This window comes from Ceratosolen solmsi, unplaced genomic scaffold (genome assembly GCF_000503995.2).
Source record: "Ceratosolen solmsi marchali unplaced genomic scaffold, CerSol_1.0 scaffold6, whole genome shotgun sequence".
NCBI classification, from domain to species: Eukaryota; Metazoa; Arthropoda; class Insecta; order Hymenoptera; family Agaonidae; genus Ceratosolen; species Ceratosolen solmsi.
In genome coordinates, this window is record NW_011948414.1 from 15,208,055 (window position 1) to 15,340,940 (window position 132,886).

The 132,886-nt window shown below is 24.4% G+C and overlaps 15 protein-coding genes across 17 annotated transcripts in view; 7 read left to right on the top strand and 8 right to left on the bottom strand.

Moving 5' to 3' along the window:
• kl-2 (dynein heavy chain 2, axonemal kl-2) overlaps positions 1-3,406 on the top strand; it is a 78,670-nt gene extending 75,264 nt beyond the window's left edge. The window contains 3 exon segments of the mRNA XM_011507497.1: positions 1,473-1,991; positions 2,859-3,009; positions 3,236-3,406. Of these exon segments, the coding sequence (XP_011505799.1) occupies positions 1,473-1,991; positions 2,859-3,009; positions 3,236-3,390 (825 nt within the window). The 3' untranslated portion in view covers positions 3,391-3,406.
• A 2,481-nt stretch (positions 3,407-5,887) lies between these two features.
• LOC105368486 (peroxidase) lies at positions 5,888-18,183 on the bottom strand. The gene is made up of 6 exons (XM_011507498.1): positions 18,009-18,183; positions 11,131-11,800; positions 9,904-10,185; positions 7,345-7,975; positions 6,429-6,887; positions 5,888-6,327 (listed from the first exon to the last, which is right to left on the bottom strand). Exons 1-6 carry the CDS (start codon positions 18,140-18,142, stop codon positions 5,888-5,890), a joined length of 2,616 nt encoding a protein of 871 aa, XP_011505800.1. The 5' UTR covers positions 18,143-18,183.
• A 5,564-nt stretch (positions 18,184-23,747) lies between these two features.
• Positions 23,748-40,007, bottom strand: LOC105368487 (coiled-coil domain-containing protein 142). Its single transcript, XM_011507499.1, has 14 exons — positions 39,974-40,007; positions 32,117-32,361; positions 30,252-30,340; positions 30,026-30,158; positions 29,754-29,905; positions 29,314-29,498; positions 28,482-28,673; positions 28,150-28,295; positions 27,603-27,902; positions 24,776-24,892; positions 24,552-24,705; positions 24,303-24,420; positions 24,037-24,224; positions 23,748-23,881 (listed from the first exon to the last, which is right to left on the bottom strand). Exons 2-14 carry the CDS (start codon positions 32,285-32,287, stop codon positions 23,748-23,750), a joined length of 2,079 nt encoding a protein of 692 aa, XP_011505801.1. The 5' UTR covers positions 32,288-32,361; positions 39,974-40,007.
• On the top strand, positions 35,877-37,614 carry ND-24 (NADH dehydrogenase ubiquinone). Its single transcript, XM_011507202.1, has 4 exons — positions 35,877-35,964; positions 36,451-36,513; positions 36,771-37,229; positions 37,321-37,614. Exons 1-4 carry the CDS (start codon positions 35,929-35,931, stop codon positions 37,492-37,494), a joined length of 732 nt encoding a protein of 243 aa, XP_011505504.1. The 5' UTR covers positions 35,877-35,928; the 3' UTR covers positions 37,495-37,614.
• Positions 40,008-43,652: 3,645 nt separating the features above from the next.
• Positions 43,653-46,300, top strand: Pms2 (mismatch repair endonuclease PMS2). Its single transcript, XM_011507203.1, has 6 exons — positions 43,653-43,757; positions 43,850-44,009; positions 44,084-45,150; positions 45,289-45,474; positions 45,538-45,787; positions 45,854-46,300. Exons 1-6 carry the CDS (start codon positions 43,671-43,673, stop codon positions 46,177-46,179), a joined length of 2,076 nt encoding a protein of 691 aa, XP_011505505.1. The 5' UTR covers positions 43,653-43,670; the 3' UTR covers positions 46,180-46,300.
• Positions 46,301-46,489: 189 nt separating this feature from the next.
• l(2)09851 (WD repeat-containing protein 1 l(2)09851) lies at positions 46,490-50,384 on the bottom strand. 2 transcript variants are annotated; one of them, XM_011507206.1, is made up of 4 exons: positions 50,311-50,384; positions 48,612-49,080; positions 48,127-48,534; positions 46,490-47,008 (listed from the first exon to the last, which is right to left on the bottom strand). In XM_011507206.1, exons 2-4 carry the CDS (start codon positions 49,076-49,078, stop codon positions 46,519-46,521), a joined length of 1,365 nt encoding a protein of 454 aa, XP_011505508.1. In that variant the 5' UTR covers positions 49,079-49,080; positions 50,311-50,384; the 3' UTR covers positions 46,490-46,518. The 2 variants fall into 2 exon arrangements, with proteins under 2 accessions (XP_011505508.1, XP_011505507.1); XM_011507205.1 differs by lacking the exon at positions 50,311-50,384 and adding an exon at positions 49,588-49,773.
• Aps (diphosphoinositol polyphosphate phosphohydrolase 1 Aps) lies at positions 50,181-51,915 on the bottom strand. The gene is made up of 3 exons (XM_011507204.1): positions 50,993-51,915; positions 50,770-50,925; positions 50,181-50,690 (listed from the first exon to the last, which is right to left on the bottom strand). Exons 1-3 carry the CDS (start codon positions 51,089-51,091, stop codon positions 50,391-50,393), a joined length of 555 nt encoding a protein of 184 aa, XP_011505506.1. The 5' UTR covers positions 51,092-51,915; the 3' UTR covers positions 50,181-50,390.
• A 5,467-nt stretch (positions 51,916-57,382) lies between these two features.
• On the bottom strand, positions 57,383-65,850 carry LOC105368231 (E3 ubiquitin-protein ligase znrf1). Its single transcript, XM_011507207.1, has 5 exons — positions 65,611-65,850; positions 64,883-65,291; positions 63,875-63,970; positions 59,593-59,698; positions 57,383-57,893 (listed from the first exon to the last, which is right to left on the bottom strand). Exons 2-5 carry the CDS (start codon positions 65,256-65,258, stop codon positions 57,836-57,838), a joined length of 636 nt encoding a protein of 211 aa, XP_011505509.1. The 5' UTR covers positions 65,259-65,291; positions 65,611-65,850; the 3' UTR covers positions 57,383-57,835.
• Positions 65,851-73,467: 7,617 nt separating this feature from the next.
• On the top strand, positions 73,468-79,844 carry LOC105368232 (U2 snRNP-associated SURP motif-containing protein). 2 transcript variants are annotated; one of them, XM_011507209.1, is made up of 18 exons: positions 73,468-73,575; positions 73,988-74,091; positions 74,178-74,391; positions 74,482-74,796; positions 74,978-75,042; positions 75,123-75,288; positions 75,363-75,526; positions 75,880-75,939; positions 76,516-76,559; positions 76,742-76,846; positions 76,925-77,152; positions 77,236-77,478; positions 77,577-77,763; positions 77,995-78,181; positions 78,258-78,477; positions 78,547-78,700; positions 78,783-78,937; positions 79,145-79,844. In XM_011507209.1, the coding sequence occupies exons 2-18, from the start codon at positions 74,068-74,070 to the stop codon at positions 79,419-79,421; spliced, it is 2,808 nt and encodes a 935-aa protein (XP_011505511.1). In that variant the 5' UTR covers positions 73,468-73,575; positions 73,988-74,067; the 3' UTR covers positions 79,422-79,844. The 2 variants fall into 2 exon arrangements, with proteins under 2 accessions (XP_011505511.1, XP_011505510.1); XM_011507208.1 differs by lacking the exon at positions 73,468-73,575 and having other exon boundaries at positions 73,883-74,091.
• A 1,115-nt stretch (positions 79,845-80,959) lies between these two features.
• On the bottom strand, positions 80,960-91,884 carry LOC105368488 (glutamic acid-rich protein). Its single transcript, XM_011507500.1, has 10 exons — positions 91,774-91,884; positions 89,340-89,537; positions 88,066-88,533; positions 86,564-86,671; positions 86,370-86,491; positions 86,133-86,229; positions 85,863-85,937; positions 81,661-81,888; positions 81,209-81,375; positions 80,960-81,163 (listed from the first exon to the last, which is right to left on the bottom strand). The coding sequence occupies exons 1-10, from the start codon at positions 91,823-91,825 to the stop codon at positions 80,960-80,962; spliced, it is 1,719 nt and encodes a 572-aa protein (XP_011505802.1). The 5' UTR covers positions 91,826-91,884.
• Positions 91,885-97,909: 6,025 nt separating this feature from the next.
• On the top strand, positions 97,910-102,767 carry LOC105368490 (Bloom syndrome protein homolog). The gene is made up of 12 exons (XM_011507501.1): positions 97,910-98,213; positions 98,297-98,954; positions 99,114-99,185; positions 99,267-99,544; positions 99,622-99,843; positions 99,924-100,285; positions 100,549-100,807; positions 100,869-101,255; positions 101,328-101,472; positions 101,551-101,738; positions 102,141-102,465; positions 102,555-102,767. Exons 1-12 carry the CDS (start codon positions 97,974-97,976, stop codon positions 102,725-102,727), a joined length of 3,309 nt encoding a protein of 1,102 aa, XP_011505803.1. The 5' UTR covers positions 97,910-97,973; the 3' UTR covers positions 102,728-102,767.
• A 2,619-nt stretch (positions 102,768-105,386) lies between these two features.
• On the top strand, positions 105,387-107,906 carry morula (anaphase promoting complex subunit morula). The gene has a single exon (XM_011507211.1). The coding sequence runs from the start codon at positions 105,399-105,401 to the stop codon at positions 107,793-107,795; it is 2,397 nt and encodes a 798-aa protein (XP_011505513.1). The 5' UTR covers positions 105,387-105,398; the 3' UTR covers positions 107,796-107,906.
• A 2,863-nt stretch (positions 107,907-110,769) lies between these two features.
• Positions 110,770-112,769, bottom strand: eIF2Bdelta (eukaryotic translation initiation factor 2B subunit delta). The gene is made up of 5 exons (XM_011507212.1): positions 111,879-112,769; positions 111,663-111,790; positions 111,427-111,604; positions 111,168-111,348; positions 110,770-111,003 (listed from the first exon to the last, which is right to left on the bottom strand). The coding sequence occupies exons 1-5, from the start codon at positions 112,734-112,736 to the stop codon at positions 110,795-110,797; spliced, it is 1,554 nt and encodes a 517-aa protein (XP_011505514.1). The 5' UTR covers positions 112,737-112,769; the 3' UTR covers positions 110,770-110,794.
• Positions 112,770-115,808: 3,039 nt separating this feature from the next.
• Positions 115,809-117,459, bottom strand: nmdyn-D7 (nucleoside diphosphate kinase homolog 7; the record flags this gene model as incomplete). Its single annotated transcript, XM_011507214.1, has 8 exons — positions 117,262-117,459; positions 117,025-117,191; positions 116,789-116,944; positions 116,565-116,709; positions 116,261-116,503; positions 116,080-116,193; positions 115,900-116,007; positions 115,809-115,841 (listed from the first exon to the last, which is right to left on the bottom strand). Coding segments are annotated over exons 1-8 (1,080 nt in total), but the record flags the coding sequence as incomplete, so codon positions are not given.
• LOC105368236 (dynein assembly factor with WDR repeat domains 1) lies at positions 116,124-128,324 on the top strand. Its single transcript, XM_011507213.1, has 9 exons — positions 116,124-116,195; positions 118,442-118,609; positions 118,800-118,872; positions 123,941-124,144; positions 124,823-124,945; positions 125,620-125,804; positions 126,002-126,131; positions 126,635-126,939; positions 128,085-128,324. Exons 2-9 carry the CDS (start codon positions 118,570-118,572, stop codon positions 128,279-128,281), a joined length of 1,257 nt encoding a protein of 418 aa, XP_011505515.1. The 5' UTR covers positions 116,124-116,195; positions 118,442-118,569; the 3' UTR covers positions 128,282-128,324.
• Positions 128,325-132,886: the final 4,562 nt, after the last annotated feature.

The window sequence follows — 132,886 nt, forward strand, 5'->3', positions numbered from 1 at the left end:
CACGACGCTAAAATTATTACAGGAGAGAGCACCACTCGAAGCCCTTAAACCCAAAGAAGCGTTCTCCTTTTGCTTTTCCTCGGAAACATTTTCTCCCAATGCGTATTTCATACCTATAATTATTCACATAAATAATTTATATTATAGTTGTTAAATTTCCTATTTCTATGTATTCTAAGGCTTATTGATCTCTTTAGAGTAATTATTAATATTGGGTGATAATTTATCGCTTAAATACGATTAATAAATTTCATTCCAATTAGCCTGGTGAAAAAATATTTTATAAAGTTGAAAAATCTAAAAATAAATTCTATCATTTATTTTTATAAAGTAGAAGGTAAGGAGTTCAATTATAATAAAAATAAAAAGTAATATACAATGCATAGAAATGTTACGTAGAGTTGAAAATTATATAATATGTATGTCCGTTTACGTGTGTTTGTGTATCTGACAGATAGATATATGGTGCATTAACATTACGAAAATACAAAATTCAATAAGCTTTATTTTCCAGTATGTATATTTATGTATTCCCAGTTTCAAAAGCTTTATTACCAACTAATAATTATTTTATCAATAAATGATATATAATAATTATTACAAATAACTATGAAGAAATTATTTGTCCAAAATTAATAAATAGAAATTTCTACCAGAATTGATACTCGTTATAAAAATTATAAAATTTAAATAAGCAAAATAATTTTAAAAATAATAAAAATACACAAATACAGACAAAATTATTTTTTATAAGTAATTTATGCATTTTATTAATTATTAAAATATAAGCTATATATATTTATATACTCATATTGAGATAATTCATATATAGCAAAAAATCGTGTTTAAAATAAAATAACATAAGAATACGATATTCGGACTTAAAATATTTAATAAAGCTAATATATCGCAGGATTGCTAAATTTTCATTTTAACAATGCTTTAAAGATTAAATATTTGTTAAGCAAAATTATTTACAATTATATAATACAGAATGAAAAAGTTTTATTAATCGCATGTATTATGTTTATCATTAAGCACTATTAGTTAATTTCATCTGAATTTCTATGACTGAAATATATGAGATTATTATATAATAATTATATATATATATATATATATATATATATAATTTATTTGTTATTATTAATGATTTTATTATCTTTTGATTGGAATTATAAACTACTTTTATGTCTTATTTATTTTTAAGGCAATTATTATTAGTTATAAAATTTATTAATTAAAATTAATATATATAAAATTATAATAATAATTATCGTAGTATTAAAATTTGTTAATTTATAATGATGATTAAATAGATTGAATTAAAAATTTCATAGAATATTCGTGATAAATAATTAATCTATAAAAGTTTAAATAATAGCCAAGTATCGTAACCATATCGGAAGAAAAATATCATAATTAAATGAGCAACATAAATTTCAAATAAAACTTCGTAACTTCCGTAACAGGTAATCCAACTGGCCCAGGATGTACTTGTAAAGCTACCAAGATCGATTGACTATGAAAACACAGAGAAGCTAATGGGTGCACACAAAAAACCTCTTGATGTGGTTTTACTCCAGGAGATAATACGTTATAATAATCTGCTGAAAACAACGCGTAATAGCCTCAATGACCTCTGCCGTGCAATTAAGGGTCTTGTGGTGATGTCGACAGAACTCGATAACACATTCACATGCATTTTGGAAGGTCGAGTACCTGCTACCTGGTCACGAACCTATCCGTCTCTAAAGGCCTTAGGAGCGTGGACGCGTGATCTAGTGCAACGTGTCGAACACTTAGCAATGTGGGCCGAAACTGTACAGCCACCATTGCTTTTCTGGTTATCAGCCTTCACATTCCCAACAGGATTTCTCACTGCCGTATTACAGACAGAAGCAAGGCGCTCCTCGATATCTATTGATTCACTTTGCTGGGAATTCAAAGTGTTTAAAGAAGGTGCCGAAAGCCGATTTGAGCAACCCGAGGTGATATATAGAACAATTAACGTCTCGTAATCATTTCCCTCACATGTAGAATTATATCGCGTGTATAATTTAGAAAAAGTAAATATTTTATCATAAACAGTTTATAATAGTATAGTGTATAGTGATAAATATCTCGAGCTATTATAAATCTCATTATATTTTATATTATAAAAATTTCTTACCATAAAAACACATTAATTTGTTACATATTAATATTAATATATCGTAAATCTTGGGCATTAATTCAATACTTTCCTTAAGACGACGTATAATTGCATAAAAAAAAAAAATTCATTTAAAAAGTACGCTAAGCAACTATAACTCTATTGATTTCAAATTTAAAGTAAATTAATCATTTTAATTTTTCTTTGATTAATAATTGTATTTGTATTATTGTAATTAATTATACTGATTTTTTATCAATTAATTTTAATATGTATATATTAGAGTAATGATTTTACCTTCATATATTAATTTCTTGATTCTAAGTATATAAATATAATAAAAAATAAAAATATTTTTATAATTGGTTTTTATTTTACTTCTATTATTTCATAATTATTACAGCTTGTTATAAAAATCAATATTACCTTTATAAAAATTTGTTATGCATAAATGTTACCTTATCCATTGCCATATGTTCGTACATTGCAGAAAAATTCAAATGGCATTCCTTTTAAAAAATTCTTATAAAATGAATTATCATAAATTTGTATGCGTTCATTCATTAGCATTTATTTATTTGACAATTTATTTGAATTTATATATGATAATGGTAAATATCATACGTTTTCTACATTATTTTAATATAAATGTCATTAATGGCCTTGAATACAGTATGTATAAAAACAGTTGATATTGTTCTAGATTGGTGTGTACATACGATCCATGTTCTTAGAAGGTGCAGGATGGGATTCAAATCGAGGAACTCTCATAGATCCAGCCCCTATGCAACTAATTTACAATATGCCGGTTATTCATTTTAAACCGACTGAACAAGGTCAACAAAAATTCAAGGGTAAATTCATCTGTTTTAACGAGAGTTAATGTAAAATATAAAATAATTAATATACATAAAATGCATAAAATATATTGCTCATATAGATTGAAAAAAGTTATTTTCTTTAATTAGTTTCTACATGAAAATTATATTATTAATAGTATAGATAGTTATAAAATTGCAAATAAATAGTTATAAGCATTAGTGATGAATACTTTAAGCAATAGTTGCTTTTATTTTCAAGGTTTATATAACTGTCCATGCTATTATTACCCTCAACGATGTGGAAATCAAGACCGATCGGCTTTCGTAGTGACAGTTGATTTAAATCCGGGAATGGAAAATGCTGATTTTTGGACAAAACGTGGTACAGCTTTACTTTTAAGTCTTGCCACATAATTTACATTCTTCTAAGACTCTTATTATTAGTCATTAATATGTTATAATATCGTACTTATTACTTCTTATGTGCCTTGTGTCTTATATTAACAACGTCTATTTGTGTATTTCAACTTTCTTTGTAAGACTCATAATAAAACATCATAATAAAAGAATTTTATATTTACATTGGTTTATTAAGAAAAAAAAAAAAAAAAAAAAAAAAAAAAAAAAAAAAAAATGAACAAAATCGTTTAAATACTTTGAACAAAATATATTTCGAATATTTTCTGCCAATGATCTATATTTTTTGAAACTTTTCTTCTATTAAAATTATGAATTTACATTTGCTTATAAAATAGTATAAATACAAATATATCACACTATTAAAAAAAATTTTTATTTTATACATTGTTAATATGTTTATAATTTTCTGTAAAATACATAAATCACGATGGCAAATGTATTTTTAATTACTTAAATATTAATTAATCATTTGTATAGATTAAAAGAGCAATGTATATAATAAAATTTCTCAATATTCAGAGTGCAGTTATATTATAAGACCTTTCTATAGAATTTAGAATAAAATAAATAGTTTAAATCAACATATAAATATACTTTTTAAATTTATGTATGAATAAATTTAAATTTAATTCATTAATATTTTAATAATGTAGATATAATAATTTTTAATTATATAAATTTATGTATTTATGCATATAACTATAGTAAGAATAATAATAAATATTATGTAATTAAATATGCATAATGATAATGAATTTTATTGATATTAAATATGCATATAATATTAATTAAGGAATTATGATTAAAATATTTTATCAAATTAAACCATATATGTATAAAGAATTCTTTATATTAATTTATATTTCTGCCTAACAAGTCGTGTATTGATATCACAATGGACATCTTTTTAATTATTTAAAATTGTCATGAAAAATTAATTTTATTTTTTACGATTAATTCCAATGTTTTAAAAAAAAATAAAAATAAAAAATAAAAACATTAAGATGATTTTTATATTAAATTAATTTCGAATGCGATAGTTTCAATTATAGTTAAAATTTCAGCTATATTTATATATTAATATTAATAGTTTAATTTTTATGTTTTTAATTTAATGTAGAACTAGCAACAAGAAATTATTCGTCAATGTCATTATTTTTATAGGATTTTCTATTTTTTGAACTATTCAGTTTCAATTTATTTTAAATTGATATGCATTGAAAACAATTTATTTTTAGAATAAATGCTATAATTGATAATAAATCAATTTTCAAAATTATATCCATTACTCTTACGAATTCTCTTAAAATTTTCTACAGTGCTCTATATACTATAATCTGAAAGTAGAATTTTCTTTCGTTAATATTAATTTCGTTAATATATTTACTTTACTGTTTATAATTCAGCAATTAAATACAAGTTTTTTTTTTGTTTTAGTTTTTTAAGTAATTTAAGCAACTCATCTTTATAATATATCATATAATATTGACATCAAGAGTTTTTAAATTACTGTTTTTATGTAATACAATCAATGAAGTTGATATTATGTTTTTAATTGTACCAAAAATTTTTAATCAATGACTTATGTATTTAAATTTTTTTTTTTTAATATTCTGTATAAATAATTAATTTTATCATTATTTTACATAGCTTAATGAAAGTATATTTTATTGTATATATAGAATGTTTAAGAATTGAAGAAGTTTTAGAATATAAGAATATGTTCACCATATTATGAATAACATCAGTTATTGTATATCGAATAACTAATCAGTATACTTGTGTACTTTCTGATTTTAATTTATTTGATTTTATTTCCATAACAAATATATATTATTGTTTTAATGGCTTTCCATTTTTTTTTAATATTTGATAAGATACTTTCGATTCATTTAACAGATTACAGAATTATTCAATTTATATCAATTTTATAATTAAGATAAACTAATATTATAAAATTATTATTATTATATATATATATATATATATAATTAAACAAATTGAATTACCGTACTATTAATTCTTTTGAGTTATCCAATCTGCAGAAATATTTCTCATTAACAGTAATTCTTGTAATTATAGAGGAAAAAAATGTTATTCACCTCTTATTTTATTAACTTTTTAATTAAATTTTTAAATACTTTTTTATACCTATAAGTAAATTTTGTAGTTATTCTTAAAATATATTTCTATTTATTTATGAAACTCGCAGATTAATCTGACAATCGTTACGTTACGATTTCTATATGAGTATACAATCAATAACAATCCATAGCAGTATTATTGATATTATTCTTTAATTGTATCCAATCAATAATTGAAACATTACTCAATTATAATATATTTCTTACAAGTAACTTTATACTACAAAAATCAAAATAAATGAAATTAAATTGTTTGAGTGTGAAATTTTGTAATCCAGAATTATTAACGATTATTACGATTAATAACGTAAATGTAAATTAGTCTTATTTAATTTTTTTATAATTTATTAATTAAATCCAGCTGATGCCGTTATGTTCTTTACTGAACTTATGCTTTTAAATAATTGTGGATAAAATGCAGTGAACTTATTTTTTAAATCGATAAATGTAATATTTATGTCGTTTTCAAATGTAGTCCAATCAAATGAATCACTTCCAGAAGATGACTTTTTTATCATGATTTTTGATATTACGTCACTTATTGTTTTGTTAATTTCATTTTTAAAACTAAGCCAAAATTCCCTTGGAATTTCTCCTCTCGATTCTGTAAAATTTGTCGTTTCAATTTTCCAAGGATCTAGAGAAACTGATGGTATATCTTCGCATGATATAATTGGATTATTCGGTCCAATAGATCGCATAACTTGAGCCTGTATTTCAGTAATATTGTCTGATGTTTCGCAAATTATACGAGCCAATGATATTTTTCTCAGCTCCTTTAATTGATCTATATAAAAAATTATTGTTAATAATCTATAAAGTATTTGCAATGAAAAAATTATGAAATTTTTATGGAACATTATATTTTTATAATAAAGTATAATTAACCTTCGTTAAAAGATCCAGATTGATTTGCTGATTCATACCAATATTTATCGCCCACTTGAAGTCTCTCAAACTGATCGGCTATTAAACATGTAAAAGTTGGACCGATTAATCCATCACTTTTAGGCAACTCCGCTAAAGCACCTGTATATAAATCTATATCGTCTACATTATTATAAAGTTTAGAGATTTCATCTAATGCTTCCACATCCATTTCCTCTTTCAAATCTTCAAAATTTAATATTTTACGAAGTCCGCAATATTCTCTCCATTTGGTAAAACCAGGTAAACCATGATCTCTACCTCGTTGAATATTCAATGACACAAGATCGAGTCCACATGGAAGTGTTTGATTGACCATTTTATCTTGAAAAAGATGTTTGGTTAATTGTGAAGTTACATGAGTGGATGTCTTTTGTATAAGATTTGACGTTGCAGTTGATACAGAATTTTCTACACCACCTACATCGTAAAAGAGAAAAAAAATATTTGTTTAAAAATTATATTTTACCAGATCAATATATAAATTACAGCACGGAATATATAATTTAACAGCATTATCAAAACATTAAAATAATATTTACAAATTTTTATATTGATTTATCAACAATATTATCACTATACATTATTATACGAACGGCAATAATTGATATTTTCAATAATTTATAAATGCATAACAATTTTATATTAAAAATTAACATAAAATATCATAAAATAGCTTTCTTAAAATACTAATAAAAAGACTAATAAAGGCAAGAAAATAATTGTTTTAATATTTTTTTTTACATCAAGGACATTAATTATTAAAATTGTATTCGCGTCTCGTTAAGTTTTTATTATCTTAAATTTTTAAAGAACGTCAAGAAAGTATAAGAAATAGACAAAAAAAAAAAAAAAAAAAAAAAAAAAAAAAACCTTCCTTCATTATATAAACTGTATGGATTGAAAAGTATCTTGTGTAACTGAATATAAGAAAATGTTCCTTTTTGTTTGTCGGTGACTTTCATTAATCCTGGTAACAGAGTGTGTGCAAATCTAAAAGCGGCTGAAGCGAAGTGATTAGCGATCGCTGGATTGACATCGCTGTTATTATTTAACAACTTGAATCCTTTGCTGAGTGGTTTTAAATTTCGCCTACTAATCTCAGTCTCGCCCAACACAATGGGTAAAAATTCATTATAAGTGATGTGTTGTAACTGGGCACCCACGATTCTTCTTGATTCTTGGTAAATCTTTTCATCATTCCACATAGGATTGAGTTTCGTGAGTTCGTTGGCCAATACGTTGTGCTGTCTTGCCCAAAGAAGATGCATAGTTGTCAAATGTAAATTTTCATTGGCCCTAGCATCACCTGTAGCAAAACAATACCGACCGCGAACAAATTCAGTTTGTCTATTGCATCCATCATTTGCATTTCTACTTGCTGGGAGCAGCGATCTTTTATCTGGAGTTATCTGCATCCGCAAACGTCCTCCGGAAAATTCACGCAGTGATTTTGCCGTATCCACGTCGGAGCCATAAATCACCGAGCCATCAATGAATGCTGTCACCTGTAATTGACAAATTATACTGTCCACGATACATATCGTAAAATGTTAAAAGTAACTCTAATTTACCTTCAACATTTTATGCCATTTTATAACATTTAATTTTACTACACATTTTTAATTATTTTCAAATCTACAAAATTATATTAATTAATATATTAATTAGAAATATAGATGTAAACATTTTATCAATTTATTAGTGATTACAAATTAATAATTAAAAAAAATATATGATAACCATAGATTTGTAAATAATTAACTTAAATTGAGAACAGATAATCAATTTAAATCAGTACATTGATTTTTCTAGCAAAGAAGCCTTCAAGGCATTTAATATGCAGATATTTTTCCTATTCATAAACTATTCGTAATTGCTATTTATAAGATTTCTTAAAATTATTTTTATATTTATATTTATAATCAAGCTATTGATATTTCATAATTATTTTTGTAATCATATTATAACGGACAAAAATGTTATTATTATAGAGACTTAATTCTGTTAAACCTTATATAATGTCTATGTCATAACAGTTCAATGACAGTTTTAATTAAAAATCTTAATACTTTTATAATTAATTTAATATGTAAAATAACATTTAATATGTAAAGAATTAATATAACTTATATATCTATTAAATAGAGCATTTTCAAAGTATAGTTAATATAAATGAATGATTATGTGTTAATATCAGACTCATAATTTAATACTTTACAAGTTAAAAGTAATTTCACTTCAAATATTTGATAATGAATTTAAACAAATTTACAATTTTATCAAAAATTTTAAAACGGATAATTGTATATATAAACAAAGTCTTATTAAATTCTTATATTAATTAACTAGTAGTAATAAACTTATAGATTAAAAATTTTCTAAAAATTACGCTTGAGCAATAAAATACGCATATAACTAATATAATTATGATGCATTTAAGAAAAAAGTAGTTATAAATCTATAAACAATAATAATCTATAAAAGTATAATATAATAGCTATTATGACAAATATTTATTTCGCATCATATTATTAAATAAACAATTATCTACAAATTTAAATACATGTTTTTTTTTTAATTTTTGTTAAAATAAATAAATATTGTGCAAATTATTGACCTTGAATTAAACTGAAATTATAACCATTTATTTTAAACAAAAGCCTATAAAAAATTATGAATACATTTTTTTTTTATTAATTTTCTACTTTTTATTATTTAATCGATTTATAAAAAAAAATAGAAATTATAAATAGAATCTAAAATTATAATAAATTTATATTCTTTCAGTATAAAATTGTATGACATCGAAAAAATTTATTATTATATTATAAATTTTAAGATGAATAATTTTATTTTTTTGTAAATATAAACGAAATTAAACAATATATTATATAATAAATTAAATGATATTGGATTATGACTTACATATAATATTTAACATTTTAATTTATGAATTATTTGTCACTTTAATCTGTTTTTAATTAATAATTAATAATTATTTTGTAAACTATAAAATCAATTAATCTGGCTTAACTGGATGGCTTATCTGTTTGACTTATCTTTTATAATTAGAAATTTATTGAAAGATTATAATAAAAATTTCAATGCTTTATAATTATAATTCTAAATTCTATTATGAAAGTGTATAGTGATAATTATTGAACAATTTTAACAGAAACATTAGATGAAACGTCAAAAATATATATTTGTTAATTGTCAAACATTATTCATAATAAACTATTTAACATAATAAACTATTTCGGTGTCTAATCATGCACTTATCTTGTGTCTTTTAGTGCAATGATACCGGCAATCGTTTACTTGAAAGAAGAAAAATCTCTTTCAAAGACTTATTAGTTTTGTAAAATCTATAAATACTAATAAAGACAGCAAATGGAAACAGAGATACGAAGCACGTAGAGATGCCTCTTACCTGATTTAGCTGCTGCCTAGGACCGATTGTGCACAGCGCTGCTGGCGCTGACCTGACGAATTCCATGCACGAGCTTCCCGCAATGTCGTACACCGGATCACCCGGACCCACTTTAACCGGAAAGCACTCTGGATGATCACCGCTTGGTGGGCAACAAGATAACGAACTTCCGTTCGTGCCTTGACTGATCGCCGTAGCTGTTATGTCGTGGTCCAAAAATTGTCCGAATACTGCAAGCATCACAGTAAACGAAGGGTTTATGCTTGGCGACGGTGGATGTACCTAGAATATTTTATTTTCTGGCTTTATATCAATTTAAATGTGAATTCGGATAATCAATAATTTCACACATGTCTGAACTTTATAAAATATCCATTTTTTTATTTTTATTTTTGTATTATTCGTATTCGTATACATTTTTGTATTATTATTATTATATTACCGACATCATCTTAAAATTCACTTCTATTGCCTAACCGATGTGTATTAATTTTTTATTTACTATCTTACTAATGCAAGTACTTCTTACAGGTCATTTACGGATAATTAAACCTATTCCTGCCAATAAAATATCTGAGAAGCTTTCTCACCTAACATTTAAATAATAAAAAAAAATATTTACATTCATATTACATTTAAATGTATTAGTAATCTTCTATAATACATTTATGCTTTACTTTTAATTTTATTATTTTCTTAAAATTCATTAATATTTATATTAGCAATAGCCATTAGAATTATATAAGTATATAATTTAATATAATTCCGTATTAAAAATTAGAAATTTTTTAAATATTGATAATAGTATTATACCTAAAAATTTATACAAATTTATACTTATATGCTTTTATTTTGTAATAATAAAATCAACAGCAATTAACTCAATTTAACGATAGAAAAATCATTTATTTACGTTTTTATATTAATAGCCCAAAATATTATACTATTCTTCATTCATACTAAATCTAATTATTTTTATTTAAAATGACAATTAAAAATCCTATTCTTATTCTCGCTAATTTAATAAATATTTATAAATTTCTAAAGTACTTCTAAAGTACATACAGAGGCGGATAATATTTTATGAGGATGAGCTCATCGTATGCTTAGTACAAAAATAAGAGTTGTCGTTTATCGACAAATATTACAACAGACATTAATTAAAATTATTTTCAAATGAAAGATAACAATAGAGAAACATTATAGAAAAGAATTGATTGGATTTACTTGAAGGCTTATCTTTCTGGCAGAAGGCAATGGATTACCAAATAGGCTGACCCTCGGAATCTCAATCCCGTCCGCGTAATCTGGTGGTAATACTCTACTGTAAGGCGTAAATGCCCTTCCTAGCTGCAGCGGATGATTGCACGAACCATCAAAAGTTCTATACATAGACGCATAGGATGGACACTTAATATTCGAGTAGGCCATACAGACGTCCTTCGGCGCCCATCCAGCATCTAAAATACTTCCAAAACTTGTTGGCTTGCCCATGAACGACCTGGCGCTCTCGACTTTCTTGGTGGCTGCAAGTTCCGCCACCCCAACAAGTGCTAGATGATCTGCTCGTTGACTTGTACTCATGGCGTACTGATGACGTGAATTGGGCGAAGGCGATGGCAAGGGCTTGGTTAAAGAATCGGCCAAACGTCGAACGGCGATTGCATCGTTCCCAGCCTTTATGGCCGCCGCCTGCTCCGATTCACTCAAAGTCATCACAATAGTTTGATTTAAAGATGGAATCAACGGCGCGAAAATATGACCCGACAATTTTAAGCGACCCGTAGACATTTCCTGCGCCCTATCCAATTGCGATACATTGATTTCCGGAGGAAAGATATCTGGATGACTTGCCGAGTAACTAATCGTTACTACTAATGCCATTATGAAGGTGGCTCTGGAATTAAATTTTTTTTATTACCTTTATGCTAGTTTTATTGGATCCTTATCCTATTCAATAAAGCCTAGCAATCTACAAATATTTCGAAAATAAATAATGTACAAATTTGGTAAATTAAATTAAATATTAAAAAGTTTATTAATTAATAATAGGTGTTGCATCGATACGTTGACTATCCTGCCTGTTTAGTTTAATTATTGTAAAATATACATTAAACTACGAGATAATATAATATTACAAATATTTAGTTAAAAATGCATTAAATCAAATATAGCATAATGTTACAATTAAAATAATGCTACAATTAAAACTTTTAATTTTAATAGATTAATGTAATAAAAATAATTTCTTTATAATTACTTTCATAAATTTTACTTCAAATTTACATTTATTGAACATTATTTTAACAAAAAAAAAAAAAATTAGATGTAAAAGAATATATGCGAGATGTATAATAAATGTATAAAAGCTAACACAAAGACAACACACAATTTCAAATTAAGCACTCAGGAATTTCTAGTTCGTCATCATCCATATTTTTTTTATAATTTCGTTGTATTTAAGATTTTTAATTTCTGTTAATTTAAATGACATTCTTCAAAAAATTACCTATTAAAGGTATATTTTTTTTATGTGAATGGCTAATTTCATCCTAATTTCATCCATAAGAAATTACGAATTTTCTATTTACATTATTTTATTAAGAGAGTGTAAGGATCACTAAAATGCGTAAACAATGACCAGATATTTAAATTTCATTTATATTTCAGTCTCTGTGAGTTAAGCATTATTTGATTTACTTATAATTATAAGTAATCCTAATGAATCGATACACACGATAATGATGAAAAACATGATAAAATACGATTGATGATTGCATTGCAATCCCAATATTGGGAATTTTATTCCCAAATTGTCAAAAAAGTGAATAAATGATTCCTAATTCTATAGTAGATGAAAAATACTCAATGCGCGTGAATAAATTAAGAAAAGACTAATATAAAATAAGATTAAAGTATTGCTCGCAATAGTAAAGAAAGAAAAAATATAAAAAGATAAAAAAAAGTAAGAAACAATGACATTCTTTTACATTAAATTTTCAACACATACTTAAAAAAATAGTTTTTTCTTCCAAATAATAAGTTTATAATGTATATGTGTAGACGAAAGTTGCTTGCGAAAGAATGCTTATTTATTTTATGAAATAGGATAATTAAATTACATTGCTTTGATTAATATTAAATAAAAAAGTAAAACAAAACAAAAAAAAAAAAACAACAATTATCTGTACGTTACGGATAATCAATGAGTTCTCAGTTATAGAAACATTTTGAAAATTTCCTATTACAAAAAAACTGGTGAACAATTGAAAAAAATAATTATCTCAATCGTACTTCGGCTAATCGGTTTTAAGTGCTATTATAATACATGCTATTTACGTTTAATAATAAAATTAAAAAATATCTTCACATGAGATATTCCTAATACGATATTTTAAGTTATTATTAATGGAATTTAGATGCAAACATAAAGGCCCCATACCACCCATTAATGGCTACAAAGAGGATAAATATTATTCGATCTACTTTAAAGAGTCTAAGCATTGGCCTCTAAGCGAAGCCATTCATAAATATAAAAACAACTAAAGTACTTTAATGGATAATTGGTAAATGAATTTTTAATTTGACGTATCATTTAGAATTACAACTGATTAAAGAATACAGTTTGATTGACATTTCTTTAAGCAATGAAATATTTTATACGCTACAACGTGCTTTTAAACAATATCACGTGGCTGCAATATTTTCATTAATGAACTATATCGATAGTTTTAAAATAAGCACAAAAAAAAAATTTAAGTTTTTTCAGTAATATCATGTGAAATGAGAGCCATATAATATAAGAATTTTAAATCAATTTCTGCTGAATTAATTTATGGAATAAATTTGTATTTGGTAGGCAAAATTTTGTTATCATACAATGACATTATATAAATGGATAAAAGTGCTGCTTTCATTGAAAAAAAAAAGGAAATATTTCAAATTGTATAATGACAATAATCAATGTATATTTTTTAAATTGTACATTAAAATATATGTACAAAAGAAATTTATAATAATGAAAAGATATAAAAGAAATTACATATTAACAATAGAGTTTAATTCACAAACAGAAATCTACTTTCCTTCTATCATGATTACTATTTAAGCAAATATTTAAGTAAATTGTCTTATATATTTAAAGTAAAATAAACAATTAAAAATTATTTTTAATAAAGGAATGGAAATAAAAGTGCACAAGATAAATTTCGAGATAATATTAATATAGATAATAGATCTAGATAATAGATAATTTAATATTCCAAATATTTTTTTAATGAAAATTATAAGGGAAAATATATTATAAGATACGAATTTGATTTTCATTATTTAATTTATTATTTAATTAAAAATAATATTTTATTATTTAGTCATTGTACTATAAAAAGATAATTTGAAGAAAAAAACCTGTGTTGACAAATGCATAGTAGCAGCAATTTCTGAAATAATGTTTTAAAAATTTGAAAGGCAAACCTCATACAGCTAACCAAAATTATATGAATTGGAAATTAAATTATATGTATTATAAAAGTTTTTACAATAAACCTGAAACATCCATTACTGCAATCATTCGCAAACGATACATTAATTTATGTGTTGTTATATGCTTTTATATGTTGTTCATAATAAAATATTTGCAAAATACTATTAAATAAATTATCAAAAACGGGACTAACTACTTCTATCATAAAAAATCTTTAAATTATCCGTTCAGCCATATTTAAAAATATACGTAATTTAATAATTATTTTAAACAATAGTATTTTAAACTATACGTAAAAATTCTACATTATAAAATAAATTATGTCAAAAATGATATTATTTAATAGAAATAAATATTTTACCAAGTAAGAAAACGAATATTTTTAAACTCTTAGCGAATAATTGAATTTATAGTTAAAACTTGGAAATGATTTTCACAAATATACGATATGATAATTAATAATAATCTAGAACATGTATTTAACTAGATATCTTGACATAATTAAATATATAATTAAATTAAAGACAAAATAAAATCTTATTATGAATTACGAAGCATTTTATAAAATATTATTTTTCACTTATTTATATGACACAGATAAATATAGCGTGTGTGATAAGCTTATATGAATAGAATTATACCTATTTTTACACGAAAGGACAATTTGACAAGAGCATATTATTAATTGTATAAAAGTAGAAAATGTATTTATAACGAAATAAATTCTTATAATTATTGATTCAAAATCGTATATACCTTCTTGAAAATTAATATGCACAATATACATGATACTCAAGAGAGATGATGTAATAGAACTTTTGAACTTTAGTTCTTATATAATCGAATTTACTTTTATAGATATATTTTTGGTATTAAAAGTAAAAATTTTGCTTTTACTTAAGGTTCACTAAAAGAATTTTTTATTTTTATTGAAAGTATATAATATTAGTTATAAAATAGCACGTGTTACATTTACCTGTAAAATTAAATAATTGTATATTTTAAACTATTAGTATTTATATTGTTTAAAATATATTAATTTATCGAAGAAACTGGTAGTAAAATACATTCTTATAAAGTCTCATAACTCAGCCAAAGCTACATAATATGCAAAATCAGAGGAAAAGAGAGAACGTTATAAAACTCACAGAATCGTAAAGAACATGATGCATTGTAGTTGGTATTCTCTTCTACGACGCGAATAAAATCGGTGAGTATCTTGGATATAAAATGGTATTGCGGGTACTGTACCCAATTTGAAATTCTGGTTCGTCAATGGCGTTTTCTCCGACAGCATTTTTTCGCACTCTTCTCTTTTATGGAATAAAGGGATAGCAATTGCTCAATTAAATACTTAATAATTGGCTCGACTAGCTACCTAGGGAATAAGATATTCAAAATATTGTGAATAGAATTTTGTTGATAAAATAAATGTTAGGAGCTCATTCAAATGCACACATTTACATATATTACTCGGCCAATAAATAATATTAAGTATATTAAAGGATAATGTAATAATTAGAAAAATATGAGATTCTATGTTATTTCGTTATATAAATAAATTCATTTATATTCGTCACAAAGTACTTTCAATTAGTAACTATTACAGATAATTAATTTATGCATTTTATTCTTCAAATTATCCACTAGCAATTACTCGAGTTAAATATAATATTTATACAATATTGACCATAACTAACCATACTTTAATTATTCAAAGTTGATAAAATTTTAAGCTATGAATTAATTTGTAATGTAACGGGCAAAACATTAAATCAATTAATTTTATTCGTAATATAAGCAAATTGATAAAAATTTTATTCAATAAAGTAAATGAGTACAAAGTAATTAAAAAACAATATTAAAAAAAAAATTAAAAAAAAGAGATATGTCTAATATGCAAACAAATACATAAAACTCTATCAGATCATATTCCTATCAGATTGGAAAATCTATTAATTGTTAGATGAATACACCATTTTAAATTAATAATAATAACATTAAAAAAAATTGTATATAAGTTATCGACTTTGTCAATCATTTTTATTGCAAAGCCAATGTATACGGCAGTTCCTAATAATGTAAAACGAAAGATAGAGGAGAAATTAATATTACCTATAAATAAAATTGATTACCCTCATAAATTCATGCTTTGTACACGAAAACGATGTATCGACTGACCTCGAACAAAAAAAAACAATGAAGAATTTCGTAATGACATCAGACTTCACTGTTATATAATACCATAAACAAGTTGCAACGTTGTGACTCGTTTATTTCTATATAAAATGACTCCTTTCCTCGCTGAGCCTCAGCAATGGCGCCATTTTACCGTAATACACATGCGTTTCTTTTTCTTACTGCAGTTTAATAACGAATGAAGAAGCAAGAATGAGATTATTTTTAAAATATCGTAGTGACATTTATCCTCACAATACGAGATAATATCATCTTATGCGATGATATTTCAATTTCAATAAGAAAAGTTTGGTAAAATATTTTGAAAGCGCACTTAGCACAATATAATAAAGAGATAATTCCCACGATATTAGCATATTTTCTGATATTTATAAAATCATAATCATCTAATCATATTGAAAATACACACCATATGCTTTCAAAATAAGACTATCGAATTAATGTTTTGTTGATTGTATTAACGATAGAATTTATTTTTTAAACCACAACTTACATACAACGGCACGTTATATTTGAATGAAAGCAACATAATTACAGTATACGTCTTTTAAAAAATTGACGAATTCCTATGTGATATGAGAATGCATCTATAGGTTAATATTAATAAAATAATTTTGAATATACTTTTAATTCTCCTGTAAAATATGAAAAAATTGAACATTTAGTTATGTTTAATACCAAGTTTTTATAAATATAGAGAAAAATATTATTTAAGGATTAATCAATAATAAAGGAAATAAATCCATTTTTAATGTAGACATTTTTTTTTCTTTTCGACACATATAATCCAATATAATTTTTGAATATGGCAAATAATCTTTTTACATTATAATCAATTTATTTAATAATATTCAATTCACATAAAAAAAAAAATTACTTTACCTTATATTATTATGGTTATCGTTAATAATATTTAGAAAATAATATTCATATTCAAATCATTATTCCTAATAAGAATGCCTTCTTAATTAATTTTCAATGTTAATACATGCATAATTAATATAATTAATCTTTTTAAGAGTATATTTGAAAAATTTCGTTTATTATCATATTTTCTTTTACATCAATGATTTCATGTAAAAATATAAAATTTCGTAATTAATAATTAAAACGATATTTTGAATGTCTGTTAAATTAAATAACATACATGGTCTTCATAAATCAATTATAAATATATGTTCATAAATAAATATTCTAAATTTAATGTTTTAAATATTATGTCATATGACACGTTAAAAAAAAAAATTAAATAAATTCGCAACACAAAACCAATATATAAGAAATACCTAAGACACTTCATATTGAAACTAAAATGTCTCGAGACATAATTAACGATAGAATTAAAAAGTGTCGTAAATAGTAATATTGGAGTGTTGATCTATAACAACATAAACACCCGAATAAAATATTTACCATTACTCACATAAAGGTAGCACAAACGCAACATTGAAACTGCCTGATTCTATTTTTCCGTCTGCGTAAAGCACTGGCGAATTCAATATGGCCTTGTTGCCCCTTTCCCAACGTCAATAATGTTCTTTCCGTAGGTTGCCGCATTATCCAAAAACTAAGTCCTTTTCACAACTGATAATAATATCAAAGTCCTATAATTAAATGACCCTATAAATTCTATAAATATAAATTTATTTACCGATACTATTGCTACATAATTAAAGTAACATTAATTTTTACCTAAAATTTACTTTTTGCTCAGTAGTAGACGACCTGTGCATTAAAATATAATGTATTTCTAAGAAATTTTCGTATGCCATGAATAATTTCCCCATGCAAAATGAATTAGCATATTATTTCAAACTCTGGTTATCAAAAAATAAATAGTTGAAAAATTATTGGAAATTTCAAGTTTTACGCTTTATTTTAGTTTTAATTTAAAGAAGTCTAATTTATTTATATATAATTAATTCAATTTATATATAATAAATAATATAATAATTTAAATAATTTAAAGAATGTACTATATATATATGTATATATATATATATATATATATATATATATATTTAGCATGACATGGCAACTTACTTAGTTAGTACTCTTAAACCTCTGATTTCATTATATACTTGAAAATATTTAAATATAATAAAGCTTTTAGTATTAACTACTACAAGTGTATAAAATTTTATATTTATTATAAAAATTTTAATCTATAAAGCATTGCTGTTTCCTTTCGTAATATAAATTTTATATTATATATAATATATTATATATGGATGAATGATTTTATATTCAGCTTGTTACGACGATAATGAAATATTCACTTTCTTTCTATTTAATTCAAAAATAATTAATTTAAATAATTAAAAATAAAATTTTTTAATAAGATAAAGAAATGTATTGCCAGTTTCTTTCTTTTTTTTTTCTTTTTTTTTTTTTTTTTTTTTTTATTTGAGAATCGAATGACTTCGTAATTACATAGAATTTTAATAATATAATTAATTAAAATAGTATGAAATTAACAAATAAGTAGATTTGAAATATATTTCTAACTATTAAAACATCATTTTAAAAAATTCACTGTAAGTTAAATTCAAAATATTTACGTCAAAATCTCGTATAATCCCATTTCACATTTATATTAATGGATATATTCATTGGCAACGAAATATAAATATTTGAGCATCGATATATTATGTAAAAGTAAAAAAACTCGTATTTACATAACACTTTTACATGTTAATTAAATATAATACATTCACTTCACTTACTATGATAAATACAAATAATATCTTATTAATTATGTTAGCAAATATTTTTAACAAATATTAGAAATTCATAATAAAAATCTATCAAACGTACATTAATTTACTATTTTATTTGTCAATGTATTAATATTAAAATAACTATAGTATATATAAGATATATACAAAGTTTTTATTGTCACTTTTTTTAATGCTAATGATAAAATACACTAGAAATGAATTGCATCTTAAAAACACTTTCATATATAACTTTTCAAATATCTTTCTAAGGGCATTAAATTTCATTAATCAAAGACAATGTCAACGTTTATTCTTAAAACACTTAAATTTGAATAAAACTAAATTCAACGCTATGTGTATCCTTGTACATAAATGACTATACTATATCTGTAACAAACTTTTAAACGGTTATTTGAAAACGTATGAATAATATTGTATTATAGATTTATTAACAAGTACTGTACACGGCAACTTGTACGCAATGTACGCACCTTCGGTCACAAGACTGTTTTCATTACGTAAATACGTTGCAGTTGAAGGGATAATGTAATACGAGTATACCATACTTTTATACTAAGTGTCACATAGGCATATATTACGCTACTTCTTTTGCGAAAGAGGTACTACAAGTATTGCTGCTCTCAACGTCATCTATGTATTTATTGATAATACATTTATAAAACACAATAAGAAAAACATACGGTTTTAGAATAAAAATATGATGTTTTACATAATAAACTTGATTATAAATATTTCTAGTTAATTCAAAATTTATAATATAAAGAATGAGATTAAAATTTTATAATCTTACTAGACAGAATGTAATCGATAATCTTTGCTTACATGTAAGATGATCGGTAGCTGCAAAGGGGCTTCGTTGGTACGCTTCATATAAAAAAAAAAAAAAAAAAAAAAAAAAAAAAAAAAAAAAAAAAATATTGAATATAAGCCATGGGACATTAAGTGATTTAATTGTTTTAATTGATAATTATCTCTTGCTTTATTACTATTTAATCTGAATTCTTACGAACAATATATCGACAATTTTTTAATACCATGTATTATAATTTTGCATACTAACAATATGTACTATTCAAAAACCTTGAAATATATAGTTATTAAAAATTATATAATTAATGAAACATCATACGATTTATAAGTAAGTACTTTGTAAAAATTTTCTATTTATTTATTTTTTTTTTTTTTTTTTTTTTTTTTAATTGAAAATTAATAAAAACATTAATATACTAATACGATAAACAGAAAGGAAAATTTAATATCAAATATTACCATTCAAATCAAGCTATTACAGTTCATTATAGTTTTTATTTACTTATCACATAATTATGATTAAATTGTTTTAATAAATTAAAATAATTTCTATTCCTATTACCTTAATTATTTTATTACTACTTAAAAAGTAGTTAATAAATTATTCATCAAAAATAATTTAATAAATTAAATTACCGATAAGTTGACTATTTTGTTAAAATAAATATGAATACCTTCATTTTATTTTATATCGTATTCTTTCTTTTTAATTTAAGATTTGTACAGTATTTGCATTATATAAAGACACTATATAATATCAAATATCAATGCATATAAATAATAATACAGCGTTAGAAAAAATATACGTATACTTTACTAAATATTATTTGTTTTTAATAAAATTATGCATCTCATCAATCGTATATAAAATAAATAATAATAATAATCCTAATAAAATGAACATCGTTCGATCCCGTAAACATTGCCACTATTATTCAATACTTTTTTTAATATGTTTCCTCATTCAAATATGACTATTAATGTAATTTTCCATGTATGAGCATATTTTTAATGTAAATTTCTTTACTCTACACTTTTAATATATTAAATATTTTTAACCTATCAAATTTACTTCTGAGAACGATCTAAAATATATTTTTCCAAACTTTGAGCCTGCAAGTTTTGTGAGATTTCCACGGCCTGTAAAGTATTTTTCCGACGCCGTGCAAACGTGATGCGAATCACATTGGTGAATGTGATTAGAGCATATTGGAACATATTGTACCCACGTCACATGTATATATATATATATATATATATATATATATATATCTATTTTGATGAGAATGAGTTAAACTTGTAATTACAACTAACAGTTTACATTCGCAAAACTAGAATAATCAATGCGTAAACTAGAATTTAAATAATATTGTTTGTTCTCAAAATTAAAATATTAATTCAAAGAAAAAATTTGATATCACTTGACATTTGATATCAATTACTGTCTGGATTAAATTACTTCATTGAATAATTTTAATGTTCACTAAATATTTACTGTATTTACGGAACTGAAGGGCTCTCGCTCGACTCGAAAATTAAGAATAAAGAATAATCTAGAATAAAGAGGAAAAAAACAGAATTATATTTGAATATAATTTAAAAAAAAAAAAAAAAAAAAAAAACTATATTAAGCCGTTAAAATTTGCAATCGTAAAATAAATATAATAATTCGACATATTTTACAAATTTTGCCTTTGAATAATTGTAAATTTGTTTGCTTTCATGCCATTGTTTACTAGGTTGTGTTAAACAAGGATAATAAAGTTTGTTTAAACATTGTTAACCCCGTTGAGATTTTAACATTTAATGTACAACAATAGTATGAAAGCTAAAAATATATTTTTTCTATTGATTTATCGTTATAAATTATTCTCCAATACAGAAATTATAAAAGAAAAAAAATATGATTACATATTATTTTATTTGAAAAAAAAAAAAAAACGGTAACTGATATCGATTTATTAAAATACAATATTAATAAATTGTAAAGAAATATTTATCATGTTGAAAACTCAAGCAACATCGGAGATCTCGTAATCATAATAGATTGGATTTTTTTTTTCCAAATTTACCATTATTGATTTATTGTTTTTGTATGTTTAATATAAAGTCATTTTTAAATGGTATAAATTACTTGATTAAATTTAGCATAGCCATGGAGCTATTTTTCTTACGTTTGTTATTTTGTTACATCTTTTGTTTTTTTTTCGTAATAAAATGTAGGTATCGGCTGCGGCTAGAAATATATTATAAAGAAATTCTATTACAGTATAATCATGAGGATTAAAAAAAAATTTATTCTTATTTCATAGTTGTATTGCTAAGCGAATAAGTATTATGTATTTATTCTTTCCTTTTTTATCTGCCACGAAGTAGTCACTATCTAACAGAGGAATCACTATTTTAGCAAATTTTATCCTCGTGTTCATAAATAAATCAATATTTTACTTTAAAAATAACCTTATCTCCATCTTGTTTAACGCATTACATTAAATCCTAATCCCAGTAAACATGATTTAGATGTTCGTATTGGCAAGGAGAACCGACTTATTATAATGTCGGCGATTATATAGACTATCATATCTTATACGTTAAATGTCATACATTTTCTCAATCCGCTCAGTTTTCACCCAATAGGAATTGTATTTTCTTACGTTTTAACATGCAAATTATTTCACATCTAATCATTCCTCAATCTTAATAAAAGTAAAGCAACTATAAAGTCATTCGATTTTAAAATCAAAATTTAACTCATTCTCATGTGTGTCCAAAGAAGTCATAGTTACTTTACAAGCAAGTTACTATGATGTATTAGAAATGTTATATTGAGCTAATTCTTCATTACTTCATAAACAATAACTTCAGCATATATGGGGCTATGTTTTGATTGGAATTTCCTTCGTACGTATAGATTATCTTTAAATAAAAAAGCATATAATATAATATATGATATATATATATATATATATATATATATATTGTATTGTTATCTGATTTTATCTGATGTCGTCTTATGTGATGTGAAGTAATGTGATTCGATGTGACGCGATATCATGTGATATGATGTTACATAATACGATATGAAGTATTACGATGCGGTATAATATCTTATATAATTACTATAATGTGATGGGGTATAATATGATACATGATATAATATTTATATATAAAATAAATTTATAATATAATAATCTAAAAAATAAAAATAACTAATTACATCATATTATATCTATATTATAAACTCGTAAAACCTGAATTTAATTTTAACCCTTTCATTTTTATATTTTTTGTGAAAATTCATATGTTTACACGCATGAATTTAGAATCTCATGTCCAATCAACTGATATTATATGAAGATAAAAATGTTTGTATTTTAAATATTAATAATATATATATATATATATATATATATATATTATAATATATAATTATATATTATAATTTATTATTTAAAAAATTGTAAAATATATTTCTCGCAAATCCAAAGATAAGTGAATTAACATATAATTTTTATTTATAGTTACATTACCTTATTTTATTAAAATAAATAAGTCTATTGTTTCAAAATAGAATTAATTCTTAACGTAAAATTAAATGATTATAAATACTATTATAGACAGCAAAAATTAAATCGCTTTGCTGCTCGAAGCTCCAACCATTGTTCCTGATTTGGAACGTACATTTCAGCTGGCATTCTTTCAAGTCCAAATGATTCAAATGATCCATTTTGCGTAGTTTTTTTAACTAAAATTTTAAGAATAATATTTCAATTCATGTACTGAAACAATTCTCAAATAAATATGTTTTAATTTACAATTTTATAACTTTATATATAGTACGTAATTAGTCTTTTTTTTTTTTTTTTTTTTTTTTTTTTTTTTTTAAAATAAAGAACTTACGAAGCTTTTTGTTCATTGAAATTGCCTCCCCTGGGTGACGAAGAAGTAAACGTCCGACTCCTTCACACCTGCGTAATACTTCATTTTTTAATAAATGCGGTCGAACGTTTTCAGAAATTATAGAGCAATTAGTAACCCATGTTAATACATGAGCAAAATCAGTAAGTAATTGCAGTGCTCCCCATTCGCTGAACATATGATTAATATTAACACTTGTCTACAATTATTTAAATACTTCGATAAAAAATTCTTTATTTTATTAGTACCTAAATTTTATTTTATGTAAATATATATGATCTAACCATGCTTCACACATTATTTGAAGAATCATATTTGATATTTCAAAATCTTCAATGACTTTCAGAACTGGAAGCAATACTCTTTCTAAAAAAAATATACAAATAGAAAAACTACTCCATTAACAAAAGTTAATATAGTTCTTTCGATAAAAAACGAATGAAAAAATTATGAATATAAATGGGATATGAGATATGTAATTAATTGTATTAAATTACCAAAATATGTTTCAACGTAAAAACTGGTCGTAGATGGAGCCGTAGATAAATTTTGTCTCCAATAATTAGATTTTGGAAAACACATATGAAGATTAGTGAGACTGATGACTCGACCAATTTTTGCCAAAATATTAATACATAAAGTTGGCGAATCCTATAAAATAGCATATTTTTATATAAATTATAAACATTTTTTCATATAATTATTCTCAATTTTTATATACTTTTAATAGTTGAATATTGGCCATAACTTCTGAAATAATTTTTGCACGCATTTTTGCACAAACATAAACTTGAACATTCATTATTTTCTCTTGCAATTTATTACTGTGATCTGCAACCTAATATGTTTACTTTAAAATCAAATTTTGTATAAATATTTGAACTTTTGTAAAAATGAATTATCGATGTAATAACAATGTTCCATAAACAGTCTTAATATTAATAAATAAATTGAAAATTCAATTTATTTAACTTCCTATGGAATCAAAATACATGTTAGAATAAAAAACAACATTTATTTATTTTTATTTTTCATTTACTTATTTTTTATGTAACCTTTTTAAAAATTCTATAGTCGGTCAAAGGTATTCTAAATTTAACTATGTATAAATTAATAAAAAATATGTAAATAAATAATAATTCATTATAATTTACTTATCTAAAATGCAAAAATAATAAAAAAATATAAAACTATCATTAAAATTAACTATTATTATAAATCTGGTTTGTAGAATTATTATTTATAATTATAAATAAATAAATATATATAATATATTGAATTAAAAATTAATGTTCGTTTAAGTAACACACCCAGATCAAAGAATTTAACTTTTCAAAGTATTAATTTCTTTCGCGTCATATTCGATTTTATATATTAAGAAGCCGTTTCTTATATTATCCTCAAGAATATAACTGATAGAACCAGCCAATATATTGATCGAAAGGAATAAATCTTTTATCTCACACGTAGTTATTTACGAAGTTTCAACTCTTTATAAATTATCTGTAAATTTATTTATAGTTCCCAACAATAAAGAACTCGATCAGTGACTATCAAACCTTTATATTTACCAAGGAGGATTAGCCGGATCGTTTTCCAGTTGAAAAGAAAATCGAAACATCTTCGATTAGAGGTTATATTCATTAATTCAGTACCAAAACTGCTAAATCAATCAAATATTTGTACCATAAGTGAATATAAATATTTTTCTGTAATTATCTCCCTCAAATTGTTTCAAGAACTCAGAATTACGATAGAATCTGTTCTTATTATTATACATGAAATTTACATTAATTAAAATACGTAAAACAATTATTTTTCAACAATAATTTGATTATTTTCTGCTCTATTGATCAAATAAATAATCAAGGGCAATAAAAGACTAAAAATTCAAGATATGATCAAATATTTTTATATTGATCTATTAATGTAATTCCTGCTATAGATTTTCAAATAAATTCAATTGATTTTCCAAAATAAGTATGTACATTTCTTTATTTGTAATTTCATTATTAGATACATTAAATTATAATAAAAAGCATTGATTTTGATTTTACTTATAAAGGAAGAAATCGTTAAGAAAAATAATATTTGAAACATGATTCTTTCAAGAGTATCTAAATATTATATATTATTAAACTAAAATATAACATGCATTAATTGTAACGAATTTAAGCAACCTTATAACTATGAATAATTTATTAATATACAGACTTCGTAGAGCTTTAATTAAAAATCTGAAAATGTAGATTACTAGTTTTGAATGAATAGTAAACATTACACATATCTTCATATTAATAATCAGCCAGTAAAAGTAATATAATACTTAACATAAAATAAAAATATGCAGGCAGAGAAAAAGCTGAAAAAGAGAAAATAGAATATGGAAACAATACACAGTCACAGGAAAAGAAAATAAAAAAGACAGCCTTTCATAAAGGGAAATAGAGAATAAAATATTTAATTCACAAATCAGAGCTTAAATAATCCAGACTAAAATAATAATTCTGTATTTCATTAAACGATCGATAATGTACATAAGCTATCACGATGTAATAAAAATATCAATTTCTGATACCTGAATTTTTATTCAACTATTGTTCTACTTTTAATTGAAACGATATATTGTGTAATTTGATTAATTCAAAACATGATTAAATTCTCTGAAATTTAAAGCTTTAACTATTTCTTTTATTAATAAATATATGCATTTATTTATTTCGAATATACAATTAATTAAAATTATACATTCAAGTTTCAATGAATGTATTCTTTTTCCATCTGAATATACAGTTATATTTTAATATAAATACATTGATAAAAAAAAGATCGAATAAAATTATTCGTTACATTTAACATCACATATAAATGCATATGAAAGCACTCAGAAATTCTCTTTTGCAAATGTACAAATCAATAATTTAGTACTTTATTTAAATATATTTAATTAATTCTTATATATTTATAAGTTAAATCGGCTTTATTAATACTTGAAGTCATCGCTTATTCCAGTGAGTTTTCACATAACAAACGAGAAACACCTGTCACATAATATTTTAATACACCTTGTAAATTTATCATACTATAACTATTCACAATTGTTATAAATATGACAATGTTTACATTGAATTCCAAATAAATAAAATATATTTAATAAAATTAAATTAAAAAATTCGAATTCACTATAGAATAAAAAAATTATTTTTTTAAAATTGCTTTTAAGGTCCAAAAATACTTTTAATTAAATTTGTAAATAATATAATTAACTCCAAAGACTATTTTAATAATTATTCATATAATTATGAAACTATATTAAAATTAAAAACAAAACTTATTATTATTTTACCAATAAAAAAGATTTAGGAGAAAAACATTTATATAAAAGTATCGTATTTTCTACAATCGCATTTCAAATAGAAAAAATTCATAATTTTATAATAAAATAAAATTAATTTACTTTTAAATTAATAAACAAATAAATAAATATATATATATATATATATATATATATATATTGAAATAATGATAATGAAAATTTACAAAGTTACCTTTAAATTAGACAATACATCTATACAATTGACAATATCCCCTTTAACTAGTAAAAAAAAAACTTGTAGATCCCAGGTATGAGCTATCATACGGGTCTCCTGCATGACCCAAAGTCGCATTGTGTGAACCGAATGATCCATTCGATGTAATACAACAATTTGTTCAGATAGTGGAAGCTCAATTAAGGGTGCACCAACAATCCACTCGCCATCCGTCTCGCATTCATTACTTAGAGTCATCAGAAGATAGAAGACGTCGACGAACTTTTGTCCCGTATCGGTTCCCTTTATCGTGCATTTCTTCAATTTTTTGAAATTGTATCAAATATAAAATACTTTTAATCGTTGGCTTTTTATATCGAGGCATTATTGTTTTAAATAACTCATTATACTCATTAATTTCTACAAAACATTAGTTTTCCTACTTGTTAACATTACTTAACAACTTCATATATTTTTTGTGAAAGTAAACATTTTATTAAATAAATTTACAATATTCAATTACAATATAACAAGAAGACTAATTGATAATAAATCCAAAGCATACCTCGGAAACTTCGGATGCCGCCTTTGACTGACACTCAAACGCATCAATATATGCTAATCGAAAAAATTTATCCCAACCCGTAACGGTCATGTGAGATCCGAGCGCATCACATAGAGTTTGAAGAGCTGGCCTTACAGTAGATGGAACTGTAAACAATTTTGTTTTAATCATACAACTATTTCAACTTATAGTATATTTTAAAAAGTAATAATAGTTCCATTTATTAAAATAATTGAAAATAGTTAGTCATATACGTAAAATAATGCACAAGAAGCTAATATGAAATATTGAATTGTAAAATTTATTTTGTTTTTTTTTTTTATTAATTATACCGTCTTTTTCTTTAATAAATTGTTGTAACCAATCCTTCAAATGCTTCGATCCATCATCGTGTCGAACAGCTAAAGCTTCGGGTGACCACCAGAGAACTACATGATCTAATATAGTTGATACTGAACTCCATGCCACCTCTTGATAAAATTCAATTATTTTTGTAACAGCAGCTCGTCGTATTTTGACTTTATCTATTAATAATACAAAATCATTTGTTTTATAAAAATTAATGTTTTTTAAATGTGTATAATATAGTAAAGTAATGAAATAACTACTGGCAATCAAAACTAAATTATAATATAATTTATTAAGAACCAAATTACTTAAAAACTTTACTTTCTCTTATTTATTGATTTAACTGAGATCATAACTACATATAAAAAATATTCAATAAATTTTGCAATATTATACTTTTATTAATTACATTCATTAAATTGAATAAATCATTAGTTTCTAATTAAAACAAATATTTAATGTAGAGATAATATAAAATATAATTATTTTTGAAACTTTAAACAGTATTTTATAACTACCTAAATTAATCCACATATACTTTTATAAATATAATAGGTGATCTATCTGTATAAACTAATAATTAAAATTACGAATATTATTAATTGAACATTAATATTACATATTTATGTATCATTGATGAAAGTAAAAAAATTCTATTTAAAAATAATTTCAACTTATATAATAATTCAAAAATACTTTTAATCCGTTTTATTATATATAAATATATCATAGATATAATAATATAATACTAACATGCAGTTTAATTTTAGATAATAAAATATTATAAAAATATTTACATATTCATTGTTAAATTACCATTATTCATTTTTGTTGTATCAGGACCAAATAAATATGGAGATATTATTTTTATAATATTGAGTAATTCAAGAATTTCATCATTTTGTGTATTTACTAAAGCCTGTATATTTTCTACATTAGAGTTTGCTTCTTGAGCATCAGCAATTTTAGCAATCGGAAGCGTCAAATGTTTTGTTAAAGTCCTAAACAAAAATATATCAATAATAAGTAGACGCTTGAAAACAATTTAGTTTATTTTTACAAATAAATTCTAAGCACATTATTTGTCAAAATAATAAAAAAAAAAAAAAAAAAAAAAAAAATTTATTTTAAACAAAATAAATAAAACGCGATTGCATAAATATACATTAAAAAATTGTTTTATATTAAATTATTATTATTAGATATTTTAATTGAAAAATAATTGATTGATTAACAAAAATAGATTTAGCAATCACCGATAAATTTCAATACTTGAATTATCAGAAATATCCACATCATTAGGGGTAATAAATCTTGTATCATCCTTATCACAAGTGGATCGATAGTTTGATAAAGCGCAATCGATAAGCTCATGACAATATTCTTCGGCTCGATTCTTAGCTAACATCTGTGCAGTGTAAAATATTCCAAAAACTTTGTAAATTCACACATGCAGGCGTACCGCACGGATACATATAAATATATATATATATATATATATATATATATATACAATTATATACTTTACCTTTAATATGCGAGTAATTGAAAGTTGTTTTTCTAATACTAACATGTTTGGACAATCATTATGAAATATATTTATAGACAAATCTGAGACATCGTGATCTACATTTAATAACTTGTTATAAACATTAACTAACCTATATATTTTATATTTTTTTATTTCAAAATTAGCTATTATTATTTAAAATAAAAATTGGTGCTTTTTTTTTTTTAAATAATTAACATCTTACCTAAAAACTATCCTTAAGTTTTCTTCATTTGCACAACTAACTAATTCATTAATTAGTTTTCTCATAAATCTAGCAATGGTATTAACGTTCTTTTTCAAAGTAAATGTTAAATATTGGATTTTATATTGAAAAACAAAATTCTGCGGCTTAAATACCTCCAGCATAATTTTACATTCCGGAACGGCTAATTCTAATTTTTCAGTTAATATTTTTAATTTCTATAAGTAGAATTAAAAAAATAATAGTATTAAAAATATTATTGATTAAAGATTAATAAAAGAACTCTATTATTTAATTAATTAATTCGAGTATATTAATAATTATTTAATATGAATATTTTATGGAATGCCTCTAATAACAAATAAATTTGATATTTTACGTATTATATGTTAAAACTAACAGTTTTAAATATTTTTAATTATACGTTAAATAAATTATAAATACTAGTAATATTATATTTATAATTTATTTTTAAATATCTACTATTTTTACATGTTTTATGTATATAATAAATAAATATATATTATATCAAGAATTTGCTATTGAGATATTACAGAGTTCCTTCATTAATAAATCACGCATAAAGTTGTGCGTTGCTGTAGATAAAATAAAAAGCAATTCAAATATCAAATAGAAAGTATCAAATAATAGAAAATATCTAAAATATAAAAAAAGAGATTAAACATCAATGAAATTATAGGTCCTCTAATTATTTCCCTAGTTACCACATTTGTGTGATGTAACTGAAAAACAAAAGAACTGTTTCGTTAGAGTAATGAAATAATATTAAAAAAATTATTTATTTGAATTGAAATATATATACGTTGTAAAATTCTAAATATATCTAATACGCATAAATGAAAATCTGTATTATAATTTCTCGAAAGCTTTCTAGATCTAGACAATTTCTACAATGATTTTTATTATGTAATTACATTAATTAATTATTTATTATATTACATTAATATTACATTAATTATTATAATATCTATATTATTAATATTATGTAAATTATCGTTCAATATTATATAATACATTTAAATATAAGATTTTATTGTTAAATTCTCTTACTTTTGTAATCTGTAAAATTTGAGTTTCTATGGTATTTGAGTTTCTATTCTTTCGTTTGATTATGGTGAGTCAAATTGATAATATTTATATGAATTCTACTATAGCGCGAACTTCATTTTAAGCATTATAAAACATTATATATCATAATATTACGAATTTAATAAAATATTTATATATCAAAAGTGAAATAACAGTAATTTTTATATTAATTGCAGTAACATTACAATTATCATTTTTCTTACAAATAAAAAAAAAGTGATATATTATCTGATAAAACTATATGATATTTGAAAATATTATTAATTTAGATCTCGAGAATGTATAAGAATAATTCTCTCCTCGTTTGTTGGTAGTTACATTCATTACATTTCCACATTATTGTTTGACTGCTATTATGTATTTTCATTATTAAATAAGTCGAATGAAAGAGTAATATTTATAGATAACAAACACTTTTATACAAAAGCGATATTAATAAGATATTTAACTGAACATTTATTAGAATATAAAATTATATGAAAATTTTCTTTTAGTATTACGATTTAAATTAAAAAAAAAAAAGAGCAATTATATATCTATACCGATAATTAAAATGTTTAAATATATAAAATGCAAACCATATTTTTCTGTGCTTATGAAATGTTATAATGAAGTACGAGCATAAAGAAATTGAAAATTGTAAAATATATAATAACTTGGAAGAAATGACATAAACATGAAAAGTTAAAATACCTTATGATGAAATACAAGAAATGAAGGGGAAAAAATGAAGAACAGAAAGATTCAATACATACAGTTTTATTGTAAGAATCTATTCGTATATCATGCTTCATGAGTGCAGCTATCTGGCCCGCAAGTCCATTTATTGTTTCATTGAACTTTAAAGAATCTGCAAAGCATTTCTCAAGGGTAGCCGATGCCCGAGGTAACCATTTACCAACATTCGCTCTATAATTACTATCCATGTGTTTATTATAAAATCGTCGCTACACACTTGCCCTTATTTTTTAAAAAACGATTTCCTTCGTTTGCACCCTCTCTATAATTGTAATAAGAGTTTCTACATCAAATTGAAACAATTTTTAATATATATATATATATATATAATTTTAAAATAGATTAAATAATATATTTTTATAACAATATATTATATTTGTTTACTGTAAGTAAAAAAATTAAACATTGTAATGCAAAAAATATGCAAATGAATTATTTTTGCACATTGATACTCAGGATTTTAAAAGTATCAAAGTAATATTGAAATATAATTATAAATCATTATATATTATACAAAATACATTATATCACAAGATTATTGAATAAAATAAAATTATTAATATCTTATATAACTTTATAATTTCTATTTGTATAAAAACTTCCTTTGATAATTCAATTGTAAATGATATTCCGTATAAATGATACTGATATAATAAGTAATAAAATCAATGATTCTATTGTGAAATAAAATGACATAATTTGATATTTTAATTTTAACGAATAATATCATATTTACTAAAACATGAAATTTTCAATAAATATTAAATTATACGTAAATAAATGAGAACATTTTAATCTCAATATTTATATACAAAACTTAATTAATTTATTCAAGGTCATTTGTAACATCAAACATTAATCCAAATTAGTAAGACAATTGATATATTTAATTTTAAGATTCAAAATTTTTCATTGTTAATGAATTTATAAATAAATAAGATGAAATGATCATTCATTCATTTATAAATAGTAATATAGGTCAAACAATATTTAATATGGTCACTTATTTGAGAATTATGTTAACAATATGCTTTAATATAATAAATACGCAATGATAAATATGTCTCTATAAATCACAATAATAATTATAAAAATTATGATCTATAAATAAGTCACACTACTAAAAATTTACATACATATATATGTAAAATGTAGTTGATTAAAGTGATTTTTATTTAAAAATTTCATTGTTACAATTTAAACAAAATTAAAAAGACAACTACTTTAGCAAATACAAACTGTAATTATATATTTTTTACAAAAATGCTATATAGTAATTATTGTAATATATTATTATTAAAACGTACTATCATATTGAGAATAGCTTTTACAATAGTAAAAAAATTAATTCTAATATATACACAGAAGTCGATTATTAAACAAATTAAATTTCTAAAACATATTAAAAGAATATATAAAAAATCATCAGTAAATAATTAGATCTTTGCACAGTGTACAATGATTAGTGATTTTTTTAAACAATGTATAAAGCTGGTCATTAGTATATAAATATATTTTTTTATAATAATCTGATTATTTTATATAATCGATTATTATATCTTATTGATTTATATATAATAATCTGACAATGAAATATGTTCACCACTATTTAATACCAATTATTCTTCATAATAATAACATTCTCGCACACTTTTTTCTTCCCTTCACTTACATTAATATGTAATATTAAGTACTCGTTAACTAAAAATGACCTTCGATAAATAATATATATAATTATTGTATAACTAACAAATTTGATCGTTATAATTATTATATAAACCATTTATTCAAAATACTATATAATAAAATATATAATTTAGTAAATAAATGCTCTTTGCCTTTTCATAATTTGAAATATAAAATAAATATAAAAGAATTATTTCATCGTTTAGTTTTATATTACAGCAAGTTGTGCAACAATTGAAAACTAATAGAAAAATATTTTCAAATTTAAAGCAAATTTCTTTTACCTATATTGAGCCCTATCTTTAATATATTAAATATAAATAACATGAAATTACTATGCATAAAACATTGAAACATTAAATAGATAGTAACTTTATTAAGTATTGAAAGACTAACCTTTTATAAAATATTTTATAAATATAGTACAAATTAATAATTGGTTACATTATAACATAAATTTATACCCTCTATACAGAACTGTAAAATAAATAGAAATAGATATCTAAGTGAGAGAGAGAGAGAGAGAGAGAGAGAGAGAGAGAAAGAGAGAGAGAGAGAGAAATAAACCAATAAATAAATAAAAACTTTTTTAATAATCAGTGCAAATATACATACAAATATACATACAAAACAGCGTAAAAAAACTTTACTTCAACTGACCTCCTTATAATTGACGACAAAAAATGTTAAAGCACCTCGAACAATAACAATTTATAGATTCAATACAATTTTGAACAAATACAGAAAATTTAATTCTTATGTAGAAATCATTATTAAAGTTTTATTAATTTTCTATGTATCCTTTTTTTAACAAAATTAATATAAAGTGTTATTACTCTGTAAATAAAATGTGACTCAGTACATTACTCGATAAATACATCACTCGATGCGAATTCATGAACAACAAAATTCTGTTTTGCTAAGTACAGAAATATCTTTTACAGGTAAATACTTTATTTAGACTTGTGACCTTACTGAAATAAACGAATGAGCGGTTGTCAAGGAAATGCGTAAACATGTTCAATCCGTCACGAGCTCATAAAACACAGTAATTATCAAAATATCCGTGAAAATATGTAAAGCTCCAAACGATTTGCGAAGTAAATGGTTATTAAAATTATCAAGCATTTACACAAAATAAATATTTTCGATAATTCCAAATTAATGTTTTATTTAAATATAATATAAATTTGAGAGTTCTACACACTCCTATTAAAGGATAAATATTATATTCTTATAGGACTTATTATTTAACTAAATAATTTAATCCAATTATAAAATAAATTCATTTCGATTGATTTATTAGAATATTTGCGAAGAAAAATTAATTTTATACAAGGGACCGAATGTGCTATATAATAATTATATGACAGATCGAACCACAATCATTAATTAATTAAAATGTTAATTGAACAGTTGTCTAGTTAAATATTAGTATAATTAATAATTTAATGTTAACTATAATATGTTTAAAGTATTTATTGAAAATTTTAATATCCAATTCAATTAGCGTATTTTTACAGACAAAACTATTTCGATAAAATATCATTTTTACTGCTGTTATTATTGTTGTGGATGTTTTTTTTTCTTTTTTTTTTTTTTTTTTACTTCTTCTGTGACAAAAACTTATTCCATCGGCTAAAATTAAGAATCATCATTAAAATTCGTAATTATTTAAAAATTAAAATAATTTATAAATTTCTAATTATTGCTTGAATATTAATAGTTTTATAAGTTGTTTAAAATAAAAATGAAAAAAATTATATCTACTAAGTTTATGTTAAATGTTGGAAATGATGAAATCATATTTAAAAAATTTTTACTAAATGGTAATTATAATTAAACCATATTAATTTCATATACCTGTATTTAAAAACTATAAATTCACTAATTCTGAAATCCAATAAAAATCTGTTTGATATTCACATTCATACTTTTACATTTATTACATTGTACATTAAAATATTTTCTCAACTCATTCATAAACTTAGCGCTTTCTGTTTGTGTTTGAATCAGATCAGCTGATGGGGCCAGCGACGGTTTAGCAATTTTTGCAGAAAAAAGTGTAAAACGGTGTACATAATAAATAAGCCAATAATTAAATTAAGAATTATTTCCAAGTGCTAGATAAATTAATAACAAAATGCTAACATTTCTTCGAAAGACTTGTAATTTATCGGTATGTAAAAGTTATAGAGTATATCGATAATGAATTCCATAATTATAACCTCAATATTATGTAATTTATAAAAACATCAGCACTTAATAAAAAAAAAAATAATATGTTTTTAGTTCTTAATATTAAAGTAAATATTATTTCATTAAAATAATAATAATTTACTTATCTTCTATGGAGAAGAATATAATTTTATTAAAAATATCTTACAAATTATTGCATTTTGATAAATTTTTCATTTTTTTTTACTGTATATGGATTATTTACCTTATATTGCTAATATTTTATTAAATTTTTAGTGTCAAATTGATTTAATTTTTATAAATATTACCTTATTTTATTTAATGAAAAAGAATATATAAAATAATAAATCTTATGCAAATAATAATTAAAGCATTCGTATTTATTGATATATTTTCAGTAATATTACATGAATTTGTTTAACATTAATTAAGCAATAATATCATGTATTAATATTTTATATTGTAGGTACTACAAAATATAAGAAATTTACAAATATCAGCTATTTTATCTTCGGACACACTATTTACTGTAAGTTACAAATTGGAGTATGAAAATAATTTTCATTCTTTATTATTTTATCATTAGTAAAATTTTTTTAAATTAAAAAAATTAATTTATAAGATAATTGAAGATACTATTTCATAAATATTTCACTTACACTAATACTAAAAGATGAAAACAATATATTGAAAAGTGAAATTTTAATAATAACATATTAATATTAGCAATCTTATATATTATATTAAAATAATCAAAAAAATTAATGTATCTGATTTAATATTTAGCACAGAGATACAGAGTATAATAATCCTAGTACCCCTTTCGAATTCAATGAAGCAAATAAAAAGAGAATTGAAGCAATATTAAAAATTTATCCAGAAGGGCATAAACGAGGTGCTATGATTCCTCTATTGGATCTTGCTCAACGGCAGTATGGTTGGCTACCCATTTCAGCAATGCACAAAGTTGCAGAAATCCTTAATGTATCCAATATGAGAGTATATGAAGTTGCTACTTTCTATACAATGTTCAATCGCAAACCCATGGGAAAATACCATGTTCAAATCTGCACATGTACACCATGTTGGTTAAGAGATTCTGATTCTATATTAAAAGTAGTTCGCGAAGAAACCAATTGTGAAATAGGTGGAAATTCTGCTGATAATATGTTTTCTGTCTCGGAGGTAGAGTGCCTTGGTGCATGTGCTAATGCTCCAATGTTACAAGTTAATGATGATTACTATGTACGTATTTGAATATATGCTTTTTCATGAAATATAATATATATCTTATAGTTATGAAATGATTTATAAATACATACATTAAATGTTTTAGGAGGATTTAACACCTGAAACAACCAAAGCTATTATTGATGCACTTAAAAATGGAGAACGACCACCGCCCGGACCTCAATGTTGCAACAGATATGCAGCTGAACCAGCTAGTGGACTTACTTCGCTAACTTCTCCTCCACCGGATCCTACCTTTGGAGTGCGATCAGATTTATAGATAAATAAACTTTAAAGTATTTTAATGTATTATCACATTTCATGTATTGATCACAGAATTGGAACAATTTTTCGTTCTTATGTTTTCAAAATAAAAGAAATAAATTGAAACTTATTTCTATTTAAACACTAAAAATTATAATAGTATAAAGTTAAAAAACTATTATAAATGTCACTCAATTAAAAAATATATTATACAATATACTATATATTATTTATTATATTCACAAATATTATATATATATATATATATATATATATATAAAATTTATATACTGTTTTAATTCTTTCTAAAATTGCTATAATATTTCAGAATCATTATTGTCCTGTCAACATACCTATTTTCATATTCTTATATTTATTAACATTTTTATAATACAAAGAAAATCTTTTGTCAAATCAATTTCATTACTATAAAAATAAATATAAATTGTAATATACAAAAATAAGGGCGTTCCATGTTTTTAAAAAAAAAACTTAATATTAACATTCATATGAAATTTTAAAAGCTAAAACAAATTAAATAGAAAATTTTTAAAAATAACGATTTTATTTATAATGAAATTAACGCGTTTATATCCAAACATTGTTCATAGAAAATCTTATTCAAAGCAAAGTAGCATTCATTGTTAATGTTTCGAGTCAATTTGGTGCTTTGTTTCTTCGCCCAACGGTATCGTATATTTCGACTTACATAGTACATCAACTTTAATCATATAAATTCAGGGTATTGCATAATATACTTTACCTATCATTAAATTGAAGTACGCAGCCGCAATATCAAGGTTCGTATTTGACCAAACTCTGTGAGATAACTACTACATCTTATCATTCATAATGTTATTCCATAAATATATACTACCAACATATTTGAATTTATGTATTTCTCCTATAATGATTGTCGTAGATACTTTAACAAGAAGCTTTTGAATTCACCGCCCCTACTATTAGTTATTGTCAATCTGTATCTTAATATAATATGGTAATAAATAAATACAGTCATTACAGATTAGGTTTACAAGATATTTCTACGGACAATTACTAATGTTACACCATTTCTGCTCCCTTAGTCAATTTTACCTTAAAGTTTTATTTGTTTAGATTTACTACTTCATTAGAATTTAATTGAAAAAATATTATTATAGATCATCTACACATTACTCGAGTAATTCAATAACTATATTATTATATATTACAATCTAACGGATCATTAATCGTGAATTAAAGTGAATCGAAACAAGCTCTCTTCTAATACTAGTGAGATCCCTAATACAATTTCCTTAAATTTATTTAATACTTCAATAATGTAAATTTATTGTATTTCAAAGCTCACTTTGATTAATTTATGCAAAAAAAATTTTACATGAACTTTTGAAGATGTAATATTACAAAGTAAAAATTTCACATCGCTCGATCACGCTATCCCTACTACTAGCGAACGTTAGAAATAGCCTTTTACGAGCACCCATATAAAAATAATATCTGATAATGAATGCAAGAAAGCAATTTTAACGGAAGCTGCGGTTTTAATCTAATTCGCTATATATTACTAATACTTTGAAAATAAATCTTGCATTAAAAAGAAAAATATCCATATGTAACGCATCAGTCAAAATAATTTACTAGCCGATCACCTTATTCAAGCAGAGACAATATTACCACATATAATTGTAAATTTTTTTTTTCTTTTTTTTTTCATTATATCCAATGACCGCTGTCTTATGGGTGTCCTATATTATATGTATGCATAATATATGTATGATTTGGAATTCGTGATTATATTATTGCATAATAGAATCCGAAATTCTAATTGTAAAATTGTAACAAACTTAATAATTAATTATTTAAACTCTCTAAAGGGTTATTTATTTATTAAATGCAAATTTTAATGTTAACTCGATTAATTACTTTACAAGAAATATAACATTGACTTAACATTGGCTGTATTTAAATAAATTTAAGTAAATTATGTTTAAAATTATTATAAAAATGTTTCAAATACGTAATTTTAAAATTAATATAACAAAGAATACTATTTATTTATATATTTTTTATGAATATAACATAACTATTATCAATCATTACTATTATCAACTTTAACATATGCTATTATCCCTTTATTAATTGCATGCTGAAAAATTATCAAAATAAAATAAAACGCAAAATATGAATAAAGATCTGTATTACGTTACATCTACAATAGTACTTAAGTATTCTATCTTACCATATTCATAGTTACATTAAAATTGTCATAGATTTAAATATATTGCAACAGAATCCCTATATCTTTTTATTGATTTAAAAAATTTTATACTACGATTTTTTTATGATTTTATTGTCTTCGTACAATCTCTTTTCTCGAGTATTTTGAACAGTTTTTTTTACCTCAATATATCATATAAAAGTTTTTAATTTTACTAACCTTAAATAAATTCTATTTATACATATATGAATATCTTTATATAAATTTTTTATATTACCGTTATTATTATTGAACAATATTGTGGAAAATAATCGTATAATATTAAATTGATTAGTGTACTGAGAAATGATCGTATATTGCAAATTCCAAATGAATATAAAAAAAAAAAAAAAAAACATCTAACAATAATTTATTTTATTTATTTGCTGAACATTATAGATGAAACTGATAAAGTCATGCTTCACTAACAATACCTTACATTTATTATTCCTTAAAAAAATATTTTAAACATAAGTAAACATTGAATAACGTTTAAATTTCTAAAAGTATATATTATAATCAATAAAGGAGGATAAAATAAATTTTTCTTTAAATTTTTAATAAATTTAATGAACATAAATAACAAATACTTTATTATCCATAAAACATGCTTTGAATTAGATAATAAAAAAAATAAATAAATTCATATAACATGGACATATGAAAATTGATAAAAATAAGTGGTTCAGTCTTCATATATTTTATGCGCTGTAATTTAAATTATCAAAATTTTAATATTTATTAATAAAATTCCATAAAAGTTAACGAAAGCTCTACTTCTACTGTCTGTAATTTCAAATGATCAGTTATCTTAACAATAATACAGAAATTAACTATTTATGATTTCAATAAGCTTTCAATAAGTTTATTTGCAAATTGTATAATAGACCGGCATTTATCAATTTAAATACAATCAACTCTATCAAATATAAATACAATATAATACCAAACTCTTGGTGCATTAAATTTGATAACTATTACTAATAAATGAGATGAATTCAATAAAATATTTTGAAAAACCACCTTATTAAAATTTAACAACTGATGGAACGAATTTTTTATTTTAAAATAAACTTATCATAGTATTCTTTCACTCTTTTGCTCATGTTCTTATGTTCATTATATACCTTCTGAAAACTTATTTATGTATCCAGCCGGTTCACTCTATTATTTTCACGAATCGTACAATAGAGATAATTAATTAATCCTTTAAATTTATATTGTCCCACAAGATTTTATAAAGCAAAGCAATAAGCGAAAGACTATAAATATTTTATGCAAATTATGAATATCGATATCCAATTGAAGTTGCTAAAAACAATAAAATTAAGTCACTCGAAATTATAAACAGAAAACTTAACTATCTATATACCTCTGTGAGATAAAAATTTATTATTTATAAATAAAATGGATCTATGTAGAACAAAAATAAATTCAAAAATATAAAAATTATAAATTATATTATTCAACGTACACACATACTCAATACATAAAGTACAATATTAAAACTAAAAGTCAAGAAACTACCTTTCATTAAGAAAAACACAGCAATGTCCTCAAATTATTTTAGTACATAAAATGATGTTTTAATTATTTATGACCTAAAAATAAATAAATTATTTTGTTAATTATGCCTACAAAGCATACAATTTAAGTGTTATTGATTACTTCTTAAACTCTAGACATAAAGTAAATGAATTCATAAATACAAACTAGCCTTTAATCGTTATATATATTTTAGTTTTATAGATTTTACAAATATTCATATAAAACAATCACTTCAAAATTAATGAATCAGAATTTTTCTATAATATTAAAAGCAATTACAATGTAATAAAATATTAATAAAAATTTGCAATGTTAAATAGTATGAATTAGTAAAAAATTAATTATTAATTAGTACCATAAACTATCAAACATAAAATTTTATGATAAACAAAAAATTTAATCTAAAATAAAATAACACTTATAACAAAATAAAAACTATAGCAAATATATTAAGTCTTAGAACAAATATAAATCAAGTTCTCAGTTATCTTTACCAATGTTTATTGAAAAAAGGTAAAAAAAATTAATTACAAGTGATTTAATATAAATATTAGTTAAATTGTCAGTATTTATATTCTTAGTATAAACAATATTAACAAATTCTCATGAAAATTGTTAAAAAAATTTGATAGAATATTTATTGTGATAAGCAGTAACTAACTAGAATTAATATATTTGTAACAATAAGTTTATACGTATACTATGTTTTTAAAGTCTTACAGTTCAGTATCATTTATAAGTAATAAATATAATTATTTTAAATTTCTGTTAACATTAAAAAAAATATTACCGCATTTGTCTACAAACATAATATAAATTAAAAGCTTACATTTAAAACTTAAATTAATATATTCTTTTAGATAAAATTTATTAAAATAATATTAGTTTTAAAGTTTTTATTTTTTTTCTAATAATCTTTTACAAGAATATTACTTTATATAATTAATGATAAATTAAAAATATTCTTGTAAAAAATTATTATGGCAAAAATAGATAATTTAAAAAAAAAACATTACTGTATTTTTTATATATTGTAATTAAAAAATTAATCTTTATGAATATATTACATCGATGTTTTGGAATTTATGAAGACATTTTAATTAATTAAAATAAATTTAATAAATATATTTAACAATTTTAATGAAAAACCAAAATCTTATGACCGTAAATAAATAATTTTATATAAAAACTATATTTGTAGATTAGTGGATAAGATATTATTAATTTAAGGCATAAAAATGTTTTTTTTAAATAATCGAAAATTACTCATAATTTTAATTTATCGAAGATGAATATAAAAATGTATAATTTATTACCCTTTATTTAATACTGATAATATACTATATAAAAATCTATATAAATCTCAAAAAGTGGAACAACTCTTCTTTTAAAAATATTATTAGACAAAAAGGAATTATAAACACAATAAGAGAAGCGAACCAATGCATCTGTAACTCTGAAGGAGAAACTCTATTGTATATTATTTTTTCATACATCCCTTTTTTTATTTTAAATACGAATTTATGTTTGATCGGTAGTACGGTGGGGCATGCGCATATATATATATATATATGCGGGTGTGAGTTTGCGCGCGCGCGCGCGTTCGTGTGTATTTCGAAAAAATAATTTAGTTATATTAAATAGTGATAATAATACAATTTCAAATAAATAAAACTATTAAATATGCTTAACAGTAGTATTAATTTCATTTGTTTAAAAAAACTATGAAAAATATGTATTTTAAGCTATTTATTCTAATATAAAATTCATAATAATAAATGAACTGTTTTAAATATATAATTACCCATAAATTAAGAAATATTTCATAATTATTTCTTGAAATAACATTCTATTTTTGATATCTGAATAACACGTAAAATATTGAAATTCCGACTATTTCATTGCGAATAAGCTTAAATTTTCGTTGCGCATGCCTCCAATGCATATTTTATCTCTTTCTTAAATCCAATTATGTTTATCGATAATCAAATATGTAAATAACTTTTACCTTATTTTTATGTAAATAAATTGTTATAAATATGTGTATAAATTATTTTTTTTTATTCATATTATCATTATTAAATCATTGTATCTAAAATGAATGAATACTAATACTTCTTTTATGCTCTAATATATAGATTATTTATGTTTTACATTTCTTAAATTTTAATTAAAAAGAAAAATTTACACATATCCAACAATATAATGTATGTATTATTTAATATTTATTTTTTATTATAAATGTGTAAATAAATTGTACAATTGTAATTTTTTCCTTTTCTGCTTGTGACATTATTATTACTTCCACAAAATGTCATTCTATTTTATGTACATGAAATTAATTGTTGATTATTATTACTTATAAAAAGATAAACAAATTTTACAAAATGGATGAATCAATAGCCATAACAGAAGATTCAAAACAAATTTCTGCCATTAATAAAGAAACAATTCATCGAATTTGTTCTGGACAAGTATGGAATTGTTAATTACAAAGTTATAATAAAAAAATATTAATTTTCTTATCTGAAACAATATTTTTATATGTAATAAATTATTTTAACAGGTAGTACTTAATCTTGCTATTGCAATTAAAGAATTGGTAGAAAATAGTTTAGATAGTGGTGCAACGTCAATTGAAATTAAATTAAAAGAGTATGGAAAAACTTGTATTTCAGTGATTGATAATGGAAGTGGAATATTAGAAAAAGATTTTGAAGGACTTGGTAATAAATGCCTCATTATTAGTCATTTTAAATGGAATTTAAAATAATAACTTAATTTTATAATCTTCTTTAAGGTTTAAAGCATCATACATCCAAATTGAGACAATTTTCTGATTTATTAGAAGTAACAACATTTGGTTTTAGAGGTGAAGCATTAAGTTCACTTTGCTCTTTATCAAATCTTAATATAATTACAAAACACTCTTCAACACAACATGGTTTTTATTTACAATTTGATAAAAATGGTATTTTAATTAAAAAAAAAGAATATGCTAGACAACAGGGAACAACAGTAACTATAGATAATATTTTTAAAAACTTACCTGTTAGATTCAAAGAATTTGAAAGAAATATTAAAAAAGAATTTACGAAAATGATTCAAATTTTATATAGCTATTGCTTAGTTTCCATTGGAGTAAAAATAACTTGTACAAATACTTTGGGAAATAAATCTGCCAATGTCATTGTATCGACAAATGGAGCAAAAAATTTGTTAGATAATATCACTGCTGTTTTTGGAAGAAAAATACGAGAAACTTTAATGGAAATTGAATGCCAACAACCAGATAAAAATACCTTGGAAGAATATAATTTAACCGATCAAACATTAGTAAATTTTACCTGGAAATGTTTTGTGAGTAGTTGTAGTCATACTTCAGGACGATCTTGTCCTGATAGACAGTTTTTCTATGTTAATGGCAGACCTTGTGATCCTATAAAAATTATTAAACTAATAAATCACATATACCATAAATATAATAATAAACAGTATCCATTTATATATTTAAATATTGAATTAAAACAAAATTGTACCGATGTTAATGTAACACCAGATAAACGAACGATTTTGTTTACACAAGAACAAGTAATTCTTGCAACTATAAAGTCAAATTTTGAAAGAGCTTGGAATAATATACAGAGCACATTTGCTATAAAAACGTTAGAAGAATTAAATTTCACAGTTCAGAAAAGAGGCATTTCTGATTGTTCAGAAGATTGTTTACCATCAAAAAAACCATTCATTGAAGGAGTAAATACAAACGCTAATCATAATGAACAAAAACATCTCATAGAAGATATAAAAACTAAAATTAATACATTACAATCTAATGAGCAAAATATTTCTCTTAATAAAAATAATGTAATTTGTAAAAAAAAAATTGAAGCCAATAAAATAAAAATTGATATTATTGAACCAAAGAAAAATAGTCAAATAAATAAAGAAAATTTGGAAAATATAAAACAACATATTGAAGGAAACACTTTCATTAGAAATCAGTTATGGAATGTAAAAATGACAACAAGTATTGAAACTATAAAATCTAAAATGTTCAAATTACGCGAGATGCAATTATCTAAAAGTAAAACAGAAAAAAGAATTAAATATAGAGCTCAATTAGATTCTAAATCGACAGATATTGAAAAAGAATTAGAAAGAGAATTAACAAAAGAATCTTTTAAAAAGGTCTCTATTACAATGTGAAAAATATGCATTCACATCATTTTTTATATTTATGTTTATTTACAGATGCAAATCATTGGTCAATTTAATTTAGGATTCATTTTAGTAAGACTAGATAATGATATTTTTATTATTGATCAACATGCTAGTGATGAGAAATTTCGTTTTGAGAAATTATCAGCTGAAACAAAAATAAAAACTCAAAAACTTATTTTACCAAAGCCTTTAAATTTGGCTGTTTTAAATGAAAGTATTCTTATAGAAAATCAGCATATATTCGCAGACAATGGCTTTACATTTTGCATAAAAGAAGAAGGTAATTCAACTTTATTTTACTTTTTTATATTAATTATAATAATGTAATTATTATTTGAACAAGTAGAGGATCCTGGGCATAGAGTAGAACTTACAGGTATACCAGTCAGTTTTGGATGGCAATTTGGTCAAGAAGATATAGAAGAACTAATTTTTCTTATACGAGAAGGAAGTGTTGATGGTAACAGTACAAAAAATATACCTAGACCCAGTCGAGTAAGAGAAATGCTAGCTTCAAGAGCATGCCGTAGTGCTATTATGATTGGAAAGGCCTTAAATGTAGTTGATATGAATCGATTAATAATCCAAATGAGTCAAATGAAAAATCCTTGGAATTGTCCTCATGGAAGGCCAACACTTCGTCACTTATTATCTTTGACACTTTTAAAATAATAGAGATATATTTTATAGAACTATTTTCCAAGTATAGTAAGAAAATAATTAGTATTAGTCAGTTTGATAAAATTATAACTGAAAGATAAACGAAAATACATTTCGATGTTAAAAGTATGAAAAAATTTGATGGAAAAATAGTAAATACAATAATTTTATACTTTATTTTATTATACATATTTAAGTTTGTAACATTTTACATTTTCTATAATAAATTCTAAGAAAATTAAAATTATTCTAATTTAGTTCTTAACATTATTAAAAAATTTTAATAAAACACATTAAAAATTTAGATTGTAAATTTATTAAATTTATTAATTTTATAATATACATAATATATTAAACACTAATGGTTCGAAATATGTTGAAACCAGAAAGTGCAGTAGACACAATTGTACCTGGACATTGGGGATGCCAATGCAATTCCTTTACATCAGTTTGTCCTTGATGAATAAAAAGTAATTGAGGTGGTAATTTTGCTAAATTATCATCTTCATTTTCTTCACACTGATCAGCTTCAACAGATAAATCCCATTGTGTGATTTGATTATCAGCTCCACTAGAAGCAAAAACTGTTGGTTCATCAGGATGCCATTCAACTGATGTTACTGGTGCCAGATGCTGCTTAAAAGTTGCCACTGGAGATGCCCCATCCGTGCTTAATTGACGTAAATCCCATACACGTATTATTCCATCATCACCACCAGAAAGTAGAAATTGTGTTTCTTTTTTATTCCAAGATATAACATTAACATCTGTGGAATGAGCGTCTGTAGCAGTTAGCATGCAGGAAGATTGAGGGTTTACTCTGGTATCCCAAATCTTTATACTATTGTTTTTAAAATAAAAAAATTTATATGAATTTATAGAATTGGTTACTACTATATAAGAATAAAATTTGAAATTTATAAATTTAATATTATTAAATAAAGACCAAAATATCAAATTTGGAAAACATTATTTTACAATAAAAAATTATATTTTGTACATATTATAGTTACGAAAGGAATAAATATATTAATAATTTTAAGAGAAATTTATTTTATAAATGGTAGTTAATTAATATTTCACATATCCAATTATTTTATTTAAACAATTTACTTTCAGGAAAGTTATTATATATCTAAATGTTAAATTATAGATCTCTGATAAATGCTGTAGAACTTAGGCATTTGAATTTTTAGAATAATACGTCATAATGAATCATAAATGTTTTTAAAAATTGCTAAATCTTCACAATTATTAATAATAAATAATAAATAATTAGTAATAAACCGTTAAAAAGATAATTTTCGTTTTTCACAAAAATAGATAAGTCAAACAATCCACTAAGCAACGCTTTTATATAGTGTTCAGAAAACTTCGAAATGTGTATGAAAAAATAAATAATAAATAATAATAGTAAATAATAGTAAATAATAAATTAATTCCTTTATCTATATTTCATATATTAAAAATACTTTAAATTACATGTTTACATATTTGGTTTTTAATAATGGTTTATGTAACGTTTTCAAAATTATATAAATAAGCAATATTATTGGATACAATTATTTATATCTTTCATAACTTTGTAAAAAAGTTATGTTGATTGAATGTTTTGCATTAAGAATTTTCAGTTTGTTTCGAAACATTTACAGCTAAAATATATATTTTTAAGCACCACACTGATAATACATTAAAAACTTAATTTATTCATATTTAAGTTTTAAAAATTGGTTACGTTCAATCGACTTCAAAAAAATGTATTAATCGATATTTAATCTACACAAGATTTATATGTTACAAATGCTTTGTAGAAAATTTTAAAAACTTGACAATTTCTACATCTGTACTTACTTCTATACATTGCTATAAGGAACATATAAAGTTTAAATCCTTAACTTTATTAGTAAATAATTTTATGAAAATCTCTTAAAAGGGCTACAAACAATAAAATTTTAATACCTTTTATCTACAGAGCAAGATGCTAATACGTGTCTCTCATTAGGTGACCATTGAAGATCTTCAACACTGTGTGGCGCATGAGAATTATATGGTCTTTGATCAATGTGCCAAGTTTGACTTCCTCCAGAATCACTGTAGCGCCAAATATGAATATTACCTTTACAATCACCCGAAGCTAATGTACCTATTTCTGTTGTACACCAATCTAAACCATAACCTTCACTTAAATGTCCTTTAAAAGTAAAAACAGGCTTTACAGCATTTTCAGATTTTTGATGAGTTTTTTGATATGTAGATAAATAAGCAGAACTTTCTACAGCTTTTAATTGTTCCTTTAAATCCCATAATGTTACACGGCCTAATTCACTCCAACTTGCAGCAAGAACAGTACTCCCAATTTGAGTACATCTAAATGAAAGAATTATATTATTTTGAATATATAAGTATAGAACATACATTTTGATTAAGAAAATTAAATAAACTACCTTACTCTATTAACACATCCTTGATGTTTGATCGAGGCTACACTCATTGCAGGACTCTTTATCTCGTCCTCTTCTTCAGAATCACTTGATTCATCTTCAGAGTTATCTTTTATCTTTGTTCCATGAAGATTAGACATTTTGATTACAAGTAAATTATTTACATGTGCTTTTGTAGCTTGTGTACCAGTTACAAGATACATTGTCAAAGGATATGTTTCCCTTGAATTTCCAAGATCATCTTTAATAATATCAAAACTAAGGCACGGTGCACCTGTTTGTGCTTGATGAAAAATACGATAAGCCGATTCATCCATAACTAGTTCTTCTCCCGATTCCATCTTTGTTCCTGGTAGAAACACTTTTTTTGTCTTTGTTTTATCCTCAACCATACTATCATCGCTTTGATCACTACTGCTTACACAATCATCTTCTATCTCATTATCTTCCATTTGATCTACTTCTGACATTTCTTAACATAATAATAATTTATTAATAACACTGTCTTCCTTTCTCTTTATACTATAAATATATATATATATATATATATATATATTTATTTAAATAATTGAATAAAATTACATTAAGGGTATTATTATATATTAAAATTATTTTCAATTGGCTAAATATAGAAAAATATATATAAGTATAGATAATTACTATTAACTTGAATAAAATTACATTAAGGGTATTATTATATATTAAAATTATTTTCAATTGGCTAAATATAGAAAAATATATATAAGTATAGATAATTACTATTAACTTGGAGGCAATAAACATTATTATTATTACTAGGTTAATATTGAATTTTATCTTAAAAAGTTCAAGTATTCTCAATGTCAGAATTCAAAAACATCTTACTCTTAACCTCAAAATTGTAAACATTACTCTTTATTCATTATTTTATAAAATTCATTGTTTCTACAGAGGTAAATCGATAAAACTTGAAATTTGTTTAATCGATAAGAACACTTACTTTGTAATATATTAAAGGAATATTTGATCGTATAAACCTTCCAGTTCTTTTAAGCTACATGCACCGATGTTTATTTCATATACACGTGGTCTCAACAAGACGCATGCGCAATTTTCACCAAGTAGATACGAATATTTTAATTAATCGTGTATCCAGATGTAGTGGTTAGCGGGATACACTATCCATAAAAGATATTGAATACTGGTATTATAAATGGATAAAAACGAATTTAACTTAAAGTATTTTTATAAACCTGGTATACCAGAGAATAATGAAAAACATCCATCCATTAAAGTGATATTTTATTTATCATGGCGATCGAAGGCACCCAGCGCATATGTATATATATATATATATATATATACAAGACGCGCGTATTTTCGATAATTTTTTTTAAGGAAATAATTATAATAAGCGCTTATCTCACACACGATGGCAACACATTCTGATTGCGTAATCAATATTTTTTATTTGTTGACCAATAAAAGAAATTAAAATTGGAATGGAATAAAATGCTTTATGCAAAACTGTATTTGACACAGTAAAGAATTAAAAATAATAAATAAATAAAAAATACATGTTGCTTGTAGGAGCTTTGAATAAAGAGTCATGAAACTGCTCCTATATGGACCAGTTTATTAGTAATTCATATTAATAATAATTAGCATAATTAATATAGTTATATGTATAAAATACAGCAGTAATAATTATCATAATCCTCACAAAGGACTGATAGGAGACAGCAATCAAGATTTGGTTGAAGATGCTTGTTTGCCAAATATGATTTGATGATACTTGAATTATTAGCTGTGCTTGTTAAAATGAGGGCTGCTTCCAGAGTTGTTAACCAGCTGGATCGATGCCATCGGACTATGCGGATACTGCACCAAAGGCATACTGGAATTATTTCGACGAGGATTTGTATTATGAAGACTGTGAATGTAAGAACGCTGGACAGGTTTGTGCTGCGCAAGTTGAAGTAGAGCCTCTGGTATAGAAAACCACTTACGTTTACGACCTATGGAACGGGAGTCTTCCCACTCTGGTAATTCCTCAGTAACTCTCATTACCCAAACTTGAGTTCTGTGTTTGTGTTCAACGTTCTGTTAATGAAATAATTATTCTGCTAGAATCTTTCATTTTATGAAAAGTGAACAAATCGATAATACAAAAAATATATACTTCAAAAATACCGAGACATCTGCCTAATTGTCCAAGCACACCAGCCTCTTCTCGAACTTCTCGCAAGGCTGTTACTGCAGGCTCCTCTTCTGGTTCGACTCCTCCACCAGGCACAATCCAGCTATCGGGTCTTCGACTGGATGTCACCAGTAAAACCTAGGTTAAAAATCAAAATCAATTAAAAGATTGATCTCTATTAACAAATAGAGCCACTTTAAGATACCTCTTCCTCGAGATCGTTTTTAACACAAATACAGGCCGCCCTACGCCTGTAGCCTTCAGAGTCATAGATTCGAATGGAATTTGGCTTCTCCTTGACCATGTTTCAATGAGGCTAATGGTGTCAGCAGATGAACCAGAGGTACCGAAGGCACCAGAGCATTCCCGAATGCGTGGAGCCGCGTAAATGTTCGTCAAACGGCTAGCAAGGTCGACCCTCGCTCCCGCACTGTCCCACTTGAATTTACAGCTAGCATATTCATCGAGGCACCAGGAAAACGAGCTCCCTTCTCAAGCCTTTGTCCCGCGCTCGCAAGTCAACACCGCTTGAAGCGTCGTGGTTTGCACGCGACGCTTACTTCCAACTCCGAATAGTTGAAGAACACCTCTCTATACCCCCAATCCCTTTTCCCTCTCCAAACAAATTTAGATGCCGTCTCGAATGCACAACCCTTCGAATTTTAGCAGACCACTTAACCTCAAAATGCGCGAACTCGTAGGCGGCGCCCTAATTCTACGTATCTCCCTTGTCTAACCACTCTTACTCAATGGTGAGACTCTTATTTCCCTTGTCAAGTCAGCGATCGACAACGACTAGCCGTTATTGGCCTTTAAGCCAGCACACACTTTTGCCATGCCAAACGCCCTTATACACACACTCATCCATATGTCTCTCGCCTATTTCGTGTGTTTGTGCATACGCTATAAAAATTTGCGTACCCGGCCGGGCGACTCGAACTCTAAAATACTGATGCACTGATGCCTCATTCTGATATTATTCATTCGTAGCTTGTACACTAGTGCAAATCACAGTTGGCAAAGTCAAATATATGCCGTGTTCAGTAATTGGTTTCCTCGTCTATCCTTTCACTCTCTCACTCGCTCGCTCACCCAGAATCGTCGTCCCACACCTACTATATCGTTAAACTATGAATATGTATGAAGTATATATAACACTATAAATGGTAGCCTTCCTATACATTATCAAGAATTATTTAAACATTAAATTGATTCTATAATACTAGAATATGTATGCATATCGAAACACAACAATTTTTGCAATTTCAGCCTCGTGTACTCAACTGGTTTTTTTTTGCTTTACTTATCGATTATCGTAATAAATGCGATCTCTGTAGCTCTCATTATTTATTTATTTATTTATTTATTTATTTATTTATCTATTTCATTCTTATATATACATGTTTGGGGGAGGGGGCGGGGGTGGTGGAGGAGGAGGGGGAGGGGGAGGGGGAGGGGGGAGGGGCAGAGAGGAGGCGGTATGGGTGCGCGCGCGCGTGCATATGTGCATCTATGTATTTAGAAAACCATTTACATATATATCAGTGCGTATCTTTAAATATAACATCATTCACACTTCTAAACAACAAACAAAACTTAACTTGAATCTTCTCAAAATTATTTATTCTTGATCTTCTACTAATTAGGTTAAATTTATTTTTAAAGATATATTTGAATACAATGTAATCAATAACGGTAATTTTAGCAATTGATTTTAATAACCAATAATGGCAGTTAATTCATAATAAAATTCATAATAATAAACAGAATGTTTAATATGCATCACCTAAACATTTTATTATAATACTAATTTTACCTACTTTTTAAATATTATTTTGTACACCCTATTTAAATATAAATTACGTCTTCGTCTATTAGAATAGATTCTATTATACAAAACATACTGTATACAAATTGCACTTATTAATTGCATATTTATGAGTACAAAAATAATATACAAATATTAAAAAATATATAATATTGATTTTAACACATTTTTATATGATAATTACTACATATATTAATATTTACTTAAATAAGCTTAAAAATGTAGGAATATTTTTAATAATAGATGCAAAAATATATCATTAATAAAAACTTACTAATCAAATTTCTCGAAAATTATATATAACGTAGCTTACATTTGTGTTGGGACATCATAATAACTTAAATTATTATAATTTAATGTAAAGTTATTCGAAAAAGTACTATTACAATAAAAATCAAACTATAAAAAAACAAATATGATTTATTTTCTAATATGCATATATTAGAAAAATAATTGAGATAAAACAGCAATTTATAAGAAAGTAAAAGTAAACAAGAAGTAATAATATAAAAAAAATTAAGGAAGTAATAGAAGACGTAAAACTATCCTGCAGAAAAGAAACATTTGGTCAATTTCAATAGGCTTATGGAATGTATAATTAATTTTTTTTTCTCATTTGATTTCTAATAATTAAATTCAATTACATTATAATCAGGTATTTACTTACCTAAAGAAGTATCTTTTACTTTGCAATCCTACTTCTTTTAAATCATTGCAATCTTTTACAGATTTTCAAATATTTTAGCTTTTTCATCTATCGCACAAATTACAAAATTTAGCAGATATTTTGTTTAAATGAAAGTGCAACGTTAGTTACACGTCCGCTGCTTTTATATTAGGGCGCATCAACAATTCAATTTACGTATCCCATCATACCATTCATTTATTGTATTTCAAAAACTTCTTATATTTAATAACTCCTCAAAATGTTTGTCAATGGACAATGTTATATATTGTTCTTTGTATACACTTTTTGATAATTTCTTAAACTTTATTACTATTATTAAAGTTCAAAAGCAAAATTTAATCCTGTTTTTAGTATTATATAACCATATATAAAGAACATTGAAAGGGTTATCTATTTTGTATGTATGAAATTTTAAGTTTTATTATATAATAGAAATGCCTTGTAAATATAATAATAAAAAAAAAAAAAAAAAAAAACCTGAGGATAAAAGTTTTTTGGTTGTAATTTTTAAATTTTATCAATCATTCAAAATGACAAAAAATAAAGACAATTTTTTAAGTTTGTATTGCTCAAAATATAGGAATATTTAAAAAAAAAAAAAAAAGATGTACTGTTTATAATTATGGTAAGGTCGATGAATGCCCATGTAGCATAAGCAATTCAGAAAGTTTTACGAAAACAATTTCAATCATAGACATACATCACATTCTAGACTGTATAAGGCTAACAATTAAATATTAATATTCATTAACTAATCAGTACAGAACATCTCGAATTAACTAGATATGTTAAGGTTCAATTAATCATTAATATTAAGATGATGAAAATAACTTATTGCGTATTCTCGCAGAAATTCATAAAAGTTAAACGTGAAAAAGAAAACGTTAGGCAAAGTAAGATATTATATAAGATATCGTGTAGCAATATAATAAATATCAATTACGAATAGATAACTTTATTTGACAGAATATAAATATAATCTTTAAATCAAAACCGGGGTTTGAAAAATACAGAGAAAAAAATTTATGTAGTTTGGAAGTAAGATTAAGGATATAGGAAATATTTCTTCTGATTATAGCTAGTTTAACCAAGAGCGACAATTTAATTAGTTTGTTTACAAAATAAGCATTTAGCGAAAAAAAAAAACGAAAGAGAAACCTATTTGAGGTAGTGATAGATGGAGACCTAAAGCATTATGCAGAACATAAAAAATCAGTTTTTAAAGATCTTTTCGAGAGCAAAAAATAACATAATTTTACTGAATGATAAAGAATTTTTCAAAACGAGCACGTTATAAAATTCTAATTATTTTAACATTTTTTACGAGCTACTAAAAATTTCTTCATTAGCTTATTTTAAATAATAGCCAATTTAGCAAATAAAAGCACATTCTCCGACATTTTATTATTGTTATAATAAATTTAATTAAATAAAACATATAATAAATATAAAATTACCTATAATTCTAATAACCTAGTTGTTCTTCTAGTTATGTTGAAAAGACGATAAATATAAATAAAAATCTATCATTATCAAGTATGAACACCTTTTAATTTTAGATATGCAATATCAAATGCATTTAAAGCCATATGTTTTATTAAAAGCGGATTCATATTCTCTATAACAATTAGAAAAACATCCGCTGATTAAACAAGAATGTACCTTATCCAATTTTTAATTAATTCATAAATTGAGAATAATTCTTAAACATAACACTCACAAAAAAAAAACATATTAATAATAAGAGTTTATTATTTGATAAAGTACGTTACTAGCTAAATCATATAATTTATTACACATATTAAATATCGGAGTATATTGCTTTAAAAATATTTAATATATTCATTTATTTTTGGAAACTTAAGAAAATTATTCCAGTTTTGTTATTATTGTATAACTAAATTTTCACTACCTAAGAAGAACGGAACAGACAACTATTGGACGGATAGAATTTCACTGAATGTATAAAAAATGATTTCTGTAAATCTCAATAACAATGACAATTATCATTTAAATGAAAATATGTCAAAAGTTCTTACATGTAAAATTAAATTGTCCATAATCACAAAACTCATTGAATAATCAAAAATTAAATATATATCTCCTTATATAAAAAAATATATCCACTATAATTATTAACAGCATCTATCCAACACAAAAATAAATAAATTCATATGAATATATATTTTTTCTTTATTCTCTTAAATCAATTTTTATTTTTCTTATAAAACTTTATTTTTAAATTGAATCTTTTTCAAAAAATTAGGTTTACATTAAAACTTAAAATTGTATTAGTACTATATGAAGATAGTCAATAAATATTTGACAAAATATAATAATAAAATAGTAAAATATTTTAATTAATGTTGTATACTACAAAAAACTACTAATGACGATAATTAAGATTATAAATAAAAAATGTTTATTAAAAAAGTACATATTTATAATAATTTATTAATAAATAATTATAGTTAACACTTAAAAATGTTAAATTATATCAATCTTTCGATAAATAAAATTTATTTTCCGTTGTAATTTAATGACTTCGTTCGCATAGTAAAATGAAAAATGTCAATGACTTTGTAAATGTAAAAGTAATAAAAGTTCGATTATAATTATATCGGTTTCATTATCGTTAAAATCAAAATTCTTGTAAATATTTTCATTAGAACAATGACATATTTTAAACTATATACTAAATTAATAAATCAATATATTTATAATAAATTTGCCCTTTTAAAAATTGTTTGTATTCTTTATATTTTTTTTTTTTTTTTTTTTAATATTATAATAGGAAAAATGATAAAATTTGATCATCACAAAGTACATGCATGTATGAGTAGACGCAGATGTACACACGAACGAATACATATCTATCTATCCACACACCCATCCGCCGCACACAGATACAATGAAAAATAGTAACGAAACTTGACTTAACGTACAAAACTTGAATTCCGTGGCGAAATACTTAGCACACACGGATTTCTTTAATCACATAAATTTCAAATTTAATATTTTAAGTCGCAACGATTTGGAAAACAAATTTTAAATCAATAATTATAAACGACAAAGTTTATTAATTAATTTTAATAACCAATACAATAATTGCACATAGCATTCAACGTTTCTCATGTAAAATTATTTAACTTTTTCATTATTTAGTAGTAATGTCAATAATTCTCGATAATTTTCTAAGAAACGTAAAGAGCTTTAAACGAGACTGAAACTCAATGCACTTAGATACATTTTTAAAACAGATTTTATTGACAACCCATCGAAGTTTACTCGGATATATGCGGCATTTGCATAAAGAGAAATGTATTTTACCTCATCTGCACTTTTATTTGTTTATTTCTTTTGTTTAATAATAATGTACTTAAAATTTATTATGTACACATCAACTTTTTAACAATTTTATAATGGTTTTCTTCCTAGAAGAAAAGAAGAAATGGGGAAATATTTTTACATACTCTTTTTTATAACGCCATTATTAGTAGTGTCTTTATATATTGAATATTTAGAAATAGTTTAACGAAAATTAAAAGCAAAGAATGTCTACTTTTAATAAAAAAAAAAAAAAAAAAATAACGCACAAAATATTAAATATTTATAGCATCAGCACAGCATCTATTCTCAAATCTCGTGCATTCTGGCCTCTCGGTTTATGAAAGTATCAAAAATATCCCTTAGTACTCGTGTCCAATAGATAATAAAAAACGACACATTATCTTGCTGGTAAAATCATTAAAAATACAAAACTAACTTATTCTAATATACAGTGCTCACCTCACCTGATTACTACGTACAGTCCATTCTTTTAAGATTCGTCCTGATTCTTCTTTTCTCGTCATAAAAAAGAATATAACAATGATCGCAATAATCTTAATAATAATAATTAATAATTAATAATTGATAATAATAATAATAATAATAATAATAATAATAAAATTAATCAAAGTAATGGTGATAGATATATACGAGTAATCGCTCGGAACGCTAAATTGAGTTTATCCACAAAATTGTAAAATTAAGTCAGATTTTGTTTGTTTTTTTTTTGTTTTTTTCTTTTGTTTTTTTATAAATATAATACAATTGTGAATGATTTTTGTTTTCTATTTTGTTAAAGCGATAGCAATAAGAGGATAATTAATAATAGATACATATATATAATGACATTGTATCATTCAATCTTATGGCGATTTTTTTTAATGTTCTTTAAGATTTAAGAGAGGTAGAATTTGAGATTTCAAATTCCTACACATTTGTTCTCTCGTATTTCTTTCAATGCGATCACATTATGTGTCGTTCGAATATACACCGACGAAAGTCACATCCTTGTCGCATGCTTTAAATTAGCACTTTGCAGACTAGCGGCCACCTTGACTAGCTTGTTTTCCATAACCACTGCTTCATATTCTTCATTTTCAGTACCAATACCGTAGCAACGGTGCCGCGACTGCGAGCATTTAGTCAAATTTTATGATGAATTATTTCAATATTTCATTGCTTTCCCAAGCGTCCAGCGCATATCAATCCCCAGGATGCTCCGGGCAACTGCGATTCACTTGAAACCATTTATCGATACAACTAAAACAAATGAGTAATTTCATATTTCTTAATTACTTTAATTTAATTCAAATTGATGTTGACTCATTTATCACTTTATTATATCACTATACTAAAACAAAAATTAAAAATTATTAATGAAGTATTTTTTTTCGAATCAAAGATACTAGCAAATACCAAATACAAAAAGAACAATAAATGCACTTACGTGCGTTTATCCAAAAATAGTTTTATATTTAGAATTATAAAGATAATGAATAAAATATAATACTGCGTGTAACATGACACAAAAAAATACTCTTTAACATACAATTTGCAATACATTGTAACTTATTATTTTTAATTATTATTCCATTATAATAGTGAAATTAATTCAATGATACATATTATTATATAACAAATAATCTATAACATGTAATAATAATATACAATATAAAATAATATATATACAAACAAATATCTGAATTACAAATAGAAACTGTATAATTGTGAAAACAAACTTGAAATGAACATAAATTAGTAAAATATTAGTGTAGTAAAATAACGATGTAGTGAACGTTTTCTCAGCCACAAATTAATTTAAATATAAATAAAATGACTAGTTTCCAAAAATAAATTGAAATACTAGCATTTACAAATTTTTAATTAAAATGATATTTCAACTATTAAAATTGTATTCTAACGTTCTAATATACATTATAATGTAATACGTTATATAATGAATTTATCATTATATGAAATTTTTCATGTCATAATTTATTAGCTAGATAATAAAATCATTTTTATCGTGCAATTCTTATTGCGTTTACGCTAGTTAATTGATAAATTAAATAAATTTTCAATAAAATCTTAAATCAACATGTAGATTTGTTTAATTACACTTTACTACGATGAAGCGCATATAAACACCAGTCATTACATTCATTTTGAATATATAAATATCTACATTATACTTTATACAAAAAAAATATATATTTTTTTAATAAAATCAAAATACAATATTTAAAATTTTTTAAATAAAAAAAATAATTAAAATTATATTAAAGAAAAATCTCATATATATATATATATATATATATATATATATATAAATCATACAATATTATAATAGAAATATCTTTAATGCAAGTATATTAAAAAATATTCAATTATCTATGAAATTAGAAAATAAATTCCTTAAATTCATTAAATGCCATATAATTTCGTAATATATATTAAAATCAAAATTATAATTATAATGTATTCTTATAAATTAATGAATTAACTTAGAAAAATTATACCCCTCAATAGCGAGTTTATAATATCACTACACATAATATTAAACATTCTTTACAATTTCCTAAATTTTAATAAATTAATAGTAAACTTTTCATATAATTTTAACGTAAAAATATAAATCAATTACTCTAAAAAAATATTACGAATTATTATTTAAACATAATAAAAAATAACAAACCCTTATAATAATAGTTATGTAAGAACATCTACAGTATGATGTTAAATATATATTGACTAAAAAACTTCCTTCCATTAAAAATATAATAACTCATGATAATATAAAATTTATTGCTAAATTAATCACTTCCTTTAGAATGATTAAGAGTCAGAAAAATCTGCTCTTCAAATTTGTTAATATTACTGTACGAATATGAATGTACTTGTACTTTTCATTAGTCGATGTATAAAATATATATCGAATGAATATAAAAAGTCAATTTACTTTTTATGGTATATGCAGAGACAGGGCAAGCGGGCTATCACGTCACCAGGTTGTAGATCCTCCAAGCAAATCACACATTCACCTTTTTCATCCGCGAGTACGTCTTCTACAAATAATAAAATAATTACTTACTTTTATTTAACAATACGAATGATATTGTATTGAATTACCATTTAAGAAATATCATTATATTTTTAAACAAAATAACTCTTCAATTCTACTTAATACTTTTTAATTATTTTTTTATTATTTATAAAATTCTATTATTAATACTATAATATAAACTATGATAAATAATTAATGAATAAAACGTCCATAATTTTTAATAAATAACAAAGTGTTGATAATATGTCGGTAATTATTACATAAAATAATAAATATTTATAATATATAATAAATTAATTAGATATAAATAAACAAATTTTTTTTCGTCTTATGAAATGTAAGCGTAAGAAACAGAGTATATATATATATGTTATATATTTAACAAGCCTTATACATTATATTATACAAATTTACATGCAAAATTATTATACGATGAAGAATCAAATATCTTCCTAGCAGGTATGATTAAAAAAAATAACTTGACCTTGATATTTCACATTTAATATTTATTTTTAGAAAATAATACTTAGTAATTATATAATCTTAATATCGACTTAATCAATTTATTCAATAATTGATACATTTTTGAAGTTCTATTAAAAAATCTGATCATTTTAAAATGAACTTTAATAATGAAATAATAATAATATAGATAAATGTTTCTTAATTTAATAGTTATATTCAAATGAATCTCATAAAAAAACTTGTGATAGCGTTGAAATATTCCCGATACACGATACTATAAAATATTTTTAATTTTATCGGTTATGTTTTTTTTTTATTTTTATTTATAGCTAAATAAATTTAAATGAAATTGTTTCGATTATTATGAATAATAATTATTAATTATTGTTTATTAGCTATTATTTACAATTTAAAATTAAAAATTTTTATTTTAAATGGATTAAATTCAAAATATTTCGTAGTCAGTATTCAATTATATTCTTCATTATTTATATTAATAGTATAACATTTAAACTACATAATTGCGGTATATTTCAGTATTATCGGACGAATCAGAATTTAGAATTTATTTTTAACGAATCACAGAGAATTTCTATGATTTGTTAATTTGAATACGTAATCTAATATATTATTAATGAGCTTTTTAAGTAAAGTAATATACTAAGAACTAAAGAAATAAATTAACTAATATAATTATTAAAGTTATTATTATCACTTTAATATACTCATTTCTCGCATTATATCTTCCTAAATAATACTTTAATTATATTAAATTGAAGTAGTAATTAAATCGATGTTAATTTTATTGATAAATTTTACGGTTTTAAGTTTTTTTTTGTTATTCAATAGTCAGCCATTTTATTAAAACAAAAAATATAATATAACGTTAAATGTTTGCTTTAAAAATTATTTTAAAAAATTCTTAAAAAATATGGAAGTTTTACAATTTTATTAGACTTTACGAAAAAAAATCTTCCGAGATTTGTCATGAACTCGATAAGAAATGTTTCTCAATAAAAATTCTACAGGTAATTAATTGTATAACAAAAGTCTTAAACAATACTACGAGCAGCATAAGCGAAGAAAATATTTTCATGACGGTTAGGTACTTGATCATCTCTACAAAAAATACCATCCCTAACCGTTCGCCAGTCACGTGAAAATAAGAATTCATTAAAACAGCAGTATCTATCTTTCCTACCTTTTAAGTATTTCACCAAATTTTTTTAAAGACTACATTTACATATACCGAGCTTACATTCCAAAGAAATCTAATCTAAAATCGATGTCCATTTTTGCAATTAAAAGACTAACGGAAATCGTATTCATTCAAAGCATCAACAGTATGCCGAATTGAGCCTCAACCTGTATAATAGTAAACTATAAATCTTCACGACTGAGACGATCAAATGAAGAATTTGAAACTCAACTCTACTGCAGTATATGCAGTATCTACATCACTAAATGACTGTCTCTCCTCTTACTAAAATAAAAACGATGGCAAAACTTCACCTTGTGCAATTACATTAATGAGCTTATGGCTTCTTTTAAATGCAAAAGATGCTCAATTGATAAATCAATCTGTCATATTTAGATATTACTATTACTCCTGGCCTCACTATTATATTAAAACTAAAAGGGCTTGTTAATTACTTCTAAGATACAATCTGATTTGAGAATATCAAGAGCCAGTAAAAACGTCGCGATTAGAGTAATCACCTTCGTAAGAGTTTATATAAAATCATATTATATCAACTTCCAAAATACTTTTATTCAGAAAATTTTTATAAATCTATCCACCATAACTAGTTTAATTGTTACAGTCATTATTTTGTTAATGAGACTCTCCATAAATCATTGAGTACATTATTTTTTATTTAATTATAAGAATAAGAGTTTATAATTTTCAAGTAAAATGATTTCGTGTTTTCATTATTAGCTTTATACAAAATTTTGCTAAAACGTTATACCTGTTCATAGATATACATATATATATATATCCATGCGCATTTACAAACAGTCACACGGATACACAGATAATTATAAATAAAAATATTATTAATATACCAATTATCAGTATATTATTGTTAAACTTTTTAATTTTGATTGTTAATTATATTGATTATATTTATTAATTATATAAAACAGACTGAAAGCCCAATAGAACGTTTTAGTTATATCAGTAGTTGACTAATTTAAATAATTAATAGATCATTATGATTATAATTTTAAATTAAAAATGATAAATCTATGCTATTAAGACGCTTTTTATGTAGCGGATGACTTTCAATTGTTAAATTTAAGAATTTGTTTAAATATATCTTTATTTATCCATACTTTTTATCGGCGATTTGAAATAATTTATATTTTATAATAACTATAAAATTTATATTTAGAAAAAATGTTTGAATAAAATTATGATAAATTTATTAACTTAGAATAACTTATTTAATTTCATATTAATAGTAAAGGAAATGGATTCATTTTCAAATCACTCGACATTTAATATTTAACAATATTTCGGTATTAATTTGATTTATACAATATAGAATTTAAAAATAAAAAGACATTTATTATTACAAAATTTCTTTTCATTTGAGTCAAGCACTTAAAATTTTTCATTGAATATTTCTCAAAGAAGTTACTATTTTGTCAACAAATTATTAGTTAAAAAAATTATACATAATGATCGCAAAATATCTACGCACATAATCTCATTGAAATGGATTAACATTTTTAGAAATTCTATTAAATTCTATTAAATTCTATTAAATAAAGCAAAACATTTTGGAAATTATTAATGCATAAACATTGCAATTAAATCATTGTGCTTCTACAGAGTACCAATATATAGTATTGGAATTTAAAGAAACAAATACATTTTTATATAACACACCGCTTATCATAAATGTAATATTTTTATTTATTATTTAATTTATTTACCAATGTCAATGATTCTGTAACAATTAGTATTTATAACTTATAACTTTATAAGAAAGATGATTAATCATAAAAATTAAATTTTTATACGAAAACGATTCTTTAGATATTCTTTTAATTAATATATTCCTTTAATTAATTGGGTTAAAAAATTAATTATTAAAATATAAAATTGCTTATTAATATGAATCAAACATTTTGTAAAGTAAATGTAAACTGACTATTTTCTATAAGACATAATATATTTTAAGCAAAAAGCTAATTAATATGAAACGTTATTTTTCTATTTGACAACTTTTAAAAATTTTTAACACTAATTTTACTCAAGTAAAAAATATTGTATATTATTAAAAGATTCTAAAAATAAAAATAAATCACAAATTAAACAATTATGTAAGTTTTCTAATATAATCTAATTTATTTTTTATTTAAACAATTTTAAACAAAAATGTATAGTAAAATCAAGATTATGTATTAATCTATTTTATGTTATTTCCATGGACAACCTAAAGAATTCGTTAATAATCAATGAAATAAAAAAACAATTTAATTACAAAGATGACAAAAACTTTTAGCAACTAAAAGTTAATGTTTTATTTATAATATTAATTATGAATTACTGCATAAACCCAACTTAATAAAAAAGAATTAAATTTATTTGCCAATAAACAGATATTATAGCCATTATCGATAATATAATTTTAAATGCAGGTCAATAGACAATTCAATGACTAAATTATTCTTCAAGTTAAAACAATAAAAAATTACTCACCATTATAGCTAAGATGTGGCTTAGTTAAACATATAACAAGGTGACATTCTATGTCATCTGGTAGAAGTAACTTGGAACATACCGGACACTTTAAGCCTTCAACAAAAGGAAAAAAGTTATTTCAATCATTGACAATAATACAGATTTAAATAGTATTATGAGTATCGCTAATAAAATTTTACCATAAAAAATTCGCCTCGCTGCATGCGTAGGTACTACTTCAGATTGAGAGTCATGCAAGCATGAGCTTACTATTACTCCCATAATAAAGTTGACTAAATCTAGCACGATCCATCAGGATATTCAATCGAAAAATTCTTTTACTATTCGCTATAGACTTTACAAGCAATACTTGTTGTACACAATGCAAACTAATTAAATATTAGAACTTGCAAGACCAATGTATGTATAACTATCACTATGACCAATTAGTCATCGATTGCACGCGGTTGCCGGTTACCAAGCCAACTACCTCAGTAACGCATGTCAAAACAAACGCTCTACGTAGTTCTTATTCGACCCGTAACTTTCTCTTCCTTCAGCAATGCTGTTTAAATCGGTCGATCATACATGCTGATTCTTTCAAACACTTGGACTTTCGCGGGTATAACCTCAACCTTGCTCTTTAAGCTTGGTTGGTACAGGTTAGATTCAACCACGAAAGTTGTATTGTAACCTCCTGATCATATAATGTACATGCGAATAGTTAAAAAAAAATTTCTGCCTTTGTTATTTTTTTGAAACTGGTTCCCGCGATTGATTTCACGCTTCCGAACAACTTCTATAAAATTCTTTTTATAAACGAATGTTTTAACACCACAAGTATTTTCATAAAAACAAAAAAAAAAAAAAAAAAAAAAAAAAAATTATAAATAAATTAATAAAAAATGAAAAAAAAAAAATATTAAGAATGGCTTTAAGCAAGCATATTGTTTTATTTTCTATTTTCTTTAAAAATTAACTTTTCTTTAAAATAATTGTAATAAATCATTTTATCTTAACACTTACCATTTAAAGACCAAATGTGAGAAGGCAAGCTATGTGCAGCATAAACTCTACTGCTTTCTTCATCTAGATCATCTGTATCTAACTGAGGTAATCCTAGAACTTGACCAACACCTACCCCTACTGCGGAAGCAAGAGCACCTTGATCCGCTGAAATATCAGGTACAGAACTCAAGGATCTTGCTCTCTGTCTATTATCTCCTGCCACTCTGGAAGACTGTGATTGATTAGCCTGTTGGTGTTGATGTTGGAGCATGCTGACGCCACCTGGTAGTGAACGTAGCGTTGGGAAACCTTGCATTGCAGTCTCATTTGCTCCTGTAGAAGACTGGTTATTGCCACTGGCATTCTGTGTAATGGTGCTGGTCTTTGCACCCATTCCTTCTTCCGAGCTCAAATTCTATTCTAAGCTCTATTAAATGAAACGAAAAGCTTGTAATAACTTCATAATTTACTTTTAAAATTATCTATCAAATTATGCTACTGCATACTTTTTAGAATCTTTATAGAAGTCTTTCATGCTTGCGTTTAAAAATAGATCAACTCATTTGGAGTTTAGCATTTTTAGAAAGTGGAAAAAGATAATTTCTTGTAAATCAAGTTGTAAAACAACAATAATTTAAAGGAGCGAAGACTAAAAGAATATTTTATATATAATATGCTTTAACATTATAAAATGTTTCAATAATTAATCACTTCAGATTACAAAAAGTATGCAAGGTTCCTCTAACCTTTTCAAAGATGACGATCTTAGTCAATATTTATTTTCTTGGCGAAGTCTGGCGCGCTGTAAATGCACTGCTAATGAGGACAATGACGTCAAAAACGGAGAGAAGAGACAACTGAAAATAGCCGCTACCTCTTGGAGCGAATCTCGCGTAAAAGACTGGCAATCAAAATGTGCTATACGCACTTCGCTTCAGTCTATATTCTCTCTCTCTCTCTCTCTCTCTCTCTCACTATTCATTCGCTCGTTCAATCACTCGTTCACTCAATCACTCACTGACTTACTCACTCACTCACTCACTCACTCGCTCACTTACTCAGCCACTCACTCGCTCGCTCGCTCACTCACTCACTCACTCACCCACTCACTCACTCACTCACTCACTCCCTCACTCACTCACTCACTCACTCACTCCCTCACTCACTCACTCACTCACTCACTCCCTCACTCACTCACTCACTCACTCACTCCCTCACTCACTCACTCACTCACTCACTCCCTCACTCACTCACTCACTCACTCACTCCCTCACTCACTCACTCACTCACTCACTCCCTCACTCACTCACTCACTCACTCACTCCCTCACTCACTCACTCACTCACTCACTCCCTCACTCACTCACTCACTCACTCACTCCCTCACTCACTCACTCACTCACTCACTCCCTCACTCACTCACTCACTCACTCACTCCCTCACTCACTCACTCACTCACTCACTCCCTCACTCACTCACTCACTCACTCACTCCCTCACTCACTCACTCACTCACTCACTCCCTCACTCACTCACTCACTCACTCACTCCCTCACTCACTCACTCACTCACTCACTCCCTCACTCACTCACTCACTCACTCACTCCCTCACTCACTCACTCACTCACTCACTCCCTCACTCACTCACTCACTCACTCACTCCCTCACTCACTCACTCACTCACTCACTCCCTCACTCACTCACTCACTCACTCACTCCCTCACTCACTCACTCACTCACTCACTCCCTCACTCACTCACTCACTCACTCACTCCCTCACTCACTCACTCACTCACTCACTCCCTCACTCACTCACTCACTCACTCACTCCCTCACTCACTCACTCACTCACTCACTCCCTCACTCACTCACTCACTCACTCACTCCCTCACTCACTCACTCACTCACTCACTCACTCACTCACTCACTCACTCACTCCGTTTTAGTAGCTCCAAAAAGCATAAGAATGACTTGTATCCGTACAACCGCAAAGACCTTTCGTCTTTCTCCAATGCGTTTCGTTGTTACACACACACACGCATGCCCACATCAAATTTCCTTGATCCCTTCTTTCGTCGGCTGTTTCGCTATGCTAGGGTTGTGCGTAAAATTTTATATCCTCCTACACTGATAATGACTCTCCTTGTCTAATTTTCATACTCGTATCGATGTGCGTTTTTGACTTTGCCTTGCAAACATCAATAAAAGAGCACATAGTACAAACTACAAAAGCACAGCAGTGCAGAAGCGATAAGAAAAAAATTCTACGAAAGCACCTTACAGTTTTTCACCACAAGCACTTGAACTTCAGTGAAATGATGCGACAGCAACGATGACTATTTTTCGGTGTAAAGAGATTTCGGCTGTCCAGTCCGAAGTAGAGAAGGCAGTTGAGATTTATACTTCAGCTGGTGACACAAATGTATAGCATTAGGCCTCGATGAGAATGCCGCAAGGGCTTGATGAGAGAAGAAAGGGAAATTCATCGCACGGTGAAGTGCGTAGTATCGTCCACACATTCCGCAAAACATCTCCCGACATCTTGGCGATCTGCACGCGATAAGTCGTCCAAGTGTGCACGATACACCACCAACCATGTATTACTGTGTTTGTGCTTGAATATACGTGTGCTCGTCTGTATGAACTTTTCATGCCATAACCAATTCTCTTGTGTGTTAGTACGTGTAAGAAAAAGAAAAATAGAATGGCTAAAGATGCGTTTGGTATGGTGGGAGGGGGGAGAGAGTGAGAGAGAGAGAGAGAGAGAGAGAGAGAGAGAGAGAGAGAGAGAGAGAAACAGACGGATAGGCGCAAGTATGTTTTGTTTAGTTGCTTCGTTAATATGTATACATAATTCTTTCGGATGCGTCAGATTTTTCCCTTGACTTTTTTTTGTTTCTTGTATATATTCGCTATTTTCTCGTGTTCTGTTTTCTTAAATTTCACTTTGAAAATAAGCATATGACAAACAATAAATCTTTATTTTACATCAAATCGTAATGAGAAAAAGTAAAAATCAAAACTGTTACCTTTAAATTTAACTCAAAAAGCTGTTAACAGGGGGCGCGATGTTTTTCTTTAAATCTAAATCCCTACACCCACATGTGCGATTATCATCATTTTCGCATCAATTACAAATATATTAAAAATACCTATTTTTTTTCCACTTCCAATGAAAATTACTCTAATTAAATGCACGAATATATTTGTAATAAAAAATTAGTTTCATTCAGCAAATGCATATTAAAATCTATATAAGAATGGCAATAATATAACTAATAGTATAACAGGAATGAGAATTTTTGTTTTTAAAATTATTTTGTTCGAATAAATTCTGAATTAAACTTATGCCATACAAATAACCGTTCAAATTTCATAATTTAATGATCAAAGTTTACTAATCATTAACAATTGACTTCTTTTGAATTATTTGAACGATTGTTTTTTCTAATGAATTTCTAAAATCTTATGATTGAATTTAATATAGAAAAATATAAAAATATTACATGTATATAAAAGCAAAAAAAAAAAAAAAAAACAGTGTAAATATATATATAATAAAATTCGGCGAATTTATTTATTGTAATTTTTTAATCAGTTAAATGAAATTTATAAGTAAACTAATCAACTACAAACTTTTATATTACATTCGCGCTTTAATCTTTAATACAAGTTTAATTTATATCATTAGGAAGTAACGATAAATTCATTTTTCAACAATAAATTATTAAAAACAAATTTAATCATAGGTATGAATTTAACATGATTTTTTTATTTAATAATCAATTATAATGAAATTACGTAATTGCTTATTTGTAATTAGAAATCTTATATTATTTTATATTTATTAACTTGGCACCTTCGTTATAATTTTTTATAAGTAACAATAGCACCGTTCATCTAATTTTTAGAAACTTTTGGATTTACAGAGCCTTTACAAATTACTTAACTCTTTGATAATGTACAAGCATGGCCATCGATAACGTAGGCGTCGGAGAACAAGATAAATGGTTGAGCAGGATTGTAACACTCGGAACAAATTATAGGAACTAGCATTTTAACTTCAATGAAGAAAATATGCCATTTCCAGTAGTAAATTGGCTACGGGGAATAAGATAGGTAATGAGAACTTACGTCTAGATTACGATAAAATTACTAGACCTAACTAAACAACTAGAAAACCTGAATGTAATACAGTGTAAATACAATAACTAAAAAGACAATAATAATGATTTTTTTTTTTTTTTTTAATTTTATAGACAAACGAATAACCCATAAAACTACTGTAAAATAAAACGGAATGGAAAAATTCATGTTAAATTGTACGAAGATTATGATAATTCAAAGAAAACTTCATTGACTATGAAGAACGAAAAATAATGTTTTTTTTATTTCATTTTAATAATTCAATTTTTTAAATCTCAATCGTTTACCATGTAATCTCATATTGTAATTCTATCAGCAATGCAAGATTAATTATATTTTGAATTTATTATATGTCAGTTTACAAACCATTTATTATTTGCCAATCATTTCCGTTTTTACGTACAATGCCATCAAACGGCTTAAAATACCTACATTTCAATATTTTAATATAACATTATCGTAATTATTAAATTGAACGAGCTAAATGATAATAACAATTCATAATCTCTTTAAACATAAGGTTAAAAATTTAATTTAAAAACTTAGAATAATTTGATGAAATTAATTGATGATAAATAAATTTAATATTGTAATATATTATTAATGTCTTCATATTTTTATTTGTAATTTAAAAATCCAATAGAAAATAATTGAATTATTTCAATTATAATCATTAAAATAAATATAAAATAAAATTACATAAAATATGTATCTTTCAACAATTTACTTTTTCCTTAAATAGCATATTTTATATAAAATTGTATCATATTTAACAAATCAGTTAATTTATTATATCATGAAATCTCAATTATTCTATTATATTTTTGAAATATTTAAATTACACATTTTCACGTTTTAATTGCAATAAGTTCAAAATTGCTCTCAATTTAAGTAACTTTTTGTATTATGTGCACTGTAAATAATAAAATTAGATTTAATAAAAAATAGAAAAATCAATTGTAAAATCTATTGACAAAAAAATCACTTAAAATTGGAAGATTAGTAAATAATAAAATTTACTCCAATTATTTAGATTAAATAAGAAAATTGGGCGATATGAACTAATATCTTAAACTTTTTATTATGAAGGAATAAGGACACAATTGATAGTTATTTGTACAAAATACAAGTTTCAGATTAATAATTACTATAAATGAAATATTAAATACAGAGAATTATATCATTTATAAATAAAAATTCAAAAAACTTTGTTTAAGTTATATTATTGTGTAATAAATGTAAAATACTATAAAAATTTATAAATCAGAACAATTTATCAAATTCATTTATTTCAACTTTTATAATTCAAAACATTTGAGTAACGTATCGCACTTGCAACAAAGCTTTTATAAATTCAATCGTGCCATATAAAAAAAGAATTATAATATCTAAAAGAACTTAGTCAATATTTACCTTAAAATCACGTGATAATGAACATTATCATTTATTTTGTAAAATGATTAATTATTTTATATAACATATATCTTAATCATTATAAAATGTTGATGTATAATCTATAGAATATAAATAAATACTCAATAAATAATTATATTTAATATGTATTTGCTTTTTCTTTTTTTTTTTTTTTGTTAACAAGTCAATATTTGGAAGTGAAACTAATAAATGGAAAAATTGAATTTAAAACAATTGGAAATCATATTTTAAGTAATTTTTTTTTCTCAGTGCTAACGGATTAGTCATTATTATTAATTAAATAAGATTATTTTTAATTTAATTTAACTATCATTTAATTTTAAAATTAATCAATTATTATTCATAAAAAATTAAAAAATTGATAATTTCTTTTGAATGAATTTTTTATTGGATCGGTTATTGTGTTTAAAATTAAATTAATTGTTTTTCCATTTTTACCAACAAATAAGTTTATTTTTTCTACTAAACTCATTCGGATATTATAATTCGATATATGTATAAAATTTTTATTTTTGTAAAAATTTCTGTAGATTAATTCGTTAATTATTAGTTTCTGTCATATTAATTGATCTAATTGTGTTTACATACATAATATTTAAATGAGTAATGAATTTAACGATTTTATTTTAAATATATAATAAATTATATAATCTGCTATTATCAGAATTTAATTTTGACAAGAGTCTTTAAAATCGTGCCAGTGTATCAAGTTTTACGAAGTCAAGGAATACGTAATACATTAATTTAGGTATCGATCGATCGATATTTTTTAATAACTATTATTATCCTAATGCTTTTACAAAAACTTTTTGATAATCATTGTTACTTTAATACTTACTATTTATTATATATTGCTAATTTACGATTGTACGTCGAAAGTAAATAAATATTATTAATATCAGAGCTTAAGATTTACAAAGTTTATGCCAAGAAATAGACAAATCAATGCAACGATCGGTGAGTCGAAATGAAATTTCATAAAAATTTTCACTATAAATTTGATTATTTTCTATTTTGTTTTTTATAAGTAAAAAGGTAAGAAAGCGATATAACCCTATTAAATATTTAATTACCCATTTAAAATTTGAAAAACGTCCTTTTAGTTCCAATAATTTTAATCACATTAATTGCAAATAACGATATACTAATACAATCTTTATTATCTATATATTGTAAAAGACATTACAATTTACGCATTGCATATAAATAATAATCATCATCATACGTACAATACTGTCTTTTGTCATTGTCATGAAATGTATACACAATTTTTTAACATTGATTTTTAGCTCACGACTATGACATCAATTATTTAACGACACCATTATTAAAGCAGTCTTAACGATTTTATAAAATGAATATAATGATAAGATATTTAATGAATAAAAATCTTGCAAGTTATAAATTTTCATCTCCAATTATTTCAAATAAACCAAGTTTCATAATTTATCATTGAAATGTATCTATTTACTTTGTTTGACGGGTATTTATTATGAAAAATACGTGTTATTTATAATATATAATATATGTATAAGAATTGTGATAAGATTTGTCTAAAACATTGATTTATGAGTAAATACGGCCGACAAAACCTACAAATAGAAAGATAATATTTTATCAATTACTTGACTTCGATTCTATTCATCTGCCATTCTTATTTATTATATTTATTCCAATGAAAATTAAGGTAAAAATCGTTAAATTATAATTGAAGAAAGAAAGAAAAAAAAAAAAAAAAAAATTCAACATTATAAGCTTTAATACGATATATTAATAAATGAAATGTTTAAATTTTTAAATATAAATTCCTATTGAATGTTATAAATTTCGCACGAGTAATATAAATAAAGCAGCAGTCGTTCCTAATTAATCGAGAGGACCTGTTTCACTTAAATATCATAAAAATTCTGAACACGTTGTTAATCGTGCATAATTTATTCGTATTTTATTTTTTACAAATGACAGTTATTGATAAAATTTATTGCAAAATAAAATAATTATAAACGATTCTTTAAGAAATATGTTTTTATGGTAGGGAATAATCACATGAAATTATAACGGGAATATTATATTTTTTTTTTTCTTTTTTTCTTTTTTTCTTTTTTTCTTTTTTCTTTTTATTTATTTAACTATTTAATATACATTTTTGACAGTGCGACTGTTTTATTATGAATATCTTTTATTTCTTACTTTACGTTTTTATACTCGATGTCTAGTTCTTACTCGCAGGCTTAGAAGCTGTAATCGGTGATGAACCCATCATCACGTCATTTCCAGTTAAAATACAGCGATTGATTAAAGTGACAAGCGAAGGGAATCGTTGTCTTTATAGAAATAGAAATTGTCACGCTTTCTGGAAGGAATAGGAGAATTAATTTTTTTTTTTTTTTTTTTTTTTAAATACGAAGCATTTTTAGTTCTTCGGAATATCTCGTTCAATATGGACCTACGTTCATGCATTTAAAAATAGAATGTGCGTACGAATGAAGAATCGTTGAATAATTGATTATACGAAATGGAAAAATACAATATTAATAATTTTTTAAAATAATAATAATTCTTTTTGTAAGATTTTGTGTTGACACGTTGCATCAAAAATTGAATATAAAAATGCATAAGTTCGTTAATACAGCGTAGCAATGGAATATATAAGATTAACTTGAAATAATTATTTTTAACGTGAAAAAAAAAAAGAAAAAAAGAACAATAATAATATGTATAATTTAGGACTATCGTTCTAACATTTGACGAGTAATTTTATAAATAAATTATAATAATTCAATTACATAATTAATTATTAATCAAAATATAAAATCAAAATTATTATTATATTAATAATAATAATAATAATATACGCGTGATATACGCGAATATGCAATACAGCAAGTAGCGAATGCAATTGGAAAATTAAAGCTCCTCAAATGAAATTGCTTTTATTTTATCAGTTACTACTTCCAATTACTTATTCGATAAATTTAAACTACTTCGCAGGTGCCGCATGCTTGTGCGCATCTCTAATTGCCATACCTAACATACATTATAATAATGGCTACTGCGGGAGACGCCGCAACGCCGCCGCACAGGGCGCAGCCCTATTGCCTGAACCGTACGTTCTCGCGACATGTTACCGTGGGTGAGTTCTGAGCTCAAAGATTTTAACCGAGTTTCACGTTAACACTTCCTCCTCGACAAATAACATTTATTATTTATTAGAAGAGAAAGAGAGAGAGAGTGAGTGAGTGAGTGAGTGAGTGAGTGAGTGAGTGAGTGAGTAAGTGAGTGAAAACGAGATAGAAATAGTAAGAGAAATAAATAAATATATATATATATATATATATATATATATATATATATATATATATTTTTTTTTTTTTTTTTTTTTTTTTTTTTTTTAATATATGTATGCATATGTGCGTGCATATATATCTATATGTGTATATATGCATATGAATATTCATGAGATATTATCATTAGTTATAAATATGATAATCGTGTAAGCAAATGCATTCGTCTTGCTTTATTTTGATTTGTTTCAATGCAAGAAGACACGAGAATTTTATAATTTCTAATCAGCGATTGGAAGCTGCAAACTGATAATTAAAGTACATTCGAATAATAAATTTAGATGGCGGATAAAGGGCTAATGAAAGTGAGTTTTTTTTAAACCTTCGACTATATTTAATTAATTGATATGAGGCAATTTGTAAAATTTAACCTAAAATGAATATGTTCTAGCAAATTGCTGAGCAAAAGCTCAAAGCATTCTCTATTGGCACAATGGGTAAAAGATCAATGAGCAAAAAAGAAATTGAGGAACAACGAAAGAAAGAGCAGGAACAAGCTGCAGCTCAGGCCTTCGAAGAGTTCGTCGCAACTTTTCAAGAATCTTCTAATAAAAATGCGAATAAAGTCTGGGTTAAGGCTGGTACTTATGATGCAGGCAAAAGACGTAAATTAACATACATATTTATATGTGTTCATTTAAATATTTATCCATTGTTTTCTTTGTTATGGTATAACGATTCGTGTATATTTATAGAGGAAGATACAAGCGAAAAAGGTAAACTTTATAAACCTCAGCCAAAAATGTCTGATCTTATCGAGAATCGATCTTCGCAAGAGCAGGCTCAAGAATTTGCTAGAATTCTTAGCTCAAACGAGCGTAAAATGGATAGACTTGGTAAAAAGAAGAAAGAAGGCGAAAAGAAAAAAAGTAATCTGGAATTATTTAAGGAAGAATTAAAGATGATTCAAGAAGAAAGAGAAGAGCGGCATAAATATAAAGGAGCGGTTAAATCTATTTCAACATCGCAGAGTGAAGATCCGATGATAGCTGCTCTGAAATCAGTCGAAGGTAAATAAGCGTGAAAAGTATATTACTTATTGTTTCGTTATAATATTCTTATTAATTTACTGAAAATTTTCGTATTTTTCTATACATGCTTCCATCAAAAATTTCTATGTACTTAAAAAGTTTGGTTTATATCTCTCGCAATATTACAATATTACAATGATTATTATTTTATGTATTTTAGATGGGTCGTTTGATAATGGAGATCCAAATACCACAAATTTGTATTTAGGGAATTTGAATCCTAAAGTAATCACTCAATCAATCGCTTAATCGTATATATATTTTTTTGTTTGAATTTGTTTAAAGAATAACGGCCTCGTTTTTAGATAACCGAACAACAACTGATGGAAATATTTGGAAAATTTGGTCCATTAGCTAGCATTAAAATAATGTGGCCCAGAAGCGATGAAGAGAAAGCCCGACAAAGAAACTGTGGATTTGTTGCATTCATGAGTCGGAAAGATGGTGAAAGAGCCTTGAAAAGTCTCAATGGTATAAGAACGATAAAAAGCCTTGCTATAATAGAATATATTAAAATTTAATTCGCTACTTTTGTGTTTACGTAGGTCGAGATATTATGCAGTATGAAATGAAACTCGGATGGGGTAAAAGCGTTCCTATACCACCCTATCCAATATACATTCCACCTGCGCTAATGGAAATCACACAACCGCCACCACCGTCTGGATTGCCCTTTAATGCACAGCCTCATCGGCGTGACAGACATAAGGTATACCTTTCGAACCACATAAGGAACAATAAGAATATTATAATCGATAAATTGACAAATCATCTTATAATATTTTAATTTTGTAATTTAATTTAATTTAATAATCTAATTGACCTGTGTGCACAATTTTGTCTAAATTCTAACGAAATTTCATTCCTCAATTTGTTATAATTTGTTTTATTTATTATTTTTATATATTTATTTTATTTACAATTTATTTTAATTTATAAACATTCTCTGACCAAATTTCATCATGTACGCATGAATATGAATATGAAAATTTATTTATGAACAATATTATAGAATTATTTTATAACGAACTGCATAACCATGTTTTTGAAACGTAATCTCAGATACCACGTATCCGCAACCTCCAGAACGCGGACATCCAGGAGAAGGAAAACTTTGAAAAGGTAAAATTATTCTTTTCCTTTAGCAAATACACAATTTTCAATCGGCTGACACCGACCTGCAATTGCGGTGTCTTTCGCGCAAGTATAGCGAGATGACGAACAACAGGTTTCTTGAAGTCGAGAATACATTCCAGTATGAGATTTCACTTACTTTATAAAACTATAGTTATTACAAATAAAAGACTGAACTGTAAGGACTTGATAAAGACAGTATTTTCTATATTTTATATCTTTATGTTCGGGGAGACTGACGTGTTCTTTTGCGAACATAAAATTCGAACACTATTTATTAAGGAGAAAAAAGTCAAGAAAACTAATTAGGGGAAAGAATGTTTTGACAGTATTGAAAACATAAAACTAAGACTTTTTCATAAATCTCATGTGCTGTAAATGTAATTTTGTTTTTCAAACAAAAAAATAAACAATAAAACTTGTTCAAATGGTAACTTTAATGGAAGTTTAAAAATTGTGTTGTGTTGACTTGTCGGCGTCCTTTCTCGGTGGCGCATTTTGGCGTTTGGGCTGGATTCATCTTCTATCTGTCACTCTAACGCACTGTGAACTGGACCCTCACAGATTTTGCAGAATGCCGTTGTCAAAGTGGTTATTCCAACAGAAAGGTATTTGATTTTAGATTATCACTGTGATACTTTGTAAGTATACCTAATTACCCTACAAATGAATCCACCTAGTTAATTGAGAATTAATTGGCCTTTGAATCTATCATCCTTTTTCCTATATTTCTTCTTCTCACCTTTACAAGTCCAAGTGCAAACATTTCATATATACTTGCGCGTTATAGGAACTTGGTCATGTTAATACATAGAATGGTAGAATTTGTTGTTCGAGAAGGACCGATGTTTGAAGCAATGATTATGAATAGAGAACTAAATAATCCTATGTTTAGGTAAAACAATGCTTTCATTCATTTAAAAAATTAATTATTTAAAATTTTGAAATATTATTAATCCCGTTTATATTTCAGATTTTTATTTGAAAATTATTCTCCAGCACATACATATTATCGATGGAAATTATACTCTATATTACAAGGAGATGCTCAAAAAGAATGGCGAATGGAAGATTTAAGAATGTTTAAAGGTGGCAGTATTTGGAGACCACCGCCAATAAATCCTTGGACTCAAGGAATGCCTGAAGAATTAATAGATGTTCAAGACAAACAAGAGCCTCGTAGAGGAAGCCTTTCTAACAGGTACTTTAACACATATTATGCACAGCGTATAATATATTAATTAACTTTTGTATAATTAAGTTAATATTTCTTATTTCCTTTAGTCAACGAGATCGATTAGAGAATCTACTAAGAAACATAACTCCAGAGCGAATAAAAGTTGCAGAAGCTATGATATTTTGTATCGAGCATGCTGAAGCAGCTGAAGAAATTTGTGATTGTATAGCAGAATCATTATCAATTTTACAAACTCCTGCAAATAAAAAAATTGCTAGGTTATATTTAATATCTGATATTTTGCACAATTGTGGTGTTAAAGTAACAAATGCTACTATTTATCGGAAAGCGTAAGCATAATTTATTTAAACTTTTGAATTTAAAATTACAATAAAATTTATAAATTTATAATTTTCTATAAACGTTATTAAAATTTAATTATTTTTAGATTTGAAGCACGATTATTAGATATTTTTAATGAAGTTCAGCAAGCTTATAAACAGTTTGACAGTAGACTGAAAGCCGAGGGATTCAAAGTACGAGTGATGAGAATGTTTAGAGCATGGGAAGATTGGGCTGTGTATCCACGAGATTTTCTAGTTAAACTTCAAAATACTTTCTTAGGCTTAAATCAGGTAACAATGAAAATTAATTAAAAAATTTTATAATGAACTTTATAAACCTTGATCCATTGAAAATGATTGGTAATTTAAGTTGCATGATTTTGAAACCATATTATTCAAATTAATTCATTCAAATAAATTGTCCAAACAAATATGAAATATCTAATTGTATTATATATATATATATATATATATATATATATATATATAGTTGTACATATAATGAAACTATGTGTATTATAGACTGACGAAGTTGAACAAGATAACGAAGAAGATATAGACGGTGCACCTTTATCAGATGTTGACGGTGATATTGTAGAAGATTTAGATGGTGTTCCACTTGATGGTGCTGCTTTATTAAAGGGAGCAATGAAACACGGTCTTACACCACAAACCACTTCCAATTATGATGATATCGATGGAATTCCAAGTAAATAAAAACAAAATTTACCATAGACTAACAAATAAAAAATTTAATGTTGTATTAAAATATTTTAAAATTATAGTGGATGACGATATCGATGGAGTTCCAATGGAAGATGAAGATAGTATGGGTTCAAAGGGAAAGGATGATAAAAAGCTTACTATACCAGCAGGTTTTGTACCATCAAGGTGGGAGACTGTAGATCCTGATCAAGTCGAAGCTCAGGCAATGACTACGAGTAAATGGGAGGAACTTGGGCAAAATGATGACTCAAATTCACAAGATGCCAGTATGGACTCCAGGTATGCAGTATTATTTTAATTCTTAAAATAACTCAATAGATTTGAGAAAAATTGATTTTTATTCAAAAGGGATTATAATGAAGAACGGCGAAATAGATTACGGGAAATTGAAGTAAAAACTATGCAATATCAAGATGAATTAGAAAATGGCAGAAGAACATTAAAACCAGGAATGTCGATACAAACTCAAGTAGAACATTATCGTAAAAAGCTAATTAAAAAAGTAAAATTATTTAATGAAAATCACAACAGATATTTTATAAAATGTACTTTTATCATTATCAATGAATATATAATTTTTTCAGAGTGAAAGAGATGTAAAAGATAATAAAAGTGAAGACAGAGATGAAGATAGGCGAAGAGAGAAAAAACGAAGTCTTTCTCCAGATTCACCAACTTATTACAGAGATAGAAGACGTAATTCACAAAGTCCGCCCGTCAAAGGAAGCAGTCGATATAGGTAAATATTATAGTTTTTATATCAAAATATAAAAACATAAAATATTATAATATAAAATTAATGTGAATTTTATAAACATTTTTAATGATATATTTACAAAATACTTGCATTAAAATTAAAATGAAATAATTCGAAATTATAAGATTAGCGATTAATGCCTATAATAAAACTCCTGGAGACCATTGACTGTATTTGTTGTTCACATAGATCGCGCAGCAGATCTCCTCGTAATAAGCGAAAGTCGCGGTCACCGCACAAAAAACGAGCGCCGTATACGCCCTCACCACCACGAATTCGACGTTCACCTTCACCTGCCTTTTCATCAAGATCCTCATCCCGTAGATCACCTGGTGTTGAACGGAAGAGACGAGCCCGCTCACCTTCGAGCTCGCCTACACCTCTTTCCAGATCCTCCGTTAAACACAGGGCGGCTAGTCCAATGTCGCCTACACCACGAAAACATCGCCACAAACATAAATACTAAATAAATTTTGCTTTATTTTCTCACAATTTACTTAAAATTGTATGATAATCCAACATTAACAAAGATGTATAATTGCAATCAAATTCTGCTAAGTCATTTGAAGCACTTCGTCAATGTTGAATTGTTTTATTTCTTTATACTTTATAATATTTTTTTTTATGAAAATCTAATTTTATAAGTGAAAATGATTGTATAATTACCTACCAAAATGTAGCTCAAACCAAGTTTATAAAATGATTTTTTTACCGAACTACGTTATCTTGTTTCGCCACTATTTTATACGCTGCATAATTACTGTTGAAATCGAATTTTATTCACCACGTAAAAATGTACATAAACCTCAATTTGTAACCATCGATTCATTCACGTTTTTAGTAATTTAGTTTCGGGATAAATATTCATAAATAGAAAATTACTTTCAGACGTGTGTCAAAGTATTGTAAAATTCAATTAGGTTATATAAAAACCGAATAAATTTTGTTGATAACAACGTATATTTGTTTTTTATTTAATAACTAATATCCTTTTATTACAACCAAATAAGTTTTATGCCTTACACATATAAAATTTTTGATCAATACTTTAATTAACAAAATGCAATAAATATATTGCTTGTTTAAAATGTTTAAATAATGATTACCAACGGTCGTTCTACTTTCAATACTAAATAATTTTTCTGTATACTTAATCGAAAATACATTTATTCTATTTAGGCGTTTGCTTTATACATATAGTGCCATATCAGGTTTGTCGAAGCTTTTATCAAGCAATTTTATTGACATTAATATTTTGTTATGCCGTTTATTAAATTTAAATTAAATATGAATTAAATAGATATAAAGCGGTAAATCAATAGAATTAATTTGTCTTTATAAACTGATAATCAATCGGTAATTAGTCCAGTAATTGATAAATAAAAAATATTGTTCCTTATTTACAATTAGTTAAATTTAATAGTAATAATCATTATTATACAGACATATCCATATATAGACGCACATTTACATCATATACATACTTTATATTTTATATTATATGTTTAAAGGTATGATGATCCGCCGCAAAAATATAATTTTTACAAAAAATTTTGAACAACTATTTTTAATACTTAGTCTACCATGAAATAATATATATCGTTTACATTATGTTTACATTAATTTTTTATTGCAGATATCTACTTTAACATCAACATTAATTCATTTCTATTATTATTTAACAAAGTAAATTAATATTTTAAAATTATCTTTCGATTTCAATTTTGCTCACAAAAGACTATTTCTTTTTAAATTTTGAATTAAAATTCTATATATACATTTATATATTCACATGTAACAATATAATTGCTTTGTTTAAACATGATTATAAAGTATATATTTAATAATCATATATTTAATATGCTTATTTTATTTTGCATAAATAATTACAGATTTTTCATACATTATTTCGTATATTATTTCCTAAATTATTTGTAATATTTATATTTTAAATACATCAATATAAGAATTGAATGTTTTAAAAGCATATGTTATCGTGACGTATTATTTACGTTTCTTTCCAAATAACTCATCTTTTCTTTCATAATTTTTTGCTTCTTTTTCTTCACTTTGTACGCCATCAACAATTTCATGCCTTTCTTTATTTAATGTTAGATCTGATAATTTTCCATATTTTTTATCCAGCTTTTCTATTAAAACACTGTTGTTTATATCTTGAAATTTCTCTTCCTCTTCTTCTTCTTCTTCTTCTTCTTCTTCTTCTTCTTCTTCTTCTTCTTCATCCTGTTCTACATCTTCCTCATCTTCCTCCTCCTCCTCCTCCTCCTCCTCTTCCTCCTCATCTTCTTCCTCGTCTCCTTCATTATTTTCCAATTCTTCGTCGTCTTCAAATTCTTCATCTTCATCATAACTTTCATCATCTGTATATTCACTATCCTCGATACATTCTTTACTATTATCTAAATTTTTAACAATATAAATAAAATTAAATTACAAACTAAATTTAATTCTACAATATATTCATATACTATTTAAAATAATTTTCAATATGCAACTATCGTATCAAATAAATTTATCTTGATTATATGAATAGTTTTATAATATTTACTCACATTCTTTTAATAGTAATAAATTAAAAAAAAAAAAAAAAAAAAAAAAAAAATACAGAATTAAAACTTAATCAATTATATAGTGAAGAGATAACTAATACAGTGAAAATAATATACAGATATATTCTTTAATACCTTTACCGCTATTACGTAATTTCATATTTTTTTCAGCAAAAATGTCTTCAAAACTAGATCTGTTTTTACATCCAATTTTTTTATATGTGGAACGTAAGTCCTCGTAGAGTTGTTTTTCCTTTTTCAGAAGTTGCTTCTTATTCTCGTTCTTGGAAATGATTTTTTTAATGTGTACAGGCGCAACCAATGTATTTCGTCGTGACAAATTAATTAAGACCTCTTCATTTCCTATGAAAATATCATTTTATCAATAATTATACTTTTTTTTAAAAAAAAAAAAAAAAAAAAAAAAACATAGTTTTAACATATAAAGTAGCATTATATTTTTATGGACTATATTTCAATTGGAAAAATCGATTTTTTTATGATTCACAAAAGAAATACTCATAATTTTACAAAATAACAAAGAATTACATATAATGACCTTAAATTATTTGTGCTAAACGTTAATGGCTCTTTCTAAACATTGTAAATGAATATTCCAAAGCTAATTGATAGAAATAAAAATAATAAATTAATGAAAATATTAATTACTTTTACGTAATTGAATATAAAAAATCGTAATACATGAGTAGGAACTTAGATCAATTTATATAAAATATCTTAGCAAAAGTCGATAATATTTGTTTGGAAAACTAAATGATATTATAGATACAAAATAAAGAAAATAACATAAAATTAATTAAATTTATGTAATATTATTAAATATTATTAATAAACTATTTGTTCATCCATAAAGGTTATTTTAGCTTATTTTAACTTACACTAGATTGAGAAAGGATGTTTTTAAATGTATTTACCTATATTTATATTGTAGATATAATGAACATATATTATGTTGTTAAATAAAATTAATAAAAAATATTGAATATTTGTAAATTATCAAATAATTTATTTCTTCTATTTAAAATATTAATTTATAGATAATATTTTTGGATGCTTTCTATTTCATTGATATTTACAATAATTTTTAAGATAATAAGTTGGATTAAAGCAAGTAGAATTCATCATTTAACTATAATATTTAATAAATATACATATGCGCATCCACTCTTAATTTAATTTTATCAAGAAAAATACAAAAAAAGAATGAATATATCTATAAATTTATAATTACTTATGTATAAATTGTCTGCTCGTTTCTACAGAAGAAAAATTTACAATAAAAAATGAGCAAATATTATTTGTGTGATGAAAGAATATCGTGACAAGTAATTACTGGCTAAACAAATCAGCTATTGGATTTTTATTAGAAGAAAAAAGATTGAATAGCTTAGATAATATATAAAAAATATACATTCTTATAAATAAAATATCATATGCCAATTGATCAAAGAAATTTAAATTTTAAACTTAAAATGTTTTCCAAAAAAAAAACATTTTCTCACCCAAATAAACTTTATTTTAATAGATTGAATATTGATGATAATTTATTATATAAGTCAGTATTTGAATAATTATTTTCAAAATTCAAACAAAATACTGTAATTATAAAAGCAGATATAATGCTGCAAAGTACGATTTACAAAACAAGACTCAAAAGGCAAAAGAAAAAAATTTAAACTCAATATAAAATATGAATAAAATAAATTCGATAATTACTAGGATATTATCAAAAAATGTATTAAAGATATAGATAAAATAATAAATCCCTGTTAGCAAGAAATTGCCGTCATTTAATTTAAATTAAATATAACCGTAAAGATAGATTAGGAATTGCATGAAAAATAAAAAATGAGAAATTTATTGTTAATATATATTTTTTTAAATTCAAATTAAAAAACAAAAATAATAAAATTAATGAATTATTATTATTATTATTGAATAGTGAATTAGTGAATTATTACCGATAATAAAAATAGCAAGAATAATGATTATAATATTTATTAAAGACTATAATATTAGAAATATTATAAAATATTTAATGAATGTGAGATAATGGCACTGAATGATTATAATCTAAAATAATGAAAATAAGTAAAATTAAGATTCATTGGCTCACTAAAGTTAACAAAAGAACTAAATAAAAAAAAAAAATACTTGAATGGAGATCCATTGATTAAGAGATTCTATAAACTTTCGCTGAAAGAAATAACCAAAAACTATTAGTAATGTAAAAAGAATTATTTCACGGACCAAAAAGTAAAGAAATTACATGTTGAAGACAATACGACGAATTCAGTCGTAATAGAATAAATAAAGGAAAATAATATATTAGAAAAAACTAATAATATCATTTAAATGGAAATTCGATATTTAATGTGCACATTCTAACTATTTATTGCAATAAAAATCTAATACAGAAAAAGTAATATCAATGTAACCTCTCTAAATTGTATACTTTTTAAAATATATTTGTTAATGTCTAAAATAAAAATTTTATATTGTCCGACTGTTTGAAGTCAAAAACACCGTATAAAATATAAAAATTAAATAGAAACTATATTTATTACTATATTTAATTTTTTATTGATTAAATTATGTAATTATATATATATATATATATATATATATATATATATATAATTTAAATTATCTTAACTTTTGACTAAATGTCTCAGAAATATATTTATATAACTCTTTTAAAACAAATGTTATCACCTGTGCAAAAAATTCAGAGATTTTTATGTACTGTGTAGTTAGAGTAGCCACTTGAATGCCATTTGAACATATAAATCAAAACATTAATTGTCTGCGACTTGAGTTTTGTTAACTAATGACGTCTGTACTCTTGCAATGTGAACATTTTTGAGATGTGGTGAGAATATATCTTTTAATTTGTGACCTTCGTATGTACTGAAAATGATATCATTAAAATAATTGAAGTAGTTGGTAAAACCATAACGCGAATGAATTAAAACTAGAATTTTCTGTCAATACGAAGCACGACGGTACACTACATTTTCCATCTAACTCCCCTTCAAGTTTTCCCACTAATTTATTGAAATATACTACGAAGAAATATGATAAACTTAAAATTGAAGTTCGCTTTTAAATAATAATGTCGTTTCTTATATCCTCTCTTCATTTTCATAATTTTAATGTTACATATGAAATAATTTTATTAATAATGGTAAGAAGATAAAAAATAATAATCACACAATATATAAAACAATTAATTTTGCTTAATTTAATTTATGAAAATTTTAACAAATAATTATAAATATCAATTTCAATATGAATTAAGAAAATTTTTTTGTTTTTTTTATCGTTAAAATATCGTTAATAATTAATCAATGTTTCGATTACTATATATATATATATATATATGATATATATATGATATATATATGATATATATATATATATATATATATATAATTTTTCTTATTTACATATAATAATCGTAACAAAATTTTATTCTATTACATATTAGTAAGTTTTTTTGGATGTAAGGAAATTTTATTAGATTGATCAACATTAATTTAAAGAAATATTCGTTAATAGATATTAAAATATTTGCTTAACTATACATTAAATATACTTTAATTATTCATTATGTGTATAAGCTACATAATAGAACCAATTATTTGTTAATATGATACAATATCTATGTTAATATAAATATTTAATAAACATGTATTATTACATATTTGCATTAAAAATTTTTATCCAAATTTAACTATTGTTATACTCTGGTAGAGTAATTATATCAAAGTTATTAAACAAATTTAATTTCAGAAATAATACTGTCAATTAAAAGAAAAATCTGTCTAGAAAATTAAAAAAAAATCAATTATGTATTCTTTTAAATTTTATTTTGAATTTACTATAGGATCACAAAGATAACTTATAAGCAGTTCTGATTTCATAAATACTAATAATGTTGTTTATAATAATATTGCCATAAATGTTACATATAAGAAAATACGTAAAACTTTATAAGCATTTTTCTTTACAAAATCTTTTTGAAGCTTACATGCTTTGGAACATGAAATTTTTTATTTACTTTAAATTTTAAAAGTATTTTTTGATAAATTTCTAAATAAATATGAATGAATTTTAATTTGCATAATTTGAACATTTTTTTCTGTCAATTTACTTAAAATTTGAAAATATAAATTTCTAAATAAGTTTAAAAATAAATTTTAATTTGTGTAATTTAAGCCTTCGAAGTAGCCTTATCTCTATATAAAAAAAAATTTATGACATATATAAAAAATAAAGTAGTGTTTGCAGAATATAGAATATAATCTCCATACCATTGTTCCACCTTCTGAGCAAGACGTAACGTGCAGTTACAATAAGTGCGATGCCAATTCCAAACTTCATTGCCACTGAAAATAACATAGCTTAATTATATTCTTTTATATCTATTGTCTGAATAATTAGAATATTATTTATCGTTAATTAATAAACGATGTAAAAAAAATATTTGGAATTATAATATTGGATATTGGATAGAACGTATTGTAGATGTGTATAATTTTATAATTTAATCGTCTTATGTTGCTCCATTAATTTCAACATACCATTTGTTGATTCCTCCTCTAATTCCTCTTTAATTTCATCCTCAAAATGAACTATTTTATTTATAGTTTCTTCAGATTCTTCGCTTTCAATCTGTAATTAATATATTCTTCTATAAATTCATTTGGATTTAAGTAAGCTAATATTTTTTTATCCTGCTACTGTCGACTAAGTAAGTAAGTAATTCAAATCTATTAAACGTTGACATTATTAAAAAAAATTTATTGAATATTTCATACTTCTTCTAATGGTTCAGCACTATTGTTATCCATTTCATTCGCTTCAGAAATATCATCAAAATCTTCGATATCCTCTTCGTTAAGTTTATTATAATCGTTTTCATTATTCGTCAATTGGACACCTTTAATATTAAGATCATCGTTTATATTAAAATTCTTTATTATTTTATTCTTAATGTCATTCTTATCATTACCATATTCTATTTCTTCTAAAGCGCCAAAATCTTCAAGATCATTATTAAAATTTTCCTCGCTGTAACTTTCATCATCGTCCTCTGAATCTTGACTATCATCTACCTTATCTAAAAAGGTACATTCTTAATTTCCAGACTTTTTCTATTAAATAAATGTACTATCTGATCGTAAATTAACTAAGTAAATTAAGGTATCGTTCGTACAATTGAAAGTAGTATAAATATAAAGCGGCTAGCCTTCTATTAATATTAGATAAAGAGAAAACGTTGAAATGTTATACTAAACCTTGAAAAGTAAAGAAAATGGAATATTTTGTTCATTCAAATATTAATAAAATAATTAAATAAAAAATAAAAATAAAATAAAAAATTACAAAAAACTATCACAACAATTGGTAATATAAACAAGCCACTGGCATAATAATTGTTTATTATACGCTATTCATATAATATTGTATGTTTAAAACATAGTTAAAAATTGATATTTAATCAATGTTTTTAAAATATCTTATTTACAAAACTCCGATTGAAACTCCGATTGAAATATTTACAATCTTTATAACAGTAGTCGAGTTTTTGTAAAATGAGCTTATTTATTTAAATTTAAAAATATGTCGAATTAATTTTTTTAAAACTTACAATTTTTACACAATATTTCGTTACAAATAATTATAATATATGTGATTACAATATTATTTGAAAAATCGTTAAAACTAATATTATTTTCTAGGCGAATTTATATAATTAACTATAAATATTTCTATAGGATTATTTATTGCTTCGAATATCAACGAATCTTCGAACATCAATCATATTAATGTAAATTGGAATTACATTTTTAGCATTCATTTAAGATTAATTTAATGCAGAATATAATGTATAATGTAAATAAATTTATCAAAATAATTAGACTTTAAGAAGTATTCACATCTTTCTACGAAATCTCACACGAAAAAATCACATATGTAAAAGTAATATCGATAGATGCTATTCATGTATTATTTAAAATTGAATAAGTATTACATTTTTTATTATAAAAGCAACTGTTTTATTATTGAATAAACAGATTTTGTAATCGAGGATTTAGATATTTTTAGTGAAATACTATTGATAAAATCATTGCAAAAAAAAATGTATTATTAGAAAAAATTATGAGGGAACTTTTAATCAGTTAAAACAATAAGAGCCGTTAAATTACATGTATTTTGTATATTTTCTACCAAATCTAATAGTACATAAATACGCAATTACTATATTTTAATAATTTATCTCGAAATTTATTTAATACGTTACACGTCTATGGATATAAAACAGATTGGGCATATAGTCAAATAGCAAAAAAGGAAAAAAGAAAGATGTAAAGCTCAGATGTAAAGCTGAATTATTCTCAGAAATAATTGTAAAATAGATTTTGCACATTTATTAAACATTATATATATATATATATATATATATATATATATATATTATGCATTTATGTATAAATTATTGATATCATGCACCTTTTTCTATGGCAACGTCATCGAACTGTTGGTCTATAGAGTCATCGATATATTGATTCGATTCTGTTTCACTCTTCTCATCATCTTCTAATGTATCATCATCACTTTTATTTAGCTCTAAGTTGTCGTTTAACTCTTCTTCGGTAATGCTCTTATCCTGAAACAATAAGGTTTCTTTTTCTTCTACCATCTCATCTAACTCAAAACACTCATTATCATCTTCGTCGTCGTTCTCATTATGTAATTCTTCAACACTTTCTTCTTCTGTTTTATTTTCAAGACTTTCATTTTCCTTTTCATGTATGTCGTGAGCATCCCCTTCATCATCATCATATTCATGATCATTCTTGTCTTCGTGAGAAATAATGGCTTTCTTTGATTCGTCTTTCTCTTCATGGAAAATTGATGTTTCGTCTATCCAACCTTCAAAAGTTGTTGCCCATGGAGATGCTTTTACAAGACTACCCACTATAATTAATCAAATTATTTCATTACTCGTCGATATATTCTTAACTTACACACCAATAAATATAACTGATAAAAATCACAAAACTTGAAAAAAAAAAAATTGAAATTTACAAATGTATCTTATAAGTTTTCATGCATTTTTATAAAAAATTCGCACGTGTAATATAATCAAGAAATAATGAGACTAGAGAATTTAATCAAATATAAATAACGTATAATGAAATATTATAAAATGCTCTAAAATAAATTTATGTGTTCAACATATTTTATTTATTAATATGTGACTAATATCTAGATTTTAATAAATGCTGTTCGTTTCAATGATTCTTTAAATCACATTTTTATTTAATTACATAATAAATTACGTTAAAAACTTTAGGATAATGTGATTATTAATATATGTTTATTGTAATATATTTATTATCTACTAACGTATAATTTATTACAACTATCTAGTTCCACCTTAAAATTTAGGTATTTAGCATTACTTTATGCAAATTATATATATTTTTATTTTTACTTACAGTGTATAAAATATATATCAAAACAAAAATATCGATATATGTTTTAAAATTAACTTAATTGAATAAAAAAAAATTTTTTTTTTTTAAATCATATATATATATATATATATATATGTGTGTGTGTGTGTGTGTGTGTGTGTGTGCATGTATATGATTCGTATATTTTACATTTAAATAATTAGATACAATCATTTATAAGGCTTGAATAAATTAGCAGTAGTCGGGTGTTCAGAAAATAAAAAGAAGCTTAAAAAGTTCAATTCGAAAATAAAATAATCATACCATCGGCAGTGCCCCTGTGTTCAACGATGATGAGTCCAATAGTACCGAGAAGACCAGCGAGTACGATGAAGAAGATGATTCTTGCGCACCAATGACCACCTGTGCCAGTCTCCTTGTGAATGTGAATTGTCTGGTTATCCGTGTGATCCATCGAGGCACCTCGTGTCACCGACATCAGCGGCCTCTCCTCCTCGTAATCTTAAATTCACATTGCCAATCCTTTTGTTTATAATTTTTATCAGCCATCAGCAACAGTGCAATCGCGTTACTTTCCCATGGTAAACGACCGCTTCAACTGTTTTCTCTTTATGCTTTGGATGCTTCTTTCTTTCATCTGTATTAGGCAACATATTTTATATTTCCGCGACGTTCAATAATCTCGACCCCAAGTTTTTAATCTTGGACATGTTTGAATAGATTTTTATCTGCTGAATACAGACTATTGGAATAAATATTAATTAACAAATTGGCATACATTTGCCAATATAATAATAAGTTTCGCGCGTTAGCTAATATATAATATCTTACACCCATATTTTTCCGCACATTTTTTTTTTTTTTTTTTTTTTTTTTTTTTTTTTTTTTACAACTCTTTATCGCAAATAGTAAATGTAAATATTATTTATATTCTAAATAATATTTATTATTCTATATTTCGTTAATGAATACAGTTTTATATTTCTTAAAATATGTTATCATTAAAAAATTTGATTTTAAAAAAGATAAAAGATGGTTAGAGATAAAACTAAATAATATATGCATATTTAAAATAAAATAAACAAAATAATAAATACATGTCTAATAAATGATGAACGAGTATGCTTTTATTTACAATATAGAAATAAAAGTATGAACGATCAGTGATAGCGAAGAAAAATTTATTTGCTGTATAATTTTGAGCACTGGAAAACGGAAAAACTAGAGATGAACAAGAACTATTTTCAGGAATTTATTATGTAACATTTCATAAAAATAGGAATACTCTTGAATAGCAAAATTCAACTTTCGACTACTAGGATTTTTTTTTTCTCATAAATTTATTTTATGAATAATTTTATTTTACGATCCTAATTATTATGATAATAAACTTATTGGAATTATTTCATTGAAATCAATGTTAAATAACTTTGATGTAAAAATAAAATAACACATCGGCAAACATCAGTAAATTACAATTTGAGCATTTATTAAAACAATAATAGATAAGCACAAATGGTCATTACAATCAAGTCAAATAATAAGAAAGTTTTATTTAATAAAAAAGTTTAAATAACTTTTTGATATTGGACATAGGAATAATGCATAGATATTTGAAACGTGAATCGTCTATTTAAAGAAAAAAAAAAAAAAAAAAAAAGAAAAAAGAAAAAAAAAAAATATGATTAAAATACAAGTCAAAGCATTGGTTCTGGTTCCATGTTTTGCCCATTGTTGGCATGTTTTTGGCAACCCATTCTGAAATAGAGATAGTTTCAGATGATGCACACGGCGCATATAACTTGAGCAATTTTTAAAATAATACGTACAAAGTATTATTTAATTTAATGATTGAAAAAAAATGTATCGAATAAATTCGAAAAATTCTGGTGTTGATTAAGAAGGCGCAAAATAATAAATACTTTTAATGCAATATAATAATGCCTTAACTTATGCACTTGCAGTTTATTTGATCTTCCGTATTAAATATTTCAATACATTTATCTTTGTGATTTTAAGATAAAAGCAACCATACAAGTACTTAATTACTACTAGCTAAGAAATATTTTATTGTAAAGGATTCAAAGTACTTCGTTTATTAATAATTCACCTATATCGTATACCTATAAAACATTGATTGAGTGCTTTAATAGAATTATAATAATATATTGCGTAACTATGTAATAAGTAAGGAAGATGTAAGATTCTCGCAATTATATTATATTATTATATTATATCATCATATTATATTTTGTGATATATTACAAATATATAAAATTTATGTTTTTTCGTATACCGATCATAGTTGGCAAATAATCATAAATTAGTAGATCAATGAAATATCATCGATGGCGTTTTAATCAACAGAAAATAATGCTTTGAATGATAAAATTTATTAATAAAAAAGTGCCGATATTGTTGAAAAAGTGCCATACATCACATTACATTAACCATAACAAGGATGTTGAAATTTGGAAATATAGGTGAACTTGGAAAAGTGAAGATCGGACATGCAATAACGTCGGTGTATGAAATTGAATGGATTTCTCAATTACGGTATCCAACAGTCATGAACGCATTAAGTAATCTGCATCGTTGAAGGGCGACAGAAATAAGGAAAAAGTGCGACGGGTATAAACGAGCAAGGTGGTCTAAAAATAGGGCAAGTTTCGTCGAAACACTGCCGACAAGTTCGCGGGAGACCGGGTTTTGTGTTACGTTGTAGAAAATCACTCACCCCTCTTCCGTCTCTTGTCCTTGCAATTTCTCGGCTGCACGTCGCCGGACATTTCAACTTGGATTCCCTAAGCCTCGACACTTCGATAACCGCAAATACCTCAGGCAATATTAACGAACGGCAATAGAACGTAGGGGTAGGGTAACACTGTCGGAGACGCGAACCTAATGAATTTCAATTCATAACCCGCCGGCGAGATCTACGATCCAAGTGCGCGTTATTCGTTCGATTCTTCAAGCGTGAATAAGAGTTAGCGCGGATTCTGAATGAGCACGCCCTTGCGCCTGCGCGACCGCGATCCGAATTCGCACGATCACGTTTAAGAAGTCTCTTTCGAAAATTTCCACTTATTTTCACTCGCTTTCGGCGATACTATTCTTTCCAAATCTACCAAGTCTCACCTTCCTGCTACCTTGGCCTCAAAACTCTATCTCAATTTAAATGACAGTAATTACAGCTGAGCTTCTAAGGCGATCGCGCACTCCTCAAATTTTCAAGCTCTCGGACTAATTTAAAATTAATTCTTTCATTTATTCGTACTTATTTGTGATAACTGTCGATGGCAATCAGCGTTACTTCAATATTGATCATCGACTATTATCGGCTATTACCGAACACCTTAACATTCATCGATCTCTAACTTACAAATAATGCTAATAATAATTCATATATTATGAAAACATTTAAAATTAAAATAATATTTATACGCATATCAACATTATGTGGCTGATTAAAAATAGGGCGTACAAAACAAAATTCGATAAATATGTTATGTTAATAGACAAACTAAATAATAAAACAATTATGAATGAACGAAAATTTTTCACTTATTATACAATGTAGAATGTACAATCAGTCATTAGAATTATTTATGATAAATTTATCAGATATTTCAAATGAGCAACGATATTATGATATTTATTATTAGTGCTTATTTTCAAAATTGAACACAATGTAATAAATTTAAATAATACGTTTTCAAATTTACACGACAAATTAAATTCAAATTTCAACTAATTTTAAATTTATAGCAACAAATATAATAATTCAATTAAATAAAATGTAGTGATTAATTATTGCTTGAGAAAACTTTAAATAATATATTGATGTGCGTGCAATTAATTTCTTATTCTTATTAGAAATCCTAATTAGAATTTCTGCTATATTGAATTTACATATTTAGATATTTATTTATTAATAAGTAAAACGCACTCACGCACATATGTGTACAAACATTAAAACAAAAATTTATTACAATAATTTATTTCGCTCTTTCATTCTAAATGTAATTAATTAACAATTAATTATTATAAAACTTACATATCAAAATAATATAAGAAAATTCTTAAGGTACATTTAAATGTATTGCATTTTTTAAAATTTGTATTATCTATTAAAAAAATAGTATTGTTAAAGGTGAAAGCGTATAGAAATTATAAGCGAATACGTCCGTTATTACATGAATTTGTACGGGGAGAATTTTTATTACTTTTACGATACATTAGCCTAATAACGTTTCATAAAGGGATATTACTTATAGCTTAGAATATATGAAATTAATGTTTAGAACCTTCTGAACAAATAATAATTTATAAATTTCTTTTATCTATAAGAAAATTCAATGATATTTATAAAAATTAACATACTCGTATTAATAATTATTTAAACGTAATTATTAAATGAATTCGTACGTTTTATAAGTTCTATAAATAAATGATAATTACATTTTTAATTAAACATTGTTTTATTCTATTTCATAATTTTACTATTATTTGATTGATGTTTCATTATTTTAAACCATCGATCTGTATTATCAAAGGTAGTTACGATTTTTAAATATATTCGAATAAAGTAAATATTATTTAAACTTAAGAAAAATTTATTTGAAATTGAAATTTATTGAAAAATTTATTATTAAAATAACAAGAAAGCATAATAAATAATGTAAAAAAGGCTATTTATTTTTCAATAATAAATATAACTGGAATTCAAAATAAAAAGATCATTTCAAGTTGCGAAAATAAGATTTTATATAATTTTTAATAGCCCCTCACTCATACATATATATATTTTATGTGTGCATGTCTGTCTGCGCGCGCGCGCGCGCGTGTATATGACTATTTCTATTTTATTTAGAATAATAAAAATAAAATTTCACTTAGATAGTTAAAAAAAAAATTATTGATAAAATTATGAAAAAAATATTAAATATAAAGGAACATAAATATATTTAAAATTTTATCTTTTTTAAATTCTTAAAATTAGGATTTTTAGTCATGGGGTCAATAACATGGGAATTGATTTATATTATTAAATTAAAAAATTAGTGAAATAAATTTTCACTTTACACATTCTATTACATACAAATTACACTCTAAACTGTAATAAACCATATATAATTATTTGGATGTGATTCCTTTAATTCGGACAATGTTGCCATTTCAATAAGATCTAAGATATTATTGAAGAGCAAAAAAATTTCCATGTCATATTAAAATGTGAATGCAAATATTTTAAATATAAATTCTATACAAAAGAAAGTCAAATATATAGATTTCTATATGATAGAAATTTTCTAAAATTATATATATAATTTATAGAAAGATTTATATACGTAAAATAAGATTGAACACCAAACATCTACAAAGTATAAATAATATTTTTTATATTACATGTTTAGAGTCAGATATCGATATTGAAATCCAGCAATTATGAAATTATACCACGATGAATATGAAATTATATCGTAGAAAATTAAATAATTCGGTGTAAAATAACATAGGGAGTATCTTATTTAAAAATTTTCGCTTATTTTCATTAAATTCTTGACACTTGAGCCATGAGATTTTAGGTAGAACAAATCACAAGAAAAAAGTTTTAAGAATTTTTGTTAAAATATTAAGATTTTGCGCTTAAAAATTTGAGTTTTATGCCATTATCAGAGTACTTATTTCACAAATTTTTTTTAATTATATATTTACTCAATGGCCAAAGTTGTTTTCTTAATATTTATATTTATCGAGATTTTGTGAAATTAAAAAACATTTAAAAGAAAATAATTATATATGATTGAACTTTCATTTTTACATTAAATAATCATTATTTTTAAGTAAATTAATGCGTGTAAAAATACACAGAAAGAAACCTGCGCGATCTAACGTAATACTGCAGTGGAAGAAATTATGAATGAACTGTAATCATTTAATATTCAAATGTTATTGAACACAATGACATTTTTATTACAAAGCTGATATTAATTTTATTAAGAAATTTTCTAAGAAAAGAAATAAAAATCCAAGTAATATGATGCATTTATACGTAAAGTTAAAGTTACGAAAAGAAAATTTTTAGTGTTAGTTTTATCTTCTTTTTTACCATCTTATAAAGAATTATATTTTCTCAGGGTTTAATTTCAAAAATTAATTTTCTTTAGAAAAATGTATATTGAAATGGAAGAATTATTAAATATATTACATAAGATGCTCGTTTTACAAGTAAATAAAGTATTTGAAATATAAAAAAATGATATCTCAATCCTTTTTACATTTTAATGATTTTTTCAGGCTTATAGTTACATTTATAGAGAATATTACACTATTTTCGATATATGATGTATTTAATAAGGAAAATTAGTAGGCTGGATTATTTATTATACTTTGTAGTATTCGAAATTTTCCTTTTTAACTTTGAAAATCATTATCGATCAAATTTTCACCATTTCATATTATATGAAAGCTTGCATAACTTCGAATTACGATCGTATTATACCTTATTACTTCCAATACTTATTTTAAAATAACTGTATATTTTTCGAAATTAATTGCAAAATCTATCAATAATACACTAAGAAAAATTATTTGAATAAAGAATAAAGAAAATAAAGAAATTCTTTTCGAAGAGTTTACTGTAGAACGATAAACATTATTTTATGAAAATTAAAAATTAATTTTCATAAATATAATAATTTATAATTAAATCTTATAATTAAGCGATTAGTGTAATTGGTGGCTATAAACAATTGTCAAATCTTTAAAAATACTATAATAAATTCGCTATTTTTTTTTATCTAAATTATAATACAACATATATTCAATTATCAATATAAGTATAATAGAATATAAATATATTGTGTGTACACCAATACTTTCTTTGATAAATAAGCTAAAAATTACTTCATTTTGGAATTTAATATCTTTAGTAAAAAAAAAAAAAAAAAAGGTTTACAAAAGAAACTAAGCTTAACTATGCCTTTTTAAAAAATAATTAAAATTATATTTAATATTTTTTTTTTTTATTTCAATATTAGAATTATTATTCTGAATTTATATTTGTGTATGTAATTTATGTTTAAATATTTTGATGCAATCTTACTTATCTACATTGATGTATTGTAGAGGCTATAATAGAGGATATAATAAACAAATTTTCATCGATGAATGTCTAAAATATTAAAAGAAACATGACATTCATCTTATTCTCCGGACTACATCATAAACGAAACGAACGTCAAAAATTATACGAAGAACTTGGCCTCTGATGCTTATTTTTCACCTTTCGATATCATTAAGCATTTCAAATACAAAATTGACGAAACGTCTTTGCGTTCTACATTGTTCGAAATTTTCTGATTTTCTTTTATATATATATAAAATATAATATAAAATATATAAAAAAAACATACATTTATTCATTTTATTAATGAAAATACCAACTTCGTTGTTATCCGAAACTTCATCCACTATCAAATAAATTATTAGTTCATACAACAATGATGCTGAAGCGCTTTTTTTATCGATGTTATACGCACACACATGCACGCACACACACACACACACACCAGTAATAATAAATATCTAAAATGCATAAAACTAAGGAGACAATGAAAATCTGTTGATTTTAATGAGTGAATAAATCGGTAAATGTAATAGTGCAACGTAAAGAATATCAGCATTATAAACATTAAAGAAATGTCTATGTGGTATTAGAGAACTCCAAACACATTGAATAACCAAAATTCGTTAACAATTTGTTTATTAAAATTTAATTCGACAATTTATTAATTTTGATTTTTAACGTAACAACATCAGATTTTTACATTGATTATTCATTTATATTTCTTATATCTTTGCACGCATCGTCTCTGTTATATTGTTCTTTGTTCTCATTGTTCTCATTTTAATCTTCGCTTCTTCCTCTCCATACATAATTCCTGTATAATATACTGTTTATATTTACACTTTTATTTATTTATCTATTCAATATTGCTTCCACACTCTTATGCAATGATTGTGTAACCATTGTTATCCGTACTGGGCGGACTATGTGCCAAATAATCTAAGATGATACATATATTCGCATACATGTTTTTATTATATTTTACCGAAATATGATAGTTAATAATGTGCGTATCACTTCAAATGTTAAATACAAGTAATTAATAAGTGTACATTTAATTTTTAGATTTATCGTTTAGTAGAGTTCACGTGAGATATTTCGTTTTTTGTTCTGCAAGCAAAGAATATTAAATAAGATGTGTGAAATAATTATAAGAAATCCTATAAATCTATTGGGATTACCGATACAGGAAGCTCTTCTCCTTCCCCTCACCAATACTGATGAACACTCGTGTTCGTATGAGTAAATCCATACATTATACATTTTTTTAATAAAATAAGCCATAAAGATAGTAGGAAAGTTCTTTTATTGTTTTCCTAACCTTCAGTCATCCCTGTAAACTCTAGTAACTACAAGTAATGTTCATCGTTTGATAAACTCAGCAAATAGAAAACATTTTGTTATTAACGCAATTTATATTATAATAATTTTTGCGCATTAATTGTGTTAAATCGTTAATTAATGATATTGTCATATTAATTGTCAAAAGAATTCTTTTGTTTACAAATTGATGGAAATGATAAGTAAACACTTTATACAATATACATGGAAAAACAATTCATTGATAAGAATGGCAAAAAAATGTATTATCTATTCCTAATCAGGATTAAAAATATTTTTTTATTAACAAATTAACTGAAATTATTGGTAAATATTTTTTATAATATATATATATATATATATATTGAAAATCTATTTGTATTAAATAATTGGGATAAATAATTTATAAGAGAATCTAATAAATTATCATTAATCACAAAAATACTTGTTATGAATAATCAAACATAGAATCTTTAAAGAATTTTATGCCACTTATAATGTCCGATACAAATAGTTCAAATTTATTAATTGGTACACCCGTCGATTCATATATAAGCGACAATGAAGATTATTGCAATAAAAAAACATTTAAATCACCATCAAGTAAAGCGCAAAAAGAGCCGCCTTGTAAATTGAACTTGAAATCATTAGATTTTGACAACAACTTAGACGGATGGATTGATTCTACAGAAAATGATCCGCTTATATCAGCTAATACATTTACAGTAAGTTAAAGAAATAAATGATAAAATTTAACTGACTCATAAGAAAAATACTCTTCAATGTATAGATTACATAATTATTTCAGGTGACGAAAGATAAATTAGAATTAGATAGAACCAAGTTAAAAGATGTACAAATAAAAATATTGGAAAAATTTTATACAATAATTAATAATATTCCTGTTTCTGTTTTATCAAAATTTTTGCAATTTGATATTGAATCGTATACAAAATTAAATATTTTATATCAAAGGATAAGGTCAAAAATACATCAAATTGAAAAAAAATTACTTACATTTGATTTGGATGAAGAACTGGGTGAATCCATTTCTAATTTAGATAAAGCTATTCATTTCTCTGAGAATCATAATGATTTTGTATTTGAACCATTACATGGTGAAAATGAACATATTTTCACAAACTGTATTGAAAAAGACGAAAAAATAAAAACAAACATTAACAAAGATGCATCTAACAATAATAATAATAGCAATAAAGAGGAATTAGATGTAAATTATCCTACTGATTACAATGCGACAAAGTTTTCAGATACCTCAAAATCAGATAATGTAAAATTAAAAACACAGATGACAAAATTAAATGAAAAAATAATACCAGTTGAAGTTAAAAAAGCAAGTGTATTTAAATTAAAAGTACCAGTTAAAGCAACAGTGTCTCCAGAAATGTATAAAAAGTTAAAAGAAATGACAGAAAAGAGTCGTCAATCTAAATTTTATACAAATAGTATAAGCAGAGAGAAAGATTCGTTAAGCCAGCGTCGCTCCATTCCTAATTTAAATGTTTCTAGTCTTAATAAAACTAATTCTAACACATTAACTCAAGATACGACTGCTGTTTCAAATAAACATAGATCAGATATAAATAAAAAAATTGATTTACAAGACAAAATAAAGAATAATGACAGAATTACAACTGACCTTGAGCATTCATTGAATAATTATCAGGATAATTTTGGTTAGATATAATATTTTATATTTTGGTCCAAACGATCTTCACATTTTAATTGCTTATTTTCAATAAAAATTTTGTTTGCAGAAAAAAATATAAATAACTTTAATGTATCACATAAATATCATTCTCAAGATTTAGAATTAAGCAATTGTCCACAATTTGATACAAAGAAAGAAAATGTAGTGACAGTTTCTCCTATTTACAATATGTCATCAAATTATTCTCAGACTGATAAAATTATATATAAACAACCAAATACAGAAAATAATTTATGCGATTCAAAATCGGTAGAAACTCTCAAAAATGACAATAACGAATGTAGTGACAATATTAAATATCCTCATTCTCAAGAAATGATAAATGTAAATATTTTGTATGACTATGTGCTAGTGAAGTTTTCCTTATAATGAAACTTAATCATAATTTACTTTCATTTTAGTTGTTTAGAAACAAATTTAAACTCTCCAAGTTTCGGCCAAATCAATTGCAAGCAATTAATGCAACTATGCTTCAATTCGATTGTTTTATTTTGATGCCAACGGGTGGTGGTAAATCTTTATGTTATCAATTACCAGCTCTGTTAAGCACTGGAATAACAATAGTTGTTTCACCGTTGAAAAGTTTAATTTTGGATCAAACACAAAAATTATCATCATTAAATGCAAGTAATTCTGTAAATAATGCTGAAAAAAAACTTAATTTCATAACAATTTTTAATTATAATATATTAAAATTATCTAGATTCCAGCTGCCCATTTGTCTGGCACTTTAACTATCGACCAAACCGAAGCAATATATAGCCAACTATCTAAAGAAAATCCAATTTTAAAGTTGTTATATGTAACGCCAGAAAAACTCTCGGTTTCTCAAAGATTATGTAATTCTCTTAAGACTCTCTATGAACGCAGACAATTAGCCAGATTTGTTATCGATGAAGCTCATTGTGTTAGTCAATGGGGTCATGATTTTCGACAAGATTACAAAAAATTACGAGAATTAAGAAGAAATTATTCTACAGTGCCTATAATGGCTTTAACTGCTACAGCTACACCAAGAGTTAGAACAGATATTTTATGTCAATTGGGTTTGACCTCTCCTAAATGGTTTGCATTAAATCATTTTTCTTTTAAATCATAAATATAAATTCGTATAAATGGCTTAAATAATTCAATAGAAAATAATAAATATTGGCACTAATAGAACTATTATTTTATTTCTTTTAAATACAGTAACATTTTTTTAAGTAATTTATTGGCAATTAAATTTATCAACTGATTTGTAGAATAATCTAAATTTTTTATGGGGTTGATCGTTAAATTTGGTTACATTAGTTAGTTTAGAAACTTAAGTTAAAACTATTTTTCAGGTTTATTTCAAGTTTCAATAGGCCAAATTTACGTTATAGTATTATAAATAAAAGTCATAAAAATTCATCCGATGAAGTAATTGGATTAATAAAAATTAAGTTTAAAAATGATTGTGGTATTATTTACTGTTTATCTCGTAAAGATTGTGATGATTATGCTCGACAAATGAAAATGAATGGAATTAAAGCACTGAGTTATCATGCAGGGCTTACAGATAAGCAACGAACTGAAATTCAAAATCAGTGGATATCTGAAAAGGTAAAAGTACTACACTTATCAGATAATTATAATGAATTTATATATATGAAATATTTTACAGATTAAGGTTGTGTGTGCCACTATTGCTTTTGGAATGGGAATAGATAAACCTAATGTTAGATTTGTTATTCATGCCATACTTCCAAAATCAATCGAAGGTTATTATCAAGAAAGTGGTAGAGCTGGAAGAGACTCTAAAAGTGCAGAATGTATTTTATTTTATAACTACAAGGATATGTATAGACATAAAAGAATGATAGAGACAGACGCAGCATCTAATAAAAATACTCAGAAAATACACATTGATAATCTTAAGCAAATGGTGTCTTTCTGTGAGAATACAAGTGATTGTCGAAGAGCATTACAATTGAATTATTTTGGTGAAGTATTTAATCGTAAATTTTGTATATCGAATAAAGAGACAGCATGTGATAATTGTAGAAATCAGGTACATTCATTTTCAAAAACACTTTATATCCATTTGTGGCTACTATTTTATTTATTTATTTGTTATTTATAGGGACAATTTCATAATTTAAATATTACTGAAGATGCAAAAGCACTTGTGACTATCGTTCAAGATTTGACTAAAAACAATAGATTAACAGTTTTACAAATTGTTGAAATTTATAAGGGTAACAGCCTTACTAAAATGAAAGATTCAGGTATTAAATGAAATAAATGAATTAAAAATTAATGTAATAGTTTTAATTAAAACAATATGTATTTCTGATATTGACAAGGATACGACAAACATCGATTTTATGGGAAAGGAAAATCATTGGCAGAACATGATATCGAAAGGTTATTGCATAAATTAGTAATTGAAAATTATCTTGAAGAAACCATGTATGTAAATAATGAAATTACTTACGCTTATCTAAAACTTGGTTCAAATGCTAAAATATTAATGACTTCAAGCACGCTCAAGGTATTATATGTACAATTGATATCTTAAAAGAATATTATGTTATAATTTAATTATTTGAAAGATAATTAATATTTATTATAAAGTAATATAATATATCAATAATATGTTTCTAATTAAATTAAACATGCTTTAAATTATTTTTTCAAATAAAAATACATTCATAAAAAAACTTCATTTAAGTAATAAATATGACTTTAGATAATTAGTTCATTGCTTATATAAACTATTTGTATTGAATAGTTAATCTATGTAAATATATTCTTGTAGAATAATAAATGCTATTTTGATTTTGTAAACTTAAAAATGCTTATTTAATTAGAAAATGTATTGATATTCGGTTGGTCTGATATGTTAAATAGTAATTTAAAACAATAATCGGTATACAATATAAACATTTTTTAGCTATATTTACAAATAAGAAAAACAATAGATAATTCATCTGCCAGGGCAACTGTTTCTGCTGTCTTACTCGCTGATAATAAAGCTTTGACAGAAATACAACAACGTTGCTATACAGAATTAGTTCAAATTATTAGAGGACTAGCTAATGGATTAAATATTTCTATAAATTCTGTCATAGATTTGGATGCGCTTCAAATTATGAGTAAACAGTTGCCTGAAAGTGAAGAAGCTATGTTAAAAATAGATCGTATCACAAAAGCCAATTATGATAAATATGGAAAAAGTTTACTTAATATCACTCAAAAATATGCCTTGGAAAAAAATGGTTAGTAGTACATATGTAAACATCTATAAGTATATTGCGATCTATCTTAATATTGTTAATATTTACAAAAATTATTCCTTTTCACTCAGAACTATTGAAAAAATGTAAATCAAGTAAAACATCTTATCTTAACAAAAACTCAAAAGATAATCATTGTATAAAATATACAAAGGCTGTAAAAGGAATAAAACGAAAGAGAGCCACAAGAAAATGTAGTAGTAAAACGAAAAAATATAAGTACTCTGAAAGTTGTAGAGAATGATCTAAGTTTGTTCAATTTTATATTATATATATATATATATATATATATATATATATATATATATATATATATTACAATTGAAATATTTTAAAATAACGTAATCAATATTTCAATAATATTTAGTTAATCATGCAATAATAAATAATAAAGGAGCATCATCAAGCAAAACTTAAAATCCTAAACTCAAATTGTCTCAAAAGTAATATCTTAATATTCCACAATATTAAATTTTAATATTATAGTGTCAATATATAAAAATAATTTGAAATTAATTAAAAAATTGTTGTATAATTTTATAATTAAATTAACGTGCATTAATTAATTTAATTTTTATTAACTAATAATTACAGATCTCATACGTAAAGCTATATAAACAGTAGTGTAAAGTCAAGTGAATTTATTTCAAATAAATGTAGAAATATACAATTTGCTTTTGCAAATATTTTATTATAACTTCCCAAGAAATACAAAGTTATGCAAATTATTTTCTTGCATTAATTTGTAGTCATAGTATTTTAAAATATAATTCAGATTCTAACATTACAAGTAAAAGATACTTATTGTGGTATTATAAATTGAAAGATATTGTTTTAAAATCATTCTCCTAAATGAAAATTGAATATTATTTTAATGAACGTGTCACTAGCCTATGTAAGATAATGTAAATAAATATTTATAAGTTATATGTATATATATATTCATATATATTAACAATTTACTATTATAAAATACGTTACAAAATAATCAGAATAAATATATGAATTATATAAAACATTGAAGTTTTCCTAATAATATAAAAGTAAGTTTTTATTAGTATATAAGTATAAATCTTTCATTATAAATATTAATTAAATGGATAATTATTAAAGAAGAATTTGTATTTAAACATAAGTAAATATAAAATCAAAACTACTTCAAAGTAGTTCCCTAATTAATTACTATGCTATCAGTGAGTATATACAAGCAAAAATATGTATTAATTTATTCAACGACCAAGCAAAATTATAATAAATTTAATTAACGATCGCACCAAGTGATTAGATAACAATGGTTTGTAAAATTTATTTATCGCGATAAAAATCTTAATTTAATTGACAAAAATTGTATATATTTTTAATCAGGAGAGCTCAAGATTAACATTGGGTATTTACATCCTCACCGCGATTAAAGCTCTAATGTACCTGATTTATTGACAATAGACCGTCTGTCAACTACATTATTAATAACAATAATAATAAAAAGCCCAACATTCCATAAATGATTACCCAACATAATAAATAATTGTAAGAAAAGTATACTCGGTTCTATTATGTTTTAACGAATTTTTTCTTTATGTATAATTTCATTTACGTAGTCTGAGATGGAATTTTTTAATAGTTCAAAAAAAAAAAAAAAAAAAATTAATAACGATTTTAAGTTCATTATTATAACGAACATATAGAAACTTTATTTATTTACAATGGCTTTTAATTTTAGGCAAATAATTCTATAGCGATTAGCGTTGTTTATTAATTAATACATCGGCAAATGAAATACAATTTTGTCAGACACCACATTCGTAAAAATTAAAAATTGTAATATATTTTTTATTATATTTTTATGTAAATATTAAAGTCATTTATTTGTAAATCAATATATTTAATATGTAATGTCTTAAATATCATAAAAATTTAAGGGAAATAAAAATAATTAATTTTTCGGAAAATACGTTGTTATTACATATTTACCTCTTTAAATCCTAACTGTAATAAGTAACTTGACATTATATTTATATATGAAAAATTTTTTCACGCTCCCTGAGCATGACATTGTGAGCCAATAAGCGTAGACCTCAACCACGCATGTCATATGGGCAAACTATCAACATTTTTTGATTTTAGGTTGCCGATTATTTCATGTGGGCTAATACATCAAATTTGCCTGCTTTACGAGGAATTATTTTTAATTCTCACTAATATCCAATAATCGATTTCATAGTTTAACATGCACGCGTGTGTATTTAATATTTATGCGTTCGATTTTCTTTTGCATAGTCAAATTTTCAATTGGTATTATTCGAGTATTAGCTAATTTATCAGAGATTTAATTACTATACAACTGGTATATAACATTGATATATTTCTTATGTACTCCCCAATTTTCTTACATTTTATCGTAGACATAGTATTAAATTATTGTTTACTTAATAGATTCTAATTATTTATTCTCTTATGTCTTATCGTTTATGTCAATAAACTTTGTATTTGCAATGCTGCAATGTTTATCAAATCATCCATTATCTATTGTTTATGTTCTTTTGTGTTTAGTTTCTTTTTTTTTTTTTTTTTTTTTCATTTATCTTTTGACGTTTAGAATTAAAGGAATTACTAGTGCTACTAGAATTACTTGTAATTTAAAGTAATTGAATATTAACATTTTTATGAAAGAATCTATTAATAACTTATCGTTGTTGGATATTCAATTATTTAGCATTGCTAAAATTAAATGTTATTAAACAATGTAAGTGTATATTATATTTAATAATTTAATTAATATAATATACATAATGGTATTGTATGATAATAGTATTGCATCGATATAATTAACTTCTTATTTCTAATTATAATGAAATTTATTCATAAAATTAAAATTGTTTTAAACTTTACAGATAATATATGAATCCAAAACAAAAATGGATAATTTATCTAATTCGAGTACTAATTCGAGTACTTTGGAGAAATGGCTAGAATATAATTTTCCAATTTTAATCAACAAAATTAAGCCCGACGTCCAAAACGATGATATGGAAGCTACGGAAGAAAATTTTAAAATGCTTTCACTAAGCTTTTGTCTTCAAAGTCTTGTAATACCAAAAATTGAGAAATATATGAGAATTATTATTGCGCCAAAATTTTGGTCAAAATTTGTTAATGTTAGTGAAATTGATGAAAAACAAGGCTTCCAAAATTTTACAACCTCTGTAAATGAATTATATACCGACTCGAGTAAATTATTACCAATGTTAAAAAAATTAGAATTAGCTGGATCTTGCAAAGATGAATATTGCATGTACAGTCAAGTTAATATATTGGATTATTTTAAACTTATAATAAGAGGCACTTTATTAAGTCAAATTCCACTGTATCATACAACTATTATCGAACACTTTTATAAAACTGCATTTAATGTATTTTGCAATATTGAAGCATCGTCAACGACGGAGGATTTGCATAATAATTCGACGATACTCTGCGAAGGCTGTAAACAAGAACAGAGCAATTGCCAGTGTCAAATAATTGTAGATGTATTTCACGAAACCAATAAGAAGCTTATACAGTTAGGTTTATTAGAAAGACTTGTGGGTAGTATATTAACTTCTTTGATACATATACGTATTGAAAGTCACGTACATCGTGTATGTAATCGTACATTTGATTCGTCTCAGTTGGAACCATTAGAATGCTGGCTGGAGACTGTAGTAATGAACTGGCTAATTCGTATCTATTCGGGTGGATCATCTAGATCAATGTCTCTTGATTACAAAGTGAGAAATGCTATAAATACCTTCAAGCAAAAACTCAGTTACTTTCTATATGAGACTTATACTAGGGAGAGAATCGATCAACTTTTTAACATAGTTATTGAATATCCTGATTCTCGAGCTGCGGTAGATGATCTTCGTATCTGCTTGGAAAGAACGGATCTTCGAAAGTATTTAATTAGAACGCTACAAGAGGCTTTGAAAACAAGATTGTTGCATCCAGGCGTAAGCACTCCAGATATATTAACAGCATATATCGCAGCTATAAAAGCCCTAAGGCAATTGGATCCTACTGGTATGCTTTTGGAGACAATAACAGAACCGATTAAAGTTTATTTAAGAAGAAGAGAAGACACTGTGAGATGCGTAGTTAGCGGTTTGCTGGACGAATCAAGTACCAGCGATCTAGCTGATGAATTAGCCAGAGGAGGTGAGTCGATACAGTTAGATGTAGATGGTGGAGCATCTCCGCAAGAAGATAAAGAAGATTGGGAAAATTGGCAGCCTGATCCTGTAGATGCAGATCCCACCGAATTTATGTCCACAACCCGGGGCCGTCGTAGGGTCTCGGATATTATATCTATGCTTGTTAATGTATATGGTAGCCAAGATTTATTTGTCAACGAATATCGAACTTTATTGGCTGATCGCCTTTTATCACAACTGAATTATCAAACGGACCGAGAAATTCGTCACTTGGAACTTTTGAAAAGACGTTTTGGGGAGCATCAACTGCATCACTGTGAAGTTATGATCAAAGACATTTATGATTCTAAGAGAATTGACGGGAATGTCCAGCTTGATAAAAAATATAATTCGGAAAAGGCAAACTTTTCCACTTCAGCCCTAATCTTGTCTGCACAATTTTGGCCACCATTTAAGGAAGAATGGAAACTCGAATTACCTGTTTATGTGCAAGAACAACTCGATAAATATGTTAAGGCTTTTGAAGCATTGAAAGGCAATCGAACATTATGTTGGAAGCCACACTTAGGAAACGTGAACCTGGATATTGAGACAAGAGACAGAAAGTTGAATCTAAACATCTCCCCCATTCATGCAACATTGATTTTGCATTTCCAAGACAAAAATGAGTGGAATTTAGATGAGTTGTCGGAGTTGATGCATGTGCCGACAACGGTGTTGAGGAGGAAGATCGGTTACTGGGTGTCGCAAGCATTGCTAGTTGAAACATCTCGTGATACTTTCAGTCTTCAAGAGGAAATAGCAACCAATAACTCGAGAAACATTCAAACAACAATCGTGACGGATATGATCGATGATGAAGAAGTCGAAAGTGCAATGGCTTCGGCGAGTGATCAACGCGAAGAAGAACTTCAAGTTTTTTGGTCATACATCGTCGGAATGCTAACGAATCTGGATTCCATGCCTCTCGATCGAATACATCAAATGTTAAAAATGTTTGCTTCACAGGGTTCCGGCGCCGTTGAGTGTGGTTTGCCCGAACTCAGACTTTTTCTAGATAATAAAGTCCGGCAACATCAGTTGCTTTTCTCCAGTGGTTTGTACAAACTTCCGAAACCTTGAACGGATTTTACTTCACTTCCAACTTGTTCAACTTCAATTTACTATGAATTATATATTCATGTAAAATATAAATTTTGTCTACGAGTATAAAAATTAGGTGAATTTATTTTTTAAATCCACTTCATGGTCTCTTTAACAGTAATTGTATTATTTAAAATACTAATTTCAATTCCAAATTACTTTTTAATAATTTAAATAGTTTTATTATAAAATCAATTACAATATGTAATTTAACGAATAAATTTTAATTAATCATATTTGAAGAGTATAAAGATAAATACTATTCCTGTATTTTTCTATTTAAACAGTGCGACGTTATAAGATGTGCTTAATTATAGGAAAATATTAGCTTTAAACAAATCGGCATTAAACAATCGTTTTCTGATGTAATTGTTGTAATTAATGCAATCAATACATTTCCAAATAATTTAAAATTTACATATAAAAAATACCACGATAAAAAAAATTCCTCCACTTTGAACTAAGTATGTATTTCCATACAACCGAAATAATTTAATTTAATGTAATTTAATAAGGAAACTGTATTTCTTAAATAATTAATTGATTTTTCTTTATTTGAAGTAAACTTAATTGTTTATAGAACAAAATTAATTAATTTGATTTCAAAAATTATTATCAAAAGTTTTCTAAGTTAAGACGTAAGTAACTAAAAAATGAAAATCAATATATCTTACTTACAATTATTATAAATAAATCCTAGAATAACTAAAATTGAGTTTTTAAATCTATCAGAATGGTGATTTTTCCAAGTTTTGCAAGTAAAATATTTATTTTTATAAAAGAGAATAAAAATGAAATAAATAATATTAGCACGATCTCTCCATCACAGATATTGGAATTAACAATATTGTAAAATAATTTGGAGAGATGAAATGGCTGGCATTTATCAATCTATTATAAACAATGTAGTTGTAAATTACAAAAGCGAAAGTTTTTTGATTTAAATTTTCCAATTCAGAATCTTTAATACAAAATATTTATAATTACATATTTATGTTGTAAACGATTTTTTTTTTTTTTTTTTTTTTTTTTTTTTTTTTTTTTTTTTGTTCTACTTTATTTACGAATGAAATTATTTCGACTCGTCGTCTTAAATGATTACAAAGTGAATATATTAGAATAATATTTAAGAAACATTAATTTATTAAAATTTTCATTCTCTTTACTTTGGTTAATAAAAAAATGAGAAGCCTTGCTCCAATGTAATTTATCGCGATGAAAAATGATTTTAATACTAAGAATTATACAAACTTTTTAAAAAGTATTTTATGCTATTGCTATCAAGATGTTATCACTTTATTCTTATCCCACATGTTGTTTGTTATTAAACTTTTGAATGTGCATATTATCATTGAGTAAATCTACTTTTTTCTATATGTTTTTATTATTGTATTAGTTTATTCATTATTAAATTCAAATTCATTTAAGTAACACAACAAAATCGATTTAAAATTAGAATATTGAGTTGCTGTAATCGTCTTACATAAACTTGTTATAAGCTGAAAATTATTAAGAAAAATGACATTCCTTTTAGTCTCTCTTCATTTGAAATGTTTTCATCAATCGCGTCTTCGTAATGATGTAGCCGCTCATCTTAATTCATTAATATCAAGACGTCTTAATTTAATTTTAATGTAAATTTCTATTTTATAAGAGCCTGCATATCCGGGATGAAAAAAATTATTTTTATTGTTTAAGTAGCAAAACATTATCTTTTATAATTTAGCTATTATGGTATTGTATTACCATTAGCTACATCCAACAAGTCTATAATATTTCGATAGCGATGATTAATAAACAATAGGATGTAAATTAGATATAAAAAAAAAAAGTCGAAACAGTAAGCGAAAACATGAGGCTGCATCCATAAAGATTGATAATCAATTTTAATATGATTGTCTTCTATAGCGGTGTGCAAAGGAAACCGAGAACTGTTCTATTTCAGTTATGTATAAAAATCGGTATCATACAAATATTGTATTTAATGTAAATATTGCAATTGTATATTGTTATAGATAAAAAAAAAAGCCTTGAGATATTCATAATATAAATTTGTAAAATTTATAATTAAATAAATTGTATATGTAAATGTATACATGTGTTAAAAATTACGTATTACTTTTTCTAGAGAAAGACAATATCCTGAGTTCAGATTGTCAAACGAATCAGATAATTTTCTTAATTAGTTTAACCAACTGATTATTTTCACTTTGAACCTTAATTCAATTTACATAATAACATATAAAAATATCAGCATCTGTAATCAAATATTTTATTAGTATAGCCTAGTACAGTTATCCAATTTAAACTTTAAGAAATACAACTTATTTTGATCCAAAAAATGCATTGTTTTAAAACATTTATTATGTTTTATTTTAAATTAGTTAAAAATAATTGTAATTATGTTTGTAATTATATGCATTAGTAAATTATTATTATCAATGATTTTATTGCAAATATTTTTATTTTTTTTTCGTGAATAAAAGCTAAAAAGCAATTTCTCTATAAAAATGAATGGCACCATTAGAGCGGTGTATAATGCTTTTTGCCATATATTTATTTATTTGCAATTCAAGTCAATGGATAACACTTAAGATTCAATTGTAAGAGAAACATGAACATTCAATATATAAGAAATTTGCCTTATGAATTATGTAATTATTCATAGTAATGATATTACTTTCGATTACTATAAAAAAAATTAATTTAATATGTATGTAGAAAAATAACAAATGAAATATTTTGTATTATCAAAATATTATTTTTTAATAGTTTTGAAATAATAATTAATATAAAAAATTTTATTATATTCAATCATCATTAGATAATAAAATTTTTTAATGAATATACATATGTATATATCTATACATATACTTACTTCTATATTTTATAAAGTTTACAACAATTTTACAAATCAAGATTAAGATTTCTTATATTCAAATAATAGTTTCTACTTGCGCATAATAAAAAATTATAAATTATATTTCAGATGGTTTAATTCGAAGTATTACTGGTACACTTGTGCAAGGTAATATAGCAAGTTCTGTAACAACTGCTGTTACTAAATTTGCAGGTGTTACATCATATGTAATATTAAGTAGATTAAGTGTTTTTTTAGTCTTCCAATTTGATAAACGAGACTTGATACAACTACCAAATGAGTTTGTAATAAGTTGATTAGGATCACCTAAAATTTATAATATAATTATACATTAGTTTTTTTTTACACGCGCGCGCATGCACGCACGCGCACACACACACACACCCACACAAATATATATATATATATGCATATATGTGTGTATATATATATATATATATATATATATATATATAAATATATATTTATACCTATTTCATTGTATACAATGGAATCTGTTTGTACACGTTCACAAGACTTATGAGTTTCGCAAGCTACAAGAACAGGTACATTAAATGCATTTGCTATCAAAGCAACCTGTGCGGTTCCAGCTCTCGACATGACAGCACCATTTGCTAAAATTGCATGTGCACCAAGAAAAACTTTGCTAACCTGAAAACATTTTTTTTTTTTGTATAAAATATTTATAAACATTCAGATATAAATAATTTATAAAATTTTTTATTTTACCTGCGGCATAATAAAGCTAAGAGCATTAATTAGTACATATGAACAGTCAATCCCATGTTTAATTAACCGTCTTAAAAGTTCTTTACCTTCTAACCAAGGTCTACCATCAACAATAATCACTCTAAATTGTTTGCCAGCAGTGTAAGCATCACAAAGTATTTTGTGAATTACAGAAGAACTAGCGCAGAAAAATAAATTGATTATTAATTTTTACACACTATTTTATCAATACTTACAATCCATAAGTCAATATAACATCTCCGTTTAATATCTTTTTTTTTATTGCATTTGATATTGCTTTATCAGCAAGTAATATTTGTTCCTGAATGTATGTGTCAATTGCATTTTCTAGTTTCAACTTTCCCTATAAATGTAATAAAGTATAGTATTATTAAAAAAAACATTAAATAATAATTCTATAACTATTATTATTATCTAAAATCAAAACAAACTTCTTTATCAGATATTGTAGAAGGTAAAGTAGACATCTGCCATTTTAAATGTTTTACAGCATTTTGCATAGAAACTGCAGACGGTCTACATGAATTCAAATATTTCAAAGATTGTTGAAGACTAGTTTCAAGTCCTCTTGTAAAATCAGCTTGCGATGGCCGTTCAAAATCTTCAATAAGTTGTTTTACAGCAGCAAGTAAGGCAACACATCTTGCATTACTACCAACAATCACTTTCTCAGAATACTGTACACCTAGCCTTAATATTGTTGGATGGAGATTAAGATTATTATTATTTATATGTTCAGATATATTCCTTTTGTTGATATACAAATGTTTAAACAAATTGACCTCATGTAAATTTTCTTTAATTTCAGATTTTGCACAAGTCGTTTTTACTAATTTATCTTTACTTGTTAGTGTTACAGATTTTTCTTGTATTTTTTCAGGTATATGTTCAACTGTTTTTAATTTATTAGTCAATAGGGCTTGTTTCGCAGCTCTTTGTGCTTCTTGCTTAGCTCTTCGTTCAGCTCGTAATTCTAGTTTGTTTTTTTCTTCAATTTTTTGTTTATTCTCTTTCTTATTTTCTATGAGTTGATTTTTTTCATCGATTTTATTTTGTTGATCAACAACTGTATTTTTGATTTGTTTTTTGTGAACACATTCATTATTAGTATCTGTTTTAATTTCTGACTTTTTTTGATTTTCCAATTTATCAGTTTCATTTATTTCTGTTAATGGTTCATTATTTATTTTATTTTCAATTTTTCCTTTTTTTTTAGCTGCAGCTTTGGCAATTTTTTTAGCTTCACGTTCAGCTTTAATTGTTTCTCTAGATTTTTTATTAGAATCCATTTTGGTAATTAATAAACTATATAACTTAGAGCAATATTTATATTACAAATAACTTAATAACAGCTTATTTTGAGTGAGAATTAACATCTTTTTATTTTAAATGTTAATGTATTTGTATTTGTAAACTATTGTTTGAAAAATCTTTCTGACTTGCCATTAAATTATAGAATAGATTGCAAGTTGTATGTTTCTTTTTAATTATTGATTAAGTTTTTCCCAATGTGTCTTATAACAGAATAACGAATATTAGTTTTAAGTCTTCCTGAAAATTTAAAAAAAATTAAAAATTAATTATTATACCGGAAAATCATTAAAAATAATTTTTTTTTCATCATTTTTTTATGTTAAATGTCACAACTGTTAATTAAAAATTTAAAGGTAAAAAATATAGGTTAATATTAAGCTTTTATAACTAATTTAATTTCCCCTATTATTGCATATTAATTTAAGGGCATTAAAATATATATTACACATAAATAATTAACAGATTTGTGATTGCTTTTTATATTTTTACATTCTTATATACCTGCTGATCTATAGTAAAATTTTAAATTGTAATTGTACATAACTAGTAATAAATAATAAAATTAATAGACTCATTGAGAGCATAAATACCTTTTTTAATATTGTAGATAAATTATTGAAACATATTTTATCAATAATTGAATTTGAAGCACTTTTGTACGTAATCTATGACAATTTTCAGGTTACGTTGCTTGCCAATACTCAATATTCTATTTATTTAAAACAAATAATTTCTTTCATATATACATAATAAAAACAAGGTTAATAATAATTAATACATCTAGATTTCGAATTTCTAAATTTAATTACCAATAATTTTATTTTATTAAACATATGTACATATGTACTAAAAATACAAATTAGAAACTTACTTAATCTTATGGTAAAATAAATTTATTGATATCTATACTTCTTCAACTATTAATAGAAAATATGTAGTTAAAACGAGTAAAAAAATAATAATTTCAGAAATTTGAGATTACCAAACGATATTGCCATCTAACATATAAAAAAATGACATGTTAATTTTGTGATCTATGCTTTGCAGAAGGAATATAAAAAGACTTAGCCACATCCAATGCATCTAACAAATTTGTACATTATACAAAAATTAAAATGCTAATTTTAATTTTCTTCATTATTAGACCTCTAATATTAAATTCTTGTATAATTTCATACGACATAATTTTTTTTTAGAAAAACAAACGCATTAAATAGATTTTCTAAATTTCAATCTTATTTGGACATGATTTCATTTGATTTTTTATAATTGAAAGCATAGTTGCCGATGACATTTAATTTGCCTAATTGAAAAATCCATTATAATGTTTAAATTTATAAAATGAATATAGTGGGAGGAATCGAAAATAATAATCTGACAGAAATTAGTAATTTGTAAATTATTTTTTATCGATTCAATACATATTACAATTCGAAAGGCGCTTTGATTGATGATAAAAAATATTTCACCGATAACCATCAACATTAAAACTACGCATATGCACCTTTAGAGGTAAAAAAAACAATGGAATTAAATCTATAAATACCAGCGTAGCCTAAAATCTTTGTACTGTATTCTTAGTCTGTATATAAATATCATTATCTCTAAAGGAATAGAATTATTTATCTTATGTGCGAGCAATCAAACGTGACAAAATAAATAAATACAAAGTAATTGCAAACTATTCAATTTTATTTTTGTTTTATAAAATTTTATTTTCCGGTAATTACAGCCTCAAAGCTCGCGAAAATAAAGTAAAACGGTGCTCAAACTCATTGCAGGCGCTTAATGAGAAAAGTTAAAATAATAATACAGTCAATAGAAGAATAGGAAGCTGATACGGTTAGTGGCATTGAATTTGCCACACTTTTTAATGTATGTGAATAATAATGAAAACAAAAAATATATTTCACAATTCTTCGATTTACGTAAACAAGTCATACAAATTTAAATAACAATCAAATTAACGACATTCGAATGTTTTTTGAATGTATTATGTGTACACGTTCGACGGAAATTACAAGTCACATACTGCTTATTGATGTTAATTGTTTTAAAGTTTAAATCCGTTTTTTATATTGGATATCAATATTTTACAAAAATTAAGTTTTAGCCTCAACGATTTTTTTTTTATATTATATACATATACATATATATATATATATATATATATATATATATATATATATAATAGTTACATAAATTAAAATAACTATAATTTAGTTAAATATTTATATTTTACTTTATATTAGAATTTTGGTTCGTGAAAAATTTTTACTACCAGTTTCTATAAAAATCGTATTATTAAACGGACTAATAAAGTCCGTAAAAATAATTTTATTTTTATATAATTTAAAATTGGCTGTGCCATGTAAGCTTTAACTAAAGCTATAATTTTTCCTTATTTCCTTATTCGTCATTAAAATGAAAAGTGTTTCGATTCGATAGTAGATTACTTTTGAATAATATAGTTACTTTGTTTTAATTATCTGTAATTTCTTTTATTTTTATCCAATGAAGGTAAAGTATTAAATATGGACAAGAAGCATTTTTTTTTTGCTTACGAGTGTCTAAATATGCAATAAATTAAAAAAAAAAAAATACATAAATTACTCTAATCGTCCTATATTTAAAATTGATAATATCCATTACAGAAGATATTGTTTTACCACAATTCTATCTAGGAAAATGAAAAATACAAAAACAATAGAAAAGGAACTGTAATTATGAAAGAAATATGAATATAAAAACACTGTAATTTATCAAATTTTATATTCAAATATACAAAAAAATTTCTTTTTAAATATATTCAGTATTATGATAATTACTCTCAGCGGCTTGGATACACAAATCAGAATTTCTGAAATCCAATTAAATAATGAAATGAACAACAATTTTATAACAATAATTTTTTATTTCAATTTGAATATATAAATAGAAAAATAGAGAAAAAAAATTCGAATTAATTTTGTAATGCAAATTTCAATTGATATTTTACATCTTAAAAGGTACAGGTCTATGATAAAAATTTAAATAAATTATATATAATTTTTGTTCAAGATTTGAAAAAAGTACTCCACCTAAAAATAATTAAAATAGATTAGATAAATAAATTATTATTTATTTTGAAGATTTCACCTCTAATAATCCATCATCCGATAAATCAGAACAATGAACAGCATTTTGAATTCTTGTCTTTCCATATTTAGCACGTAATGTATTTGGTCGTAACTGCCTAGCCATTTCCTAAAAAAAATATTATATATTAGATAAGTTTTTTTTTTATGTTTTATAAAATAATATTTGAATAAGTATTACAGGATCCATTGGTCCACAAAATTTTCTGAATTCTGATACAATATCTAACTGAGCATCGCTATGCGTAATTTCCATTGCAAAACAAACTCCTGATTGCAGTTCACTGACCATTGCCTGTAAGCAATATTATTTTCTAATTATAGGCATTAACTAATTAGGCATAATAATTGTAATAACTTACAGCATAATCAGGCAGAACGCCTTTATATACTTCTAAAAATTCTTCTGAATTTACAGAATTTATATAAAATTGCTCTACTGCTGATATGATAAAATTAGCTTTTTGTATATCAATAATTATGGGTCCAAACAATTTAGCTTGAACTGCATGAGGCTTAATGATACAGCATGTGCAATTTTGTAATTTAGCTGAACTTTTTATTTTTTGTTTTATATTTTCTTCGGATGAAAAGAAATTTATTTCCTAAAAATAATCAATATTTACATAATTCTAAATAACAAACAAATGTTACATTATTACTTACATCTTTATTATCTGAGATATAAATACCGTTGCTTATGGAATTTTCTTCAAATGTAGTAGTTAATTTTTGCAATCTAACTGTAGTATCTTCGCTTAATAATACAAGTAGAATAACTGGACCAGCAATTATGCATTCAATCAATGTTCTAAAAAATTCGATTAATATTTTTCAATTTATAATTTACATTGCTTAATATATTATTTTTAAAAATAATTAATATAAACATTAACTTATCGCTTGTTGATTCGAAAATTTCATTTGCATCTTCAAGATTAATTTGACCCATTCTGAGATTTGATATGTGAAAATCATAATCAGAAATAGTTTTTAAAATCTCACCCAATTTGTTGATTATATTTGGTTTTAATATTACATATGTTCTTAAATAAATTATATTAATTAATGATTACATCAAACAAAATTCCAAGACATTTCTATTATAAATATATAGTCCATGTACTTGACTCTCTTAGATGATAATTTTTTTTTTGTTGCTTGATCAGCAAAATTTGTAATTTTTATGTTCCTAGAGAATATAGTAACCATTGCCCCAACGTAAAAATCTTTAGATTCCACTCCATTGCATTTGGATCTTCGTAAAAAAGTTTTTCTAGTTTTTAAATCAAACTAATAAATAAATAATTAAGTTTAATGAAGTTCAGAATTTGTTCTATATGAATATAAAAATTATACTTACAAGTTCTACACTATTATCTGATGGAAAAAAATATAAATAAAATTTCTTCAATGTAAAAGAAACTTTATCATACCATTCTGCTTCAAAAATGTATCTTTCTGAATCCGCTGCCATTTTTAATTTTTAAATATGGCAGAAAATGAGCATTCTCGTTTCAAGTGTGTAAATGAAATTTTGTAAATATATTAAAATACGCATTAAAAGGTTACATTAAAGCTATTTGGCGACCATCTAAATATTTCCATAGTAATCCTCCCTCCCTTTAACATTTTACCGTACCAAGTTCCTTGTAGTAAAATATTATATATTAATGTATTATAATAAAAATAATTACATGCGAAATAAATATTAAAAGTTAATTTAAATATTTTAGTTCCAAAAATGTAGGTGTAAAAATATATTTTTAAAGTCTTAACTGTATCAATTTCAAACTATATGGAATATTTTTTATTTATTATTTATTTTTTTTTTTCAAGCGAATCTGTAAAATTCATAATTTAAGTAAAATAATTCATGGAAAATAATATTATAAAATTTTCCTATATATAAAATTGCAGAATAGAAAATCGAAAATGAACGAAATTTACAACACTTTAGGGCAATATGATAAATAATTTAGCACTATATAATATCATATTCCATATTATATCGTTATTTATAAATAATTAATTCAATGATTATAGTGATACAAATAAATATTATGTTAAAAAGCTCAGCATAATTCTTATAACAGAGAGCACTAAAAATTTAACTCTTATAATATAAATGTATTGTTGAAAAGAATTCATTACAGCTAGATAATATGTTTTATTTTAACAATATAATTTTAGTTTAATTTATTAATTATTTAAAATTTTTATTATATTCAATGTTTATGCATTTTAATTATTTCGCTAATTATTCGAGGACTTTACACATATATTTCGTCGTTCTAATTTTATTACACTTTCTAATTATCTTATAGTTTAATATTTAACTTTTCAATTTTGTATTATTTTACGTTCAAGCAGAATTAAGCAACAGAATCAAACAACATTTATGAAATACATCATAAATTTGAGATGAGTATATATTTCTCATTAGCTAAATATGAGATTAAGATCAGAGTGGCGTGAAAATTGATCAAACTAAATCCATAACAACGCTAAAGGGCTAAAGGAAAGAATTGTTTGTTAAATAGGAAGTTAAAAGCGTCTTCGCATCTTCAATAAATCGGCAGTCACTGTTTTCATCCGATTTTATATCGAAAAGCAATTATGTGTATTGGAGCTCAATTTTTATCTACCTTCTTCGTCTACAAGAATTAAAATGAAACTATTGAAATTTTTATTACGTTTTTTTCCACCCGGTGAGTATACGTAACCAATCTTTGTATCCATTCCAAAAAAAATTCTCACTCCCTATTTCTCTCTCTCTCTCTCTCTCTCTCTCTCTCTATTTTGTCTTATTCCCGTCTATATATTTACTTATTTATTATTAAAAATAAAAATTATTTCTCTATTTTTCTCACATATCTTTTCTTTATTTTAATTTTTTAGGAATCGCCTTGGAATATACGCAAGGTGGTGATGTCAAAACAAAAGTAATAGATCTGCTAGATTTGTCTGACAAGTACCGTTTTTTTTTTATATTATTATATACTCTTGAAAATAAATTCTAACTTATTTATGCTTTTAAATTGTGCATAATTATTGCTTTTTTTTTTTTTTTTTTTTTTTAAATTTTTAATTTTGAATTTAACGTAATTATTATATTATATATTTTTTAACAACAATTTATAAATAATATTATTAAAATTATTATATTTAAACTAGATAAAAGACAAATAGATTATCTAACCATTTTTAACATATGCACTGACAATTATTATATCTATACTGAATAAAGTATAAAAGATTTTCTTTTGACAATATAAAATCTATTAAATATTTTTATCAACTGAATTAAGCTACAATTGTCGCGTGCTATTGCACGTGTAAGTTTATATTTGTCATTGAATATGTAAAGAAATGAAAACTAAACGAAGTTTTTCATTTTGAAAAGTTATTTTGGTCTGCACGATTTCGAGAACGAATCAATTGTCGATACTCTAGAATTATTTATATAATTTATAATTGATTTTCTTAAAATATTTTTAATAATTTATTATGTTTAAAAGTTAAAAGTTTAAAAGGATGTTAAATGTATAATTGGCTTATATTTGAACAGATTTTAGACTCCTTTTAACAATAATAAATCTTTCAAATTGGTTTGATCAATTATTGATTTTATAAACTTCCAACGACGATTTATTTTTCTAACTTATTAAGAAAACTAATTCAAATGGAAATAAATAAACATTCATAAATACCAATGTAATAATGATAACGCACTTCCGGGAATTGTCTTTATTCGTATTTTAATGAAAAGTCTTGCTAAAGATAACCCTAATAAATATGATTTTCCTAAGCTTACAATGTAATTTCTTATAGCATCGAATTAACAATAATCCTTATATGATTTTTATTAATTTTCTATTCACAGTCTAAACGACGTTGGTCAATATATCTTTTAAATGAACATAAATTTTTTTTAAACGTTATTTAAAACTTTTGAATTTATTTTTGTAGACCAAGCTTGACTATTTTATGAGATAAACTGTCAATTTCTAAATTATTCAACTCTACCATGCTTATGTCTAAGAAAATTAGATATTAGATACATTGGTATGAAATTATCGTCATGTTGAAATTATAAATTTGTATGATTCTTTAATCGATTATATGTGAAGATAGTCCACACACATTAATGATATAATCACACAATTCAAAGAACATATCAAAATTGAATTCACCGGAAATATTATCCTTATCCATACAGATTGTAACGAATGAATAACGAGAGATATTTTCATAATAATTTTTACTTTTATAGTTGTTATTTAGAAAATAAGCAATTTTTAATTTAGTAAGATGATATCATAAGTGTAAGAAGTCGTGGAAATGATAGCTATCAGTCCAAATACTGAATTACATTTTATGGATATCAAATTTTGCCTTTTTGAAAATTAAATTACTATAATTGAACTATATTAGAGCTATGAAATAATAATGAAATTATAACTGAATTATTTTCATATTTATATAAAAACAAAATTTTTTATTTGCAATTTATAATTGATAAGCATTGACATTTGGTAGATTGCTATGTTTAATATAGAAAACTTTACCCGTTGCAAACTACTGTAAAATCCAGTCATTCCATTAGTAGTGAGCAAATTTCTAGAATCCTTAATTATTATTATTAATCTTTAATTATAGTTATAGATCTTTACATTGTTGCGCATTTTTCAAACAAATTTGTTTGGATGAACATTTACATTTAATATCGTTATGTGTATGCCAATGAGGTATAATAGCAATACGTTGTAACAGTCTTTTGTTACGTGGTAAAAGAAGGCTTGAATATGATACTTGAATATATAGAAACATGGCATTACCTAAATTATTAAGAAAAGTTCTTGATATATTAAAATTGCTAATTATTTTTAGAAGTTCATATTGCTATTTTAATAGGTTTAATTGAACTTCGAGTCTAATGGGTAATAATATTGTTAGATTAATTTTATTAAATTATATGTGGTTCATATTGTCCCTACAGAATTGTATCGTTATTGTTTTTACTTTTCAATTGAGTTGGATAAATAATGATGATGAACTAAAGCGTCGTTGTAGAAAGAGTAAAACTTCAATAAAGTCACGAGGAAAGTAATTAGCTGAGTATTGAGGAAGAACAGCAAGTTATTATTAGTAGTAAGGATAACGTTAGATGTAATATAAAAGGATGTGCATTCAACATCAATGGAAAGAAAAGTATAACATTGTGGCAACTACTCGTTTCAACTTACGCAACTGCTATTGAAGTTTAGAAAAAGTGTAAAACATCTCGATTTGAAAAGCGTCAAAACATATGAAACTCATATGCATAATCCCGTACAGACATTGTCTGGATTTATTCTAAACTAAGTGAATGCGCTTTCAGAATTATTTCATATATATTTATTGCTGAAATTCACTAAATATTTAAAATGAAATATTATGTATAATGTAATTATATTTACATTCAACATAATTACATCAATAAAAGTATTTTTACTCAAATCAATAAGAAATAAAAAGTTGAAACCTTTAAAAGATAATTATATTTTTACTACATTTAATACAAATTGTAACGGTATATTTATATTTGAAAATAATGATTTTGTACATAGAGTCTTCGCTTCACTATACAAATTTTGATTTAACGCATCTGGTAGACATTATCTAAAATAAATAAATATAATATAAAAATTGTAGAAAACATTTTATTTGTATTAGATTTCATAATATCTAGTTAAGTGCTTATTTTGCGTAGCCGCTAGCATTACATAAAATAAATAAAATCCTCGAATAGAGAAAAAACAAAAGATGAAAGCATACTATAAAGTAATAAAAGTTCCATCTTCCATTCCACAAATTCATGTAAAATCAATATACGTATTTGTAAATTTATTATATATATATATATATATATATATATATATATTTAATTTTTTAAATATAATATTACTGTCATTCTATAACAATATTATAATAATACTATATTTTAAGCATAATAATACTACATAAAAGAAAATAATATTACGTTTGTTGGCCAACGCTATTATAAATAAAATAAAAATTGTTTAATATAATATAATACAAAATCTTAATAAATAATAAATATGTGAGTAAATAACTATTACTTATGAAAAAATATGAAACGTTCAAACATTTTATTTTTAACCTCGGCCAAAGATGCTTAAATATATTTCTGCTTCTCGAAGGCAAAATAATTGATATAAAATAAAAATAATATACGAATTTTTATTCTTAAAAATGAAAATAATAAACACATATCTTTTTATTGTTTATTAATATAGCGAGTAAAATGAATTTTATTTGTAATAATTTATAATTTGTAATTTATAATTTGAGGATAAACTCCTTTATTTATTTAAACAAGCTGTCGTGCATTTTTTATTTTGAAAACAGAAATTTTCACAAACGCAAATGATATATTATGAAAAAGGATACCACTTCATGTATTTACACTCAATCAAACTTTGTTTGTATAATATTTTAGTATTATGATTAAATAAGTTTGAGTAAAATAAATTTTTAACAGCTGTGTTTTACTTTTGTTAATTACCATAGGTTATAGTAAAAATGATTGAATTTGTTCTTTCAATTATAAGTAATTAATTAAATCTATCTTTAAACGTGATAAATTTGTATCTATTTTTTTTTGTTTTTGTTTTTTTATACTATAATATTACATGACATAATGAATTTTAATATTGAAAATTATTATTAAACGATAAACTTTTTTAATACACATTTTGAAATGTCTTCATACTGTTTTTATTAAATGTTATAAATGATTTATTAAGTATCATTTTCCTAGAGTATTTTAAATCAGTAAGATAAGTTAATGTTTATTACAGTAAATATATTTAGACATTAGTCACAAATAATTAGCACTATTTGTTCACTTGTTAAATCAAAAGATGTTTTTTATTTGTGTTAAAACGATATTGCATTTCTTAATTATTAAACAATTCATTTGTGTTCGCATGAACTTTCTTTATTATTACTAGAATCCACCATTATTATGAGAATTTTAAAGTGCATTTCTAACTATATAATTTAAACTTTCTATGGTTTATTCTCATTATTATTTTAATAATTTAATTTATTGTTTTTTATAAACATATTTCTAGTATTGTTAATATTGCTGTAAAGTTAATAAAATCAATTCAATTATTCGCCTTAAACTTTAAGATTTATTTAAAGTATTATTGAATTAATTTAGTCAATTTAATTTATCAGATTTGAAAATATAAATTTTTTAACTTTATTTAAAAATTTTTAGAGTAATTTCATATAATTGATATAATACTGTTACGATAAAGACATTGCGATGACAATTATAGTCAATTACATTTACTATAAGTAGTTACTTCGATATATTTATAATTGTTACTATCTTTCTTTCTCATTTTAAATGTCTGCTGCATCTTTTCTTTTGTACGACTCAAATTATGTTAACGATTACATTAACTTTATACGTATTATTATATTATATTTATTCTATAAAATTCTAATTATAACAGACAGTAAGATGACCAATTTCTTCAATATTTATTAAACAAATTTAATCTTTTACTAGCGTATGTAATTCTCATTGTGTATATTATATAATATATATTACACTGTGCAAAGCTTAATAATACTAAACAGACGTAAAAAAAAAATCAATTTTTTATTATTTTAATGAATGAAAAACTGCTTTTTGTATTTTAAAGTAGAAATATTTAAAAGTGTTGAACTCGTAATAGAAAAGGTAAAGCACCACCCATACTTTATATATTGTAAACAAAATATGCAAAAGATTTTTGTTTTTAAATATTACATACATTTAATCTATATATACATAGTACTCGAGTGTATTAATATAAATTATAGTATTTCTTATGTAAGTATTTTTTCCATTTTATTATATATTGTTTGTACGATGTTTAAGTACATATGGAACGCCATTTATTTATTTAATGTTAAATATTTCAAAAAATTGAAATTTCTATACCGTATATCTATTGCAAAATCTTACTGATGTTTAGAACAGATATACGTATTTTGGCCGAGAACATAAAAGCACGTGAACCCATAATCTCGGATGGAGTTATGGAGCAGCTTATCGAAATATTACAAAGACTACAAGCAACGTCGTGTTGTGACGACGTCAAGCCTTTTTACAAATACAAGAAACTCAAAACGCATCTTCTACCGATCACGAATATAGCTTTCGATAAATTAGGTAAAAGGTACTTTTAGTTTAAATTACTTTACTACTATTTATATCTTACAAGGTTTTCATCTAACATTTAAAGAATAGAATCTTGTTTTTTTTTTCAACCTGTTTATAATTAAATTCTCTTCTTAATGTCAAAGATCGTAGGTCTTATTTATATAGCATGTCTCCATTATCAGTACAGATGAAAATGATAGAACTAGAAAACAAAGAAGTGATATAACAAAAATATTAATCACGTTTAATATTAAATTACTGTTATGCTGCATTAGAAATATAAGAATTTATTGCTACCATATATTCTCATATGTCACATTCTCATTTGCTTATTTCGCACGATCTTCAATTTTTGTCTCAAAGATTATATTTTGCAATTTAACATACATTACAAGCTTAAATAATAAAAAAAATTACAAGATATCAAAAATAAAGAAAATTGCTATGCAATAATTATTGGAATTATTATTACAAATAAAAATTTTAGTAATAGTTTTACTTGGACGCAATAGTCTTAATAAATGAGAAAAAAAAAACATAAAGAAGCATTTCATTATTTAATTTTATTTACTTTGAAATATTTCTATAATTCAATTATAAATATAATTAAGTGAAGGAGAAATTTTTTGAAAACTTTGTACAAACTAATTATATATAGAAATTTGTGATAATACAAGTGTGTCAACAATTTTAGATGCTTAACCGGCAGCTATGATCGAACGTGTAAAGTATGGGATATTGAAAATGGAACAGAACTGTTTACTCTTAAGGGCCATAAAAACGTAGTATATACCGTGTCCTTCAATAATCCATGTTGGTAAGTTATATCATTAAAAATCATTAACAATAAATGTTTACATTATCTACAGTCTGTATCTATTCACTAAATTGAAGCTATATATTTGCAAATCTATGTACAAGCTAATTTTATATATTTATATTATATTATTATCTATATTATCTTTTCGCATTATTTTTATTCAATTATTGTGCTACTTTGTTCATTAGAATTATCGGAAAAATGATTAAATTATTGGCCCAATGGATAATATTCTTAATGCTGGTTATACGAAGTCTCATTGCACTTAATGTGTTTGATAAATAAATAAAAATAGAAGAATAATTATACGAACAAGATTTTCCTTATATTTATAAATAAATTTTATTTTTAAATTATTTTCTTTTAAACCGAATTAAAAAATAAAAAATAATAAATATAACTAAATATTAAAATAAACGATAAAAATTAATTAATTAATATATATGAGAGTTGTAATGTACTTTTCATTATTTCAGAGAGTTTTCTTATGTAATAATTTCTTTATGCACGTTCTTACAATATCCTTAAGTTTATCTATTTATTTATTTATTTATTTATTTGTATATATATATATATATATATATATATATATAAATGAAAATAAAAGGCATAACTAATATTTTATATATATATTATTTAATATAAATTACATATATTCTTATATTGTGCAGTGACAAAATTCTAACTGGATCATTCGATAAATCTAGCCGCGTTTGGTGCTCCAGAACTGGTTACTGTCTTGTCCACATGAAAGGTCATAATGCAGAAGTCGTAGCAGCGCGCTTTTCACCAATGAAAAATAAAATTGCAACGGCTTCATTGGATACCACCACAAAGATTTTTCATATTTCATCAGGTAAAATCAATAATAATTTCAACAATTTAAACAACAATTTAAACATAATTTCAGATATATAAATTTTATTTAAATAATTTATTTGTAAAATATATATTTTACTAGTTCATTTATCCGAATTTCATATTTATTCGAATTTTTCGTTTATACAGATTTTAATCAATCTCAAATATATTAGTACAAATTATTTTTTATAGGTCAAACAATGGCTACGTTGAGAGGTCATACTGCAGAAGTAATTGCACTGCATTATAGCAAAGACGGTAATGAAATCATTACAGGATCTTTCGACAAGACGATCAGTATTTGGGATACGAGAACATATCAGTGGGTTTTCGTTTAGAAATGAAATAAATATATTTTTCTTTTTCGTTTCAACGATAAAATAATTATTTGCGTGGAAATTCATGCATGCATATAGAGTAGGAGTAGGTGCACGTGCGTATGCATTAGTTTCTTTGCAGACACTTCTAAATTCCGCTAACATTTCATAATAATTAATTAATTTTTGTACAACGAATATAACTAATATAATATAATTCAGTTAAATAAACGTAAAACGATCACTTTCCTTCGCTAAAATATATCACATAATTTTATATCAATTTATGTTCATCCTATAAGAATAAAAAAGTATGTTCAATTTATCTCAAAAGATAATAATTCTATTAAATAGTGCAACCATACATATTCGCAAGTGTACATTGTCGTTCTTTTACATTTACATACAAAAATATCTTGTTTAACGACAACATAAATACATATTATTATCTAAAATTGTGTAAATATGCCATACTCAGCAGAAATATTTGTGTTATTCGATTACTTAGAAGAGCGAACGTTTTAGTTGGACACCAAGAAGAGATTTCTAATTGCCTTTACAATTTCGACGAGTCCTTAATAGCCAGTTGTTCATTCGATAAAACTGCGAAGATTTGGGATACACGAATGGGAAAGTCGTGTCTGGTGACTCTTACGGGTCATGAAAATGAGTTGTTGGATATAGTTTTCGATAATAAAGGAAGGAAACTTGCAACCGCCAGTAGCGATACAACCGCTAGAGTTTGGGATTTAACTAACGGGGATTTTCAGCAAGTAGCTGTTATGAAAGGACATAAAGACGAAGTTTCCAAAGGTAGTGCGTAAATTTATGCCTTCTTTTAAATTTTATTGAATTATAATAATTGAAATTATTATAATTATTTGAAACGTGATAGAGTGTCAGTTTTACATATTAAGTATTTCTCACAAAACATCAAAGTTATATAATTGTACAATTTATTCCGATAAAATCTACGATTAATAATTTGAAATTCTGAATGTAAGTAATATATTGATAGAAACAAAAAAATAAATAAATAAATTAATTAATTAATAAATAAATAAATAAATAAATAAATAAATAAATAAATTAATAAATAAATAAATAAATACTGGTGTATATAATATATAGTATAGTTAAGATAATGAAATATAACGAATTAATTAGAAATTTGTAAAATTTATCAGTAAAAGTATAGAAAAAAGTAGTCGATCAAATACATGAAAGAGTTGTTTGTTTACTACATGAATTTGTTAATTATTTACTTAGATGGCAAAAGAATGAGAAAATAGCGCAAGAAGTGTTATTTATTGTAAACTCTAAGGTAGCAGTGACAGAAACCATCTTTTTCTCATGTACGCACAACCCCTTATTTAACTCGTGTCGTCTTTTCCAAAGGGCGTGTCTTGTTCCCAAGCATAAATCATGATCCCTTACTTGTACGCAATCCAACACAATCCTTCAATCGTAGCGGCTACCTTTCCACATGAATAAAAGAAGGATATTCATTCGCATTCTTACATTTATGAGAAAGGGAGGATTAAATATATTCGCATGTAGGAAAAATCTATATTTATTCCTATATTTTATATCTAAATTTTATTCATGAAAAAGTATTTTCTTTTTCAAGATATACAATTTTTACGGGACTTTGAAAAGTCCTTATTAGAAAGAGTTATGTTTATTTTATGAAAAATTATACTTATCAATTCTCAGCATTAGTTATATCTTCTTAATACGAAGACTTTAAAATTCGAATAAAAAATAAAGAATTTATAAATCCAATGTATCGAATTTATGTATCCAATTATAAGAAAAGAAGATAATTTATTTATCTAAAAAAAAAAAAAAACAAATTTTATTTTATACGTTTACATTCACTAACAACAATAATCAATTTATCTGCGCATGTAACGAATCTGCACATATACATATAACGAAATCAATGAATTATTCAGTTTGTTTCAGTCCAAATGGCCAACAAATTTTGACCGCGTCTCAGGATCAGAGTGCGCGTCTCTGGTCCATCGACTCCAGTCAGTGTATCCAGATTCTGAGCGGCCATACAGACGATGTCTTCAGCTGCGCTTTCTCATACGTCGGCGACACGATTATTACGGCTAGCAAGGATAGCACCTGTTTTATCTGGAGGTGACTCGATTGGTTTCAAGTAATATCTTAGCTCAGCTTCTTTTCTTCGACCGTCTGTTCTATCTTTATTCTATTTATATTGTTTCTCACAAACTGCTGTGCTACGAATGAATATGCATTATTCATAAATAAAAGCAATTATACTAAATGAATGATGAGACGAATTTTAATCATTCAAGTTTCATTATTTCTTGCAATTTAATTACAATTAGCAGGTCAGATAAATTTTTATTTTGAAAACGTCAATCTTACGGATAAAAATATATGACTGTAAAATAATTAATATATTTGATTATATGATCTAAAAATTTCTAGTATTTATTATAGTATTTAAAACTCATATTATTCGATATGCATAAAGATTTAAAGAGAAAATAATTAATTAAATATACCATAGGTAAAAAGGGCCATAGAATTTTGTTTGTCCGTCATAAAAACGACATACGGAGTAAAACTAATCCAGATCTGTTAAAGGCGAAAATAACATGTAATTTAAAAGCAAATAACTTCCCGTTTCTACTATTCGTATCATCTGATTAATTTCTATTATCACGATGAATAAAAATTCTTCGCAACGGAATATATAACAAAAATACTAATTATTTTAGTTAATTTCAAAATACTTAATACATAAAGTGCTTGATAATAAAAATAATTGTATATACAAACTGTTGACTCGACATCCTATGTATATATAAATGCTATAACAGATTGTAATTTATAACAGAGTTCCTAAGAAATTAGTACACTGCACGAAAATTGTAAATGTATATTGTTATAAAAATCACAGCTCTAAGCTCAAAATATATTAATTAAGTTACATATTTAATCAAATAGCAAGCATAGTAATCTAATAAATAATTCACTACGAATAATCCATCTTATTGTATTTAGTTAGATAAAAGTTAATAAATTCAATAATCGCGTGCACAGCAATTAACTCCCCATTTTATCATAAGTTTAAATAATTCGTAGATTAGAAAACTATTTTCACGTACTGTGTATCACAAAAGATTTTCCAGATGCTTTATTGAAATATTTAAACAATTTTTAAAATTTCATACAAATACTTTGTTTATAACACATTGTCCAATGATTCAACGCTGCAAATTATTATAATATAATAGTTTAATAATTAAATAATCGTATTTGAATGCTATTTGTTTGAATCATTTTTATACGAATGTGATTGAAATTTATTCCATTTCTGTATAAGAATATATATTCCATAGGAAATATTCTGGAGTAATAATTATTAATACAATATTGTATACAATTATGCACTTCACATTTTTTATAAAAAAATTTAATTAATAAATCCTTCGATCATTAAATTTTATTTTCATGCTCTATGTAATTTGCTTTTGAAACTAAAATATTTTTAAATTTTGTAAATAAGAAAATTCTAAATAATTCTTTTAATTATAATATTTCAAGATATATACATACATACATATATATATATATATATATATATATATATATATATGTTATATATGTTAAAGTACAGTGTGCTCATAACTTTCTCGAAATAATGAAAAAATAATAAATTAAGTGAAAATATTTTTTATTTTTATTTTATTCATTTAAATTCCATTAAATACAATTTTCATTTCAGTAAATGAATATGAAAATTCAGCATACATTGTATTCATAATGTATGAAATATTGAATGTGATTTGATCTGGAATGGAATGAATTAGTAAAATAGAAGTTATTTATAGGAACGACCATTATACAAAATCTTGTTTCATATAATTTAATTAAATACGCGAAATGATTAATTCTTAAAAAACATAATAATATTGCAAGAATTATATTTATATATATATATATATATATATACATAATATTATGTAAAATATTTATTGACTTATTGATAATTATATGCAAATTTAAGCAGATGGATTGAATTAATTTTATTAAATTCTTTTAGATTTAAAAACTTTTAAAATAATTTTTACTAATTTAAAGACTGATTTATTATACTTATAAATTATAGATAGTTTATAAGTGTAGTTGTATATTCTGTTAATAAAAGGGAATAGGTTTATTCATATAGATTGAAACTGCCGTGTTTGATCATTTTAATTTCGTATTTCATATTTGTATGATCGTATATGAAGTAGCGTATGACTAAGAAATCAATGAAAAAAAATTGTACCGGAGCATGCAGAATATTACAAAAGAAGAATTTTTAATATCTTGCTCTGCAACCGTTGCGCAAAATCATTTGTATTTATAATAATAATATATTTGATAATCAAAATATATGATGAATGCAAATATTTGATGTACCGTTTGAAAAGAAATTTATTCATAAAAATCAAAGTATATATTCTATTTAATAATTCTATTCATTTTCGAATAATTAATGAAATTTTCGTTTCTATTAAAAAATTGCTGACATGTATTGCAAAATACAAAAGCAGAAATTATACGCTACCAGTATTAGAACATAAACTGCACTCTAATGTATTGCCGCAATTATAGAATTATTTGTAAAAAGAGAATAGGAGAGAAAATGTGAGAAAGAATCGATTTGAGCCCAAGTCAGTTACAATTTGTCACTCAACGGCTCGAATACATTTTGCAATTTAGATCTTGTCGACTGAATTTTATCAATATTGATGAAAATGTATTAAAAACTAGATATAATAGTCAACCTTATAAAGAAAAAATATTTAATAATTAATATTTAGATATAAACACATATATTTCATAATTTGTGCAATGATTTTATTTGTTAATAAATGAAATGCGGAAAAGTATTAAAGTATGATTTATATATATATATATATATATATATATATATATATGTAAAATATTTATTGACTTATTTTATTGTAAAATATACGTAACTCTTATAAGAATACAAATTGATGTCGTCTACTAATATATAGAGCAGGTAAGTCTTAAAACTATCTTCTACCGGATATCATTTATTTATATTTCCTAATATTTCATAATATTCCTAATATTGAAATAATAATGCATAAATAATTTGGGCTAAAATTTAAAATATAATAAAAGAGATTATATTAATGTTGAAATTGAATTTTTTTCTGAAATACTTTAAAAAAGAAATTTATCATTTACGCAATAAATTACAAAATAAACGTTTCATACGTTTTCGAATTTATACGGATAATCAAAATTCTATACCTAAACGAATATAATAATATTAGTGTAATACTATACACGAGTATATAAAATGAATGTTTATTTTATTTGAATATTTCATTATTTCAAATTTAAATAAAATTTTAATAAATTTTTTTTTCTAATAAATGTTAAAAAATTATAACTTTGACATTTCAATGTCATAATATATTTTATACCTACTTCTTCGCAGCTTTTGTAGTTTTCATCTTTTTTTATGGTCATATCTATGCCTTAATTTACTCTTCAATACTGTGCTTAGTAATCTAAATTATTTTTCTATCAAAGAAAATTTGACATACAGTATCATTAATTACGAGTGTATCGTATTAATTATTCAACTGTGATTTACTTATTGAATGTATAGAGAAGCAACAAATAATCATCCCATAATCAATAATGTCGTAGACGCAAAAAAAGACAATAAAACGTACAATAAAATTTTAATAAGTGATTAATTAAATTAAGAATGATGTGTTTAAAAATGATAGAAATATATCGGTATCATTTAACAGTAATTATAATAAATTTAATATACATACTTTTAAAAACATTTTTATAATACGCGATAAAAAACATTTCTGTATATGTGTATGTATCCTTGGTAAAACACAATTTTTCTTTTAAAATTTTCTTGGTAAAAAATATTTTTCTAATAAATATTTTTCTTTTAAAATTTTCTTGGTAAAAAACAAAAAAAAAAAAAATATTTTTCTTTTAAAATTTTCTTGGTAAAAAATATTTTTCTAATAAATATTTTTCTTTTAAAATTTTCTTGGTAAAAAATATTTTTCTAATAAATATTTTTCTTTTAAAATTTTCTTGGTAAAAAATATTTTTCTAATAAATATTTTTCTTTTAAAATTTTCTTGGTAAAAAATATTTTTCTAATAAATATTTTTCTTTTAAAATTTTCTTGGTAAAAAATATTTTTCTAATAAATATTTTTCTTTTAAAATTTTCTTGGTAAAAAATATTTTTCTAATAAATATTTTTCTTTTAAAATTTTCTTGGTAAAAAATATTTTTCTAATAAATATTTTTCTTTTAAAATTTTCTTGGTAAAAAATATTTTTCTAATAAATATTTTTCTTTTAAAATTTTCTTGGTAAAAAATATTTTTCTAATAAATATTTTTCTTTTAAAATTTTCTTGGTAAAAAATATTTTTCTAATAAATATTTTTCTTTTAAAATTTTCTTGGTAAAAAATATTTTTCTAATAAATATTTTTCTTTTAAAATTTTCTTGGTAAAAAATATTTTTCTAATAAATATTTTTCTTTTAAAATTTTCTTGGTAAAAAATATTTTTCTAATAAATATTTTTCTTTTAAAATTTTCTTGGTAAAAAATATTTTTCTAATAAATATTTTTCTTTTAAAATTTTCTTGGTAAAAAACAAAAAAAAAAAAAACAAAAAAGAAACAAAAAAAAAAAAAAAAAAAAAAA

Excerpts from the sequence above, each read along its gene's own strand:
- morula (XM_011507211.1), top strand. The coding sequence starts at position 105,399 with ATGGATAATTTATCTAATTCGAGTACTAATTCGAGTACTTTGGAGAAA.
- LOC105368488 (XM_011507500.1), bottom strand. The coding sequence starts at position 91,825 with ATGTCCGGCGACGTGCAGCCGAGAAATTGCAAGGACAAGAGACGGAAG. Across the intron at positions 89,538-91,773 it reads GGACAAGAGACGGAAGAGGG|ATTACGAGGAGGAGAGGCCG; the intron begins GTGAGTGATTTT and ends TGTGAATTTAAG. Across the intron at positions 81,164-81,208 it reads AGGAGGAAGATGAGGAAGAT|GAAGAAGAAGAAGAAGAGGA; the intron begins GTAGAACAGGAT and ends GAAGAAGAAGAA.
- Pms2 (XM_011507203.1), top strand. The coding sequence starts at position 43,671 with ATGGATGAATCAATAGCCATAACAGAAGATTCAAAACAAATTTCTGCC. Across the intron at positions 43,758-43,849 it reads ATCGAATTTGTTCTGGACAA|GTAGTACTTAATCTTGCTAT; the intron begins GTATGGAATTGT and ends TTATTTTAACAG. Across the intron at positions 45,788-45,853 it reads ATTTTGCATAAAAGAAGAAG|AGGATCCTGGGCATAGAGTA; the intron begins GTAATTCAACTT and ends TTGAACAAGTAG.
- LOC105368490 (XM_011507501.1), top strand. The coding sequence starts at position 97,974 with ATGCCACTTATAATGTCCGATACAAATAGTTCAAATTTATTAATTGGT. Across the intron at positions 99,545-99,621 it reads ATTCTCAAGAAATGATAAAT|TTGTTTAGAAACAAATTTAA; the intron begins GTAAATATTTTG and ends CTTTCATTTTAG. Across the intron at positions 101,739-102,140 it reads TGACTTCAAGCACGCTCAAG|CTATATTTACAAATAAGAAA; the intron begins GTATTATATGTA and ends AACATTTTTTAG.
- ND-24 (XM_011507202.1), top strand. The coding sequence starts at position 35,929 with ATGCTAACATTTCTTCGAAAGACTTGTAATTTATCG. Across the intron at positions 35,965-36,450 it reads GAAAGACTTGTAATTTATCG|GTACTACAAAATATAAGAAA; the intron begins GTATGTAAAAGT and ends TTTATATTGTAG. Across the intron at positions 37,230-37,320 it reads AAGTTAATGATGATTACTAT|GAGGATTTAACACCTGAAAC; the intron begins GTACGTATTTGA and ends TAAATGTTTTAG.
- LOC105368486 (XM_011507498.1), bottom strand. The coding sequence starts at position 18,142 with ATGCGGCAACCTACGGAAAGAACATTATTGACGTTGGGAAAGGGGCAA. Across the intron at positions 7,976-9,903 it reads CTAGGCAGCAGCTAAATCAG|GTGACAGCATTCATTGATGG; the intron begins GTAAGAGGCATC and ends TGTCAATTACAG. Across the intron at positions 6,888-7,344 it reads ATACAGTTTATATAATGAAG|GTGGTGTAGAAAATTCTGTA; the intron begins GAAGGTTTTTTT and ends TTTACGATGTAG.
- eIF2Bdelta (XM_011507212.1), bottom strand. The coding sequence starts at position 112,736 with ATGGATTCTAATAAAAAATCTAGAGAAACAATTAAAGCTGAACGTGAA. Across the intron at positions 111,791-111,878 it reads CTACAATATCTGATAAAGAA|GGAAAGTTGAAACTAGAAAA; the intron begins GTTTGTTTTGAT and ends TTACATTTATAG. Across the intron at positions 111,004-111,167 it reads CATTGTATACAATGAAATAG|GTGATCCTAATCAACTTATT; the intron begins GTATAAATATAT and ends TATAAATTTTAG.
- LOC105368236 (XM_011507213.1), top strand. The coding sequence starts at position 118,570 with ATGAAACTATTGAAATTTTTATTACGTTTTTTTCCACCCG. Across the intron at positions 125,805-126,001 it reads GATTTTTCATATTTCATCAG|GTCAAACAATGGCTACGTTG; the intron begins GTAAAATCAATA and ends TATTTTTTATAG. Across the intron at positions 126,132-126,634 it reads TGGGATACGAGAACATATCA|AAGAGCGAACGTTTTAGTTG; the intron begins GTGGGTTTTCGT and ends TCGATTACTTAG.
- LOC105368487 (XM_011507499.1), bottom strand. The coding sequence starts at position 32,287 with ATGGATAGTAATTATAGAGCGAATGTTGGTAAATGGTTACCTCGGGCA. Across the intron at positions 29,499-29,753 it reads TCAAGTATTGAAATTTATCG|GACTTTAACAAAACATTTGA; the intron begins GTGATTGCTAAA and ends ATTTTTGTTTAG. Across the intron at positions 27,903-28,149 it reads CGGCATCCGAAGTTTCCGAG|AAATGCACGATAAAGGGAAC; the intron begins GTATGCTTTGGA and ends AAAAAATTGAAG.
- LOC105368231 (XM_011507207.1), bottom strand. The coding sequence starts at position 65,258 with ATGGGTGCAAAGACCAGCACCATTACACAGAATGCCAGTGGCAATAAC. Across the intron at positions 63,971-64,882 it reads TCACATTTGGTCTTTAAATG|GCTTAAAGTGTCCGGTATGT; the intron begins GTAAGTGTTAAG and ends CTTTTGTTGAAG. Across the intron at positions 57,894-59,592 it reads CTCTGCATATACCATAAAAA|TTGTATCGATAAATGGTTTC; the intron begins GTAAATTGACTT and ends CATTTGTTTTAG.
- Aps (XM_011507204.1), bottom strand. The coding sequence starts at position 51,091 with ATGGTCAAGGAGAAGCCAAATTCCATTCGAATCTATGACTCTGAAGGC. Across the intron at positions 50,926-50,992 it reads AAAACGATCTCGAGGAAGAG|GTTTTACTGGTGACATCCAG; the intron begins GTATCTTAAAGT and ends TTTTTAACCTAG. Across the intron at positions 50,691-50,769 it reads GATGTCTCGGTATTTTTGAA|AACGTTGAACACAAACACAG; the intron begins GTATATATTTTT and ends TTTCATTAACAG.
- LOC105368232 (XM_011507209.1), top strand. The coding sequence starts at position 74,068 with ATGGCGGATAAAGGGCTAATGAAA. Across the intron at positions 75,289-75,362 it reads AGCCTTGAAAAGTCTCAATG|GTCGAGATATTATGCAGTAT; the intron begins GTATAAGAACGA and ends GTGTTTACGTAG. Across the intron at positions 78,478-78,546 it reads GATGCCAGTATGGACTCCAG|GGATTATAATGAAGAACGGC; the intron begins GTATGCAGTATT and ends TTTATTCAAAAG.